Here is a 144,179-nt window from a genome sequence, read left to right on the forward strand (position 1 = left end):
ACAATACATAAACAATATCTATGTTAACATGATTTTAGGGAGCCATGACGATGCAATGTCAACAACCCCTTAAACGACTCCAAAAATGATGATTTAAGCTCAAATAATACACAAGTTTTAACATAAGAATTATTTTTATAAAATTATAAGCTTCACATTTCTGTCTTTAAACCTTCCTGAAAATTGTCCCCATTGACTTCTATTGCAAGTGCCTCACTGTAACCTCCATTTTTCCTTTTTTTTAAGGAAAAGGGGATGAGTTGAAATTATTTTTGTTGTAAACAACGTTACGCCAGAAGTGCTGTCGATTGAGCTTAATGTGTATTGAACCTGGAATATTCCTTAAATCCTCTGCTTCCGAAAGGAAAAATGCTTCTGTTAAAACGCTATAATAGGAGGAACCTGATCCGCTTCCTTTTACAAACATTCAAAACACAACAAGTTGGTCTTTAAACTCTTAATATGTACAAAGCGCTTTGTTTTGAATTGTTTGCCATATCCTTTGATGATTGTATAAGCTATAAAACAAACTGAGCTTTATTAGATCAAATAAAAGCACTTTACTACGGTTAACTGCAATAAAAAAGAAACTTTTAATGGAGTTTGGGATTTCTAAGTAGTTTTCAGTCTGTGCCTGTTTTGCATGTTTTGTGTCTCATCTCCACTGTAAAGGTTTAACGCTTATTAACCTCCTGAAACCCGAGCGGGACTGCTGTGAGCATTTTCCATTTCCTTTTTTGATTTGTAGCTAGTAGCTCCTGATAAACAAGCAAATAGTAAAAATCCTAAAAACTGACATCCACATATGTGGATTGCGGGACTAAGTTGTGGAATTTTAAATAATAACAAGCTATAGAAAGGAGTGTTGGTTATTCATGTTTTTTGACGTTACAGAAATTACATCAGATATTAGCATAATTAATTCTGATTTAAGTAATGTCCAGCATCATCCAATCACTGACAACCATGTTCAAATCAAATGATACATGATAAACTCTGAATCTATGGACTGATGATCATTGTCACATGTGTGTCAAACATGTTGAGTGATCCAAACATCATCTGCAGCCTGAAACTGAACATTGAATAGGAAGTTTGGATTGAATACATTTAGCTGCGTAGAGACCTATAGGATGCTCCCTTGCTCCCTATTGAGTGAATGACTTAACCTCCAGTGTGCTGTCTGTCTGCACTGGTCTCAGAACAGTTATAGGAGAGCTATAGGATGCTCCCTTGCTCCCTATTTAGTGAATGACTTAACCTCCAGTGTGCTGTTTGTCTGCACTGGTCTCAGAACAGTTATAGAGAGCTATAGGATGCTCCCTTGCTCCCTATTTAGTGAATGACTTAACCTCCAGTGTGCTGTTTGTCTGCACTGGTCTCAGAACAGTTATAGAGAGCTATAGGATGCTCCCTTGCTCCCTATTTAGTGAATGACTTAACCTCCAGTGTGCTGTCTGTCTGCACTGGTCTCAGAACAGTTATAGGAGAGCTATAGGATGCTCCCTTGCTCCCTATTTAGTGAATGACTTAACCTCCAGTGTGCTGTTTGTCTGCACTGGTCTCAGAACAGTTATAGAGAGCTACAGGATGCTCCCTTGCTCCCTATTTAGTGAATGACTTAACCTCCAGTGTGCTGTCTGTCTGCACTGGTCTCAGAACAGTTATAGGAGAGCTATAGGATGCTCCCTTGCTCCCTATTTAGTGAATGACTTAACCTCCAGTGTGCTGTTTGTCTGCACTGGTCTCAGAACAGTTATAGAGAGCTATAGGATGCTCCCTTGCTCCCTATTTAGTGAATGACTTAACCTCCAGTGTGCTGTCTGTCTGCACTGGTCTCAGAACAGTTATAGGAGAGCTATAGGATGCTCCCTTGCTCCCTATTTAGTGAATGACTTAACCTCCAGTGTGCTGTTTGTCTGCACTGGTCTCAGAACAGTTATAGAGAGCTATAGGATGCTCCCTTGCTCCCTATTTAGTGAATGACTTAACCTCCAGTGTGCTGTCTGTCTGCACTGGTCTCAGAACAGTTATAGGAGAGCTATAGGATGCTCCCTTGCTCCCTATTTAGTGAATGACTTAACCTCCAGTGTGCTGTTTGTCTGCACTGGTCTCAGAACAGTTATAGAGAGCTATAGGATGCTCCCTTGCTCCCTATTTAGTGAATGACTTAACCTCCAGTGTGCTGTCTGTCTGCACTGGTCTCAGAACAGTTATAGGAGAGCTATAGGATGCTCCCTTGCTCCCTATTTAGTGAATGACTTAACCTCCAGTGTGCTGTCTGTCTGCACTGGTCTCAGAACAGTTATAGGAGAGCTATAGGATGCTCCCTTGCTCCCTATTTAGTGAATGACTTAACCTCCAGTGTGCTGTCTGTCTGCACTGGTCTCAGAACAGTTATAGAGAGCTATAGGATGCTCCCTTGCTCCCTATTTAGTGAATGACTTAACCTCCAGTGTGCTGGTCTGTCTGCACTGGTCTCAGAACAGTTATAGAGAGCTATAGGATGCTCCCTTGCTCCCTATTTAGTGAATGACTTAACCTCCAGTGTGCTGTTTGTCTGCACTGGTCTCAGAACAGTTATAGAGAGCTATAGGATGCTCCCTTGCTCCCTATTTAGTGAATGACTTAACCTCCAGTGTGCTGTTTGTCTGCACTGGTCTCAGAACAGTTATAGAGAGCTATAGGATGCTCCCTTGCTCCCTATTTAGTGAATGACTTAACCTCCAGTGTGCTGTTTGTCTGCACTGGTCTCAGAACAGTTATAGAGAGCTATAGGATGCTCCCTTGCTCCCTATTTAGTGAATGACTTAACCTCCAGTGTGCTGTTTGTCTGCACTGGTCTCAGAACAGTTATAGAGAGCTATAGGATGCTCCCTTGCTCCCTATTTAGTGAATGACTTAACCTCCAGTGTGCTGTTTGTCTGCACTGGTCTCAGAACAGTTATAGAGAGCTATAGGATGCTCCCTTGCTCCCTATTTAGTGAATGACTTAACCTCCAGTGTGCTGTTTGTCTGCACTGGTCTCAGAACAGTTATAGAGAGCTATAGGATGCTCCCTTGCTCCCTATTTAGTGAATGACTTAACCTCCAGTATGCTGTTTGTCTGCACTGGTCTCAGAACAGTTATAGAGAGCTATAGGATGCTCCCTTGCTCCCTATTTAGTGAATGACTTAACCTCCAGTATGCTGTTTGTCTGCACTGGTCTCAGAACAGTTATAGAGAGCTATAGGATGCTCCCTTGCTCCCTATTTAGTGAATGACTTAACCTCCAGTGTGCTGTTTGTCTGCACTGGTCTCAGAACAGTTACAGAGAGCTATAGGATGCTCCCTTGCTCCCTATTTAGTGAATGACTTAACCTCCAGAGTGCTGTCTGTCTGCACTGGTCTCAGAACAGTTATAGGAGAGCTATAGGATGCTCCCTTGCTCCCTATTTAGTGAATGACTTAACCTCCAGTGTGCTGTCTGTCTGCACTGGTCTCAGAACAGTTATAGGAGAGCTATAGGATGCTCCCTTGCTCCCTATTTAGTGAATGACTTAACCTCCAGTGTGCTGTTTGTCTGCACTGGTCTCAGAACAGTTATAGAGAGCTATAGGATGCTCCCTTGCTCCCTATTTAGTGAATGACTTAACCTCCAGTGTGCTGTCTGTCTGCACTGGTCTCAGAACAGTTATAGAGAGCTATAGGATGCTCCCTTGCTCCCTATTTAGTGAATGACTTAACCTCCAGTGTGCTGTCTGTCTGCACTGGTCTCAGAACAGTTTGAAATGCACCTTATTATCATCTTAACTCCATATAAAGCCTCGGAAAGCAACATTTTCCAGTTTTTGGGTTCATCCATTGATTGCACAGTGAATATAGGATACTGTACCTGAAACTGAGCATACAGTCCATAGAGTAACAATGTGCTGTTTCCCGATAATTCACTCAAATTTAAAAAATGGCATATCGGATGAAACTAGAGACTCTAATCTTTTGACTCAAGTAGGTTTCGATGTAAAATCTTAATTAGGTTTCTTATCAGATGTAGTTTGGTTGGCATTTCTCTCTAAGATAAACTCTGCTGTGGTCGGCACCATGTTGTTTTATCACATGACTCTGTACGTCGAGAGTTTAACCCTTTACTGACAGCACTGAGTCTTCAGAACTGAGATCAGTCAGTTCAAATAAAATGAAATTATTTGTTGCGTATAGCGAAGCCAAAATACAACGTCACATACACACATGTGGACGTGGGGGTCACACAAGGTTAAAGTAAATGAGTATCATCTCTGCACCACTAGTAGCACTAAGCGGAATTGCAATTGTTTTGTTTGCACAGAAATAACAACATTGGCACAACTAATGGTGCAAGTTTGGGGAAGGACTATCTGTTTGTCGGAAAGACGAGGAGTCTGGGACAGTGTTTGAAAATAATAAGTTTGCAAGTATGTTTGGTGCCACTAGAGGTGCAGAATATAAGCACTTTACCTTTAAGGTGACATGCCCACTGAAAACATCCCTTTATGTCTCTTTCTTTATGTGTTGTGTCCTTTATTCCTCTCCTTCCCTCTCTTTTCTTGTCTGCTACACCCATGCACTGTAATGTAATTCATGTCTTCTCTATACTTAAAGCTAACCACAGGCCTTCCTTGCCATGTGTGTAGAGAGACAGACTTTGCCACCACTTCAGCTTTCATGTGCAAACACTGAGCTGAGGTCCAAGAAAGGAACGCTCAAAGACGTCGTGTTTTTCAGACCTATTTTCACTGGAAAAAAGTTGTTACATTTATTTTAAATGGGTCCATAACTGAGAGAGTATCAAACAATAACAGTAAACTTTGTTATAGATGCAATGATTTAAACTTTTAACTTTTCTAATCAAATGTTTCCTTGACCTCACGCTAGTCAGACATCCATCATTTTAGTTCTGTAATCTTCCCATTTCATCAAATTTATGGATAATAATTGTATCGCAACCTCTGAAATCATCTAAAACATGGTGCTCCTGCACACTGTAAAAACACAAAGACCTGGCGTGACAGGAAACGCGTATGGTGTGAACAGCTCCTAAGACAACTGACAATCAACCTCACGCGGTAGCTCGACAGATACCACGTTGCACTTGCAAAGTGAAGGACCAGGTTATGAATCCTAAAGAGCTTGCAAGTCGACACATGAGCCATAAGTGTCAAAGAAGCACCACAGAATAATGTGGTTGCTTCAGCAATTGTGTTTGCATGTATGATGCTATCGGTTAGGCTTCGGTATAAGGTTTAGGGTTGGGAGGTAGGTAAGTAAACATTTTACTTGCTTTTAGTGGCACACAGAAAATGTTGCGACAGTCACTTAATTTTCATGAGATCAGGCTGAAATTAAAGGCTAATGGCTATTCAAAAAAGTGATGATTGTCAATTGTCTTGGCTTGAATGTCAATTGGAAACTTCCGGTTTCAGTAAGAAATACATCAACGCAGGAAATAGCCAGGGCTGGACTGGTAATCTGGCATACTGGGCATTTTCCCTGTGGGCCGACGCACTTTGGGGCCAATCAGGGGTGGACTGGCCATCAGGAGAACGGAGCGGGCCAGTGGATCGTCCACAAAATGGGCCAAATGAGCCGCAATAAGCTAAAATGAGCCGCCGCGTTATGCAGAACGGACCACAAAAGGGTGCCGCGATATGCAGAAAAGTACAGTCGACTGAGATGAACTAGTATTGAACTAGTATTGAACTAGTATTGGAGTGGTGGTGGCGTAGTGGCTAAAAGCACAGGGCTGTTAATCAGAAGGTCACAGGTTCTAACCCCACAGCCACCACCATTGTGTCCTTGAGCAGGCACTTAACTCCAGGTTGTTCCGGGGGGATTGTCCCTGTATTAAGTGCACTGTAAGTCGCTTTGGATAAAAGCGTCTGCCAAATGCATAAATGTAAATGTAAATGTAAATGTAAACCCGGAACATTCCTTTAAAGGAATTGAAATTATACTTTTTATTTGACTTGCTGCTCCAGGTGAACCTTATCTGTTATCCCAAAGGTATCACATTATCCAGGTGTTCAGGAGGCTTTGTACTTTTCTCACCACTTCTTAAGCTCCTTTGTATTCTTACACAGGTGACCTTGGAAAATGTTGCTCATTTGTTGTTTTTGAACCATTAGCGTGATGCGATCTCCCTCATTCACCCTTTTCTGATTGAGCAGATTAAATGGGGGTTGAGTGTCAAAATAAATGTGTGTGTGTGTGTGTGTGTGTGTGTGTGTGTGTGTGTGTGTGTGTGTGTGTGTGTGTGTGTGTGTGTGTGTGTGTGTGTGTGTGTGTGGGCATGTTTTAATAAAGAAAATCCCCAGCTGTGAAAACAAGTGTGCCAGATATGGCTGAAGGTGATTAAGGACATGGGTAGCAAGCATTAAATGTGTATTGAGACAATATTGTGAATATTTTGATTTCAGATCAGGTTTTGAATAGATGCATTCCAGCATTACAAAGCAAAAAATATTTACTGTATAACACATTTCTTGTACTTTTTAGGTCAACTTAAAAACTTCCAAAATGCTTATGATTCCTTTTATGCCCAATTGTTTGCTTTGTACTATTCATTACTTGTATGGGGTGCTGACCGAAAGCTATGGCCGTGCACAACAGAACAACGTCCTTCTCTTGCGTGCACCTTACTTTTAGCAGCATCCACATACTTTTTTGTATGAACATGCAATGTCGGTGCGGCCTCCATTGGCGATGGAAAAGCGTGAGCCCCGTCACATGCAGCCAAATGGGGGTGTCGTTCTATCGCAACTGGTATGATAAATTCGGCCTCTTTAACTCAAACGACACTAAAAAAAATAATTTACCGTCTTGTATAGCTAATGTGCATGCGCGTTCTCACGCTGATTGACAGGCAATTTCTGTGTCTAAATGGTGATTGGCTACTTTACCTGTAAGGTGGGACTTCCTTACTCCATCCGTTGACCATTGGCTGCCATTGGGCGTCATCATTTCTCCCGTTCATTTTAATCGAAGTGGCCTGTCTCTGCTAAATTGTCTCTGTTTTGACATTCAGGAAATGTTCATGGAACAATGAATAGTCCTTGAAATGGTCTATAGGAAAATAACTTTAGTGGGCACACGGAAAGAAAGACATCAATGTACACGTGCGTCATGTGGGCACTTTTGGAGCATCTCGCTTTGGTTACACTGCGGCATAAAAACAGCATTTTAGGCCACTGTGTCAAGTTAAAAGTAGTTTGAAATTTAGAGAAACTCGTTTTTAGATCCCTGCATTCGGCATTACGCTCCGTCCAGCCATGATTGAACGCAAGTACATGTTCTCATCTTGTACTGCCGCTAGTGCAAATCAAGCCTGGGTGTGGTTTGTTCTCTGTACAGCTGCACGTTGCCGATACAGCTGGAGTTTCACTTACTGCCCCCTGTTGAAAATAGGTGGAACTTCAAGCTAAACTTGCTCCAATGGAAGGAATATTCCCTATTTTGGTCAAGGGACCTGATTAATAGCAAATATTTTTTTACAAGTCATTTTTATATAATTAATTGCACTGATCTTGTCTTGGTCTTCTTTACGAGTGAGGGGACAATGGAGCGGGAGGTTGGCCGGAGAATCGGGGCAGCGGGGGCGGTATTGCACTCGCTCTATCGCACCGTTGTCACAAAAAGAGAGCTGAGCCGAAAGGCAAAGCTCTCGATCTACCGGTCAATTTTTGTTCCTACCCTCACCTATGGTCATGAAGGCTGGGTCATGACCAAAAGAACTAGGTTGTGAGTACAAGCGGCCGAAATGGGCTTCCTCAGAAGGGTGGCGGGCTTCTCCCTTAGAGATAGGGTGAGGAGCTCAGTCATCCGTGAGGAGCTCGGAGTAGAGCTGCTGCTCTTTTGCGTCGAAAGGAGTCAGTTGAGGTGGTTTGGGCATCGGGTAAGGATGCCCCCAGGCCGCCTCCCTAGGGAGGTGTTTCAGGCACGTCCAGCTGGGAGGAGGCCTCGGGGAAGACCCAGGATTAGGTGGAGAGATTACATCTCCACACTGGCCTGGGAATGCCTCGGGGTCCCCCAGTCAGAGCTGGTTAATGTGGCTCGGGATAGGGAAGTTTGGGGCCCCCTGCTGGAGCAGCTGCCCCCGCGACCCGACTTCGGATAAGCGGTTGAAGATGGATGGATGGATGGATAATTGCACTAAATTAACACGTTAAATCGAAGACTTAGTAGTGAACCAAAAATTTAAATTAAAATGAAAATGCTGATATTTTAGCTTCTTCAAAGTTGCCACTCTGTCTAGACTTCTCTCCAACTGCATTAAGTGCATCCTGGGATACAGATAAACAGTATTCAAGGAGTTCTCATGAATGCTGGACACTTGTTGGCTGCTTTTCCTTCACAACTGGTCCAACTCATCCATTAAAAAACTGAATACAAATCTTAGTTTGGTACAGAAATGTACATGTTTCTTTTAAATCATTTCTCACATTGTTTCAAAACCAGTTTAATTTGAAGCTACATACAATTCTGTTTTAAAATAATTTTATGGTTTGTTTTTAACATAGTTTTCATTATATTTATGTGACATTTTACAACATTTCCACCACACAACAATTATGTAGTTTTGGCTTGAACAGAAGACGCTGAGTGGACAGGTTGGCAGGTCATCAGTCATGCGTATGATGCGAGTTTGTGGGTGGCAGCTCCCTGGTGGTCCACCTCAAATATGTAGCCATGACCATTTCTCTCTACTCTAAAACTGGCAGTTTTATCTAGATTATTTGATACAGGTTTGTTTTACGTGATGAACAGTCTCTCTTGTACTGTAACTCAATCTCACAAAACATTATTGTTTAGAAGCCAATCATCGGCTGTTGTAATGTGACATAAGTAAGGGATAATGTAACTTCAGATGGTCATTATCGCAAAATAATCCCTGACAAGTTGATGGAAATTGAAGGTCTTGTATTGCCCTGAAGAGGTTTATTCTCGGCTCACTGTACATTATCCTTGGCCACTCACCAAATAAATAAATAGACATGAAATATTGGTTTTAGTTTAAATGAATAATTCAATAATTAAATGTTACAATGTTATGGTCTTTATACAATCAACTCCATATCAGTTTAGAACTGCTATCACAAAAATGATGTCATTACCCTTACTTAATTGAATTGTAAAACATTTTTAAAAGCAATTAAAAGCAGTCTTTCTTTCAGTTTGAGTCCATGTTATTGAGACACAATCATTTAGAGGGATTAGGTCAAATGCATGTACTATAGTAGTTTTAACTCAACTTCATTAGGTTTGTCAAACTCAATTTATAAATGTTTATTTAATACATTTTCTTATGTTGGTCCAACTTTATTGATTTATTTTATATCCCATTTAAAACATGCTGGGAAATGGAAATCCCCTGCCCAGATTCATCAATGCTACATTAACACCACAAAAAAGTATTTATAGTCCCAACTCAAATGGATTAAGTAAACTTCCATTTCTAATTGAAATGGATAGAATGTAATTAAATCCATTTGTGACCAAATGTTCAAGAATTGTGTTGCTTTAGTTCGTTTGAGTGAAGTAAATTGACTCTAGAAACAGTTTTGGCACTTTTAAAGAGGTTTAAGTCCTAAAACTATCAAATATTGCTGTATAGTGAAGGAGTAATGAACACATTTTATAAAATAGTACTGAGTTTGACATAAGGGTCCCATGGAGAGATTGACCTCTCCTTTAGGGTGAAGAAAGTGTCAACAGGCAGTGTTGATTTTAAACCCTTGCTACAGGCTCCGTAGAGTCTGGACCATCATGACACCTGTCCTACAGTGTTAACAAGACTGTAGACTGTCAAGAATGGATTGTCTTGTCAAGATTGTCTTTTCAATTATAAGATTGCCAGAATAAAATCAAATGTACATTTACTGGGGAAAGACAGTTATGACAATGATATAAAACAGGAAATGAGGCTGTATCTCGGCAACACTTTGGTCTACTGAAACAAAACCTGGTATGCTTCATTGGGACCATGATCTGAGGATACATGCCAAGTTTGTTGACAACGGCACATATGGATCAAGAAAATATTGACCTGAAATCTATCTAATCTATCTTGGGTCATACGGAATCCGATGAGACCATTTTTCCATGAATGGTCGTATCGCCTGTCCGCCATTCTGAGCTGTAACATTAACTGATGAACACTTAGTCATATTGAAACAAAACTTGGTAGGCATCATCAACACCATGTCCTGAGGGCACCAGAGGAGTTTTAAGACAGCGTCACCTAGTGTTCAGAAGATACAATCCATTTTGTAAGTGGGCCATTGACAAATAAGATTGTCCGAAGTGCTAAAAACAAGAAATCTTTTAAAAATCCAGTTTAAAACATGCATGTCAAGATCGTAGAAATCAAATCTTTGTGTTCATACTGGTTTTATACATTTTTGAAAAACATTCATATCATTTCCTACAAAAAATAAATAAAAAATTACGACTTTAAAAATGTCATGTGGTGTAACGTCAATTAAAAGGTATTAAAATACTTTCTTTGCCCCTTGAATGCACGAGAGTGTATGCAACGTAATCATTATATTTAAAAAATGTTTTCAAACACAGTTTCTAATGTACAAATATTTTTTTGTCAGAAATGGCGTTTTCTAAGGGTTACTCTATACGACCGAAACAAAATGTGCTTTTTCATAAAACCGTCACAATATTAATGTTTGCTTTTTAAACTCCACATACAGTCTTGAGGGTCTAAAGGGATTTTCATTTATTTATTTATTTATTTTGTCACTTGACAACAAAATGGCAACCTACATGCACCAAATGACTTTGACTTTGCAGACAAAAGTTTTTTAGATAATAATTAACAATAATTTAAGAAATAATAACAATGATTATCCTGCACTAACCAGGCCAAAATAATTTTTTTCAAGAATGGCAACTTTTAATGAGACTTTTTTACTGTCTCCGAATGGTTACACCACATTTGTTTTTGTTTTTTACTTTAACCCAGTAACGCTGTGTGTATCAAATATGATTTGTTACAATGTTTGATGACTCCTGTTTCACTCTCGGTTCAAGCTGACGAGCCAAACAACCTGTTGTATGTAAGTTTCACATGTTTATGGCACCATCTAGTGGTTATTTGTGAAAAAAGTGGTTTCAATGTTTATATCGATCTATTTAAAATGGCAGTCTTGTGTGAAATGTGACTCTTATGTTGGGATAAATGACAGCTTATTTTAATAAAGTAAAAATGACAGTAATTATTATATTGTTACTGATATTTTAAAATGAGTATTTGCTGAATATAAGCAACTTGTGCTTGGTTCAAATGTTAAATATTATTTTATTGAAAACCTTGTATCAAATATGATACAAGATGCTTTTGAGGTTTATATCTCAATCACCATTACATTACATTCATGCCCACCACAAAAAAATAAAAATTAAATCATTATAATTATAATAATAATAATATCAGTGCTTTGAAAATTCAGACATATACATTTTATAAGCTATATTTAAAGTGTGAACTAATATTTCTGTGTATTTTCATATATGCAGCCTGCTCTGTCATTATAAAGATCTCATTATTTTACATCACAAGCTGTGATGATGTCATCTTACCATAAGCCTAAGAATAGAAATGTCAAAATTACATTGAAAAATATGTATTCAAGTAATTATTCTGTGTGAATTGTGTCTGAATTGACACAAGTATGCATATAACGTTTGTAAAAAATTTTACAAAGCTTGTTGTCTTCGTCTCTATATGTTCCTTGGGAACTATGAATCAAAAAGATACCCAGGGGCGGGGCCAGAAGGGTGGCATGGGGTGGCACCTCAAGTTGGACCCCGCATCCTGGAGATGGTGCGCAATGACTTAACCCGTCCGTGTCGTGCACGGTCCATAGCGATGTTCACCCCCAAAAAATCACTGGATGCAACCCCTTACTCAACTTTTGCCACCTCCGGCAAAAAAATCCTGGACATGCCCCTGAAGATACCCCATTTGTCATGTCTTGCCTATAGTGTTTATTTTGTATTTTGAATTTCAAGGGAAACTGTTTCAGCTGTTCCTCTTAGAAACTGTCCGATCTTTACAAACATCGCCTCAAACCAAGCAGCATAGAACTGACATCGCCAGAATTATACCAATACGAGGCTGACCATGGCGACCACTGTGCTTGCTCTGTTTGATTAGCTAAATCTGAAGTAAAGGCGCAGTTCATAGACTGTCTCCCCCGAGTGTGTGGCCTATAAGACAGGTGTTGCTCACTGACTGACCTCTTCATCTGTGCACATATATGTGGGTTAAAGAGTACTGACAGGGGGCTGCAGTCCTCACAGCTCTATGTCTTAGGAAAGTACGTGCCATAAAAATACCTAAGATAACATTTCACTCCCTCACTTATTGCATTGTGAACTTTGACCTGTTCTTTTCCTAACCATAAGGAATAGGCTCTATGCGTAGCTCGAATCGATTTAGCAATAATTAATGGGTTTGTAACTGCTTAAGTAGGAAAGTCATAAAAGTAATTTGAGCAGCGAAGCAAAGGGGCGGGAATTCACAAAGCAGGGCGTGGATACGCAACATAACGGGTGGGAGAGATAAATGGGTAACCTCGCGCACCCCGTCAGGGAGACCTCAAGGCAAAGAACTCATTTGAGGTAACGGACCTGTCAAACTATAGGAGGCCAAAAAGAAGCATTTTATCTTTGGTTTCAACAAAGTCGGACATATGGCCTTCACTTGATTTGGTGATTTGGTGACCCAAAAAAAAACTACTATCTCACTAAATGTTTAGTCTAACTGTTCTTCTACCTTTAATACGGCATGATTCCTCCGTTTAACATTTTATTTAGTGCGAAGCAAAGACACTCATGGGATGTTGGACAACGAGTTTCAAATTCGGACACCTGAAGGCGCACTCCAAGTTGTCATTTTTCTTTACCATGATCCTAATATTCACCTATTTATTCTATTGCCTCACTGGATACTGCGATTCCATGCCGACTCCACTCTACGTCCATCAGAGGTTTAGAAGCAAAATGTTCCCGAAGGAAGGGAAGAAGCTTCAGCCGGAGGCGCACTTGAACGTCTCCATCTTTCGCGAGCTCCCCGAGTCCGGCCAGCAGGACTTTAATGCGACGGACGGGGAAGATGAGAGACGGCAACGCGGGTTAGGCTATGAAACCTTCAACAACCTGTCTGTTTCAAACAACTTTGGGACCAAAGAGTTTCCCCAGGCGATTATTATCGGCGTGAAAAAGGGGGGAACGCGCGCGCTTCTGGAGTTCCTGCGCGTGCACCCCGATGTGAGAGCCGTGGGCGCGGAGCCGCACTTCTTTGACAGGCTCTATGACAAGGGTCTCCAGTGGTACAGGTATGTAGTCTGTTAAACGTTCTAGGAAATAGGGCATTTATAGCCAATTTATCTGTATTTATTTGGGATTTTGGCCATTTGTTGTGGTGCATAAGAAAATCTTTACTATTGCTGTTGCTCATAGCCGACCAGTTAGGGTCCGTTCACACCGAAAGCGTCCTGACGTTAACAAAAAACATCTTAACGAAGACCCACGAACGCAGGTGTCTAGAAACGGGATAGTTCACCCCAAATTTATAATTTTCTCAGCATTTTCTCACCCTCATGCCATCCCAGATGTGTATGACTTCCTTTCTTTCTTCTGCTGAACACAAAGGAAGATTTTTAGAAAAATATTTCAGCTCTGTAGGTCCATACAATGCAAGTGAATTGTGACCAGACATTTTAAGGTCTAAATATCTACATGACTCCAGTTGTTTAATCCATGTCTTCAGAAGCTATTTGATAGGTGTGGGTGAGAAACAGGTCAACATTTAAGTAATATTTACAATAAATCTCCACTTTCACTTTCACTTCCACTTTCTTTTTCTTTTGTTTTTGACGATTCGCATAGCACTTACTACCGCATAGCACTGCATTAATAGCAATGCCCTAGGAACCACCCACAAAACAACACCCACCACAGCACCACTCACTATTTATTTGTAAAATATGAATTTACTTATATTTATTTGGGTATTAGACATTTATAAATACAATATTTATTTGCTCCTAGATCACATCTAATTTTTGCACAGCTCATGTGGTCCTTGTCTTCTGAAATGTCTCGGAAATATATTTTTTCAATGTTCAGTTTTGTCAGCAGAATCATCCAAAAACACTTTAATCCTTTAAGGCATGGCAATTTTACAAAACACTCTTTTTGAGAGCGGGTACTTTAATATATAAAAAATGGATGTACAAAATGCACATATAGTGTCAAACTTTCACAATGTTTTCAAGACAATTAGAAAATAATAAGATATATTTTGATATTTTCATATATCAAAGAGATAACGCAACAAATCAGGACAAATCTAGAACAGGATTCATTATTTTCACACTGACATTTCGTAAAATGCAACACATATTAAGATGCACATAACACATAATCTACACATAAGATGCACCTAAATTACACATATGTATTTTCTCAGGCACTCATTGAGTCTAAATTGATGCACAATTTACATAATTTCAGTAATACACCCAAATGACAATAGTGAAATCATACTGTTCATGTGTTAAACTTGCTATAGTTTACTTTATATGTCAGCTAGCAATGTCAAATGTAAAGCAAATCAATCACTGAAACATCAGCGGCACCTTGACTATGAAATAATAAGTATAATATGTATGTGTACAGCCATATGGATATGAAATAGATATGAAATATACGTAAAAATATAATTTATGGAAATGCGGGGAAGAAATTATGCTCTTATATACCTCGGGTCTCTAAAGACTCTATACACTTTAGGTACTTAAACCATTGTTTGTGTTTTGTGTTACACTACTTATGAGAAACATATTGAGGAATACTAAAGAGGTGTGGGCACAACTCCCAAAAAATGGATGAGTTACAGGGTGTGGAATGAGGTCCCGGGTCTCTAAAGACCAGAGGTATGCATTAAAGGGTTAAACAACCATACAACCAATTGAAGAGGCTGTACGACTATCCCTCACAGCCTCGTTGTTATTCCCGTCAAAGATAGCGCTGCTGTGAATAAGGTCTGTTGGGGGGGTACTACATTTCAGAAAAAAAAAAAAACAAAGACACAACAAACAACAAATAAACAAAAGAACTGAGACAGCACACCCTATAAATGCTACATTTATTCATCAGCACATGTACAGTAGACTTTGCCTATATAATGGAGAGTAAGAGATAATAAGTGGTAATTAAGTCAACCACCACATGTCTTATCTTGCAGAATAGCTTCATTTTATCTCGGAGGCAACAGTGAAATTTATGGAGACAGCACGATACTGTGGCTCAAGAATTGCTGAAATGCATAAACATATCTGAGGTGCATAAAAGTTTATGCAGCCTGCGTAATGAAGTTTTCTAGCAGGGAACATTTAATTAACTAATCTTTAAAAGGGTTCACACACTAAGTCGTCTTTATGTGTGAGTCTGGTTTGCAGATGAAGGTTATGTTTTACATTCAGTATACCCTCTGCTCAACAGTTATGCACATGTCTGCAAGATTGGCCATTGATTCTTCCTCTCTTTTTATGCCACTTGGTTCATTAATATCACCTGCCAATAACCCTCCCAGCTTAGAGTCATGTCTCATCGGCAGGACATTCAACGTTTCGTCAATAAAATGACTATCAGTGCTGCCTCTGTCTCTCTCATCTCCCCATCATCCAGTTAGACATCAGATGAATGGAAGTGACGTGGACTTTATTCAGCATGGAAAAACAGTGATCATTGCAAATAATAAAATGCAACTGTTAATAGCTAGATAAATAGGCTTATTACTTCCCATATCTAGGCCATTAAAGGCCGTGCATCCAATCAAACTCTATGGCATTTTAGTGCGTATTCATCTGCCATATGGTAACATGGCTAATACTAACACGGTATTGCAACATGATTTCCAATGTAAACCACTGGATTGTTATTGCAGGGAAATGCATTAAGTGAAATAATTTTAGATGGTTAAAGTTCAGTTTCCTCTCTTGTGAAGACAGCTGCAAAGCGACTTTATAGGTTTGTTTGCAGCTTTCTTTCATGCACACTCACACACACACACACACACACACACACACACACACACACACACACACACACACACACACGCACAGGGTTTTGTTCCAGTGGATGGCCACTGCCTTATGTAAACAAACCACCCATGTAAGAGATTTTTTAAGAGTATAATTCAATAACAGCCTTGTCAACACCATGAGTATACTGTGTGTATGTGCAGATGTGCAATGACAGCTGAGCTATTGTGCTTGCCAGCTGGGAGCTGACCATTGAAAGAGCGTTGTCACAGTGTTGCAGAGCATGGTCACTGTGCACGTGATAGGAAAGAGTGAGTGAGTTCAGAGAGAGAGAACATACCAGCTATTCTCCTCAGTGCTCATTATATACATGGCAAGCAGGGCTGGAATGGTAAGCTGGCATACCGGGCATTTTCCCGGTGGGCTGACGCACTTTGGGGCCGATCAGAGGCGGACTGGCCTTCGGAAGAACCGAGCGGGCCGGTGGGTCGGGTGCGAAACGGACCGAATGGGCCGCGATAAGCTAATATGAGCCGCCGCGATATGCAGAAAAGGACAGCGAACAGGGAGCATCTCCCAATGGTCAGGAGGTGTGATTAATTGCATAAATAAATGTCTTACTTTTTATTTTATTTTAATATAATTAAATCGCACTTAATAAACGCATTAAACATTATTTACTCACCCATTCTGTCACAGATGTATATTACTTTTTTCTTCCGCTGAACACAAACAGAAATTTTTAGAAGAATATCTCAGCTCTGTAGGTCCATACAATGCAAGTGAATGGTGGCCAGAACTTTGAAGATCCAAAAAGCACATAAAGGCAGCATAAAAGTAATACATAAGACTCCAGTGGTTTAATCCATGTCTTCAGAAGGGATATGATAGGTGTTGGTGAGAAACAGATCAAAATGTAAGTTATTTTTTTAGTTTAAATTCTCCTTCCTGCCCAGTCGGTGGCGATATGCACAAAGAATGTGAATCGCCAAAAACAAAAGAGGAAGAATGCGGAAGTGAAAGTGAAGATTTAAAAAAATAAATGACTTACATATTGACCTATTTCTCACCCACTCCTATCACATCACTTCTGAAGACATGGATTAAACCACTGGAGTCTTATGGATTATCTTTATGCTGCATTTATGTGCTTTTTGGATCTTCAAAGTTCTGGCCACCATTCACATACATTTTATGGACCTACAGAGCTGACATCTCCTTCTAAAAATCTTCACTTGTTTTCAGCAGCAGAAAGAAAGCCATACATATTGTGGGATGGCATGAGGGTGAGTAAATAATGAGATAAATTAAATTTTTGGGTGAACTGTCCCTTTAAATCATCAGGCCTAATTATTATAGCATACATTTGAAAAGATCTTTAAACTCTTCTGTAACCTTTCTACAAAATAAATAGTTGTTATGTGTGGTCAACATGTTCTTCTTAACATGTCCATTATTACATGTTCCTTAATTTAGTTCCCTATTCCAAAATCCTTCTTTCACCCCCACTCAGTGCAGTTACCCGACATTGGTAGCACATTTCATGGCTCCTTAAATCACTATCTGGATTAAAAGTCACCTCTCAATCAATGATGGGAGCAGAATTGCTGCTTATCGATTCCTCCGTAACCAACTTCATTGCACTTAAGCATGGGTACAGTTAATTAACCTGTGCATATTCAATCTTGCTGACAAACTGCTGTTGCCCTTTTCAGCTCTTGACATTCTTTATGATGCTCCAAGGTATCGGGTTGTAAACATTTATGCTTTAAGAGCTGTTTTCTAAGATAATGGTCGTGTTTTGCTGTATGCTTATTTCCTGTTGAGTGTTGTCACGCAGTGTGCCTTAGAACTGATAAAAAGAACAACAGTATTTAAAAGGTTGTTGATCACTAAGGCAGGCTAAAGTACACCTCAAAGGAAGTGGAAATGTTCACGTCATAGTAATGCTCAAGGATTGTCATGACTCAGTCCACTTTAGCTGTAATAAAAGTATGGCATAATGACACATAGGCTGATTCTCCCAAAACCTGAAAAAAAAACCTCACCAAAAAATGTCCTGGTCATATTTAATATAAATATATATATATATATATATTATTTGTATAATTATATTTTGCTTTAAAAAAAAAAACCTACATTTATGACCTTACTTTTATTTTCAGAACATGAAATGTATGACTCTAATTAAAGAGGCCATACGGTAGTCTTTTCTTTTTTACTGTATTACCACAAGATATGATGTTGTTGTACATTTATTTTTTTAAATAAAATCTGTGAAAATTAATGGAAGTACCAAGAGAGAACTACTATGATGTATAAACATTTTAGAGTTATTTATTTTTGTATTTATTAATGTTTGGGTAATGAGAATATGCGGTAAAATGTGCATAACTGTCCTGAAAATAATGTCACAATGTAAAAAATCGTAATGTCCTAAATTTCTATATTTCTTCATTTTCTATATGCAAAATAGAATCTATCTATCTATCTATCTATCTATCTATCTATCTATCTATCTATCTATCTATCTATCTATCTATCTATCTATCTATCTATCTATCTATCTGTCTATCTATCTATCTATCTATCTATCTATCTGTCTGTCTATCTGTCTGTCTATCTGTCTGTCTATCTGTCTTTCTGTCGGTCTGTCTATCTATCTATCTATCTATCTATCTATCTATCTATCTATCTATCTATCTATCTGTCTATCTGTCTATCTATCTATCTATCTATCTATCTATCTGTCTGTCTATCTGTCTGTCTATCTGTCTGTCTATCTGTCTTTCTGTCGGTCTGTCTATCTATCTATCTATCTATCTATCTATCTATCTATCTATCTATCTATCTATCTATCTATCTATCTATCTATCTATCTATCTATCTATCTATCTATCTATCTATCTGTCTGTCTATCTGTCTGTCTATCTGTCTGTCTATCTGTCTTTCTGTCGGTCTATCTATCTATCTATCTATCTATCTATCTATCTATCTATCTATCTATCTATCTATCTATCTATCTGTCTATCTATCTATCTATCTATCTATCTATCTATCTATCTGTCTGTCTATCTGTCTGTCTATCTGTCTGTCTATCTGTCTTTCTGTCGGTCTGTCTATCTATCTATCTATCTATCTATCTATCTATCTATCTATCTATCTATCTGTCTGTCTGTCTGTCTATCTGTCTGTCTATCTATCTATCTGTCTGTCTGTCTGTCTGTCTGTCTGTCTGTCTGTCTGTCTGTCTGTCTTTCTGTCTGTCTGTCTCTCTATCTATCTATCTATCTATCTATCTATCTATCTGTCTGTCTGTCTGTCTGTCTGTCTGTCTGTCTGTCTGTCTATCATCTGTCTGTCTGTCTGTCTGTCATCTGTTTGTCTATTTGTCTGTCTATCTATCTATCTATCTGTCTATCTGTCTGTCTGTCTGTCTGTCTGTGTATCTATCTGTCTGTCTGTCTGTCTTTCTGTGTATCTATCTGTCTATCTGTCTGTCCGTCCGTCCGTTTGTCCCTGATGCTAATATATACATTACATTAGATTACACATTCAATTTAATTTTAAAGTCATACATTTTATGATGTCAAAGTGCTGATTTGACAGGCTTGATTTCCCATATGACCGAGGTCTCTAACATTAAACTAGTCATTGATTGATCAGGGTTGAGGGTAGTGGTGTGGAAGAACCCATCACCGCACACATCAGCGTCACAGTACAGAGATAGATGAGTTATCTATATCCTCAGAGTATAAGGCTGGGTGTGGTAGTGACAAACAGGCCATGTTTGTTAGGAGCGATTGACAATAATCATGTACTGAAGCTGTTTGATGCATCTCTCGCTATTAATAAATGCTAAAACTGTTTAAACGGGCCACTGAACAATCTTAATAGATCTCACTGATACCAATGAGAGATCTATTTACCCATTCAGATGGAGCAACTTAATACATTTGCTCAAAGGGCTAATCATGACTAAGGCCAGGAAAGACTGGGTGTGCTATTTACATAGCGTCAAGGTGGACTGAAATTCAGCAGAGTGTTTGTACTTGACTAGTCCCATCAAACATCTTTAAATCAATTCACCTGTGTTTACCTTTTTTCCCCTGTGGCACTACTGATAGCACATTGTGTGAACAGCCTCAGAGACTCTAAATCAATGATAAGCGTGATTTGGAGGTTGCATTTTTTAATGCTGCCCTCATGTGCTATCAGAATGATCCTACTTCCCACTTCTGAAGTGGTAATTACGAGTATGTCGCATTAAAGTGCTTTCATTCTTATATATTTCTTGAGAAACTTTTAGTTTGACACCTTACAAAACATTGGCCAAATACAAGCTATTTTTACAGTGTAAAAATGTAAACATGCATCAAATGGTTGCTGATATACATAAATATGATAAAAATGGTCAATGCTAACAATTAGATGAATTTAGATAAATTAATAAAACCTTCACTTTACAACTCACTTTCTCCTAGTGACATTTCACCTGGAATTGAGCTCATAGGTGCCCATGCATTTAAAAACACTTCCGGTTTCAGTCACTGGGGGCAGTGATTCGAATTTCGGTCAGAACAGGCCGATATCAGCTGAAGAACTTGTCACCTTCTGTCGCCAAATTCACAGTGAGATCGTTCTGTTTATTTAACGCAGATAACACATTGAACTAATTTGACATTATAATGGTTTCATTCTGTTTTGTGTGATTTTCAAGTACTGGTTGAAACCACTGTAACAGTGAACGTAACACCGACATTATTTTGATTATTTCTACTTTTTACTTCTGGATTTAATGTATAAATAAACTTGCCACTTGCAATCTATACGTTTATTCTTGTACAAAATTTCTCCATCATTTACTGATAAATGAGAAATCAAAAACAGTAGGTTGACTTTTCTTTAGCTAAAATCGGTCTGTGCTTACCGAAATGCGAAACACTGCCCCCAGTGGCCAAAGCAGTGAGTGTTGTAGGGTGTATGAGCACGTGTGAGCTCCATTTTTCTGGTTAAAAATTCACAGAGGGGTGCCGAAAGGGAGTTGTGAAGAGAATTGTTTTCAGCTGTACTGTAATGCAGTGAAGACAGATGCAAATATTTTAAACTGTACCCAACCCCAAAAAAATAAACTCATACTGCCTTCATGTGCTATCGGACTTGTCCTATTTCCCACTTCTGAAGTGGTAATTAAGAGTACGTCGTGGTCAAGTGCTTTGTTCCTATAGCACATGAAGGCAGCATAAAATGCAACCTGCAAATTGTAATGGGGCAGTGGTGGCTCAGTGGTTGAGGCTCAGGGTTACTGACCAGAAGGTTGGGGTTCAAGCCCCAGCACCACCAAAATGCCACTGTTGGGCCCTTGAGCAAGGCTCTTAACTCCAGGTTGCTCTGGGGGGACTGTCCCTGCGCTGTAGGGGTTGCTTTGGATAAAAGCATCTGCCAAATGCATAATAACAAATAAATGTACTGATTATGCAAATGCTATTATTGGTTTCAATGCGGAATCCGAACCCGGGTCTCCCATGTTGCTGATGCAAATAGTTACCAGTTGTGCCACACGGTCTACTGGAACTCTGGGAAACAACATGCTGACTTCCCGTGTGATTATGTTGAAATGAGAGTCCCGCTATGGGATTGTGTCAGAGTATTGAACTCTGTCCCCTGTGGCAGTCAACCTGGTCTTATTACTAGTCGTAATAATTATTTCAAGATGGAGACATCGTAAGAAATCATAGGAGATGGCTTGGATAGAAATGGTGGACTTTTACACCTATAGAGAAAAATACCGTAAACAAACAATCAATGTTATTACGATTATTCCAAGTTTAACCAGGAACCCAAACCTATACCTAAACCATAAAGTGTAACCCCTTACCCTAAACCTAACCATGTTTTTAATGGGAAAAATTCTGTTTGTTGATTGGTTGGTCTCTATGGGAATAAAAGTCGTACAAGACATTATGTATGATATCTTACAGTTCGCCATCTCGTACAAATTATAATAAGATGTCATTAGATTATTGATTTCAGCAATTCCAGTTTCAACCGACTGGTTTTCATTTTTAATTCTCTAAATTAAATCTCTAAAGGTATACATGCATACCCTGTATGTAAAAGAGTTTTCGATGCTGTCAGTATGTTGATATTGTACATCTCAATGTTATTCCAAGCATACACTTTACCAACGAATATGAATGAGATCACTCAGGTTTGGCAGCAATATTTACCAATGTTAGGTTTTTTATGACCACACCTGTCTGTGCTACAAGTCTGTGAGAAACATGTTTTGCTTTGTTTTGTGGCTGTGATTGCTTTATAATGTGGTTAGCTGGATAATCATTCTCTAAGACGACAATTTGCACTTAGCGTCACCAAGCATAGGTGTTTTGCTAGTTCTTTGTTCAAACACAATTGTCATTGGCGGTAATGGTAAGTTACAGTCAAGGCCAAGAGCAAGAAAGCTTTGGCTTGTCCCAAGTTGTTTTCCAACCCATAAACTGCATAGATGCTTTCTTAATTACTTGTTTTTGATGCATGACTTCTCAGCAGAAATGCCTAGTCTTCTACTTCTGAAATATACTTCAGACGTTTCAAGAGACAAGCCCAGACCATTTCTTTGAATGTTACCCCTCCATCAAGCAAAGTATGAGTAATCAGGCAATCAAAAAATGGGGTTTCAACCAAATTACACTTTAAACCTCCAATTCCCTCAGACACTGCTTGAGAATTGCTTTCTTTAATGTTCAGCAGAAGGACTAAAGACTTTTGCTCAAAGCAGAGGCTCAAACTCCAGTTACTGACTGTTAAAATGGCACATACTGTTAACAGTTAACCAAGCCAGGGATGTGGTTTCCTCCAACCCAGTCTTAAAGGTTCATTATGCTGCTACACACCATACTGAGTCAGTTAAAATTCTGTGTGGTGCAGTTTTGAAGAGATTTCCATTGTACAATGTCTTCACTGTTATATTTCTTCATATGTGCATTATAGGTTCTATAGGAGCTATAGACGTTAAGTATCATGTTGGATATAAATTGACATCTGATATAAATTGACTTTGATTGTTCAACAAATTTGCCACAGAATTAGCATTCACTATATACACGCTAATGTAACATATACTGTAGTTCATTATAAACACCATGCCATTATATTTTTCCCACGACCCTCTTGCCAAACGTATACCATATACCTTTCTGAAGCCTTGGCGGGAATTTAGCAGTATCCTAATACTCGACTGTTTCCAGAAATTGTGACACGTCCCGGATCCCAGTTGCATTTAGGACAAAGTGGGCGCATTTATAAAGTGCACATATGATTTGATCCTAAATACTATGGATTTGATCAGTGGCGGATTTTGGCATAGGCAGTAAAGGTGGTACCCTAGGGCGGCAGTGTTCTCTGGGGCGTCAATGAGACATGTCGCGCCTCTGCATCAACTAAAGGTAGCTAGTAAGGTAATTACACTATTCGGTAGCGTGTCAGTAATTCAGTTGTGTTTACAATAGTGTAGCTTTCTTTCCAAAAAATGGTGTAACATTTAAACCGAGACATTCGTCAAACGCTCTTACCTAAACCGTCCTCTCTATCTCATGGGAAGTTCAAAACATTTTAGTGAATTGGTTCATTCGTACAGTTGATGCAAACGAACCGGTTAAAATAAACGATTCACCAATTCAATAATATGCAGCATTGGGAAATCATGTCTGATCTCTCCTAGGACCCCCATTGGATTTGGTCTTTTGTTAATAGTGGATTTATGTAACAAATATGGATTTATTAAAGCAGAAACTGACATAAAATATTCTTATATGCGATTATGACATTGATTGGAATAATGAGTTAACGGTTATAGGAAAATAGTAACGACATTTTAGTTAAAGACATTTGTTTTTGTGGTTAATGAACATTATATCAATCGTTCATTGGAACATTTAGGAAATCGTCATACGTTCACTGCATCACGTGCTCTGCCCATTTGTATAAAGTTGAACTTTGCTTAACTTTGTCACATCGCCAAATGATCGCTGTCACTCATGTCCCAGGAATCGGCAGCTGAATGTGAATGACTTCCAGTTCCTTTGTCACTGCAAAGCACTGTATTGGTGAACACCACTTAAATGTGAACGTACCATAATGTGAAATTAAAAAATGTATTATTGCTTTCATGCATATTTGAAAATCAGATTTATGTTTTCTTTCATTATGGATAGACAACAAATGTTTTGCAATTGCAAACATAGCCTTGAGCGGGATAGATATACAATGTTCAATGGGTCGCAGCGTTCAATACCATGGTTTTGATCGTTCAGCTGTCTTAACATTGAAATCAGTGCCATGCCAAAAAAATTCAAGTGGACGAAAAAAATCCAGAAAACAAGGGTGGCGATAATTAGATGTTACTTTGCACATTTAGATATGGCATCTACCCCGTTTAAGGCAACATGATTACACGGGAAGTTGGCATGTTGTTTCCGAAAGCTCCAGGATTCTAGAAAATGTTTTGCCCCAGTGTGTTTATTAGTGTGTCAGCAGTGTGGGAGACCTGGGTTCAAATCCTGCGTTAAAACCAGGAAGTAATCGTGTTCTCGTAATCAGTGAGGTGCGCGATTCAAAGGTTGTATTTATCCCACTAACATTACATTTTTACTCCACAGATGGCTAGGTTTAGGTTTAGGTTTAGGTTTGGGTTTGGTTGGGGGGAGTACAGTTTATAACATATTCATTATTTTGTAGTGGGCTAAAGCACATAACTGGTAATCAGAAGGTCGCTGGTTCGATCCCCACAGCCACCACCATTGTGTCCTTGAGTAAGACACTTAACTCCAGGTTGCTCCGGGGGGATTGTCCCTGTAATAAGGGCTCTGTAAGTCGCTTTGGATAAAAGCGTCTGCCAAATGCATAAATGTAAATGTAAATGTAAATGTACTTATCACAGTATTATGGCCTGATAACAAAACGCATTACAACTCGCTTTTGGTGCCCCTCTGTGGACATTACCAGAAATAAGGATATAGCTGCAGGCATTGCTCCAAAAAGGGGCGGTAGGCCCATAGGCCCAACAACACTTACCGCTGTGACCACTGGGGGCAGTGTTTCAAATTTCGGTCAGCACAGAGCGATTTCAGCGAAAGAAAAGTCAACCTACTGTTTCCGATTTCAGTGTGAGATCAGTCTTACCCAGGTCTATCCTGTGTCATTTTGCAGCTGAGATCTTCTTCCTTTTTGATATATCCTGTGACTTATCGTTAAAAATGTATCAAACACACTGGTCTGATAATGATAATGATAATTAGGAGCTTCACAAACAGACTAAAGAGCTGCAAGGAAAGGAACGACATCCTGTCAGGACTTGAAGAGACTGATGAGGATGTAGGTGATTAATTCCATCCAATGAGAAGCTCTGTTGTGTATTTGACATCAAGAAACTTGAGCATGCAAACATGACGTGGGTGATGAGCTTCCACCTAAAAATAGTAAAAAAAATAAAACATTGCATAAGGTTGTGTGATCATTTTCAAGATAAGAACCAAACAATCTCAATTATTCAATTGGCTGCACTACAGATGTTAACCAGCTGATAATGTTGTGTTATTAATATGACAATTGTTGTCTTTCACGACTATTGTCTTTTCATCTTTGGGTGTGGTCATCCTACTGCCGGTTCAGAGATAAACCCACGCAAACACACACACACGCACTCAGAGCAACAGCACTGATTTTCCCACATGATAGTGAGGGCAGAAGGGTAATTAGCTTCTCTCTTTCCGCACACACACACAATCTACCCTTCTCCGATTTGCTGCTAGTCTGTTTCCTGTTAATACGGGACCTCCTTCCCTCTTTCGAGGCTGTGAGCATTTTATCTCAGTTTCTCCTTTGACCTCTTGCTTTCCTGCATCACCACACATGTAGGCGCCCACACACATAAACACCTGGGTAGTTGAATTAGCGGCTGAAAATTTTAAATATATATTATGGCTGTCAAATGATTCAAATCACAATTAATCGCAAAACATTTTGTAGTTAATCGCGATTAATCGTAATATCTTTATAAACAAATATAGTATTTTTCCGTCATCCACACAAAACCTACCCCACCAACAGAGTTGAACTACAGAAAATGAGCACAGCACACCTCAATTCATAGTATGTACAAACTATGCTTGTTGTAAGTGTATTATGACAGGATTTATTTGCTTCTTTTAATTAACTTTTGACAGACATGCTAAAAAGTCTGCGCTGTCATTTGACAACTCTGTGTAAAATACATCAACAACTCCTTTTACACCCCGGTCACAATTGTAACTGGTGGGATTAAATGGGATTACCTGCAGGGTTCCAGCAATGTCTCCAACTTCTGCATTGACTAGTGCAATATCAAACAGAGACGCTGTGAGAGAACCTTGGAGACAGCAGCAGGGTTTCCGTAAGCCTGTAATCAGTACCGCCACTTCCTATACACATATTATGCAGTATGCGTATGGCGCCAACTCCCTAGGGGGCAGGGCTGGGAAGAGAAATCGGCCCTGGATTTTACATGGCAACTGGCCCAAAAGTTGGGGTTGGTTGGTTAGCTCATTTTTGCTTATCACGGGCCATTCGGCACGTTTCGCGGCCGACCCACCGGCCCGCTCGGTTCTCCCGCTGGACAGTCAGCCCCTGATCGGCCCCAAAGTGCGTCGGCCCACCGGGAAAATTCCTGGTATGCCAGATTGCCAGTCCAGCCCTGCTAAGTGAGCACCAGCAACTCCACCTGCTGCCTTTACTCACACGTTATATGTATTCAAGTACACAGTAGCAGTGGTGGAACACAGATGATCGTTTCACGCTCGCACTTTCACTTCGCGCTCGCACCGCACCTTGTAGTGTTCAAATGCAGCTGTCCTGCCACTGCAATGATGTCACAATGTTAGGAGCTCTATCTGTGCTTTGCGGGCATGTTCTGCTGTTATGCTTCATTGATAAAAGGCTTGGCGCAGGTATCAACTCCCACCATCTTTTTTCCCGACGGCAATGCATGTGGCATTAGCGGCATTTGCATGAATTGACTCACTTCTCATGAACTACGGTTTGTTCAACGGGTCATATTACGAGTTAACGCCATTAAAAAACGTTGTGGCACTAAAGGATATGTTTGTGGCAAAAAAAATATGATCGTGTCTGGTAACACGTGCATGTAAAATGGCTAGAAATAGCATTTTAGCTTAGCATAAAGCTAACAATTTACACAAGGTTTATTTCTATATCTTCTGCTCCAAACTTACTTCAAACTTACTTCTCTTTCTGCACGTATGAATGTAACACATCATCAGAAAGTGTTTCACCGCTGTTCAAATGCACTTTGGATCATTTATATGTATAAATGTTTTCCATCTGAAAGCACTAAATATGAAATGAAACAAATGACAATAAAATGCAAAGTAATCTCTTCAGTAATCAAAGTACTTTTTGAATGTAACTGTATTCTAAATTATAGAAGAATTTGCTTAATTCTGTTCAAAATAGTTTTAGAGTAGGCCTATGGCATTTCACACAGCAGGCTCATGTCAACTTCCCAAAAGTATTTAATGTCAATATGAGTTGAAAGCTGATGCTTTACTTCCTGTTTCATGTTCTCTTGAGTGTTTCTGAAATGAGTTTTGAGCCTTTGAACGTCATTAGTAACACATTTTGCTGTTTATATGATGGAGCAAACTCTCGGTGTCCCAGAAGACAAATGTATAACTTATTTTAGATCTCAAAAGACTTTAACTCGGATGTGTCTCATTAAGTATTAACTGTTTCAGATGTTTTCCCTAAAATGTATTTGGAAAATAAGAATACACAAATGAGACTATTGTTGACTATTGGAGAATTTTATGAGAGATGTTTGAGTTCAAATTGAAATCTCTGACTTTGTATTAGAAACTTTGAAACAATGTGCGCGTTTACATGCACGTTCTTACACTGTTTATGCCTAATAAGCCGACAACTCGTGTGGTCATGTAAACGCAGTAGACTGTGTTCCTTTATCAGTGTAAAGGCCGTAGGCGGCTAACGAATAACCCGATAGACATGGGTACATTTTTGCTCATTACGCCGATTTCGTGTGCTATTTTCTTACCGGTTTATCCAATGTGTGCACGTGCTGTGCATGCCTCTTCACAGTTTGACTTCAAAAGCAGAGAATAACGTGATAATTTCAATGTGGATTTCTTGCCTTCTCAAATGTTTTTAATACGCTGATTTTAGAGCGCAATCAGCATGGGGATGTAACGGGAGCCAGCTGGTAGATAGCTGTGCAGTGTGTAAACTGTAGCCTTTAGCCTCCTTGTTAGAGCACCCACCTCCCACGCTGGGGACCTAGGTTCGAGTCCCGTACGGAGCGGGTAGAACAAGAGTGTCACAGGGAGTCTGGGTAGCTCAGTGAGTATTGATACTGACTATCACTCCTGGAGTCGCGAGTTTGAATCCAGGGCGTGCTGAGTGACTCCAGTCAGGTCTCCTAAGCAACCAAATTGGCCCGGTTGCTAGGGAGGGTAGAGTCACATGGGGTAACCTCCTTGCGGTCGCTATAATGTGGTTCTCTCAGTTCTTAACTGAGTTGTGTGTGGATGCAGCAGGAACAGCGTGAAGCCTCCACGCGCGCTATGTCTCCGCATTAACACGCTCAACAAGCCACGTGATAACATGTGCGGATTGACGGTCTCAGACGTGGAGGCAACAGAGATTCGTCCTTCGCCACCTGGATTGAGGCGAGTCACTATGCCACCACGAGGACTTAGAGCGCATTGGGAATTGAGCATTCCAAATTGGGGAGAAAAAGGGCGCGTGTGGTCAAGTAAACACATTAAACAAGCATTTTCCTTTATTGGCTTTAGAATAAACTGTTGAGTTGAGTGTTCAAATTTCACGTTGAACGTAAACACTTTAACTGTTCTGACCAGTTTATCCAAAGTACGCACATGTTATGTGAACGCCTCTTCATGCTGTGATGCCAAAAGCAAAGAAGAACGCCATTATTTCAAAGGTCATGTAAATTCATAATAACTTAAATAAGCTGATTGTTGGGAGTAAATAGCGTATTGGTGTGCATGTAGCTATAGAGGATATACAAGTGAGATTACTGGGAGAGCTCTTTTGTGATTTTTCTTTCCTAAGGGCGTCTTTTTGTCCTGCTTTCTGTCTCTTTGCATGTATAAGCAGTTTTATGGTGCTTGTCTTGTGTTTCCAAATGACATTTAATTGCTTCCCACAGTTGCTGGAAGCTTCCATTTGCCTGTGTAATGACAAGCCTGTGTCCAAGCTGCAATCTCAATGAGAAGGCCCTGCTGTCCTCTCAGTGCTGTGTTTAGATACAACCTGTTTTTAAGGACTTTTGATGGATTTCAAACAGAGTCTTGAGAAAGAGGACATTGTTTTACCCTGCTGAGCTTGTTTGCATAAATGTCTAGTGGTTTCTGGATGTAAGTTGTTGCTAAGTGTTTGAAAGAAAATGACAATAGTCACACAGCGTTATATTTCAGCAGTTCACAAAAGTTTGTGAGTGTTTGAGAGACAGAGATATTCTGTGCATTGCAAAAATGTAGCTTATGCTAAAGAATCTTACCCATACCGGGCCCATGATGAGCTTGCAATGGGAAGCAACGTCCTCTTCGAGGCACATTGCTGCCAGATGTGGCATTGATCAGGATGGGAACATCCCGGGTCACTGCTGCCAGACACAAGGGGTTGTTCTGTCTGGATGTTTTCCTCTGATAAAGGGGGAAAGCTTATATCCTGGGATTCATTTACATGGGAGGGAGTAAAGATTCTACTCTGTTATGTTGTGAGTTATGCAAGCAGCTCAGAGGAAGAGGAAGGAACGGTTGTGGTCAGTCAGTTCATATGTGATTTTCAGGCCCTATATGGATATTCTTTAAACTGTGATAATCAGTATGAAACTGCATATGTCTTGGTGATATTTTTCTTTTCTTTATTTTCTTTTTTACCTTTTGACAATATTATACATTAGATATTTATGGCAGGTAGTTTATGTATTTGCTCTAATGGCCTAAAAGCGTGATTTTTTATATATATATATTTTTACCATACTTCCAACCAAATAGCTATTGCTGTCAATTAGATATAAAATGCTTAATATTAGAACTGAAACACAAAAATCTAGTTAAAATAATCAAGTTTTTATTGATCATATTTTTTTATTATTTTTTATCCTATTTTTTGCATCAACATTACAAAACATAGTAATAAACTGCGATATCTACCTACAGTATATACCATACATTTTTACAAATTGTTACCGTAAATAATAAATAATATTTAACTGTGAACAACTAGGTAAAAATACTGCACATTTAATAATGTAAAATGCCACACAGAGACTTTGAGTGATAATACAAACAAATCGTTCAATCAGGCTTATGATTTGATTCATTGCAATGGACAGTTTGAACTCAATCATGGAAAAGAACTGAATTGACCAATCTAACGTCAGAGATGACATTTAAAAATATCTCTGTCTTAACGCTCGAACTTGCAAGTCACGGGACGAGGAAGGATTGCGAAGCTAATCTAATGACACAATGTTTAGGAATACAATTTTTAATCAAATTAATTACATGGTGTCCCGATTAATCACATATACAAATATTTGCTGAGAAAGCCCCTCATATAACAATAACTCAATATATAATGTTTATACATATTTATATGAAAATATAATTATACATAGTTATCTTTAAATATAAAAAATATATATATATATATATATATATATATATATATATATATATATATATATATATATATATATATATATATATAAAATAAAAATATTCAGATAATTCAAATGCATTACATTCTTGTAGCAGAAGAGTTAATCATTTATAAGACAAAACAAAAAGTGGCTTTAGAATACAATGTATTGTTTATTACCATATTATTGATCATAAGTCAATCATTGGCACACAGTTCACAGCAATCCATTACACAAGTGAATTTGTCAATCAGTTGAGATTTATTATGAGGGCTTGTTTAAGGACCGTCAATTTACACCTGCATCAGACATGCTTGTGTAGCGTCTCGGGTGCGTTGCCTCATAAACATAAAATGTTTAGTTCACTGTATCAATTAAATATAGTTTAATACTCAATCTTTAAACACATCTTGAGGTCTCTTAGTTCAGATTTGCGCTCCATCAAGTGTTTTGAATGCAAGTATGTAACTCATGTTTGTGTTGTTGCTACTGAAGTTGTTTTCTTCACTGTATAAACTGTGTGTTGCTCATACAGCTGAAGTTTCACTTACTGCCCTCTGGAGTAAACAGGTGGTACTACAAGCATTTCTCAGGAATCTTCCTTATTATGGTCCGGGAAGTGCGATTAATTGCGTAAATGTTTTTAACGCGTTATTTTTTGTAAAATTAATCGCACTGAATTAACCCGTTAAATCGACAACCCTATTAGGAATTATTTTGAACTTTCACAAGATGAGCTGTTGGATTAGCCACACCCCCTCTTTTTGAAACTCCACATTTCAAAGATGCTAAATTATCTTTATTGAGACCAACACCGAGCATTTACATTTACATTTATGCATTTGGCAGACGCTTTCATCCAAAGTGGCTTACAGTGCACTTATTACAGGGACAATCCCCCCCGGAGCAACCTGGAGTTAAGTGTCTTGCTCAAGGGCACAATGGTGGTGGCTGTGGGGATCGAACCAGTGACCTTCTGATTAACAGTTATGTGCTTTAGCCCACTACACCAACAACACGAGCAGAAGTGGTTGTCAAAAACAACAGCAACAAAACAGCGCCCTCAACTGATGACTATTATGAACAACATGGCATAAAAATGGCATTAAGCCTCCAAACATTATTGAGAGAAAGCGTCAGAGACCGCAGCATGTTTGCCGTTTACAGAGCCTAGAGCTGTCCCAGATACAGCTGAGATATCTCACGGCATTTATTTCTTTAATATCTTTCAGGGAGTAGGACTTATTTTTTGTGGAATACCTTTCCATGAAAAAATCTCTTACAGCACCTTTAATAGACGAATCAAAGTGCTTTAAAATTATCACTATATTCATAATGTTCCTTAATTTGACAATTACTTCTGACGATTAATTTTTCTGTAACTAGTATTTTAATGTGCCTGCTAACATGCTAACTGCTAAGCCAGGACTAGCAGAGGAAGTTCCTTTTTAATGGTCATTGTTTTTGCACCAGGCCACCCGCGGCTGTGCTTTCTGTACTGTTAAACAGAAGTAAATTGTTGCCAGGTTTAGTGCTGATAAACTCATGTGCTGCTCCAGGCTAACATTCCCACTGCAGATGCTAACCACTAACGCTACGCTAGGTGTGATCAAAACAAACAGCATGGACGCAAACCTCTTTATCTCTCTGGCAATGGCACAGGTTGCAACAACAGCAACCTGATAACGAACAAAACACACAAGTGCACAACTGGCAAGAGATCAAAGGTTGTCAGACGTTGCTAGTCAGCTGTTTGTAAACCTTGGCGAAATGAGCTAAAACGGTTTATCTTGCTATGCTTTTCTGGCTTTGCAGATGACGTGGATTGACAAGCGAGTGTGTGGGCCATTGGCATGGATTGAGAAGAGCCCAAACTATTTGCTGATTACTAGTGTGCTCTCCCCAATGTAAACATGATGTCAGCAGACACGGCTTGTGGCATTATGGCTTCCATTAGCTTGATTGCCCCAAATTAATCATGAACTTAGCCATGTGTACATAGCCGAACAGTGTTTGCACTCTAGATGCAGGACATGGAATGACAGCGTTAACTAAGAGATTGTGAATCCAAATGATGAGGTTGTCATGTACTGCTTCGAGATCACACCCCTAAAAACAGGCCTGGGATCATGCATTGTGTAAATACACACTGTTTTAAAGAAATACTGTAAAGTCCGCTCTCCACACTGTTATTACATCTTCAAGTCGATCAGAGATGAAGTTAACCCAAAGACGGCCATTATTTTTTCATCCTAATGACGTTCTCTGTTGTTGTTCTTGTTTTTTCCACTGGAACACAAAAGCTCTTTTCCAAACAAAGACTATAGTACATCTGTAAAGTTCCAAAAAGGACAAATAAAACACACAAAAAATGAAGTAGTACAACTTGTGTGATGTCTTATGAGTCTTTTAAAGCAGTACAATAGCTTTGCACGACAAACTAGACTTGCACAGCCCATAAATACCTAATATTGGCATTCATGCTGTTTACACAGAGGGAACTAGCCCCCACAGTGAGCCTGGTTTCCCCAAAGGTTATTTTTCTCCATTAACCAACATCTTATGGAGTTTTGTGTTCCTTGCTACAGTCGTCTTCAGCTTGCTCACTGTGGTTCGAAATACACTTATTATTTAATTATTTAATTTATATACACAATTTACAATCTTATTATAATCATCAAACTACACAATGATGACTCTAAGACTTTATAGATATTACAGTTTCATTTTCTGTTAATGCATGTAAGCGCTGCGTAGTTCTAGCGGGAAGACTAGCAGCTGTACATCATCGCACCATTAGCTGGGTAACTCATAGCCAATCACATGTCAGCCATTGCTTTATAAGTCTGCTTACAATCGATCACATTGCTGTTTCAGTGTGCTAACACGGCAACCTCCACCACCCCACCACCACCTGTTGAGTCCCATCCTCTACAGGGGTAGGCTCCTCGCCCCTGCCTCCTATCTCTGGCAGGATATGACGGTTCCAAGTACAACTTCGGACCACCAGACGGGACCAACGCCCGTAGAGAGACATTAATTTTCTGTATTATATTCATCAAATAAATGTCATCTTCAATTTCACTCGTCTGCAAGTCTTCCTGATAGAAATTATTTCCTGTAAAGCTGCTTTGAAACGACGTGTGTCGTGAAAAGCGCTATACAAATAAAAATGACTTGACATGACTTGATGGCAATGCAATAATGTCCAGCCTCAGAGAAAGAAAGATAGAGAAAAAGGCGACCGCATTCCAAACCCCAACCCAGACCAGTGAAGAGTTAATCTGCTGCACATGTTCTCTCTGGAAATAATGAGAGTTTTGAGTTGAGACTTTTCCATTTGATGCTGGAGCTATTTAGACATTCATAGGGGAGCTTAACTGGGACTTTATATCAATTTAAATATTCCTCTTATAAACAATAAAGGAAATAACTTCAGGATTATGTTGTTTTTTGCTCTATTAGAGATATGGAAAAATATATTTAATTAATAATGTTTTCATATTTTAATAACAACATGGTGTTGTTATTAAACACACCATGTTGAGAGCACCTATAGTCATACTTACATAGTCTCAATTAAACATATTTTTATACAAAGTGGTGAACGAAGTGATTTAGATGTTGATTATGAATATAATACCAAGTTATTCTAGACCGAAAAGTATCAGTAAAAAATTGCTCAATCGACTTATACCCAAATATTTGCATGTCCTATGTAATTTTATACAATAAAAGTCCCTTCCAAGGCAAATCAGGTCACTCGGCAGCCATCTTGAAAATGCTATTTTCTATGGGTACACGTGGCATAAAAGTACAGCTCCTATCTACTTGAAAGAGGAAAGACCAAAATCTCCAAAATGGTTGGTTAAGATTACAATCAAATAACATATCTAAAATCAGCAGTAAAATCTGACAACAATTGTGTCATTATTCGCACTTTTTTACCTCATATCACGCTAAAAAAAACGCTATATTTCAGGCCGGTCCAGCTAATGCGCATGCACGTTCTCAAGTAAACTGTCAGGCGACATCTGTATCTAAAAGGTGATCGGCTCTTTCACCTGTAAGGCTGTACTTCCTTTTCTACATCCGCCATATTGTGTGTTCTAAATTCTAGCTTACCATTTTTTTTTCAATACAAGTGCTCCATCCTGGGCTAAACAGTTTCTGGAATCGTGTCGTTAGCTTTGCATGTGAAGTAGGCCTACTGTATAGAAGATACTGCCCACGCAGTGCCCTATGTAGAGTAGCGTTCCAAACCCGTCACTTAAGAGGTTCCATTACAGTAAGGATGCTGCCTAAGAAGGCAGTGTATACTGTAGCCTCAGATTATACACTGAAGGAAACAGACCCTGGATCAGTTTTTAATTCTTTGTAGTCATTGGCGTTCTATTCTTCAGTGTGAAGGAGGCCGATACTCCACTGCCTACACTGAGTTTGTTCCGCTTTGTGGTAAAGACTATATCCTTCTGTGCTGATTTTGGATTAGCTTCCGAAACCAAGCTAAGCCTAAATGTTTAAATGGGGATCTCGCAAAACTGATCTCAGATCAGCACGAAAAAGCCTTGGAGAGATCAAGATATTCTGGAAGACATTCTGTAGAGAAAGCCCACCAGGAATAACTGCTAAGAGATATTATAGTTCATTTTGTTTCTTTTATAGCAACTCAACAACTCCCTTCTCACTGACGTTAATTCGCAAGGCTGGGTTTTAATTATGTCTACTTTTATGTTACTTAAAAACATTTCACACTTTGCATTAAGCAGAATGAAGTAACCATTGACCTCATCGGTGAAATTCTTATTTTATAATGGATAATAAAAAATAACATATTGAACTGCAATATAAAACATATGGTAAAGCTTTATTCTCTGGCCAGAGCTGAAGCTGTGGCAATTATCATGTCTCTAGAGTCACTTGTAATAAAGTTTTTGATTTTGTATGCGGCATTATTACTTGTTTAATATTTAGTTTGGCCAACATTCACGCAGCCATGCAGCTCTGTTCCAAAACCTAGTGAACTGCCTACGTCGCCAGAATTTTAAGACACTATAGGCACTTCTCAGATACACCTCATTTTGGCTCAAAACTATGTGATGAGGACGAGGGCGTAGCTGGGCCATGAGGCTGCAAGGCCTGCGCTGAATCAGCTGATCAGTGGGAGAATGAGATAAAGGGGAGACGGAGATGCCAGTTCGGGAGAGAGAGAGAGAGACGCACACGGCCGCGTTGTCTGTGTGTCCTTATGTTTTATGTTAGTTTAAGTTTATGTTTACCATTAAACTTTATGTTGACTGTTCAGCTGGTTCCCGCCTCGTCTTTGCAAATCCTTGAACTGTTACAATCTACAACAGTGTGGCAGGGCGGAGGGTTGGGCCGGGTCATGATTCTACACACCCGGTCCCTTATCAGGCTAATCAAGCCTCCGTCGGCCTTTATCCCTCTCGGACGCTTGATTAGCCTGATAAGGGACCAGGTGTGTAGAATCACGACCCCGCCCCGCCCTCCACCCTGCCACAAACAGCATCACATGTATGCTTCGTGGATAAGCCAAATTCGATTATAAATAGATATTAATATTTTTGTGTGTACTATGTATTTCTATGCTTATAAGAGCACCATGCAGTACCGCTGCTCTCTACACGCATACTACGCAGTGTGTGTAGGGCACCAACTCCCTAGGGGGGCACCATCTAACCCTAGGAGGGCACCAGAAAGTCCACCGGCTGCCCTTACTCCCATGTCATACGTTATTCAAGCATCCGAAAACAGCTGCGGAACACAGACGATAGATTCACGCGAATCCCTACAAACACAATATGTTTTAACTAATAACAAACAAATTATTGTATTGTACTTGTATATATTGAACACATAATTTAAACAGTCACAGTGTAAGTTGTAAAAAGTATGTGAACCCCAAGGCTAGTGACTTCAACAAAAGCCAATTAGAGTCAGGAGTTGGCCAACCTGGCATCCAATTAATGAAACGAGATTGGAGGTGCGGGTTAGAGCTACTTTGACTTATAAAAAGCACTCAAACAATTGTAGTTTGCTATTCACAAGAAGCATCTGCTGACGTGGATCATGCTTTGCAAAAAAAGAGATATCAGAAGACCTATGATCAAGAATGGTTGCTTTGCATAAAGCTGGAAAGGGTTATAAAGTTATCTTGATGAGCTGAGATATTCATCTGTCCACAGTTAGACAAACTATCAATAAATGGAGATGATTTAGTACTATAGGTACTCTCTCTAGAAGTGGCCGTCCAGCCAAGATGACTCAAAGGGAACACCGCAGAATGTTCTATGAGGTAAAAAAGAACGCTAGAGTGACAGATAAAGACTTGTTGGACTCATTGGAACTGGTTAACATCTCTGTTCATTAGTCTACTATACAGGAAAACATTAAACATGTATGGTGTCCATGGCAGGACACAATGAAGGAAGCTGCTGCTTTCCAACAAAAGCATTGTGCGTGCCTAAAGTTTGCCAAAGACCACCTTGACACTCCACAATGCTACTGGGAAAATGTTTTTTTGGAGTGATGAGACTAAGGTTGAATTGTTTGGGAAGAACAGGCAGCACTACGTATGATGTAGAGAGGGCACGGCATGCCAACATAAAAACATCATGTTTTTGAGGTTATTGCTGCCAAAGGAGCATCAAGCAGTTCAAAGGATTAATACATTTTTCCAAAGCACTGTGAAAGTTTAAAGGGACGTGTTCATTAAATACATGAAAGATTATAATTGTTTGAGTGTTGCTATCTTAAGCACATTGTGTTTTATACTTGTGACTTTGATGAAGATGAGATCACATTTTATGTCTAATTAATGCAAAACATCAGCTAATTCCAAAGGGTTCACATACTTTTCCTTGCCACTGTATAAATGTGAAAATTTTAGTTTTTATTCTAATTTATTCATTGTGGTGGATAATTCAAAGGCATTTATAACTTTTTTAAACCCTTAAACAGTTCAAAATGTCCCAAAAATAACATCAGGGTTAAGGATACTCCCTTAGAAGATAGCTGCCTAATATTTAGGGACTAAACAGCAAGGCAGCTAACTAGGTTTTGGAACACAGATTATGTCTTTAAATATGTCTTTACACGATCCATTTCATCTTAAACTTTTCATGCATGCTGAAAATTGTAAGTGTTTCCAACCATGATCATGGAATTGATAACAAAATATTATTGACTTCAATTATGACTATTCAACTTTTTAATTGTCCACGTTCTCATTCTGTAGGACTTTGATGCCTCGTACTTTAGAAGGCCAGATCACCATGGAGAAGACACCCAGCTACTTCATCACCCATGAGACCCCTCAACGAGTCTTCTCCATGAGCCGTGGCACCAAACTCATCGTTGTCGTCCGAGACCCCGTGACCCGAGCCGTGTCGGACTACACTCAGACTTTGACCAAAAACCCTGGCCTGCCATCTTTCCAGAACCTGGTCTTCAAGAATTCCACCACCGGTCTCATTGACACTTCCTGGAGTGCTGTTCGCATCGGGATCTACGCCAAACACTTGGAGAACTGGCTCCGGTATTTCCCGCTCTCGCAGCTACTCTTTGTGAGCGGCGAGAAGCTTGTTACCGACCCTGCTGGTGAAATGGGGAAGGTGCAGGATTTTCTGGGTCTCAAACGGGTGGTGACCAATAAGCACTTTTACTTCAACCAGACTAAAGGCTTCCCCTGCCTCAAAAAGCCGGAAGGGAGTAGCAGACCAAGATGCTTGGGGAAGTCTAAAGGGAGACCTCATCCAAACATACCAGTGGAGGTGCTGCACAGACTCAGGGACTTCTACAGACCGTTTAACCTGAAATTCTACCAGATGACTGGGCAGGACTTTGGCTGGGACTGATGAGTTGCAGAACCCTTTGGGATAATGCAATAAGGCATTGACTCCAGGCTTTGGATGGGACCTCCAGCCTGATTGTTATTATACTCACTGTGAATTAACACACTTGGTTCAGTAAATCAAGGGTTGGCTAGCTGGTGGCTTAATTCAATCATGTGTTAGTTCAGGGATAAAATACAAACATTCAATCAGGGGCTTCCAGAGCCAAATTTGGAACTTTACAAAAATTGGAATTTGAATTGAACTGGAACTTTGAATTGTAATGACAGGAAGAGGAATGTACGGAAATACAATTCACAGAAATTAAACAGTTGGACAACAGAGGAATTTGTCCAACCCAATGTTTGTAACAAAATGTACCAAAAAATGACATAATACATTTTGAATAGTTATGCCTATTTATTCCCTATAATGTCAAAAAGATAAAAAAAGTTACTGATATGATATATTTCTCTAAACTATGTTCATTATTGTCCAAAAAATTGAACACAGCCATCATACAATTCTGACATAATGCTGGTTAAAAATGCACATTTCCATTAAGGGGTTATATTTACCCGCTGGATTTTCATGGGCATTTTATACCTTTATAAGGCATTTTTAAATACCAAATAAAAAATATAACGGCTCATCCTTTAATGTCAAATACTTCAATTTAATCAATCTTTTAATATAAAATTGTCAATACGAATAGTTAGATTGAGAATGTATTACTACCTCTTACCCACCAAATTAATCATCAACTCATTCTTTATTCTATTAAATGTATAATTAGTCCTAAATATAGGAATTTATTATGCAAGCATATTTTGCATCGTTATTTTAAATATCTGGGGCATTTTTGTCACTTGTGACATTTCAAATTCAGGATTTTAATATGCATTCACAGTTAAATTCTGAATGTCCCAAAACCCTGCTCCCTGCTCCGCACCCCTCATTCAAATGCATTCAACACACCGCCAGTTTTTAACATAGGCATTTCTTATGATCATGGAACCACATTGATGTGTCAGCTTGTGAAGAGGTCTTATTGATTTAATAAGCCTTAGATTTATATATCTGTCTTTTTTTTTGTTTTGTTTTTTAAAGTTGGGTTCGTTGACATTTTCCTCGTGTCCTCTTTCATAAGAAATGATCTGAGAATGATCTAAAACAGATTGAACAGAATATTCATTGTGTGTACTCCAAACATACAATTCAAATCACACAGAGCAGCCAAATCTCAACAGTTCCTACAGTACAACACCTACTGAACATATTCCAGAATACCCACTGCTTAATCTGCCTCTTACTTCAGAGGCCCATAACGGTAAAGCTGCCAAAAAGAGCAACAAGCTCGGATGTTCTCATTCAACCACTGTTATATACTGTAATGGACACAAGGCACAAGAGAGACGAGGAGGGAAGCAACAGAATATATGGAAATGCTTGATTGCAAACTGTTATTATATTGTTTTGTTTTTATTATTAAAAGGAGACCCACCTAAGCACACACTTGCTTTCTAAATGAATGTTTTGCAGTAAAAAAGAAAAGAAAAAGAAAATATGGACTCTTTCTTTTAGGTTATAGACCATTCACTACATTCATTTGCCTTTGTTTTTTATGACTGATGGTTATCCAAATAAGCATTCATGTAATTCTCCCGGAGATGTACAGTTTCCATAGTAAAGCTGAGCTATGTAACCCTGTTTTCATTTCAACAGGGATGAATACTGGACTGTGCATTATTGTTATATCTGCTGACTAAAAACAGTTTAGCTTCTGCTGTAAATTGCTATTATTTATATTTATGAATGTAAAAATGGAGGTGATTTTACTGGCTCCTTCATGATTGTTTATGATCTTTCAGTGTCCAAATATTTTAAAATCAATGAGCAGCTTTCTTCTACAAAAGCTATCCATTATCACATCCGTTTAAAGGGACAGTTCACCCAAAAATGAAAATCATCTCAGCAATCCCTCATACCATCCCAGATGTGGACGACTTTCTTTCTTCAGCAGAACACAAATTAAGATTTTTAGAAGAATATCTGAGCTCTGTTGGTCCATACAATTCAACAGGGTACAGAACTTTGAAGCTCCAAAAAACACATAAATGCTACACAGAAGTAATCCATGTGATTCCAGTGGTTTAATTCATGTCTTCAGAAGAGATATGATGGTGTGGGTGAGAAACAGATCAATATTTAAGTCCTTCATTAGTATAAATCTCCACTTTCAAACAGCCCTCTGACGAGTTTTTCTACTTTTGTTTTTGGCGAACCACATTCTTTGTGCATATCGCCACCTACTGGGCAGGGAGCAGAATTTATAGTAAAAAAGGACTTACATGTTGATCTGTTTCTCACCCACAACTATCCTATCGCTTCTGAAGACATGGATTATACCACTGGAGTTGTATGGTTCTCTTTTATGCTGCATTAATGTGCTTTTTTGAGCTTCAAAAATTGAATTTTGACTTAGTTGAATTGCATTATATGGACCTACACAGCTGAAATATTTGTCTAAAAACCTCATTTGTGTTCATCTGAAGAAAGAAAGTCATACACATCTGAGATGGCATGAGGGTGAGTTTCTTATCATTTCGTATCAATTGTTATGAAAGTATCACATTTTTCTGTGAACGATCCCTTAAATTATTCTACAGTATCTACCGTGAGATCTCAGATGGCATATGGGTGTTTTTTCCAGTCCAACAGGGTAGACGTCAGTACCACCAAGGCTAAATTTGAAGTTAACATTCTGTGCTGAAGCTTTTTGATGTGTAAGCAATCAATTTGTAAGGGTCATAGAGACCTTTGGGATGGAAATCTTTGACCCTTGACCCTTGGATGACCCCCAACGCCATGCCATATTAAAGCGCCGACCACCCCAGTTGGCTACAAAGAGCCTTTCTCCTGCTGCATTAATGTTACCAATCTAGAGACAGCCCTCTTCATTCTTTAAAAAAATATCAAAATCAATAATGGTCTCTTTAAGTTTATAGTTCCACTGCGGTGTGCCATCATCCATTAAGTCCCCCATCACCATGATTTAACCCAGATCGAGTGCAAGCTCGCTTCCAAACACCCATAAAACGATATTTAATGGAGGATTTATAGCATTTTCCAAATCCTGATAAAAGTGGGTAGTGTTGGTTTATATGAAGATGTGGACACTCTCGAAGCAATGGTTTTATCTACCAACAAGATACTGTTTTTTATTCTTTAAACAGGTTCTCATGTTTTCTGTTTATCCTGACCTAGCAAAAAAACATCCTCTGTAACACAGATTTCATATAAATGTTGAAAATAATGTTTTATTAATTATGATGTTTGCATGCATGTGTAACTGATCCTGTTCGCCCCGCTCCGAACGGGACTCGAAGCGGTGTCTCCGGCGTAGGAGGTGGAGCCTCAGCCTCTAGCATCAGTCACTAGTGCACCTCTTGAGGTCAGGAGAGTGAGGTTTACACACTACACAGCTATTTACCAACTGGCTCCCGTAACACTCTCCCCCTAAACCTCACTCCCATCCGGGTCACGGCACCATTGTGATGGTCCTGTTCGCCCCGCTCCGAGCGGGACTCGGACCGCCGTCTCCAGCGTAGGAGCCGGGTGCGCTAACAAGGAGGCTAAATGCTACAGCCTCTAGCGTCAGTCGCTAGTGCACCTATTGAGGTCAGGAGAGTGAGGTTTACACACTACACAGCTATCTACCAGCTGGCTCCCGTTACACATGCAAACGCTCTCGATTCTGATTTTGATACGATGTGATTTGATTGTGATTTATTTAAAAAAAAATTGCTATTTTGCTTACATATGACTCTCAGCTAATGCTGTAAATTATAAAGGGAGCCTTCTAACTTGGTTCATTACAAAAATATTAATTTTAATAATTAACAAATGGTAAATGGTCTGCTCTTTTATAGTGCTTAACCTTAGAGGATACCAAAGCACTTTATACTGTGTCCCATTCACACTCACTCATTCACACATCAATGATGACAGAGCTGCCATGTAAGGCGCTAGCCTGCCATTGGGAGCAACTTGGGGTTCAGTGTCTTGCCCAAGGACACTTCGGCATGTGGAGTCGTGTGGGCCAGGAATTGAACCACCAACCCTGCGATTAGTGGCCGACCCACTCTACCACCTGAGCCACAGCCACCCCAAACAACAGGGCCCAAACTATACTGTTCAGTTGCTTTTTATTTAACAGATATCAGAATCAATACATCCAAAACTGAAGTCAACTTTTACTTTATCCTCCCGAGCCTGACTGCTGTGTGCATTTTCCATTTTCCTTTTTGGTTTGTAACTATTAGCACCTAATAAACACGAGCATAAATAATTCTGATTTAAGTAATGTCCAGCATCATCCAATCACTGCCAACCATTTAAAAATAAAATGACACATTATAAATTCCATTGACACATTATGAAATTCCATAAATACCATTGTCTCATGTCTGCCAAACATCATCTGCAGCCTGAAACTGAACTTTTGATCTGATTTTAGGAGTGAATAGATCTAACTGTGTAGAGAGCTATAGGATGCTCCCTTGCTCCCTATATAGTGAATCACTTAACCTCCAGTGTGCTGTCTGTCTGCACTGGTCTCAGAACAGTTTGAAATGCACCTTATTTTTATCTTAACTCCATATAAAGCCTCTGAAAGCTACATTTATTCTATATGTGATAATACACAGTAAATATCCGATTATTCTTTTATTTTCTCCCCAGTTTGGAATGCCCAATTCCCACCACTTAGTAGGTCTTCATAGTCGTGCAGTTACTCGCCTCAGTCTGGGTGGCGGAGGAAAAGTCTCAGTTGCCTACTCTTCTGAGACCGTGAAATCGCGCATCTTATCACGTGACTCGTTGTGCATGACACCGCGGAGACTCACAGCATGTGGAGACTCATGCTACTCTCCGAGATCCACACACAACTCACCACACGCCCCACTGAGAGAACCACTAATCACCACCACGAGGAGGTTACCCCATGTGACTCTACCCTCCCTAGTAACCGGGCCAATTTGGTTGCTTAGGAATCTTGGCTGGAGTTACTCAGCACACCCTGGATTCAAACTCGCGACTCCAGTGGTTGTAGTCAGCGTCAATACTCGCTGAGCTACCCAAGCCCCAATATAGCAATTTTAACGAAACAATGCGCTAATGTACACATTGCCACACGCATGTGTGTGTGGGGTCCCACAAGGCAAAATATCGACCTTCGGATTTTAAGAATTGATATTGGGTTTGCCCAAATAAAATCTGCAATTAATTGGAAAATCTATATATATTTTAATCTGCCCAATTTGTATTATTAGCACTACACTAATATAGGATACACATGAGTTAGCAGTATCTGTTATTAATAGACATTTAAACTCAATGAGATTTTTTCTTTGCATATCATTCTCAACTGTTATAAAAGATATTACGTAGTGGTGGTGGCGTAATGGGCTAAAGCACTGAGCTGGTAAGCAGAAGGTTGCTGGTTCGATCCCCACAGCCACCACCATTGTGTCCTTGCGCAAGGCACTTAACTCCAGGTTGCTGGAGTCCCTTATAGAGGACGTGAAATCATATTCAGCAAAAAGTTTTCCCGAGCTGTTGATTTACAAGACACAATTCAATCAAATCAAACAAATACAAAAGATTTTCACAAAAAAGGAAATAGTTACCATAAAGTATAACAAACTGCCATTTTTCAGACCCAAGATTATGAGGTTACTTGCTGGTGTTCTTGAGAGAGATGAAAGGATTAAAGCTAAAGATTGCTCAATTGGACCAAGAACAAGTCAAAGTAATTAAAAATCACTTGGTTTGTTAGAAGAGAAAAAAGAGCTTCATTTCAAATCAGTGGTCCAAGAATCAACACCCAAGAAAAATAAAACAGCTAATTCTGTCTGGAAACATAAGCCCTGTCCGCTCGTTCTTTCTACTGAAATGGACATGAGGAATGCCTTTGAGTGCTTCCCTCTGTAAAGTCTTCTTTGTATCCCAGTGGCCACTACTAAATCATGGAAACCTGAGATGTTATCCCGTTCTGCAGCTGACTGACTGCATTCAAATGCAAACAGCCTTAGGTTTGGCTTCTTCATCTGGACAGGCTGTGTTTAATACTGCTTCAGATGCCAAGCTCTCTCTCTCTGCGTGTCATGACGGCTGAGGTTTAGGCCTTCCTTGCTGTCAGAGCCCTGGATTAGCAAGAGATTAGACTAGTGCTAAAATCTCCTTCAGATTAAAACTTTTCACCCCTTTCGATAAAGAACAACCGATGACCCTGAAATCAAGGGTCAAACCTAAGGCATTCAAGTGTTGGAGAGCCTCTTAAGTACCTACTGCTCTGACATTCCTAATGACAACCATACAAAGCTCAGCCTTTTCATTAGTTTGAAAGGGGTCATGAAATGGAGAGTCACATTTAACTTGATATTCAGACATATAAGAGGAAACTGTACTATAAAAACATACTGTAAATTTCAGAAGCAAAAATTTCCTCCCCAGTCTACATAGAGCATTTATGGTTGCCACCCTGCTGAAACGTCTCGTTTTGAAATCTGGCGTCACGACACATTGCTCATTTGTATTTACACGTCCCACAAAATGCATCATCGCATCCTTGGCCCCGACCACTGGCGCACAGTTCAAGTCAAGAACACAGGCCTTCCATGGCTAACTATTCCTAAGGGGACCCATCTAGTCTATTTTGGATTATTTTGCATATGAACATGAACTACACAGACTCTTTGACCGTTGTCATGCATCTCGCCATTTTTAAAAGACGCGGTGTCAAGTTACAACTCTGAAAGTGAGAAGCAATTCTGTTTCAATCAGCTGCTTCCTCGTGTTGTATGTAAACATAGGACGTCTTTGACGATGGACGATGGACATCTTTGACCGTTTCGGTGTGTTTCCATCAATGTGCACCTCAGTGTGCCTACAGGATGTGTATGTGTCATTGTTTTCGGCTCATGTAAGCATGGATTGTTTGTGAACCAGTCATTATGTGATTCAAGATTTGAAAAGGAACTGTTATTCTGATTGGTTGACGAACGTTGTAAGGTGTGCCATTATTTTTCTATAATTCAATGGTCCGTCATCAATTATTCCTTACTTGTCATGACTGTTTGATATTGCATGGTGCTGAGTGATAACAGTTGTGCTTGAGATGAACAATTTCAGATATTCAGATGTGGTTCATTCTCTTCTGATTGAGTTTGCTGAATTTGAGGGGCTGTGTGATGTCAGCCAATCAGAGCAGTGGCCGTTTATGTTGAAGTTTTAAAGAGGGGCTTAGGCCAAAACTGAGCGTTTCAGACAGAGGGCCAAAAACAGTGTGGAAAATGATCATATATTACTAAATTAAAAAAAAAAAAAGATTTTTTAAAAAACTTTTATAACATTATCATTGGACCTCAGGGAAGATAATACAATTATCAAAAAATAAAAAATTAAAAAAAAAAATAAATTTTTTTAAAAATTAAGGTATTGAAGTCAGTTTTATACCTTAAAATCATGAATCCATTGAAAACAAGTGTCATCACTGTGTGGGGTGGAGATATTTAGCCACCAGTCTCGCCTACATTAAGCAAGCAAATAAAGAAATGCCATGATACCCACAAATAAGCATGCTTTCCAACTCACCAGTGTGCTATAGCTCCATGATTCTTGCCTCATTCACGGGGGTCCGATAGTGCCAGGATGGCCTCAGAGGTTAGAGGTGAAAGTGCATTCCTAACCTCACTGCCTGATAGGCATCACTCACGTCCATCTTACATGCTATTCTCGTTTAGTGCCATTCAGCTGCTCTGCTGGAGGACTTCAGATAACAAGGTTAAGATCAGATATTTAAAGTCTTTCAGAGACTAGATGACTTTCTTAGGAATTAAAACATTTATATAAACATCTGTAACTAGATATGACATTTCTTAAAGAGAATGAGTGAAAGCTTGTCACCACAATGCAGTGGTGATCTGTGTGGTTGCGAAGGAGTTTTGAGTGGTTTTTAGTGTGTTGCTGTGCAGTTGCTAAGTGATTGCTAGGGAGGTTCTGGGTGGTTTTTATGTGGTTTTCGTGTGAAAAGAGCCCACCCTCAAATCTCTATATTCTGGTTAATAATAAATAATCCCTTCTTCAATGTAATAATGTTCAGCATTTTAGAATTTTGACTCTAGATATAGAATCATAGAATCTCATTGATATTGTTACATTTACGTCTTTCATCCACATTGAAAAACAATGACGTTAGGAAATGGAAAACTGCATTTTCAACCGAAAACATATTAGCAAGTGAGTAAAGATTTATTTATATAGCACCTTTTAAAAACAGTGTTTACAAAGTGCTTTACAGAGAAGATATAATTGTCCATATGCCTTCACACAAACAAAATTATACAAAAAGAAAAACATATACATACGGAAATTGATATAAAAGAACAGGAAAATAAAATCCTCAAGGGAAGGCCCTAGTGAACAGGTGTGTTTTGAGATATTTAGAAAAAATTTCAAATGTTAATAATACAGATTCTAATAATAAAATTAAGAATATTCAAATTAAAAGCACAAATCTATAACCGTGCTTGTGTCTTTTCCAATTTCGGTGAGAGCGCTAATTTTAAGTGGAATTTTCGTGCCAGCACAAAGCACAAATGGGCATGGGTGGTAGTATTTGCGCTACTCTGGCTGTATTGTATGTAAACGAAGTGGCGAAAAGCACAATTTGCTATTTTCCTTATAATTTGGTTGTCGTTTAATGTCCTTGACGCTCGCTGTTGAAGCCCTTTTTTGAAACCAAAAAAATTATGAAATTTGTGTTAAACTTTCTAGAAGTCATGGTTTATTTTTAAATTATTATTATAATTATTATGATTATTATCATTATTTTATTGTTATGTTTATATGTATTATTATTCTCGCATGTTTACAATTGTATTCATATTTTCATTTTGACTAGTAATTTTCCACCGGTTGTCATAGAGTGATAAAGTAAAATATTTGGACTAGTATGTTTTTATTTTTTTATTTTTTTGACCACTTCGTTATTTTGATTATATTTTCATTTTTGTCTTAAGTATAATATGAATTTTAAAATATTTTTTGGTTTAATTCGTTTTTTCAATACATATATAAAACATTTTTTTTATCCAAATCGACTGGAAGAAGTGAAGTAGAAGCGATTAGCACCATGTGCGCGATTTCGCCAAACCCACTTGCGCTTAATACTTACTTGCACGAAAATACCAAAACCTAAATGGTCATGCCCATTGACTTGTGCTTATGACTTAAGGCATTGAGTTGCGCTTATCGCTTGCGCTCTTAAAATATGGCCCGATATCTGTATTTAAAGGTGACTGACTCAAACATTTTATGATAAGCCCCTTAAAGTCAACATGAAATGACACTTGCAACCCATTTTACTGTTACTTAACTGTGAGAGAATGGCACTGGCAACGTCAAGGTCATGGGTTCGATTACCAAGGAACACATGGTATTACAGTTTGATAAAAGATTATGGCTATGTCCATACTAATACTATTTTGTTTGATTTTTGCTAAGGTTACGCCTCTCATCCATACTGGAATGCCGTTTTCCTCCACTGAAAATGGAGACTTCCGAAAACGCTCTTCATGACCGCATACTTTGAAAAACAATGACATTAGGAAGCTGAAAACTACGTTTTTAAACTTATATGTATTTGTGTGGACGTGGCCTTTGAAGACAAGAACAATTCATCTGGATTAATTTGTACCAGTGATTGGTGCACAGACCACAAACGTGTATTAAAAAGCTAATAGTATTAATTTAGGTTTCAGATTACTAGCTTTTAAAAGAATAAAGCACCCTATCATCTGCAATATGTTTCCAAATACCTCTCAGAATCACATGACCCATTTGCATTAGCCATTTGGCACATCTGGCACCGTAACAGATCTGAGACAGTTGTTGAAGTATTTCCAAGACCTCTAAGTGCAAGGGATGGCCTTTCCCTTCTGAAAACCAATAAAGCTTCTAGTTACATTATGATCAATTTACCATAACTCCCTAGAGCATGCACAAGAAAAGAAATCTGGAATACGATTTGGAACTTTTTTGGTTTTCATTGACTTTAAATGTTTTGATCTTTTTAAGTCATTCTTAGAAGTTTCATTTTAAGTCGTGTTTTCATATATGGACCATGTGTTGGAAACCACACTGAAATGTCAAACAACTACAAAGGCCAGATTTCTGTCACTTTCTGTAGATTTTATGAGGTTTGCTTCCAAATAGGAGATGTCACTAATTAAACAAAGTGATGGCGTGTTGGAAAATACATTCCTATGTTGGGTGCAGTTGCAACCCATACCTCTACAATTAAACAAGAAACTGATCACAAGCGAACGCCAACATCCATTCTTATTATAGATCTTCTTATAGATAAAATGCTAGTGTTTTTACATTGTATTACATCTATGCTACATTTTTGTTTGTGTTCACCTTTAAAATACCTTATGAATGTTTTGTTTGGGGCGGGTGTGGCTCAGGTGGTAGAGCGGATCAGCCGATAATCGCAGGGTTGGCGGTTTGATTCCCGGCCCACACGACTCCATATGCCGAAGTGTCCTTGGGCGAGGCACTGAACCCCAAGTTACTCCCACTGGCAGGCTAGTGCCTTGCACAGCAGCTCTGCCGCCATTGGTGTATGAGTGTGTGTGTGTGTGTGTGAATGGGTGATTGGGACACAGTGTAAAGCTCTTTGGTAACCTCTAAGGTTAATAAAAAGGCGCTATGTAAGTGCAGACCAATTACCACTTTGTAGGTATATGACTCACTTTAAAGCATAAAAAAGGACCCAAAAGTATTATAAAAGTAGTCCATGCGACTCATGCCTCATATTCCAAGTCTTCTGAAGCCAAACAATAAGGCTTGCAATGCCTTTTTCATGCATCGATTATCGGAAGATATGCCTGATGATTAACGGTACACACTGATGAGCCAAATCATTATGCCCTCCAGCCTAATATGCTGTTGGTCCTCCGTGTGCCATCAAAACTGTGCCGACCCATCAAGGCATGGACTCTACAAGACTGCTGAACTTGTTCTGTGATATCTGGCACCAAGACATTAGCAGCAGATCCTTCAAGTCCTGTAAGTTGCAAATATAGAGCCATCGTGGATTGGACTTGTTGGTCCAGCACATCCCCCAGATGCTCAGTCAGAACTAGATCTGAGGAATTTGAAGGCCAGGGAAACAACTTGAACGCTTCATCATGTTCCCCAAACCATTCCCAAACAATGTGTGCAGTGTGGCAGGGTGCATCATCCTGCTGAAAGAGCCACTGCCATCAGGTAATACCAGTGCCATGAAGCGGTGTACCTGGTCTGCAATGATGTTTAGACAGGTGGCACGTGTCAAATTGACAGCCACATGAATGGCCGGACCCAGGGTTTCCCAGCTGAACATTTCCCAGAGCATCACACTCCCTCCACTGGCTAGCTGTCTTCCCAAAGTGCATCCTGCTGCCATCACTTCCCCAGGTAAATGGCCTTCAACGTAATGTAAAAGAAAATGGCACTCAAACAATTATTTTCTATGAAAGTACGTACTCACATAGCATGGGCTTGCCATCTCCGGAGGTTGTTAAAAATTCTGCAGTGCCATGGAGCTCTATTCGCATAGTTTTCCATTAAATCTGACCCTAATCATTATCAAAAGGTATAGATTATTTACTCAAGTCATTACTTGATTATATTGTGTATTTGCATCTTTCATAGAGCCTACACAATGTATTTTCAGGTACAAGTATGTTGTTTTGTGGTTTGACAGCTTGAATAAAAGACCTATTCAATGCTACATTCAGGGAAATTGAATAATAAGTTGACATTTCTAATCAACAGTTTGCACAGTTATACCAGTTTTATACACTAACCTGCAAACTCATCAACATCAATTTGTTAATTCTTGAAGTGCAAAAACCCTCGTAACTTTGGACTGCCATCGGCTTGTAATGTGGGTTGCCTTGTCCACACTCCGACCGGCTTCAGTAACTGTAATGTCGCCCCCTTGTGGTGTCCTAAAGCAATAATGCCAGACTACATTGGATGGATTGCAACTGGCAGTAAACTGTAAGCACACAAAGTAGGCTTCTAATTTAAATGTTGGCCGATGTTTATATATTGATGCCTCACAAATGTAACGATAAAATAACATGCCGATCAATAATCTATATATAGATATAATCTAACAATAGGTTTTGGTGAGAAACAACCCAACATGAAAGGCATTTACATAATTAATAATCTAGCTATGCGAGACTATTCTGCAAATGCTTTTCCATTACCAATTGAACAATGACGGAAAAGGAATTAAACTGAACCTATACAAGTGGACGCCAGTAGAGACTCAAAGCAGACATGCTGTCCAGTGTTTCTGTTGCAAATTCACTGTTGATGTGAAGTGACCCAAAACAAGGGGTGAAGAAGCTTCTGTATGCTCTCTGTGACCCCTGACCTTATATCAAAACCCTCTTTTGCCTGAAAGTCATGACATAGCTGATAACAGGAGACAGACAGGCGGTCTCATCGTAATCATTATAAACCGAGGAGGCAGGACAATGTGTGTTCAGGAGGTTTCTGTGGTCATGAGTGAGTAGTTCATTTCCCTAAAGACGCAGAATTCCCTGTACTGTGGTCACTCTGTGTGTGTTTCCTGAATTAAACAGTGGTACCTCTCGCTGGCCAGCTGTATCTTATCTGTCTGCCCGTTAACCCCACATCCCTCTCTCTGCACCCCACACCTCACACAAACTACATCCACTAGAGCAGTGCTTCTCAACTGGTGGGTCGCGGACAGTAGGGAAAGAATGCAATGGTTCTCCTTACATTAAAACATTCTTCTGCAGCTGTCCAAGCAAACATTCTGGGCACATTTAATAATAATCTAATGTTCGGTGCTTATAATGTGCAAAGCAATATTTTCGCTGTGTGGTTGTCATGCGAGTGTGGCACAAACAATCCCAGAAGCACTCATACCAAGGATCTGCTTTGCTCTATAATCTACTGTGTCTCTGGAGCACGCTCGCCAACCGGACTTTCCTCGATTACGCGCCGCAGACCACAAAACTGATCCGACCCATTTGAATTCTTAGTGATCGTTTAAAAAGCACTGATTCAAATTACTGGTTTTAATGCAAATATGAAGGAACCCAAAATACTTGTGAGAGAACGCAAAACTATTTCAGAAAATAAATGATTGCCCGGCCCTTTAAGGGGCTCCATACAAGTAATGTGTTTCAATGCACAATCATCAAAGAGCAGCTAGTCACTATGTACAGGATACAGGTAAAGAACAGATACCACTAAGATTTGGCTTGAAGCACAATGAAGCGCTACATTAAATGCTCAATGGTTTAGAAACTCGACGACTTCAAACAAAACCTGATTAGCATGTCACCTCTGTTCTCCTAAGCAAATAGATGGGTGCTGTGAATTCTCAACTCTGATCTGTCAGTTGTATGGCTGTTGTATGGTTGGGTTGCACTCATGAATATCTGTTTGTGTGTGAGCTGGTCAGACAGGTCTCAGGTTTTAGTTCCCCCAAAAATGAAAATTCAGTCATTGTTTACTCACCCATGTTGCACACATATGTGACTTTCCCTGCTAAAAAGACCAGCTAAACCAGCTTGAAATTCCCACTGTCAGTGAACATTTTCACTAAATAATACATTCGATTTCGGGTTTGTTTCTCACCAAACCTCATCGTATGCTTTCATAACACTTGCGAGTCTCGTGGAATCATTTATTAGACTTCTGAATGATACTTTTGCATTCTTTTGGAGCTTGAAGATGTGGTCAAAATAAACTGCCACTGTATGACATCACTGAGCACAACATTTATTCACAATTTCTCCCTTTGTGTTAAGAAAAAGAAAGAAAGTCATATGGGATTATAACAACACAGGGGTGCGTAAACAATGACTGGATTTTCAGTTTGGATGAACTGCTCCTTTAATATCCCCAAAATGTAAAATAAATTCAATGTGAAAAAAAAAACAAAAAAACTGCCAGTAATTTGTTTTAAATAAAATACTGTGTTTTACTGTATCTAGGTGAGGTGATTTTTGTCAACACAAATCAATTTACTATATATGGGAGATTCTCACAAAAAATCTCACAAGTGTCCTGGTTTACTGCAAATTGAAAATAATAAAATAAATGATATGTTGCCTATAGAAAATGAAGAAATACTTTAGGGCCATAAAAAATTTTATTTTATTTTTACATAATTTAATTTAGTTTTTATAACACATTTCTCATAACTACAACGCAAAGAAGACGTTATTTATACATTAAAGTAGTTCTCACTTGGTGCAGCCATTCAATTAAATAAATTACAATAATTCTACAACAGTGTCTTGTTTACTGTAATGTTCAAAATAATTACTGTGTTATGGTAATGAGACCGCATTTGTTGCAAAATGTGGATTGACACAAAAATTATTTTGACTTGCCCCTCCTTATATAAAAAAAAAAGATGCAAACATTTAGGTTACAGTGAAACATTTATAATGGAAATAAATGGGGCCAATTTGTCTTTTTGCAAATTTTATGTTTAAAGACATTTATTTTTTAAAGCCTGTAATTTTATAAAAGCATTTACATGAATTATTCTGTTAAAACTCGTGTATTATTTGAGCTGTGAAGTTTTACAGTCGTTTTAGGGGTTTAAGGTTTGTTGAAATTACATCGTCATGGCAACAAAGTTGTAAAATTGGCTATAACTTTACACAGAAAAGGTTAGTGTGGCTTTATCACACTAAAAGCATATTTTTTTATGTCTTATGGATATACTTTTGAAACAGTGAGTATTTTAACGTTTACTGATTGGCTCCATTGACTTCCATTGTAAGTACCCCAGATTTTTCTTTTTTAATTAAAAGAAGGGACGAGTCAAAATAATTTTTTGTGGTAATCAATATTATAATTTACAAAATACATATATTTGTGTGTGTGTGTGTGTGTGCGTACGTGCGTGCATGCGTGTGTGTGTGTGTGAGAGTGTGTGAGTGAGTGTGTGTGTGTGTGTGTGTGTGTGTGTGTGTGTGTGTGTGTGAGAGTGTGTGAGTGTGTGTGTGTGTGTGTGTGTGTGTGTGTGTGTGTGTGTATTTGTGTGTGTGTGTGTATGTGTGTGTTTGTGTGTGTGTATATGTGTGTGTGTGTTTGTATGTATGTGTGTGTTTGTGTGTGTGCGTTTGTGTGTGTATGTGTGTGTGTGTGTTTTTGTGTGTGTATGTGTGTGTTTGTGTGTGTGAATGTGTATGTGTGTGTGTATGTTTCTGTATGTGTGTGTTTGTGTATGTGTGTTTGTGTGTGTGTGTGTATGTTTGTGTGTGTGTGTTTGTTTGTGTGTTTGTGAGTGTAGGTGTGTGTTTGTGTGTGTGTATGTGTGTGTGTGTGTGTGTGTGTATGTGTGTGTTTGTGTACGTGTATGTATGTGTGTGTGTTTCTGTGTGTGTGTGTTTGTGTGTGTATGTGTGTGTATGTGTGTGTGTATGTGTGTTTGTTTGTGTGTGTGTGTGTGTATGTGTGTGTGTTTGTGTATGTGTGTGTTTCTGTGTGTGTGTTTGTGTGTGTGTGTATATGTGTGTGTGTGTGTGTGTGTGTGTGTATGTGTGTGTGTGTGTAAGCATGCATGATGGATAGATGAAAACAGCAAGACCAAAAGTCACATTTAAATGTTTATGATTTTGAAGTGAGGTATAAGGTGATTGTCTTGATACCTTTTAAGAATATGCCCTGCTAATATTTACCGCAAATCACACACACACACACACACACACACACACACACACACACACACACACACACACACACACACACACACACACACACACACACACACACACACACACACACACACACACACACAAACACACACATACACACACACACAAACACATACACACACAAACACACACACAAACACACACACACACACACACACACACACACACACACACACACACACACAACACACACACACACATACACACACACAAACACACACACACACACACACACTGTTCCTGGAGGCTCCCCAACATTACACATTTTGGATATCTCTGTAATCTCTAACCTGATTCAACTCATCAGCTCATTAATGGAGACTCCAAGAGCTGAGTTGGGCGTGTCAGAAAAGGGAGCTATATGAAATGTGCAGTGCTGCGGGGCCTCAAGGAACAGGATTGAGAACCACTGAATTTGATCTGTCACACTACATCGCAGTACAAGTACCTCAATGCATATACATGAAGACAAACTGTTATGATGTGATACATTCTGTGCCACACATTTATAATGTGCACCAGCCATTTAATATCAGAACACACACTCATGCAAACATTCATTCGCCAGTGCAGAGTACAGAAATCATTTAAATTGTGCTGTCAGGGTTTTAGTGGTCTTCAACGTGGCTGGTCAGAAGAGATGCATTGCTCTGGTCAGAAGAGATGGAGCTACTGGGTCAATACTGAGCTGAAGGAACAGGTAATAATATATTGATGGTTTTTATGCGAGATCGGACGGTGTGTGTTGATGTGTGTGGTGTCAGTGTGTGTTTTTTGCAGAAAATGAAGAACTAAAGGATACAAATAAGAGCAATAGAGTGTAATTGCAACATTAAATGTCCTCGCACACACACCATCATGCATTTCCATCTTCCTGTTTTACTGTTATAAAATCAATGCATTGATTGAGACAGACTTGTGATTCCTCTATTTCAAACTCAAAGATTGCTGTTTCTTAATAAAACAAAACAAAAGCAAAAAAAACTGTGAAAATTATTTTCTGAATTTTTTTTTGTATTTTGTCTTGTTCTCCAGTAACTTTTTGCCAACAGGTAAGAATAATAAACTTAATTCAAAGGAAACAAATTTATAATATATATATATATATATATAAACATTTACTCAAATTTTGTTTGATTTATCAAAAAACAAGACTTATTGTGACATTTTGCTTTGCAAGTAAATGTATTTAAATGTACTGGGGAAAAATAAATAAAATTATGGAGTACATTTAAAAAAAGTAAAATTTATTTTGAATATATATATATATATATATATATATATATATATATATATAAATTAGGGCTGTCAATGGATTACATTTTTTTATCTCATTAATTACATGGTGTCCCGATTAATTAACCGCGATTAATCGCATTTATAATCGCATATACAAATATTTGCTGAGAAAGCCCCTCATATAACAATAATTCAATATATAATGATTATACATATTTATATCAATATATAATTGTACATAGTTATCTTTAAATATTTAAAAATTATATATATAATAAAAAATATATAGTTGAATCTTTAAACACATCTTGAGATCCCTTAGATCGCATTTGCGCTCCTTCAAGAGTTTTGAACGCAAGAATGTAACTCATGTTTGTGTTGTTGCTACTGAAGTGTTTCTTCACTGTATAAACTGTGTGTTGCTCATACAGCTAAAATTTCACTTACTGCCCTCTGGAGTAAACAAGTGGTACTACAAGCTTGCATTTCTCCCAAAATCTTCCTTATTATGGTTCGGGGGCATTGCGATTAATTGCGCTAATATGTTTTTACGCGTTAACGCGTTAAATCGACACATATATATATATATATTTTTTTTTTTTTTTTTTAAAGACATTTCTATATGTTTTAAGTACGGTATGGGACCCTCTGAAGTACAAAAGATGTGAGTTTCCAGAAAGTTTAGAATAGACTTGTTTCCAGGTATGTAGAATCAATTAAATCAGTTCAAATAGTCAATTCCTCAGTGAAATCTTACCATAAAAAGTGAAATATAAAGTATACTCACTGAGCACTTTATTAGGTACACCTGTACACCTACTTATTTATGCGATTATCTAATCAGCCAATCGTGTGGCAGCAGTGCAGTGCATAAAATCATGCAGATACGGGTCAGGAGCTTCAGTTAATGTTCACATCAACCATCAGAATGGGGAAAAAGTGATCTCAGTGATTTGGACAGTGGCATGATTGTTGGTGCCAGTGGCATGATTGTTGGTGTCAGACGGGCTGGTTTGAGTATTTCTGGAATTTTCACACACAACAGTCTCTAGAATTTTCTCAGAATGGTCCCAAAAACAAAAAACATCCAGTGAGCGGCAGTTCTGCGGACGGAAACGCCTTGTTGATGAGAGAGGTCAATGGAGAATGGCCAGACTGGACAAAGTCTACGATAACTCAGATAACCACTCTGTACAATTGATCGTTTCATGACCTCGAGCAGAATTAAGATCCGACTCCCAACGCCTCAGAATCAAAGAGTCAATTCTTTCTGGAATCAACTTCCAGCCCTTGCCATACCTTCATTAACCCCATGGGTCCACAAAACCATCTGAAATCCCTTGATCACACTTAAAGCAGAAGTGTGTAATTTAAGCGCATCAACGAATTTGCTAAAATGCCTGTTTTCTAACATGTTTCCCAAACTATCGCCCTGCTTTCCATTGGTCAGCCACAGTGTTCAATTGTTTTTAGAAATCAACCAACAAATGGCTTACTTACAGTGAAAAAAATAACACACTTTAGCACAAAGACTATATATAAAAAATGTCCCGCAGGTCATACTAACCTAAAATTACCCCAATATTATGATGGTCTTTAGTTTCATTAACCGGGGGTCAAACTAGAGGTGAACCTTTGGGAAGCTCATCCTCAGTTAGTAAAGGAGGTCATATGTGACATTGACTTATTGAACAGTAATATGCATATCTGGCCATTTATGGCCCTTCATTTCTCTGAGAGAGGGGAATAGAAGGTGTGTTGTTAAAAATGTACTTTTTCAAGGTTTCAGACAAGTAAACAATCAGTACCTGGAAAAGCTTAATGTCAAGCCCTGGTTTCTTGAGGCTGCTGGATAACATTCAATATTTGTTCCAAACCCAAACCAAACCCAAACCACTGCATGATTATTACATAATATTTTATTACTATTCATCATTGACTTATGGTGATTATACCCATATGTTACAGGATAGTGTGTATAAGAAACCTTGAAGTAATTTATATAGTTAAAAGCTGTTTACTGTGGTCATGAAAGACACTGAACTGATCAATGTATCAGTTCAAATTTCAGTTAATGTAAACTAGTTTGGCATTTTAACCCATGTACACAGATCACAGCGGGACAAAGACTCACAGTTGAAGATCTGATAAAGGTTCCTCTAACTGTGCACTTGGAGAAATGCAACTCCTAAACACATATGGAAAAACAGTTTGTGGCGGGGCAGAGGGCGGGGCCGGGTCGTGATTCTACACACCCGGTCCCTTATCAGGCTAATCAAGCCTCCGAGAGGGATAAAGGCCGACTGCGGAGGGAGAGAGATCCTTTACGGACATGTCCATCATGTGTGTGTGTGTGTTTGTCTGTTGTTTAAGTTTCTCATGAAACTATTATTTATGTCGTCAAGCCGGTTCTCGCCTCCTCCTTTCCATTGAACTACGTTACACTGGTGCCGATATCCGGGAAGGAGGAGGGATGCCCGTCGCGGAGTCCTCGACACTGCTGTCCACCCGGGGGAGCGCCTCTGCCATCTGCCGGGGGAGGGAGTAGCCAGAACCGCCCGGACGTGGTGAATGGACCCCTACCAGCCACTAAATGAGGCGGAGTTAAGAGAGAACCGCCGATCACGAGCAGGGAGCGCCTGGTGCGGGAGAACCACTGCCAGGGGCGGGGGAGACCCATCCTGTTCCCTGAGAACGCGGCGAGGCGTTCCGTCCGGCAGATAAGGTGCGGCTGTCGTCCACTAGAGGGTGGAGGAGTGGTTGAGGACCAAGCTATGGTGTATCAGAGAACCGGCGAGTACGCTTTTTTTTGTTTTTTGTTTTTCTCTTTCTCCCACTGCCGCTCCACGTTGGCCTTTTACCTCTCTTTTAAATTTTACAGTGGTTTTTTTGTTGGGGGTACTGCACTGTTACAGGAAGTACCCCCTATTCTAATCATTATTGTTTCCCACCCCCTGTCCCCTCCCAGATTCAGGAAGGCGGGGATGACCTGCTGGCAGACGGGCATGCCCTCCCCCAGGGACGGGAGAGAACGAGGGGGGAATGTGACAGGGCGGGGCCGGGTCGGGATTCTACACACCCGACCACTTATCAGGCTAATCAAGCCTCTAAGAGGGATAAAGGCCGACTGGATGGTGGTGCGAGTGAGAGAGAACATTTATGGGCAGCTGTCTGACACCTTTGTGTGTTTGTGTCTTTTTGTTTAAATTCTTTATTAAAAATACTATTTATATTGTCAAGCCGGTTCTCACCTCCTCCTTTCCAATAACACCTTTACAATTGTGTTTAGCAGCGTGGCGTTTCGTGAAAAATCGCTCAAATTTAAAAAAAAATGGCATATCGGATGAAACTAGAGACTCTAATCTTTTGACTCAAACAGGTTTCAATGTAAACATTTATAAGGTTTCTTACCAGATGTAGTTTTGTTGGTGTCTCTCCCAAAGACAATCTCCGCTGTGATCGGCGCCATGTTGTTTTGTCACATGATTCTGCATGTGTATGAGGGGTAGCACGAGGTTATGTAGTTTAGTTCATATTTATAACATTATTTTAGTGTCACATGTTTTACCCTGATGATGTTTGGTGTTTGTGTGAGTGACACTGTGCACATGTATAATTAATAATTGTGTGGCCTTTTGGAGATACTTTGGTGATTAAAATACATTTAAAATGAAAAGCAGACTTTTATAGTCCCAGAAGGTTAGTATATCAAGTTTATATCATATTTAATAATATAAACAGTAGTGATCCATAAAATATACAAGCGTCAAAATTACATCCAGTAAAGCTTGAAACATGGACATTGTATTTTTTTAGCGTACATTTCTGGCAACCACATCTGCCAATATTTTACCATAAAATTACTGAACATTTTGAGGTTTCCTCGTGTGATCCAGAGTGGTGTGAGCTGCTCCACTCGCCCAGAATTATGCATCTCCTACTTGGCAGCTCAGGTAAATAATGTTCAATGCAAAATAACTGTGATGATTTTTCTTTTGAAGTAAAGAGATGACTTTTGATGTGGATAAGAGTGATTTTGGATTGGAATACTGGGAATTAAAGGGGTGGACTTAAATGAAACACTAACCTACTACTTACTGTATACTGCCTACTGTTGTTTAAATATTGTTTTAAATATTTACATATCTTAAATATTCTGAAACAGGACGCATCATACAAAAATAAACGCTTCAATGAGTGGACACCACATTGGTGTCACAAGACCTCATCATGTTGAATGTTAAATTCAAGTAGTTATCATCTTGGTAATAAATACCAACTGTTATACTGGTATTGTTGGTGACTAAATATATTTCTATTGGGAAGACACGCAAGCTTGAGTTACAGAAAGTAATGTCTCTCTCTTTGGCGTAGGCCCTTTCTGGCGGTCCGAGGGAGTTGTACCCGGAACCGCCATGTCCTGCCGGAGATAGGAGGCAGGGGCGAGGAGCCTACCCCCGTGCGGGACAGGGCTCAACAGGTGATGGTGGGGTGGTGGAGGTTGCCGTGTTAGCACACTGAAACAGCAATGTGATAGATTGTGAGCGGACTTATAAAGCAATGGCTTACATGTGATTGGCTAGGAGTTACCCAGCTAATGATGTGATGTACAGCTGCTAGTCTTCCCACTAGAACTACACTGCGCTTACATTTACTTATTTACATACTCATAATTCATTCTGTACAATGCACCTTCAGTTTTATACTTCTTCATTTGCAGCTTGTACTGTATTCATAGCCATTTGCATTGATCTGGTCTTTGCACTCTTAAAAAAAACATATTGTATATACTCTTGTGGTGTGGTGGTGGCGTAGTGGACTAAAGCACATAACTTGTAATCAGAAGGTTGCTGGTTCGATCCCCACAGCCACCACCATTGTGTTTTTGAGCAAGGCACTTAACTCCAGGTTGCTCCGGGTTGTCCCTGTGATAAGTGCACTGTAAGTCGCTTTGGATAAAAGTGTCTGATAAATGCATAAATGTAAATGTACTCACATATTTATATATATATATACATATTGCTATTTGCACTTCTGGTTAGATGCTAACTGCATTTCATTGGCTCTGTACTTGTATTTTGCACAATGACAATAAAGTTGAATCTAATCTAATCTAATCTAAATACAGTCATTTTGCATATTTATTCAGACTAAAAAAATATTTATGGATTTTTCATTCAAAAATGCCATCAAATGTAACTGAGTAATCTTTAATACAATTAAATAAAAAATAAAAATACTTTAAATTGTATTAATTTAGTTTTGTTCAAAATGACAATTCAATTGAAATGCGTAAATCTTAAAAATAGGCTAAAATATTCTTTTGAGTGAAGTTTGTGAAAATATTTGTTAACATTTGGCAGTTCAACAAATATTAAGACAAGTAACAGATATTATAAAACAAGGATAATAATACTCGATTTGCATACTGCACACAGTATACATACTTTATATTGTAGAAATAATAAGAGCAGTATGGTAGTTTTCTATTCTGAGTCTGTAATACAGTTTGAATATAAGGGATGCAAAAATATCTGGACTAAAGGCGACCTTGGGCTTTATAATACTCACTAGACAGCTCAAAGATTGCTGTGATGGCGCCCTCTTTTGTTGAACTAAAGTGGTGTAGAAGTAAAGCTGCAGATTTAGTTCATGTTAGATAAACAGAAAAAGATATAGAATGCAACAACTTAAGTCAAACCAGTGAGTCATGGGCAGTCGCAGTGTTTATAGTTTTCACAAACAGAAAATGATGCAACTACTGTTTGAACATAATCTCTTTATATTTTCTTCTGCAAGTATCCATGTATGCGTACTACCTGAAATAGTCGATTCTTCATATACTGAACTTGAAAGTGTTTCTTTTAAATTAAAGGTATAAAATAATAGTCTAGTAGTCAATTGAATCTAAGGGAAAAGGACTGGTTTATGGGCTAATTCAAATCAAATCAGGGCAGTCGTGTAGTGGCAAAGTTTGACTTGGTTGGGAACCCATATGAGGAACATATGATGAATTATGAATCAGTTCCAGCCTGTGCAGCAGATGCCCCTTAAATATGATACAGTAGTTCTAATCCATATTGTTTTGCATTCGTATTAAGTGCTGTTGACTTGAAGGTACATTGGCACATCCTCACATGACATGCCAGATAGTTTTGAATGCCTCTGGCCAAAACCTGAAGTTAATTACTGTACGCCTTTAAGAAAAGAGTGTGCATTCCTTAGGAGAGTGAAAATAGTGCGACAAGGAAATAAGCCACTGTTTTATTATACAACCTATACCACACAATAGATGTATTTCCAATAAAGGCGTTCACTTCGATACACACCCATTGCACACACTGTTGAAAAGACCAGCATAGGTTTGGTGCTGATGTCCTCACCAAGTGCTCCTACCAGTTAACACTGTATATCCAAAGGCTGGCCAACTGTTTTTAGAAATGTTTCTGGGCTGCATGTTAGATGTATCAGGCTTTTTTTATTATTATTATTATTATTATTATTATTTAATTACTCTATTTATCTCATCAGGCTAAGGTTTTATATTCGAGAATGAACGCTTAAATTATGCTTAAAAATATTTGATCCATATTTGTATTCCAAAGACATACACAGAAACTTGTTTGCCAACTAGTGTGATGGACTCAAGTCAGTTCAGATTCACCAAAAATGTCTACAAGCATGACAGACGTTGGACAGCCATGACCAAATAAAGTGCTCAAATTCCATCCGTCCCTTCCCTCTCTCCATGCACAATCCTCTATCTACCTTCTTTGCTTACTTAATCATTACTTAAGAAAAGTGTAGGTGTAGGAACATGCTTTTGCCTTAAAAACTGTTTGTTCCTGAGCAGCTAGGCAATATCAGCAACACTATATCCACCACTACACGTTAAAATATTATATAAGGTCATTTGCCAAATGTTTTTACTATTATTATTATCATATGACATATTTGAAGGAATAGTTTGCCCAAAAATGTTAATTACTCTCCCTCATGTTGTTCCGAACTCATTTTTTCTGTGGAATTCAAAAGGAGACATTTTGAAGAATGCACATGCTCCTCTTTTCCATACAAGGATAGTGAGCACAACTGTCCAGCTCCAAAACAGGAGGAAGGGAAAAAAGAAACAGACATAAATATAAGTTGTTTGACAGCCCCTGCTCACTATTTAAGGATAAATGTGTTCTTTTGTGATCCACAGAGGAACATAACAGCACATGGGTTTGGAACAACTTGAGGGTGAATAAATGATAAATGACTTTTAATTTTTTTTGGATGAAGTATTCCTTTAACCCTTTAAGCTTGGCGGGCCCACAAGAAAAATATTAATAACTACAGTCTTGACCAACACAAAATAGATATTGTTTCACATACAGGCGCGAAGGGACATTAACATTTCTAAATTGCACAAATAAAAAATACATATACATATTCGTCTCACGCTTGCTTTTGCTCGCGTGTCAACGATTACCCCTCCGCGTGTCAATGATGCCGAGAGCTACTTTGATGTTTAATTTCATCATTGAGAAGGTTTACCTGCAAACTTAGTAACACCAAACATCACAAGCGGCACAGAGTGGCCGTATAACACTTTTCCTTGAGCAGAATATTGCACTAGAGATCACTAGGTTTGTTCAAAGGGGAAAGCGAGAGCTAGAAAGAGTGCAACCGTGTGCATGGTTGCCAGATTGCACAGAATAAGTATAACATTTGGCAGAATATTTCCAATTTGAGCAAGTATAAATCTCAAATTTGGGATGTTGCGTCTCTTATCTGGCAACCCTGAGCATGTTATATGCTTGTGGAGGTGCGTTAGGTCCCAATGCCAGATAACTCAAATATCCAATGAAAATAATAAAACACGTTTAGGATAAATGAGCGATGGGCCAGATTAAACCTTGTGGAGGGCCGGATCTGACCAGTGGGCCATAAGTTTCCCAGGTCTGCCTTAGAGGAGGCGATTATCTATAAAACGAGCCCACAAAAAAATTATCGGATGCATAGATCATTAGATAACCCTCACAAAGCACAATGTGCGCACAGCATCTGGCTATCTTGCTATCTGGCTACAAATACATTCGCTTTCCTGGATCAGATGACATTATTGGAAATGCTGTAGCATCATGGAACGCAAATCCGATCGGAATGGGTTCAGATTGCAGCAATCAGTGGTGAAAGTCCTCCATATTTGAGCAGAGAGTCAAGTGACCAATCACTCTAAATACATATGGCCAGCAGGAGATGGTGCCAAGTACATGATACAGACTGAATGATGACTCAGATTGCACAGGATGAAACTCATTCAGTGATATCTCAATACTAAAATCTGGTCTGCACGCAATGCAAAGCTTTAGCTTGCATGTGTACCTTTTTAGGTTTTATTTGTTAGGAGAAGCTTTTGGATACTTGGAGATAAAGTATTGTTTGTAGTGCTATAACTTTCAATTGCTTTGTCATGTCAACACATATTTTACTCAGTTACAAGTGACATGATTGGGAACAAAACAAAAGCAGTTTTACTGAGCAACCTTGAGGTGTAAAATGTCAAATCAGAAAACAAGAAAAAAGGTTCATTTTTGGCTCAGGTTTTTTGTAATTTTTCAGCAGTTTCTTTGGGTGAGAGTCTCAGAATTTATCATAAGCTATATCATTAAAAAATTGAAAAGTTTTCTTTAAATTCATACCAAACACTTGACCCTTTTTTTCAGTTATAAGCCTTTAATTTTGGGTATGCCACTGAACAGCAAATCTTTAAATCTGAGAATTCATCTAACCGATGCCAGCTGTAGAGTCATGTGAATGATTGGTCAGATGGTCAAGAGGCCTCAGCCAATGAGCAACAGACTGGTATGACACATTGAAAGATGGGCATTTTAAAGACAGAGGGGTGCAGATGAGCACTCCTGGGCCACAGCTCAGTAAGGGAAGATCCGTACAGAGTTTCACAGCAGCATCAATTGTGCTTAACACTACACTAAAGATCATGACCACCCAATTCAGCAAAGGACCCACATTCGGACTCTCGGCTGATGTCAGAAATAAGGTATGTGCATTTTGCGATACAAATATAACAAATATGTATTGAACTGATGACAGTCTCAGACCTGAAAAATAATTAGTCGATTCTCATTTGAAAATTCAACCTCTGTGACGAAACTTCAGTGATGACATCTAACTACTGTGCAGATGTCATAGACTTTAATATCCACTAAACAGTAAACCCAACTCACATAAATGTGAATAAGAACTTTGTAGAGACATATTAACACAGATTTAAAATGCTTAATTACACGCCTTTACAATACAGGATTAATATGCAATGAATAGAATCTGTAGACAATTCCAGAATTACCTATCACTAACAAAAAGACATGTTGAAATATGGACATGTACTATAGAAGCTAAAATGGTACCTTGTAAATACCATCGTATATGAATATGGCAATCAGTCAGTACTACTGTAATACCATAGCAATACCACAAACCATGGTAATACCACGACATTCTTCAAAGGACCATGAAAATACCAAGGTATGTTACCTTAACTCTACCATTTTATTGCAAACCAGTGTTCTTCTGGTCAAATTTAGGAGTTGATTTTCTCATTTTACCTTTGTATCTTCACATGACAGCTGGTGCAGAAGTATGACCCTCAGATGGAGGAGGACCTGAGGATGTGGATCTATGAGGTCACAGGTCGTGTGGTTCCTGAAAACTTCATGGAGGGACTGAAGGACGGTGTTATCCTATGCGAGTGGGTAAAAAGGCTCATTGGTTTAAAAAAAAAAAAAAAATGAAAGAAGCTGAGTAAACTGGTCAAGAAGGCAAAATAAGACATAAAGCAATGTTACAAACAGACATAAAAAAACCTAAGTTAATTTAAGGATAATTATTGTCCAAAAAAATAACTAGGAGGTGGACCCCAAAACATAAAAGAACGGCATGCAGTAAAAGCATTGTATATATGCTGGTAATACTTCAAAGTTGGAAGTATTGTCAAAGTTAAGTCTCTTTACATGGTCATTCATTCTGCGGCAAATTGTTGAAGTTGCTAATTTATACACATGATCAGAGTAGGTGTTCTTTGGGTGCGTTATACTGGTCATTTTTGAGTTTGGCTTAATTCCTCTAACTGTGTCTTGCTTTAATCCACTAGACTGATCAACAAACTGCAGCCTAGATCAGTTCCAAAGGTCAATCAATCAAACCTCAACTGGCACAAGGTATGCCGCTCTACCTGCACTTGTTTATGCTTTAACTGTATATATCTGCAATTTTTGAACGTTGAGCCATCACTCATGTCACACCAGCTCAATTTTGTGTACATATTATGTTTTAGGGTGACATACACATGCATTTAGGATTTCATTTTATGAAATGGAAACTATGGATCCTATTCATCAAAGTTTGCAATATACACTAGCCTATATATATAATTTTTGTATTTTTATTTTTTGCAATTTTAAGAATGTAACTGATGTTTGGACCAGCAGTCACATACTGTCATACTGTGTTTGGCTCATTAATTAGTTACTTACACATTAGTGTGTTTGCTGGATGTTTCTGTGGCACAGGCATGTGCTGTTTAACCTGGAGAAATGCAAAGAATGTAGACACGGAACAAACTGGACGAGTTTACACGATTAAGCTTTTAGCCCTGGTAAGATGAGGACACCTACTGTAATTAATAAAGCCAATCCATTTGGATAGTTACTGTAGTTTCCAACATAGGCTGGACTTCTCTCGGCACTGTCAAGTTGGTCATTGATTTAAATTGTAAATAGTTACAGGGGATAAAAGAAACAAGCAATTAAGAGTAGTCTACATTAACAAGGAATGTCACACAAGAGTCAAACTCATTTAATTAATGGGTTATTTTACCTCAGTAACTCTAGTCTGTTTAAATAATTCAAACAGAGTGGTCCTATGGAGTTAAAATAGGTTGGATTATAACATGAGTTTATGGCATGTATTTTTGGCCATGGGATAGTTTCCATTTCTTAAAAGTATCCAAGAAAACAAGAATGTGTGAGAACTCAAAAACGAGTCCAACAGTTCTGCACCCAGATGTATCCATCCCCAACTTTCTTCTCTCTCAGCTGGAGAATATTACTCACTTTGTGCGAGCGATCGGTGAATACGGCCTGAAAGCACCTGACATCTTTGAGGCCAACGACCTTTTCGAGGACATGAACCACACCCAGGTTCAGTGCACCCTCATGACGTTGGCTGGATTGGTGAGCAAAGCAATAAAATGTTTCTTAAAATGATTGTACAACTGAAATTCTCATCATCGAAAGCATTGGTTTTGATGTTAACGCCTCTCAACCACATTGGAATGGAGAAATGAAGCAAAAACAGAGACTTTCGAAAATGCTCTCCATTTTCAGTTTCCTACCGTTAACATTTTTTCCAATTATGCGATTATGGAGAGCCTTGTCGAATGTTGTTGAATGTTTTCGCTAGAGGAAACATAGCATAATCTATGTTGATGCTCATTGTAAATGTTGACAATGGTTATGTTTGTCGTCTTTTTCGTATGCTCTCTCTTCATCCAGGCCAAGACTAAAGGCTTCTACACAAAAAATGACATCGGTGTTAAGTATGCAGCAAAAAAGCAAAGGACGTTCACTCCTGAAAAGATGAAGGAGGGGGAAAGCATCATTAGCCAACAGGTCTCATGATGACTTATTCTTCAAACACTTGACATTTGTTGTACATGCATCAGTGGGGAAATCCCAGCATACCAGTGCAAAGAGAAAATGTTCATGTTAAAAATGTTGTTATTCCTCATACGCAAATACAAACTCATTATACAAAATCGTTTTAGGGAAGTTTGACAGTGAGAAAATGTAACATGAAGTAGCATTGTGGCTAAATTCAAATTAGACAAAGATCAAGGGTATGTAAATTAATTACTTCAAACAACTGTTGCATTTGATTGGATTATACAACTTTGTCTCCAACTGTTTCCATGGCAACTGCAGGTATGTACTGTAAAACAAGAAACACTTCATTTAAATTCACAGATGGGTTCCAATAAGTTTGCCAGTCAAAAGGGCATGACCTCCTATGGAACAAGACGACATCTGTATGATCCCAATATCGGCATGGAGAAACCAGCGGATCGAGCCACTATAAACCTCCAAATGGGCACCAACAAATGTGCCAGCATGGTGAGGGCATTAACAACTGTTCACGTATTGCTGGTACCATGATACGATATGACTCGTCCTTTTTTCTAAGCTGGAATTTTACAATTTTACTTTTGATCTGTGTTATATAAATTTGAGTCCATTCAATATTTCAATCTGAGTTAAGACTTCTTGCATCTAATGACCTTAACTTAAATAGTTGAGTTAATTCTATATGAATACCAAGTTAAGTGAACTAAGATCCCATGTCCACCTGGTATTAAGATGCGTATCATGGTTATGGTTAGCCCTAAATACAGGTCTAAATGTGGTCTAAAACATTTTCAGATCACAAAAACCACATACGAATGTGATCAAAAATGCATGGAAATTTAGGTATTTTCGAACTCCAAACAAAGGTCAGAGCAAGACTAATAGTGGCACCTTGTGAAAGCAAGAACTACTTGCTACGTGCAGAATGTATAATAATAGTAGTACGCTATTTCAAACCAAGAATCTCAACTCAAGGATGCTCGATTTGTCAGGACAGAACATTTATTCTTGGACATCTAATAACTACATCTTTCTCCTGTTTTAGGCTGGCATGTTTGCACTTGGCACGGCGAGACAGGTGACGGAAAAGAATGTGAATCTAGAACCAGTGGACTCTTCAACAGTGTCTCTGCAGATGGGCACCAACAAAGTGCCCTCTCAGAGCGGGCTCTCTCCCATGGGAGGCGCACGTCTAGTCTATGACAGCAAATACTGTGTCAAGGCTAACAAACAAGACGGCAACGATTTAATCAATTAATACATTGGCATTTCGCCATTGGTAGATGTTGTTCTTTTCTACTGATCTCAGATCAGCCTTACTAAATTAAATGATAATTTTAGCATTCGCAGATGGCATAACAGTTAAGCCGGGCACAAACTAGAAAGATTATGTGTTTGATCACCAGTATCAGGTCAGGTGACATTGTCAGATCTGTAGGAGTTCATCAAGAATGCTAATAATCTTCAGAGCTAAAAAGACATTTCTTCCTTTAATTAGAGAAAACATGAAGCTGCTCTCTGGTCAGTTACAAGAGGAACATCTACCTTACAAGCAGATCTAACTTCATACTAACTGGTTTGGGTCGTTTACTACGGACCAGTCATATTTTGAATTGTATCTTTCTGCGTGCTAATAGTTTATTGTATTCTTTATATTCCCTCACACATTTGGTCCCCTCGTTCCGGAATTTGTGGCTTTGCAACCTTGTCATGCATTATAAATTCATATTCTTTAGCAGAAAATCACACAAAACAGGCTTAATCATTTACCATCATAAATCAATACACAGTATGTTTAGAATATATTCTGCTATAGTTAGTATTAAGCAAGTGATGTAATTCAGGGGATTTTATAATTAATAAACAAAGTTTTCATTTGCAACACTTTTGAGCACCTCAGTGCAGCATGTCTGCTTGTATTGCTTATTTTATTCTAAGATCTTTAAAAAATAAAAAATCTTCAAGAATTGTGGTATCATTTGTGCCTTATTATGTTTACAATGTTCAAGTAAACATTTCTTGGAAATTACATGAATAGAAATTCATATTTGTCACTAAAACATCTATATAATGGCTTAATAGAATAAAAAAAAAATTCTTGCAATAAAAATATTTGCTTTAAAGGTGCACTTGGTCATTTTTTTTATGCATGTCGTTTTGGCATCATTCAAAGTTAACAGTTTTCAGTTAAAATGCATTGTCAGCCATAATCTGTTTAATTCATGCATGAGGAGTGGTGGTGATGTAGTGGCTAAAGCACAGGGCTGTTAATCAGAAAGTCACAGGTTCTAACCCCACAGCCACCACCATTGTGTCCTTGAGCAAGGCACTTAACTCCAGGTTGCTCCAGGGGGTTTGTCCCTGTAATAATTGCACTGTAAGTCGCTTTGGATAAAAGCATCTGCCAAATGCATAAATGTAAATGTAAATGCATGAAAGTGTCCAATAACAGGACGGCTACTGAGATTAAGTGAGTCATGTGATCCTAACATGGCCGCCCCCATGAGTGGACCCTCTCCAAGTAGAATAAAACAGATTTTATAAGGTAACTGATTTGACTAGTCATCATCTCATGCGAGTGCTAATAATTTTAACCATTTATATAAAGACCATGTCTTTATTAGCAAAACTCTTTTAATGACAAATAATTCACAGTTCACATCTTACACTGTGAGTCTTGTTAGGCTACTCATAAACAATGCGCTCATACAGTGATATGTTTGTTGCATATTATTATCTGCATTTTAATAAACTGGACAGATAAAACTCACACAACCATTCTCAGTCAAAAGTGTGTACGAGAGAAAACAAATGATCACTGCCCCCGTTAACAATATAACCGCAAGTTCATCAGGTATCTAAATACTAATGTGGCTACAAACATGCATTTCTGTTGTAAAATACACTCATGTAAATTATGGCATCACATTTTCAATTAATCCAGCATTGGAGCGAGGGCGGCAACATCAAACAAACAACATTAGCACACCTCATTTATTAAACAGAATATACTTAAAACTAACCGCAATAAAGCACTCACAGGAGCACAATCCTTCATTTAAACTCTTCTGCTATCAATATGAACTCAGGGCTTCACTGAATTTGTCATATTTTATACTGTGCAGAGCGTTGTGACAATAGTCTCTCTCTCAAGTCTCAGGGAGGCATGGTAAATCATTATTATTATTATTATTATTATTATTATTATTTGTAATACTATGGATCTTTTTGGTTTGAACTGTTATTGTGCATCGGCAAACTTTCGATAACGGATAATAAACGAATGTTTGTTGTGCTAGTCAACATTGTGCTAGTCAGCAAATGGATCTGTTGTATTACAAATGTTCACCATTAGGGGGAGCCACTTGCACTCTCAGCCTCCAATTCATCGACTTTACAAAGGGAGGGAACAAACTTGTGCAGAAACGTGACCACGTGTCAAATGTGAATTAAAGAGATCCAGCGATTGCAATTTTACAGTAAACAGCTTCAAATCACGTTGTCAAACATAAATTCGCACAAAAGCACAAAGAAATTCATATTGTTGCATTTTGGAGATAGGCATAAAGAGATGAAACTGATCATATAAGGGTCATTCCATGAAATTGGTGCCTTTTGTGTCCCTAAGAAATAATCAGACATAGATTTACTATATCAACAAATGCATTTGTGATTTAAAAACTTAATAAAACGATTTTACAACGATCCCGATATTCACATTTCTATAGGGTTTCTCTTAATAGGTAACACATGTTTTTGTTCAATTTTTGGTTTTCTTTATTTTATCATGAAATAATGTGTAATTAGAGGTTTGTGTTTCATTTCAATAATAAAAAAAAATTTGGTCCTCAAAATATGGTTTCACAATTTCGGTTTCACAAATGTGCATACATAACATTCAGACATTAATATAATAGTTTAAATATTATATACAAAAATGATTCATATTGAGGTATATAGTTATTTATCATCCTTTTTTAAAATATTTTCTTAAATTTACAAAGTGAACTACACATTTTTAATTCCTTGTCACAATTATTCCACAGGTTTACCCCTTTCACAGATATTCCCTTTAGTTTATACCGGCTTTCTCTTATTTCGAACAACCTTATTTCGAATACAATTTGGTAGTAAATTATTATAAACTTTATACATTATCTGCGCAGTGTAAAAATCAACCAAATCAACACATTTTAAAACATCTAATTCAAAAAATAATATGTTTGTTGGTTCGTAATAGTCTTCCCTTTTTTACAATCCTTATTGCTCTCTTCTGTAACATATATATTGGATTTATGTTGGCTTTATATGTATGACCCCATACCTCCACACAGTAAGTAATGTATGGAACTATGAGCTAACAATACAGTATATATAATGAGATTTCATTCAAAATATGCTTTGATCTATTTAATCTTGCAATTTTGTTTTTACATTATTTATATGTGGTTTCCAACTTAATTTATGATCTATTATAACACCCAGAAATGTATTTTCATACTCTTTCTAAAATTTCCCAGACCTACTTTACTGATATAAGATTACTCTACTTGAGATATTTTAAACTGATTTAGGAACAAAACAACACTAGTATTGGCCGATACGGAGAGTTTAGGTATCGGAATGGAATTGGAGATGTCCTTTTCTGCATACCGCTGCCCCCCTTCGGCATATTGCAGTGCCGTTTTGTGGCCTGTTCTGCATAACGCGGTGGCTCATTTCAGCTTAATCCCGGTTCTCTCGATGGCCAGTCTGCCCCGGATCTGCCCCAAAGTGCGTCGGCCCACCAGGAAAAAGCCCGGTATGCCAGGTTACCAGTCCAGCCCTGGTGTCAACAAGTCATGTGAATACATAATTTTCATGTAACATGTGAAAGTGAAAAATTGGATGGAAATATTTTACTATTGCATAATATAATATAATATAATATAATATAATATAATATAATATAATATAATATAATATAATAGCTGTTCAGGTTGGCTGGGTTCCAACAACAGCTGTGTAAATGCAAAATGGACCAAGACTAAAGTTGACCAAAAAGAGATTTTTGATATTTAAAACATTATTTCTAATAACATTCATATGTTTTTAAAGCCTTAAAAAATCATATAAAAGTTAACTATGAATAAATGTCTTGGTTTATGATATAATGACTGTAAGCATACATACACCTATGAACAAAAGCATAACAATTTGTTTGACAATTAATCGTTCTAATCATGAGAGCCCTAAAACAGGCAGTTAATCATCGGCCAATGTTCATAATCATAACAGCCCTAGCGATATTCAAAAAGATTTGGCATAAATTACATTTGCAACTTAGATGGAAACATAGTCTCTCAAGCCAAACTATGGCTTTAAATTGAAGACGTATACAGGTTTTGAATAATTTATAGAAATCAGCGCGAAGTAGATTTTTGAAAATCATATTGATTGTACTCACAAAAACAAAGAGCAATTTCTAATCAATTACATTAAGATCTGAGAAAAACTAGGGAAATGCATGTCCTCTATAGAAATTTAAATGACTTTTTAAAAGATCTTATGAATTGCAATGACTTTTCCAGACCTGGAAATCACAATTTTAAAATTCCCTGATATTTGTCATGGTCCTGTCCTCACAGTTCTGTGGTATGCACATACAACGATGTATAGTCAAAACTTGTGTGACTGTAGCAGGCAATAAAGCCTGTGTCATTCATACCTAGATTACAACACCAGCACAGCTCACACATGTTCTGTCAGGCTAAACCTTTGTTTTTACACTACACAGTGTTGTAACTTCTGCATACAGTATCATACCCGTCTACTGCTAACTATGAAATTAGAACTAAAGTCCTAATGCATTAGCACAAGCAAAGGGTGTCAATCCTGCTTTCAACCTAAAATGAGTTTGGGTTTGGTAAGCTGTTTTACAGTGGGAAGAAAAAATATGTAAACCCTTTGAAATGGTCAATTGTCTGCACTTATATAACGCTTTTTTTAACCTTAGAGGTTACCAGAGTGCTTTATACTGTGTCCCATTCACCCATTCACACTCACATGATGGCAGAGCTGCCATGTAAGGCGCTAGCCTGCCATTGGGAGCAACTTGGGGTTCAGAGTCTTGCCCAAGGACACTTCAGCATGTGGAGTCGTGTGGGCCGGGAATCAAACCGCCAACCCGATTAGTGGCCGACACGCTCTACCACCTGAGCCACAGCCGCCCCAGAATTACCTGCATTAATGTTACATTTGTCTTAAAGTTACAATAATGAACAAACACAATCTGTTTTAACTAATGCCACAAAAATTATTGTATTGTTCTTATATATATTGAATGCATCATTCAAACATTCAAAGTGTAAGTTGGAAAAAGTATTTGAAGCCCTTGTATAATGACGTCAACTAAAGCTAATTAGAGTCAGGAGTTGGCAAACCTGGCAAAAAAGAGATTTCAGAGGAACTATGGTCAATAATTGTTGCTTTGCAAAAAGCTGGAAAGGGTTACAATCTGTCCACAGTTAGACAAATTGTCTATAAATGGAGATTATTTAGTACTATAGGTACTCTCCCTAGAAGTGGCCGTCCAGCCCAGATGGCTTAATAGACACACCGCAGAATGCTCAGTGAGGTAAAAAAAGAACCCTTAAGTGACAGATAAAGACTTGAAGGAATCACTGGAACTGGTTAACACCTCTATTATATGTGTCAACTATATGGAAAATATTAAACAGCCATCGTGCCCATGGCAGGACACCATGAAGGAAGCCGCTGCTTTTCAACAAAAACATTACTGCACGCCTGATTCTCCACTTGACACTCCACAAAGCTACTCTGAAAATGTTTTGTGGGCTGATGAAACTAAGGTTGAATTGTTTGGGAAGAACATGCAGCACTACGTATGGTGTAAAAAGGGCACCGCATACCAACATGAAATGATTATCCCAGCGCTTATGTACGGTTGATGGAGCATCATGATCTGGGGCTGCTTTGCTGCTTCGGGGCCTGGACCGCTTGCCATCATCAAGATACATTTTTATATTAATTCCCAAGTGTATCAGGACTACAGGATAATGTCAGGATGCCTGTGCTCCAGCTGAAGCTCAATAGAAGTTGGGTGATGCAGCAGGAAAATGACCCTAAACATCAAAGTAAATCCACTACAGAATGACTTCAAATGCACTGGAGTTTTTAAACAAAATTTTATTGTGATTTTGAAGTGTGTATATTTTACATTTAGTCTAGTCTAGTTCATACATAGCTAAACAGTGAAAATAATCCTGATCTGATAAAATAGCCTTTATTTATTTTGCTTATAAACTACTACTGTGTACACATTCAGCAAGCTGAAACCCACATGTGTGTGTTTCATAGTTGTGCCTTTGATTGCTTAACTCCTGATGATGCTCTCCTGTGTGTGTTCCTCTTTTGTAACTTGGTGATTTTAAATAAGCTTGTTTCTGTACTTACAGTATGTACCAGATTAATAAATAAATATAGCTGCATGAAGCGATGACGGGCCCAAGCACCATGGGTCCATTTCCACCCGGTGGTTTTTGTAAAATAATGCAAGGTGGACACATGCATTTGGCATTTTACATTATTCTAAACAATTTTGAAGAAATCTGAGTAAATATAAGAAGACTATTTTAAAGTCTGTTGTAAGAGCCACACTTTCTGCTGCCAGATGACCCAAATGACCATGACCCAAAATAGTCACATCCATGTGATTAGCCCCCCAAGAATAAACATGTCTCTCAATTTTGATCTAAAACACACATTGCACACAGAAGATATGAGACACGTCCAGCTTCACATTTGTCTCCATTAATTGAATACCTCACCATGGCAACAACGTTCGATATACCAAAAATGTTTTCAACATTTTGCATCTTCAATGTCTTGGCATAATGTTGTCTAAATGTGGTGACAGTCTCATGCCCATTTTAAAGATGGCCCCCTACACACCCATGCTTGAATTTTTGCCCAGCCCTAATGTCCAAAGACTCTGATGTGTGTGCAAAATTACATAACATTTTAAGCATGCCAAGTGCCTCAAAAATACCCAACTATAGGAAGAAAGGAACAATAACAATTAATGTGTTGCTATGTCAACACTATTTAAGATATCAAATATCTCTTGGTAATTTTACTTCAGCGGTGCCTTGACATTATTCTAAAGAATTTTGAAGCAATTCATGTAAACATAAGAGGGCTATTTCAAAGTTTATTAAAATTGCCACACTTTCTGCTGCCATTTGGTGGCACTATGACCATAATAGCCGCATCAATGTGATCAGCCCTCATTACCAAACATACAGCTGAATTTTCATCAAAATCACACAATGCAAACAGAAGATATTAGGCACTACCTGTTTCCCATTTTTACCCTTAATTTATTGCCTTGTCATGGCAACACCATTCAAAATATCAAAAATTCTTTCTCAATTTAGCATCTTCAATATCTTGGCATAATATTGCCTAAGTATGGTGCCAGTCACATAAGTCCCCCAGGAAGAGGATTCAAAAGTTCAGGGCCTGCAATTAAAAAAAAAAAATGCACATTCAATCCAAAATGGTCGATGTCCTGTTGGATGGAGCTAATGACTGTAATTTTGATTTTGTCCGGCTTGATGTGAACAATATATGTAGCAACTCTGGTGACCATAGAAGACACTAACCTCACCACTTTTGTCAAAAAGTGATGCTACAGAGATCCCAAGCCACACCCATGTGTTAACTTTTGCCCAGCCCTAATGGCAGACAATTCTTATGTGTGTACAAAAAATCATGAAAATTCAAGCATGCCAAGTGCTTCAAAAACATGTGAATATACATAGAAAGGAATCATGACATTTAATGCATTGCCATGGCAACACTATTTAAGAAATCAAGAATCCCTTCAGAATTCTTGACATTATTCAAATTTTTTAAGCAATTCAGGTAAACATAAGAGGGACATTTCAAAGTATGTTAAAAGTGCCACATTTCCTTCTGCCAGTTGGTTTTACTATGAGCGTGACCCACAATAGCCACATCAATGCGATCATCCCGCAAGGCCAATTTTTATGTAAATAAAATGATGCATGCAGAAAATATGAGAAACTTCCTTTTTCCCATTTTCTTTACGTTATTTTCGACTTTGATATGTTTGCATATTTTCAAGAGTTTTCAAGCATGTTAAGTATACCAAAAGTACCGAAAACCTTGAAATGAATAACCTTTTGAAGAACAATAGTGCCTCTGCACTTTCAGTGTTTGGGCCATAATGATCCTTAGAAGAACAAAAGACCTCCACACTTTCAGTGCTAAATAAATAAATTATGATATAATTAACTGGTATCACTTTTTGAATTTGTGTTTTATTATATTTTAATTTTTATTAAAGAAGCTGGAAGTACAGCTCATTTATATTTGTTTATTGTAAATATTTTACTGGATTCACATTTTTAGAACAACTTGGTTTGGTTGTTCCACTCCAACAACCCCAGCAAACTCCAATGTCTACTCCCCCTGTTTTTCCCCACTCTTCTTCCAAGGTGGGGAAAGCCGCTGGCACAAGTGTGGACATGGAGCTAGGTCTGGTCTGTTGGAGTTGCGGGGAACTGGGCCATTTCCAAGACTTGTACCCGGTGACAGAGGTGGAGGCATTGATCCAGGTCCCCAACACCCCACGGGTCACCCCTGATCGAGCAGGGATGTACCAGGTACCTGTGAGATTTGGGGGTACATACCAAGCTTTGTTCAAAGCTATTCATCAAAGCTTGGTACAAGGTGAGGCATTGGATACAAACATGCAGCCTGTCTGAGACCTAAGACTAAAAAGGAGGTGAGACAGTTCTTGGGGCTGGCTGCTATTATCGTAGGTTTGTGCCTAATTATTCGACAGTCACCAGCCCGCTGACTGATCTTACTTAAAAGGGGGCACCCGATCCGGTCCAGTGGACGAAGCCATGCCAAAAAGCTACTATTTATTGGGACGAGCGTTCACCCTCTGTTCGGACCATGCCCCGCTCCAATGGCTCCACCGAATGAAGGATGCCAATGCCCGGATCATCCGTTGGTATCTCGCACTTCAGCCATTTAAGTTCGAGGTGTTCACGTGCCAGGGGCGCAGATGGCTTTCGCAGACTTCTTCTCTAACGAAGGGAGGGGGGTGGGAGTAAGCAGGACGGATGGTCCCCAGACTAAGTCAGGCGGTGGGGGTATGTGGAGATGGGGGGGGGGGTGTGGTCGAGTGCTTGTCTGAGGGAGAGAGAAAGTGGTACGGATTTCCATGTGGGCTGAATGTTCGCTAATGACTGTTCTTTGTTTGTAGTGAGATGGGGGAGATAAAAGGCGACTCAGTCCACAGACGAGAGAGAGTTCGCTGTCCTATTCGTGGGCCGTTTTGTGGTCCCTTCTGCATAACGCGGCAGCTCATTTGATCTTATCTTACCTTTATGCGGCACGTTACGCACCCGACACACCGGCACGCTCGGTTCTCCCGATGGCCAGTGCGCCCCTGATCTGCCCCAAAGTGCGTCGGCCCACTGGGAAAATGCCCGGTAGGCTATGCCAGATTGCCAGTCCAGCCCTGAATTTCGGTCTCATCAATGGGATGTACTGTTGTTCAAATGTTTTGGATTGTTATGTGTGAAACAGACAGTATGGTGTTGTGAACAAGGTCTATTTTACCGCATACTTTGGAAAACGATGACTAGGAAACTGAGAACGGATTTTTCAAACAAAAACGGATTAGTGTGGACAGGGGCGAAAATTTCATCAAAATGTTGGGGGGGACAATAAACATAACAATTCTCAAGAGCAATTTTTGAAGGGGACACCAAGGTTTTTTTTGTTGTTGCCCGTTTGCATTTGTATCATTTTATTTAATAAACAATTATTTTAAGAATATATCATTCTATTATTTACAATACACATATTTTAATGATATTTTAGGGGGGGGACAACCCTCAGATGGGGGTCCTGACCCCCGACCCCCCCGCAATTTCCGCCTATGAGTGTGGAGGTGGCCTTCGTGACACTTGGGCACAAGGCTTGGATGATGTCAAACTAAATAGTTAACATGTCAACCTGTTATATAGTTATGCCCAATAAATGTATTACCTTGTGACGTCATAATACCATTTATGAACACAAAAACACAAAATAGAATGTTTCAAATCTTACTACTTTTTCACCTTTTCAGAATGGAAAAGCACTCGACGTTTCGTAGAATGACCCGTATGTAGCCAATAATAAAGCACTCAAAGGCAGCTGGCTGATAGAGGACCTGTTGATTTGTGACTCTTAAGTGCATGCTGGAAGCTCGCCATGGCTGCTGACTGATCTGGAAACAGCCTTCGCCGTTTCAAGGCGCCGTCAGCATTAATAAAAACTGGTCGACAGCCAGGTCGCTGCAGGCGTGAGACATCAATTCTCTGATTTTGCAACGCCCCTCTTAAGAAAAGGGAATGGTCGGGTTTTGAACAAGTGGACCTTTTTGAGTGTGTTTTGCGGCAAAGCGAAAGTGTTTCTGATCTGATCACAGCGGCGCATACAGCTGACGCGGCCACTGGATGTCCGAAACCAGCTGAGGAACAGCGTATAGTCAACTTTATACAATAAGAAACCACCAAAAACAGCTGGATAAGGTCAGTCGACATATTATGTTTGTGCCCTAGGGATGTATATTTTTCTTTTGTCGTTTACGGTAGAGACGTCGTGTAAGAAAGCTGTCCATATGGAAGCGTGTCAGGATGGATAGGAGCCGCTTCCATTCCGTTTATTTCCTTTCATCACAGCACTTCAGTAATTGTTAACATGCGATATCATGATAAGAGATCCTTCTTATTGATAGCTTTTGGCGACGTGTTTGACACATGCACATGTGCCTATAGGTGTAATGCATGGTGTGGGAAGCTGTATGGTTGTGTCACTTCATCAGTAACATGTAACATATTTTAAGCTTTGCCTGTGTAATTTGGGATTTCTTGTCGATTTATTTAAAATTGCATAGACCACTATGGCACCAATGCATTGTGTTCATTCATATGTGTAAGGTGTGTCATATCCTGGTAACGCCCTCTTCAGGTGCCCTTTACAGGTATACATTTACTCAAGTGTTTATGTGATCAAGGAGCCTTGAGCAGGATATAAAAAAGTCACGTTATTCCTGTTGGATGGAGATATTTAATAGCTAAAATTTGCAATGTTTTTTTCTTTTTTTTTTCTTACCGTATAAGGAAGTGGGTGTTTATAGGAATAGTTCAGCCTAAATGAAAGGTGCTGTCATTATTTATTCACCCTCGAAATGTGTCGTTTTAATCCTCCTTTCAGTGGAATATAAAAGGAGTTCACATAGCACTATTCCATTCAATGACAGTTCGTAGTGACCATGTCTGTTGACACAAAAAGACCAATAAAAGTAGTCTATAACACTTGTGTGTTTGGGTGAACTATTCCTTAAAGTTTCCTGATGCATTCTACTGTATTACTAATTAAAAGGATAAAATGTATTGTGCTGGGGTAGTCTCTACTGTAATGGCTCTTATTTAAAGGGATAGCTCACCCAAAAATGAAATGTTTCTCATTGTTTACTCACCCTCATGCCATCCCATATGTAGAATATCTCAGCTCTGTTGGTCCATAAAATGTAAGTGAATGGGTGCCAAATATTTTAAGCTCCAAACAGCACATATAGCCATCATAAAAGTAATCCATACAACTCCAGTGGATTCATTAATGTCTTACGAAGTGAAATGCCAAGTGTGTGTAAGAAATAGATCAATATTTTAAACGGAAGGAGTTCAAACTGCCTCTCGCATGTTGTAAGTGTATAAGCCATCTCTGGGGCGGCTGTGGCTCAGTTGGTAGAGCGGGTCGGCTGCTAATCGCAGGGTTGGCGGTTCGATTCTCCACATGCCAAAGTGTCCTTGGGCAAGACACTGAACCCCCAAGTTGCTCCCAATGGCAGGCTAGTGCCTTGCATCCAGGTGTATGAGTGTGAGTGTGAATGGGTGATTGGGACACAGTGTAAAGCGCTTTGGTTTTTTTAAGGTTAACAAAAGCACTATATAAGTGCAGACCATTTACCATAGATATTCATATGTAGAACCTTGGTAGCAGCTGTTCCTATGGACCGCGATACTGTTTCCACACTAAAGCCGTTTATGCAGGGAGCTCGGTCTGAGGCATCTCCTCCATTGACATGCATTCAAACTGATTCAAAAAGGTCTCCTTGTTGACCGTCCAAGATGGCGCCGCTGTTGACGTATCCAAACCAGCCGAATGAGGTATCCATGTATGAATATCTATGCTCATCTGTTGTAAACAACACTGCACTTCCATATTTTTTGTATTCCACACCGCAGTTCTTGCATGACATAAACGCATTGGCACGTTCAGGCGAGAAATGTGTGACCACAACCCTCGTGAACACCGAAAGTAATCTCTTTTTTTCAGACTCATTGACTACTTAGATTGCCAAATGTTAAGACACATACAGTATATACAGAGCTCATATGACAACAGTGTAGCAATTACTAATGTTTATATCTGTTTATTGTGGTAAAATGTGTCTACTCTGTGTGTATACTGCACAGTGTTCACTAAGTAGTTAGCTAGTATTCCATTCCGAACATAGCCCTTGACTGGTGACTCTACAATTGCTCGTCTAACATGTTCACTTCCCCTCCATACTTCTAGATGGCATCTGCCAACAATACTGTCCATCAGACGCAGGTGCAGAAGGACGTGACCGATCAGAATTTTGACTACATGTTCAAGCTCCTCATCATCGGAAACAGCAGTGTGGGAAAAACCAGTTTCCTGTTCCGTTACGCAGATGACTCCTTCACGTCAGCCTTCGTCAGCACAGTTGGCATCGACTTTAAAGTCAAAACGGTTCACCGCAATGATAAACGAGTGAAACTGCAGATATGGGTGAGTGGGGAAGTTGAGACCTGGGAATGATATTGATCAGTGAGATGGGAAATAATTTGTGCAGTTGTATGAGGATGGCATTCGGGAAGTAGTATTTATGCAAACCTTTCGGAACACCACTTTTAAAGAAATCGGAAGCTCCAAGCAAAATATGGCACTGCAACACAACTTCTGGGAATAGGCGTTCATAGGGTTTCTTTTTTTTATTAATCATTTCTGTACAACCGCTTGAGGAGATTGCACACCGTATTTTGAATTTGTATTATTGTGGGATCAACTTTTTAACATTTTATGGTTTAAACGGCTGTGTCTCAGTCCGATGGTCTCTTCCTGTCTAGGTAAGCAGTTCCAGAATAAGTTTCAATAGCCGCTTTTCCACTATCAGGCAAGTGGGAGCCAGGGCTATCAGCTGGCCAGCCGGGGTCAATAGCCTTGATCCACAAGACCAAAATCGATCTGCGTTCCCACCATCGGGCCAATAGCCCCTCAGCGTTGCCCTAAAACATAATATACCCTTAATATACCACCCTGGTGCCAACGGCACAAACCTCGCTCATTTCACAAGCAAAAGGGAAGCTCAAGCTAAGGTATCATGTTATCTAGTTATCTAGAATATCAAGTTTATATAGACTGTAAACTTTAGCTAGCTAGATAAATTGGCTATAACAACTCGCATACTGTTACTGCCATGATGTCCCGAGTAGTCTCTCTCTCCACTAACAGCGGGACGATGTCCTAGCACACAGTCTATGAAAGTTCACCTATCCATGGAAAGTAATTTCTTTGGGCACCACTTTGTCCATTTGTGCATTTTAATGGATTTGTACTGTGCCCGCATTTTACCCCAAACTGTACCGCTGTGTGCTGGATACATATCCTGACAATTTCAGTGAAATACTGCCTTTGACATTGAACCCACATCAATGCTCGGTTGGCCTTGTTTGGCCCAAGGCCATTGGCCCAGTGAAACCTCCGAGGAGGCACGATGAAGCCCTGAAAGTGACCGTGTGAACGCAACTGGCCCTGGCATGCACTAGCACACCCTCTTTTGGCCCAGTAGTGGAAAGTTGGCTTATGTGGACCAGACATTGTCCAAAGTCTGGCTCTGCGAGAGATGCTGCCAGTTGTGTTGCCTATTCATAATTATTGTATTTAATTCGGAAGAAAAGAACAGGACCACATTGTTTCCTTTTAGTGTACATATTTCTCAAATTCAGCCCAAAAAATTGTATTGCCAAATTTCAATGTTGAGAAAAGAGGACCCAGTATGGATGTGTCAGTATGACTTAGCGAAACCTTGATCAAGATAATCTCGGTGGACGTGTGTGTTTCATTGGTGTGCATCAGCAATGATAGTTAACGATGGTTAATGTTACAAAATATCCAAAAACTACAAAACCAGATGGCACCTTCATCTAGTACATTCTTTTTTGAGGGCTTATACACACACCGCCAAATCCATTGGGAGAGAACCTTCAACATAAAAGAAACACAAAAGCTATAACATTTAATTAGTTGTGCATTTTGATGCCGATCAGTGTGTATCTGTTGTTGTTGCTGTTTTAAGTTTGACGTGTGAGTGTTCTGCTCTGCTCCACTGGTCTCAATTTAATTTTTAGTGGATATATGAAGCCAGTTCACCTCAAGTTCTCACAGGTGCCTTAGAAGAATAACCATAGGTGAAGTTGTGAACCAGAAGTGTTCAAATTTTAATTGTGTTAATGTGTTTAATAAGTGTTTAATGTTGAACAGTATATCTATTATTTTATTTGTTTTGCTCAAAGTTTGTTTTTGCCATTTCATTAAAATAAATGTAGCTTGGTTTGACATTTTGTAATGTAATGCAAAGACAGTGCATCACATTACAGTACATTTATATACATGCATAACATACATGTGTCCCAATACTTTGTTTGGGCAACTGTATCTAGAGTGCCTGTAAATACTTTAATCTCTTTGTTTTGGCTCTGTATTTTTGTTCGTTATTGTTGTGTGCCAATTCATAGCTGCAAACTTCCTCAACTGAGGAAGTAACAGCACTTTTGTGCTGATCAAAGGAAATGAGTGAGAACGCCTCAAGAGGTGTTGAGTAGTATTTCCCAGAATGCACTGTTTGCTTATAACCCACTATCAGTGGCGATTTCTCGGGGCCATCAAAGCCTTCTCTCCTGGCCTAACATGACAAATATAAATTTGTCATCCTTTCATTCTCAAACACCTTTTTGCCAATGTATTTTAATTTGCTTTCCACTCTTAATTCATCTAAAAACAAACAAAATGAGTTTGTTTCCACATCACATGATATTAAAGCTTGTTTAACAAACGCCTGCAGAAACAGGTGTATAAAACATAATCTCTATTGATAATCCTACACCTGATGCACGAATGTTAGCGCTGCATCATTGTTTATCAGTTGGGTTGCTAGGAGACATCTCTAATGAGAGTCAAACCCCTGCTAAGCTAACGGGAGGATTGCAGTTCCGAATATCTGGGAATGGAATGCATTTATGGTCGGAGATATCAAGTAGGAATATCCCACATCCAACTTGAATGGAGCTCAGCATAACCGTGTACCCTGATGAAATTAAATTTATTGCAAGCAACATTTAAATCACAAATATTAGATTTTTCCAGGTATTATAGACCTCCTTGGTAGATTCATATGAAAAATTATGATTTTTGAATGTTTGTTCAGGAGACAAAACAGTCAAGGTACGTACACACTGCCAGCGACATCGCGCGCGACAGCGACTCAATACCATTCATTTTCAATGCGAGCACAGGGACTTCCGGCGATACGAGCTGTCGCGACCGTTGGCGCTAGATGTGGGCGTGTCCAGCGACGCCGACAAAGTTGAGAAAAGTTCAACTTTGGAGCGACTAACGGAAGCGTACAGCCAATAGGAGAGACGACGGAGAGCTCACGTGATCCTTCTCTCTTTCTCTCAGCTCCTGCAGTAACGGAAAGATGGATGAGGCTAATTCTTGCTGTTAGAAATGTTCCAGTGCTCTATGATATGTCTCTTCCCACGCATAAGGACATTTTAAAGAAAAATACTGCGTGGAAAGGTGTATCTGAGATCGCGGGATTTTATGGACCCAGACAGACCGACATTTGCATTTTCGCCGCGAGATAAACAGCCGCTCTGGCAAACAGCACGCTTTGTTTCTCATTCATCTTTGATATAAAGCATTTTATGTACTGATTCCATTTATATTTAGTCTTTTCCCTCCAAAATGTTTGTTTTTAGTGGCAAGAAAAGAGATTCGCTGTCAACAGCAATGGAATGACATCCGTGAATGTCATTTATAAACGTTACTAGGCAACCAGTAGTGGGAACACCCACTAGCGACTTCACCGCCAGCCACTGGCGACCTGCAGCGATAAAGTCGCTGGCAGTGTGTACGCAGCTTCAAGCTGCAGTTAAAATTAGGCTTGCTTGAGCATTAAGTGTCCTTTTCAAGTTCTGGCATTCATGTGTGGACGTGTTTTTAAAATGTTAATTGGTATTACTAGTTAGCTGCGACATACTGCATGATGCCCGAAGGCATAGGGTGTCTTATTAATTGTGAAACTGTGTTTTGTTAATGGCATGAATCACACGGAAGGCCTAGACTTTAAATGCACGGCCCACCACTGCCAACTATAGAACAGCTTGTCCACATGACATCAACTGTGCCTAGAGTGATCATGGAGCACTTGCTCCCAGTAACCATTAGATTCATAATTTGAGGACTCATGCTTGCCTGTGCAAAACTCTGTGGCACAATTATAGGGTGCTGTGAGTGGCATTGCTAGGTGGTTGCTAGGGTGTTCTGGGTGGTTGTTGGGGTGTTCTGGAGGACTGTTACTGTAGTTGGTCTCTAGGGTGTTTTGGGCAGTTTCTTTTGGGTTGTTAGGGTGTTCTGGGTGGTTGATTGGGGGTTAGTCTTAGCCTCAGATGGCATGCAAAACTGGAAAATGCTCATGGAAAGGGTGACAAGATGTCCCGATAAAACTGGGACAGTCCCGATTTTACGAGTCATGTCCCACGGATGCCTTTTGTCCCAATAATCATTCTTGGCCTAATATTTTATGAAAATTATAATTGCTGTGCTTCGTGCTTTTTTCTATATTGAGAAACGTGCAACGAATTATGAAAGAATCATTCCCGCAGTCTCAGAATCAGCTGGGCTTTTTCCGCTGATTCAGACAGCACCTCTGCTGCGGTCTGTCAGCCCATGAGATGTTTACTCATGTGCTTGAAGCCAAACATTGGGAAGGGAGGGATGATAATGGACGAACGGATAATGGATAAAATGTTTGAAATTGCCTAAAAAGGACAACTGTCTCTAACAAGGACAGAAAGAGATGTGGAAGACCAGATGTACAACTAAACAAGAGGATAAGTACATCAGAGTCTCTAGTTTGAGAAATAGACGCCTCACATGTCCTCCGCTGACAGCTTCATTGAATTCTACCCGCTCAACACCAGTTTCATGTACAACAGTAAAGAGAAGACTCAGGAGGACTTATGGGAATAATTTAAACGAAAAAGCCACTTTTGAAACAAAAAGAAAAGGTTCGAGTGGGCAAAGAAATGCAGATAATTGGAAAAGAGTGTTATGGATCTTAACCCCATTGAGCTTTTGTGGGATCTGCTAGACTGTAAGGTGTGTGAGAAGTTCCCGACAAGACAGACACATCTATGGCAAGTGCTGCAGGAAGTGTGGGGTGAAAGGTCAAGTGCTACAGGAAGTGTGGGGTGAAAGGTCACCTGAGTATCTGCACAAACTGACGGCTAGAATAACAAGGATCTGCAAAGCTGTCATTGCTGCACGTGGAGGATTTTTTTGATGAGAACTCTTTGAAGTAGTTTAAGAAGTTAGGCATTTGTTTCTTTTTTTCAAATTGTAATAGCAATTTTCACATTAATGTCCTGAATATACATTGTGATCAGTTGAATGACACTTGTGAATAAAAGTACCAATTTCTTTCCATTAGAGCAAAATCTGTACTTTATTCCAAACCTTTGGCAGCCAGTGTATATACTATTTTATATATATTTATATATAAGTTATCAAAACTGTGGAATAACAGAAAAGTAGTCCCGCTTTGCCTAGAATTTGCAGACATGTACTCTTGACATTTCTCAACCAACTTCTTGAGGTATCACCCTGGGATGCTTTTTAAACAGATCCCATCTATGCTAGGCACTTATTGGCTTCTTTTCTTTTATTAATCGGTCCAAGACAAAAAAAAGAACAATTATAAAAATGTTGTGGATGGTGTTCTTTGGCTTGCAAGCCTCACCCTTTATCCTCTAAACATAACGATGGTCATTATGGCCAAAGATTTACATTTTGGTTTCATCAGACCAGAGGACATTTCTCCAAAAAGTAAGATCTTTGTCCCCATGTGCACTTGCAAACTGTAGTCTGGCTTTTTTATGGTGGTTTTGGAGGATTAGCTTCTTCCTTGCGGAGCAGCATTTCAGGTGATGTCCATATAGGACTCGATTTGCTGTGGATATAGATACTCGTCCACCTGTTTCCTCCAGCATCTTCACAAGGTCCTTTGCTGTTGTTCTGGGATTGATTTGCACTTTTCTCATAGGTCCCATGGTGTTTATACTTGTGTACTTGTTTGTACAGATGAACGTGGTAACTTCCAGCATTTGGAAATTGCGCCCAAGGATGAACCAGACTTGTGGAGGTCCACAATTTGCTGGGCACTTGGTTGCTTTTCTTTATTATTTGGTCCAAGTCATCCATTTTGTTTTTTTTTATAACATTTTAGTTTTGTAATGTAATGAGATAAATTAATATGGTGGCACAATGATATTTTTGTCTACAAAACTAATTACATACATTTAAGCATACGCCTTCAGATCAAAAGGTTTTTAAGATCATGAGAAGCATTTCAGTCAAGTGACCCCAAACTTTTGAACGGCAGTGTACATTTGGTTTCGGTTAAGGCCCTCTGCTGCTGTCAAGAGCCCCAAAGTGGGACAAGCTTTGGTACGTGTATGAGTAAGGTGTATTTAGTGGGTGTGGAGGACACAGGGACTTACGAAAGGCTCGTTCTCTTGACGAAGTGAGTGGAGATGTTTAGTTAATGATCAGTCATGTTCAATTACAACACAGAAACTACACTGCAATGACACTGTGTGCGAAGAAGTAAACTAGTCAGATGGTGTTTGTGTTTCTGTTTCAATACACACAAATGTGAACATGCACATATACACTGTAAACTCCTACGTATGTACTCACTCTGCTTGACTTAAGGGAGGTGTTCATAATTTAAAGATTAGTTATGTAAATTTAGGCATTTCATTCAGAGGAAGAGGAACTTAAACTTAAGTCATCACAGACATGCTGCTGTATTGATACAGTCATGGATGTCGAAGAGTCCTTTTTATTTACATTTATAGACTTCAAAGAAGTGGCTCAGCAAAACATGATGTATGTATGTAACATTTCAATGTTTCATTTTGAGGACATTTTTGTTCAATGCTGGGATGCCTCTAGACGTCCAATGTGAAATCTAGGTCCTGAAGTAAAACCATTTGAGAATCACTGGGCTAGAATGAATGTCGATGATATGATTCACTTTTCCTTTTTGTAAAACTAGGTGTGTGCGTGTGGGCGCGCGCGCATCACATTGTAGGGACCAAATGTCCCCATAAGAATAGTAAAACCCAAAATGTTTTACCTTGTGGGGACATTTTGTTGGTCCCCATGAGGAAAACAGCTTATAAATCATACTAAATTATGTTTTTTGAAAATGTAAAAATGCAGAAAGTTTTCTGTGAGGGTTAGGTTTAGGGGTAGGGTTAGGTTTAGGGGATAGAATATAAAGTTTTTACAGTATAAAAACCATTATGTCTATGGAAAGTCCCCATAAAACATGGAAACCCAACGTGTGTGTGTGTGTGTGGGTGGGTGTGTGGGTGGGGACAGGTGGTACGTCTTATCTGTGTTGAAAGGGGTTGAGGCTTTTGTCTTTTCGAGCCGAACGCCTGTTGGTTTCAATCCAGTTCTTCCCCTAAAACACAATGCATGCATATATACAACCCTTAAACAGCTGTCCAAACCAAGAGTTACCATAGTAACCCCTGTAGGTGAGGTCACCGCTTTCTAAATCAAGTCAAGGCTTCTCCGTATCATGGAAACAAATCAAACGTTGCCTAGTTACCACATTAATGTGGCTTTTAACCTCTTGGCTCTCGACTTTTTTTTATTTTTTTTTATGTTGTGTTTACTAAATTAGTTTGTTTAATTTACATTCAGGTTGCTGTGTTGCTTGGAAACTGTTAACAGCCTACATTTAGGCTTATGAACTAAATTGCTTAGCTAATTGTTAATGTTAATAACTGTATCTATTAAATTAAAATTGGTTTATATATCATGTTGATGTTGCTGCCTTTTTTATAAAAGCAATATTGCGTTATTTAATCATTTATAATTATGTAGCAGAAACTGTTAATCAGTTTAAACTTTATTTTAATAAATTGTTTCAAATCTCAATGGATTATTCAGTGGTTTATGTCATCACTTATCCACAGAAGTCCCCCATGACATTTCACATGTATTACAATTAGGGCTGTCATTAATTCAGTGTGATTAATTCTATAAAAATAACGCAATAACTCTATAACGCCGCCTGTGTCAAATTTGATACGCTATTTTCTAATGCCTCATTAACTAATGCCACATTCTAATGCCACTCTAGTGCATCATTAACATAATCAAAAATTTGCCTGAAGATCCCAAGTAGGTATAGTTAGGGGCTCCCTATATCTTCAATGGCGATTTGGAGCTCATGCCCCTTTTTGAAACCATGCCTGCAGCTGTAACCTTCTCGAAAATCCTGTTGTCTGCAATGTACTAGATGTCTGTTATATTCAGTATCATCAATGGCTGAAAAATAGCGATATATATTTTTATTAGCTATATCAACCGGTTGTGCATGACATATTTTGTATTATAATTATTTAACGTCTTTCAACACCCTTATAAGATTTTTTCCATAAGCTTATAATGGCAACCAACCAGTGCTGTTTATTGATCCAAAGAGCAAATTAGGCCAGAACGTAGGGGGTTAAACAGTGTTTTATGTGTGCATATGTGTCTTTTCTCAGGACACAGCAGGACAGGAGAGGTACCGCACTATTACAACAGCATACTACAGAGGGGCCATGGGCTTCCTGCTTATGTATGACATCACCAACCTAGATTCCTTCTATGCTGTGCAAGACTGGTGGGTTCACTTCTCTTGTAACTGTACAATTGTTATTGTATTAAAGTCCTATGCATATTAAAGTCCTATGCATATGGAAACATGGAAGTTAATGAGAATGATTATATGATTGTCACTATGAAGACCAGTATTATATCATTCTTTTAAGAAAGATGAATGAGTGTGAATGGCATTTTTTTTTTTTTTATTAGGGCAACTCAGATTAAGACTTACTCGTGGGACAATGCACAGGTGATCCTGGTCGGGAATAAATGTGATATGGAGGACGACAGACTGGTGGCCACAGAGGACGGCCAGAGACTGGCTAATGAACTTGGCATGTTACAATACATTACAAAATATCAGTCACACACACACTGACACTTTAAAGGCTGTTCATCCAAAAATAAAAATTCTATCCCTTTTAAGGAAAGCTTTTTTTGTGATGGAGATCTGAATTAAATGTGCATGCCACATCATCCTCTGAATTTCAGGCATAGGCAAATAGAAATGACCAGAAGAAATGCAATGATGCCATATTTTAGAAAACCAAATGCAAATGTGTTGCTCAAGTGGTGTAAATCAACTTTCATTGCATAATCGATATTAGATAAAGCAATAAGGTAAGAGAGACCATGTTGGATTGTGAATATAGTCACAGCTAAAGCAGTGTAGCACAACATCAAGTGCCTTTTATTGCTTTAATAAAACCGTATTTTACCAGTAAATTATCAATCTATCATAATTTAGTTTTGTTTAGAAATCGGGGCTGTCGATTTAAATAACACGTTAAAAAGTTTACGCAGTTAATCAGGTCCCTGGACCGTAGTAAGTAATATTCCTACCATCTGAGCATTTCAAGCTTGAAGCACCACCTGTTTTCAGTTGGGGGCAGTAAGCGAGACTCCAGCTTTGTAGGCAACACGCAGCATGTAATGACGTCTCTAGCTCGTATTTTATTTATTTTCTCCCCAATTTTGTAATGCCCAATTCCCACTACTTACTAGGTCCTCATGGTGGCATGGTTACTCGCCACAATCCGCTTCTGAGACCGTCAATTCGTGCATCTTATCACGTGACTCGTTGTGCATGACACCACAGAGACTCACAGCATGTGGAGGCTCATGCTACTCTCCACGATCCACACACAACTCACCACACGCCCCATTGAGAGTGAGAACCACTAATTGTGACCCAAGGAGGTTACCCCATGTGACTCTACCCTCCCTAGCAACCGGGCCAATTTGGTTGCTTAGGAAACCTTGGATTGAGTCACTCAGCACACCCTGGATTCAAACTCGCGACTCCAGGGATGATAGTTGGCATCAATATTCGCTGAGCTGCCAAGGCCCCAGCACGTATTTTTAACATCCCGGAGTCATGGTTTTAACACTCAAACATTTAAATAAAGTCATATGTGAACGCATATTGCTAATTTTTCCTATTATTTAATTAAGTTATAATAATAATAATGCCATTTATTGTCAACAGTGTTTCATTCTGTGATCATGCATATCCATTTTCGACTGAAAGGTTTTTGCATGTTTCAATTTAAATGTAATTTAATAAAACTAGTCATAAGCATATATCCAGTATGTTTTGCTTGTCATTAAAGAAACTTGCAGTTCACCACCGGCTCGTTCATGTACTCGACGACTCGGTACATGCATGTTCACTAATCAGACTCCTCTGTAATCCTTGGCAAACTTTGAGAAGTGGTAGGGCCGGCTCATTTGGTTCTTTTTGAGTCAGACAGTCCGACGTGCTGCGTAGCGAGTACATTTACTTCAGCTGTGCGTCTTGCGTCATCAACACGGAACTAAAGTTCGATGTCAGGAACCGGCTCGACCAGATACTTACTGAGAATCGGCTCGTTCAAGCATCGGTCATCACTTCTTCACACTAACGACGGCACAAGATGAGGACGTGTTCTTGCATTCAAGCAGCTGGATGGTGCGCAAATCCAGAGATGTGCTTTTTAAGCTTCAAACTACGTTTAACTTGACACGGTGACCTAAAAACGCTGTGTTTATGATGAGACCCAACCAAAGTGAAACGCTCAAAGTGTTCATCTGACACAGGTGTACATTGAAAAAAATTTAAATAATAACTTTATCTCGGACAGACCGATTAATTCAATTGGAAAATTTGGATTGGATTGCTGTGGACTGTAGGCCAACGATAGGCTTATGTGCAGATATATGGAAATAAAACAATATATTGCCATCTGAAGCCACTTTTTGTGTTGTCTTATCAATGCTTTACTCGTCTGCCACAATAATGAAATGCATTTTAAATATCTGAATTATTATTTGTATTATACTAATATATATATATATATATATATATATATATACACTCACCTAAAGGATTATTAGGAACACCATACTAATACTGTGTTTGACCCCCTTTCGCCTTCAGAACTGCCTTAATTCTACGTGGCATTGATTCAACAAGGTGCTGAAAGCATTCTTTAGAAATGTTGGCCCATATTGATAGGATAGCATCTTGCAGTTGATGGAGATTTGTGGGATGCACATCCAGGGCACGAAGCTCCTGCTCCACCACATCCCAAAGATGCTCTATTGGGTTGAGATCTGGTGACTGTGGGGGCCATTATAGTACAGTGAACTCATTGTCATGTTCAAGAAACCAATTTGAAATGATTCGAGCTTTGTGACATGGTGCATTATCCTGCTGGAAGTAGCCATCAGAGGATGGGTACATGGTGGCCATAAAGGGATGGACATGGTCAGAAACAATGCTCAGGTAGGCCGTGGCATTTAAACGATGCCCAATTGGCACTAAGGGGCCTAAAGTGTGCCAAGAAAACATCCCCCACACCATTACACCACCACCACCAGCCTGCACAGTGGTAACAAGGCATGATGGATCCATGTTCTCATTCTGTTTACGCCAAATTCTGACTCGACCATCTGAATGTCTCAACAGAAATCGAGACTCATCAGACCAGGCAACATTTTTCCAGTCTTCAACTGTCCAATTTTGGTGAGCTCTTGCAAATTGTAGCCTCTTTTTCCTATTTGTAGTAGAGATGAGTGGTACCCGGTGTTGTAGCCCATCCACCTCAAGGTTGTGCGTGTTGTGGCTTCACAAATGCTTTGCTGCATACCTCGGTTGTAAGGAGTGGTTATTTCAGGCAAAGTTGCTCTTCTATCAGCTTGAATCAGTCGGCCCATTCTCCTCTGACCTCTAGCATCAACAAGGCATTTTCTCCCACAGGACTGCCGCATACTGGATGTTTTTCCCTTTTCACACCATTCTTTGTAAACCCTAGAAATGGTTGTGCGTGAAAATCCCAGTAACTGAGCAGATTGTGAAATACTCAGACCGCCCGCCTGGCACCAACAACCATGCCACGCTCAAAATTGCTTAAATCACCTTTCTTTCCCATTCTGACATTCAGTTTGGAGTTCAGGAGATTGTCTTGACCAGGACCACACCCCTAAATGCATTGAAGCAACTGCCATGTGATTGGTTGATTAGATAATTGCATTAATGAGAAATCGAACAGGTGTTCCTAATAATCCTTTAGGTGAGTGTATAATTATACACTACCGTTCAAAAGTTTAGGGTCACTTACTTATTCATTCTTTTTCACATTTTAAAATAATAGTGAAGTCATCACAACTATGGAATAACAGAAATGGAAATATGGGAATTATGTTGTGACTAAAAATCCTAAATAAATCAAACCTGTGTTATATTTTAGCATCTTCAAAGTGGCCATCCTTTGCCTAGAAATTGCAGGAATGTACTCCAGGTTTCACCCTGGGATGCTTTTTAAACCGTATTGAAGGAGTTCCCATCCATGCTGGGCACTTATTGGCTGCTTTTCTTTATTATATGGTCCAAGTCAATTTAACAAATTGCCATATCGTGTAATTTATTGTTAAAAGTCTTTACGGATTGACAGCCCAAGTATAAAAATAACTTCAATCTTTCCCTTCTATTTTCATATCTCTTACTGCCTTTATATTTTCACAGGCTTCCAGTTTTTTGAGGCCAGTGCAAAGGACAACATTAACGTGAAGCAGGTGTTTGAGCGGCTGGTTGACATCGTCTGTGACAAAATGAACGAAAGCTTGGATGGAGACCCCAGCATGTTAACCAATCACAAAGGCCCAAGTCTCCAAGACACGCCCCCTGTTGGACAGAGTGTCTGTGGATGCTAATGATCCTCTTTTAACAAACACTCATACTTCAAGTCAAACATTCACACACATGCACACAGCTACAAACAAACACCCACTCCCTGTCTCTCTTATACACGCATACACAGGAAGAGAGACTATTTTACAAGCATACATACACATTAGAACAGCCAATATACAGTATAATAAGAAACTCCAACCAAACATTAGGAATCAGGCATGAGCCCCTTCTACCACTCCGTTCACTATCTTCTTACAATCTCATTTTAGGCCCCTCAGGGATTGAATGAAATGGGAAATGTCCTTAGTGTGATATTTGGCTGCTGTTACATTGCACTATGATGTCATATATAAAAGGGTGGGAAACCACTGCATGGAACTGGATCAGCGGCCATCAGAAATGCATTATGCCAAAGTCTTAGTTGAATGCTCATTACATTTGCGATGAGGATTTGAAACTGCTCCAGGGATTGTTTACAACGTACACTGATAAAACGCATCGGGTTTTGATTGTGAAATAGCTTTTAAGTGTTTTTCATTCACTTGAATGTACGTAAGATCATGTTTGACCTTAATATAATGGATAAATCTTTGTTTAAAACATATTTCAGTACTTTCCTGGAAACGGGCAGTAAATACGATACTTCATAGGTTGTTTCTTGTTTGAAAGTATGTCCTAAAGTCAGATTATAATTGTCTTTTCCATATGATTTAAATGCAATAAATGTGCTTACCTGCAGACACTAAATGTAACCCTAAAATAACTAATCATTTGAGAGAATTCATTTGTTTGGAGTGTTTGTGAGTGTGTCCAATATCCGTTGGTCTGTACTTTGTATAAATCTTGTTCTTGTAAGCAAGTGGTTCTGTGAGGTGTGAACACTTGACACCTACAGAAGAACCATGTTTATAGGGCAAACACATAAACGCTTAACCAGGTAGGACAAAGTGAAAAAACATTCTAGATAAAACGGCATCATTTAGAATAAACCACAAGTACTATTTTCATCTCCTCACAATTTACCAATTTGTCATCAATCTGAACTGACAGAAAATAATAACAGCTTACAGTTTTGGCATTGCAATCAAGGAAAAACAAACTTAAGATATGAATGAATGAACGTTACATTTATATAGTGCTTTTCTGACACTACAATCAAAGCACTTTACACAGTGAACAGGTCTCTCTTCAACCTCGACCAGTGTGCAGCATCCACCTGGTTGATGTGACGGCAGCCATAGTGCGAGAGGAGAGAATAGAGTGATACAGCCAACTAATGGATGGGGATTATTAAAGAAGGGCCAATAGGGGGAATTTATCCAAGACACAGGAGTACACCCCTACTCTTTACGGTAAGTGCTCTAGGATTTTTAACAATCACAGAGAGTTAGGACCTCGAGTTAACGTCTCATCCGAAGTATGGTGCCTTTTTACAGTATAGTGTCCCCGTCAATATACTGGGACCCGCACGGTGAGCCTCCCCTACTGGCCTCCCTAATACCTGATCTCTCTCTGATCATCAAGTCACGTTCCATTGATGCAAATCTTTCTGTCTCTATCAAATTTTGAATTCTGTAAGGTGAAAGTCCTTTAAATAAAAGTTCCCTTTACATGCAGGGAGTGTTATAATGATTAATGTGTCAAGATGTTTAAAGCAGAGCAAAATCTTATTGGGTAGTTCGTAAATAACATGTCCTTAAACTTTTTTTAAGTGATCATCAAGATGGGAAATAAACCATGAAGGAAAAAGAAACACCTGGTTTATCTAGTGGAATAGCTATTGTAGGCTATTGGATAAAACATGACTACAATCACCCTAATTTGATCATAAATTAACATTTGAAACAGTTGCAAATCTGTGTGAGAATCCCTTAAATTATTTGATATATTTTAAAATAAAGACTTTTTTGTGATTTTTCAGTTTTGTTGAAGGTGATTAAATCAAAAGTTTGAAAAAGTTGATGATAGTATTATATATATGTTTGGATAAAAGATGGACTAAAATAGTTTTATTTTAAAAATGGACTTAGAAGACCTTTAACTCTGTTGTACCATTTGAGAATTAATCCGTTGAAAAGTAAAAAAAATAAAAAAAGTTATTTACATCAATTTGTAGCCTAACCCGGAAGGCTAATTCGACGTGGGTTCTCTCTGGAATTCTCTATGGGGTTTTATAATGTTTTTATTTTTATTTTATGAGTAAATTAAAGTCTTCGGTAAACATCAATAATTGAAGATACTTTTTCTACAACATAAATTACACACAGTAATACCTTAAACGTACATTTTGAAGCCAACGTGGTTTCAAAAAAAATGTTTGTTGCTAAATAATGACAACAAAAGCTTCCTCAACGGCACAAAAAAATGTAAATGGCGCCCATGCAAAAACTGAATCTGACTGCGGTCCTAATTAAATGGATGGATTCAACACTAGAAGAACAGCGAAAGAACACAGAGAAGTAAAAACATCTGCTAATTGTATTTTAAGGACTGATAAATGTTGATAAAGCAGCAGCTAGATAATCTGGTCCACATCTTATTCTGACCAAGAAATGCCCACCAGATCGATTGAACGTACACTGTTAAGTCAACGCCATTTTATTTGTAAAGCGCTTTTCAGTTTTACAGAAAATTATTCGGTAAGTCTCAAATTAGAAAATCATGCCTTATGGAAGTTCACTAAGTAATATTTTGGTCTGTTCTCACCCAAAATCGCCTCAGAAGACATTAAATCAACCACTAGAGTCAAAATCAAATCACTTTTATTGTCACACGACCATATGCACAAGTGCAGCAGTGGGTGAAAGTCTAAGCAACAGATTACTTTTATGCTGCATTCATGTGCTTTTTGGAGCCTCAAATCTTTGGTCACCATTCACTTGCACTGTATGGACCTACAGAGATTAGATATGCTTCAAAAATCTTTGTGTTCAGCACAATAAAGAAAGTCATACACATCTGGGATGGCATGAGGGTGAATAAATGATGAGAGACTTGTCATTTTTGGGTGAATTGTCCATTTCAAATTATTTGTCTTTTGGCCACCAGAGAGCAAGCCAATGGCGACTGTGTGCAAGGAATCCAAAACTCAATAAGTTAATGGCAATGTTTGAAACTAAAGAATATTAATTGTACTATAAGATTAACGATTAAGTGTCTTTGAAGTCCGTCCTGAAATCAACCGTGGAAGTGCACGTAGATGTAGTGTCCTCAATTATTTGGCCAATAGGCTTTAGTTTGCAGTCATTTATTGTCTATGTGTTCATAAGGCCTATACAACCTTTAAAAAATGTTATTGATGCAAGGCAACATTCAAAGTTGGTCTTGATAGGCAAAAATCCTTTTATAGTTGTATCCATGAAATCTTTCTTTTCCACAGACAAAAATCAACAACATGAAAGGAACAAAGTGTGAAACTGGTTTCCAGCTTTTATAGCCTTGAAGCTGTAAATAGTTGTTCTCTTTAAGGATTTACATTTACACATTTGGCAGATGCTTTTATCCAAAGCAACTTACAGTCCAATTATTACAGGGACATTAGCTGCGAATCAACTGATGTGTTGATGAGAACAGTTGATGAAACGTACGCCTTGATGATCCACACGGAGCTGGTCAGCAGCCACTTGTTCATTGCTGGAGGCTACTTCCTTTTTTCATGGGTTTGGTTGGCTGTTGTGGCACTTTAAAGAAGAAAAGCTGGATTCTCTTGGCGGTGAGCGACATTTTACACTTCTGCAATCATTATTTTGTATTAAAGCTGAAGTGTGTAACACTTCTGGTGTTAGTGCTTTCTCGTATCCACGCTTAATATGTAGACACGGCTTTAAGTAAGCCATTCATAGGTTAACTTTCTTGAAATCTGTGTACACTGTCTCTGTGGTGATATAAACATTCCTCTGTTTTCTGAATTTCCAAAAGTGTAGGATGGCAGGGAAAGACTCATTCACATTTATAAGGAAAGCTCTACCTGATTGGTTAGGGTTAGGTTTAGGGTTAGAGTAGGGCTTTTCTGATGAATATTAGTTTCCTCGTGAATATAAATGACACTTCCCCTACCATCCTACCTTTCGGAATTTCGCGGCCTGGCCATATACCATTTAGCCCTAGATGGAGCAGTTGAAGTAAAATGAATGGGAGAAATTGGAACACTCAATATGGCGGGTGTAGAAAAGGAAGTCATGCCTTACAGTTAAAAGAGCCAGTCACCTTACAGACACACAGACATGGCCTGTCAGCCATCTCGAGAACGCTTATGTGGATTAGCTGGATTGGCCTGAAAAATGTAGTTTTTTCCGTGATCTGAGCTAAAGAAGCACAATTTATGATTCCAATTTTGTCAGATTTAACTGCTGATTTGAAATATGTTCTTAGATCATAATCTTGACCAAATTTTTTGGGAGATTTCTGTCTCTTTCACCATTCCAGTAGACAGAAGCTGTACTTTTATGCTGCTTGCATCCATAGAAAATAGCGGTGCGGGAGCGTTCCCAAGATGGCCGCCAAGTCGACTGACTTTTCTTAAAAGGGATTTTGTCCTGTCACAACAACATTGACTCAACCAATGCTGTGAGTTGGAGGAGGGACGATCTGTTTGTTGTTAGACCAAACGCTTTCTCAGTACCGCCGCTCCCTATAAGCAGACTATGCAGTCTGCATAGGGCACCAACTCCGTATGGGGGCAACTTCTTACCCTAGGAGGGCACCAGAAAGTCCACCGGCTGCCCATACTTTGAACTTGCTTCCGTTATTCAAGGACCCGGAAGCAGTTGCGGAACACAGATGATCGCTTCACGGTCATATCACGTGAACCACGCGGATGTGGGTTTGTCCAGCGACACGACAAAGTTGAGAAATGTTTAACTTTATGCAAATGAAGAGTGACTTTCGGGAGTGACAGCCAATACGAGAGAAGATGGTAGAGCTCACGTGATCCTAATATTTTTATAATAATATTAATTGTAAAGAAACAGTGCTGTTTAGACTCTCCATACACACCACTAGCGACCTAACCGACAGCCATTGGCGACATGCAGAGACAAAGTAGCTGGCAGTGTGAACGCAGGTCTGAGGAAGTGAATAGCTCTGGGTAGAATCTCGGAGTTACCATCTAATGCACAGACTCAAGTGGCTTATAGCTTTTATAATAGTGCGGCAAGAGTAGAATTATAAAAGACACCAATACTCAATAAACAGTAACATTTATCAATCAAAATAACTTAAACAAGCCACCAAGAAATATAGTTAAAAACTGTAAAAGTTTGCGTTGGCTAATAAAGCATCGCTCTGTTCTCTGTGGAAACCAAGGACTGGAGGTGTCAAGTAAAAGGAGGTAGGCAGATGCAAAAGTTCATATTCAATTAAAACTATGATGTGTTATGTTATTAGAGTCTAATTATCACACAAAAAAATCTGAAGTTATTGTGAGACACAGATGTGTGCGTGGACGTGTGCACATGTTTTGAGGCTCTTTGCAGTGATCTGTTTTTTCTTTTTTCTTTTCTTGGCTCCATGTGCCAAACTGGTTTGCCACCCCTGGTGTATGCAGTAGGTGTCAAGCTTGAAATGTATGCATTGCTATGTTGTGGTGTGCCAAAAATGGTTACAGAGTACATGTTGGAGTAAAATGATGGTTTAAACCTTGCCCATCTGTTGGAAACTTAGAAGACAAAGACCCATCTGTGTAGAGGTAAGTCTGCTACATATCTGCTCTATAAAAAGAATTGATAGGAAGCGTCTTAGAAATAATTTAAGAATAGACTGTACTTTAATAAAAGTAAAACATCATAATTTAACAGCTTACAGCTCAATTTAAGAGGGTTCTTCTTCAATGGTCTGCCAATTATTGCTTTATTTAAAATATGTTTGAGTAAATAATGTTTAGGTCCTTATTTTAATATCTTTTTTCACATTTTTAACTTGGTTTAGTTCAACATCATCATTTTGACCCAGATTATCAATCCTGTGTGAGTTTTTTAAGGTCAACTGCAAATTCAGATTAAACTGAAATATTTAATTCGGTCCACCAGGGTCTGTTTTAAGCCGTTTCAAGTTATGGGTTAGTATAGGTGTAGAGTATGTTAGATTATACACTAAGAAGTATAAAGACAATACAAATTATCCCAAACTTGAGTCCTGAGTGAATGTTGTAATATGCAGGTAGATGCTAAAAAATAAAATAAAACGTATTTTCTTATTCATTCTAAAGACTAGGGCAAATTAGACTTATTAATTACATAAAATTACATTTTCCTTGATATTTAGACATGTATTAGAGGTAACTGTACTATAAAAACATACTGTACATTAGGGTTGTGCCGATGGACGATATCATCGTCCATCGTGATGGCTGACCAACATCACGATGTAGAGCCACCATCGTGATGCCACGCCCCCTTTTGCGAGTCTTGCTAGTGTGACTCACTAATCCTAGTCTCTTCTGTAGTTAACCTAAAAACTTTGCAGGGATTGCTCTGTAAATTAAATTGAGAATATAACTAATGCATATATGCTATTTTAAATACTGTAGTATATGCCAGAGATGTGACGTGTTAGTCTGTGAAAATACCGTGTCAGGCAGGCTACACAAATATTGATCTGGACGTTGTTAGCTTCTTGTCTTTTTTTTACATGTCTTACACTGTACATTTAGATTAAAATATTTTATGTTGTAGGCTACAAGAAAATAGCCTTTATTAATGAATTATTAGTAGTTGTAGTGTCTCAGAAAATCTTGCTCATTGTCACATAGCTCTTACACTGAAGCGGCATTTTAAGATAAACCCAGACCAGCGAACGTCAAATAACTTTTGTCTGGTTAATACTTTTAAAGAAAAATTTCCTTGGCCATAAATCCATAATGTCAAATCAAATGAAAGAAACAAGGTGAATATGAATAGCACACATTTATTAAAACATAGAAGAACAACAAATAAAGAACAAGCAAACGGAACAACACTCAGACCGAAACTCGCCATTAACATTTCACTTATAATTAGCAGCACAATTAACTTCAGCACAGGCTACAAAATAAATTATGTTATTGAAATATTGTAAAGTGGTCATATGAACTACACAAATGAACGTTTAAAAAATAATATGCAAAATCGAATAGCTCCGCAACGGATGGCGAAAAATGCGTAAAGTCTAATATCTTTCACCATAGACCATGTTTAAATTTCGATGTTTCTGGCCAGAAATACCAACATATTCACTTTATCTGGTTTTAATAAGCTGCGAATTGGAGTAACTACACTACCCGCTGTGCTGAAGACCCGCTCTGATGGAGTACTGGTAGCTCATATGCACAGATATTTCCGTGCTAATCTTGCCATGAACGGAAACCTTTTGTCGTTCGTTTTCCACCAAGTCAGCGGGTCCTCTTCCCCATCAATGGCCATTTCCTGCAGGTACATGGTCATTTCTGCCTCGACCTGTTGCTCATCATTGAGTAAAATAACGAAATTATAGTTTTTATGTGGAAAATAGTATTTATGTAAAGAGATATATTAAAATAAAAAGTGCACAACTCTTCTTAAGTGAAAGCTAAAAAAAAAAATGCTTCACGTGTCGTGCAACCTACTGATAAAGCGCCGACGAGTCATTAGTGGGGTTAGTAAAATAACGAAATTATAATTTTTCATATAATTTTTTAAAATTATATGAAATTATATAATCCCCCCGCCCCACCCCACCGACGATATCATCGTCCATCGCGATGTTTTACTGTCAACATCGTCAACTGCCAATTTAGGGGACATCGCCCAAACCTACTGTACATTTCAGAACTCAAAACTTTCTCCCCAGTTTACAAAGGGCATTTATAGTTGCCACCCTGCTGAAACGTCTCGTTTTTAAATCGGTCTGTTCATGATGTCACGACTCATTGCTCATTTGTATTTACACAATCCACAACATGCATCATCGCACCCTTGGCCAAGCCCACTGGCGCACAGTTCAAGTCAAGAACACAGGCCTTCCATGGCTAACTATTCCTAAGGGGACCCATCTAGTCTATTTTGAATTATTTTGCATATGAACATGAACTACACAGACTCTTTGACCGTTGTCATGCATCTCGCCATTTTTAAAAGACGCGGCGTCAAGTTACAACTCTGAAAGGGAGAAGCAATTCTGTTTCAATCAGCTGCTTCCTCGTGTTGTTTTGGATGCGTTCTTTCACCAATCTGCGCTATTTTTAATTGTTGGTGTATGTAAACATAGGACGTCTTTGACCGTTTTGGTGTGTTTCCGGCGACGTGCACCTTCAGTATGTGTGTGCGTAATTTCACCGTTCTTTGGACTACGTTGTGTTCAGGTTTTTGTTTCGGCACATGTCAGCATCTATTGTTTGTGAACCAATATTAATACAATTCAAGCGTTGCAAAGGAACTGTTATTGAAGGATGGGGCATTCATGAATATTTCAAATGTCATGACTGTTTTGATAGTTGATGGCGTTTTAACAGTATTAACAGTTGTGCTTGAGATGAACAGTTTAATATATTCAGATGCAATGTGTTGGATGTGTGTTATGTGTAAACCTTGAAATTGTGCTTTATAATGTCAAGGTTCATTCTTTTCCGAATTTGAGGTGCTTGATTGGAATGATTTCAGCCAATCAGAGAAGTGGCTGTTTATGTTGAAGTTTTAAGGAGTGTTTCAGACAGAGGGCCAAAAACAGGGTGGAAAATGATCATATATTACTAAATTGTGACTGTTTTGGTGAAAAAATTGTTTTTTTATAACATTATTGTTGGACCTCAGGGAAGATAATACAACTATACACTCACCTAAAGGATTATTAGGAACACCATACTAATACTGTGTTTGACCCTCTTTCTCCTTCAGAACTGCCTTAATTCTACGTGGCATTGATTCAACAAGGTGCTGAAATCATTCTTTAGAAATGTTGGCCCATATTGATAGGATAGCATCTTGCAGTTGATGGAGATTTGTGGGATGCACATCCAGGGCACGAAGCTCCTGCTCCACCACATCCCAAAGATGCTCTATTGGGTTGAGATCTGGTGACTGTGGGGGCCATTTTAGTACAGTGAACTCATTGTCATGTTCAAGAAACCAATTTGAAATGATTCGAGCTTTGTGACATGGTGCATTATCCTGCTGGAAGTAGCCATCAGAGGATGGGTACATGGTGGCCATAAAGGGATGGACATGGTCAGAAACAATGCTCAGGTATGCCGTGGCATTTAAACGATGCCCAATTGGCACTAAGGGGCCTAAAGTGTGCCAAGAAAACATCCCCCACACCATTACACCACCACCACCAGCCTGCACAGTGGTAACAAGGCATGATGGATCCATGTTCTCATTCTGTTTACGCCAAATTCTGACTCGACCATCTGAATGTCTCAACAGAAATCGAGACTCATCAGACCAGGCAACATTTTTCCAGTCTTCAACTGTCCAATTTTGGTGAGCTCTTGCAAATTGTAGCCTCTTTTTCCTATTTGTAGTGGAGATGAGTGGTACCCGGTGGGGTCTTCTGCTGTTATAGCCCATCCGCCTCAAGGTTGTGCGTGTTGTGGCTTCACAAATGCTTTGCTGCATACCTCGGTTGTAACGAGTGGTTATTTCAGGCAAAGTTGCTCTTCTATCAGCTTGAATCAGTCGGCCCATTCTCCTCTGACCTCTAGCATCAACAAGGCATTTTCTCCCACAGGACTGCCACATATTGGATGTTTTTCCCTTTTCACACCATTCTTTGTAAACCCTAGAAATGGTTGTGCGTGAAAATCCCAGTAACTGAGCAGATTGTGAAATACTCAGACCGGCCCGTCTGGCACCAACAACCATGCCACGCTCAAAATTGCTTAAATCACCTTTCTTTCCCATTCTGACATTCAGTTTGGAGTTCAGGAGATTGTCTTGACCAGGACCACACCCCTAAATGCATTGAAGCAACTGCCACGTGATTGGTTGATTAGATAATTGCATTAATGAGAAATTGAACAGGTGTTCCTAATAATCCTTTAGGTGAGTGTATATACTGTATATATAAAAGAAAGCACTTCATGACCTCTAACAAAATGGACTATGAGTGTTTCTAGACCTAGAACACCACCATGGAAAACAGTACAATCTTACATAGTGGCCGGACAATATATGCAATGTATAAAATTATAGCAGAGTGTATATTGAGAAGATAAATTCAATTGAAGCAATTGATGTAAATGCATGACAATTTCACTCTCTCTTTGCTACAGACAGAAATAAACAAGATGGCATCGATCACATGTTATTTAAAACTAGCCTCCAGCTTCTTCTTTTTCATCACCGTAAGTGAGCTCTTTTTCATTTAACACAATGATTATAGATTTGTTTTTCTGAACCAACCGATATTTGATAGGCCAGACAATAGACAAAACGTCAGTTCCCTTTCTGTCACTCACTCAACATTGTGTCGATTGTAGTGACACAAGGGGTCTTCTTTGGGAGCCTTGCGTACCTCTGAACTTGAGAAAAGGCCAATGTGAAATTGGTGACCCCTTGTGTCACTACAATCGACAGAACGTCTCGTTCCCTGCATCAGGGAACGGAGGTTACAACAGTAACCATGACGTTTCATTTTCTATGTACAAAGCAAATAAATCAATAAAATCTGGCAATGTCTTTCTTTCTAGAACACTATAATTAAGACACTTTACTAAAGTCCTGTGACTGTCACTCGATCACTCTTATTTTTTCTCTCTTTAGATGGCTGGCTTGGCAATTGTGGGTTTGGGAATATGGTCAAGGGTAAACAACGAGTACAAATCTGGTGTGTTAACTGATGTTAATAGTACAATCAGCTGGATAATCGAGATGACGCTGATGGGCTACTTCCTGATTGGTCTGGGTGGCTTCCTGTTTTTTATTGGTGTAGTTGGCTGTTGTGGCATTTTGAAGAGACGTAAATGGATGGTCCTGTTGGTACGTGTAATTCTGTCATCATTTATTCACCCTCATTTCAGTTCAAATCTATATGACTTTATTTCTTCTGTGAAACAAGACTGAATGTAATAAATGTACATGCTGATGTTTTCCATACAATTCAATGCTGTGACCAGGCGCTTTCAAGCTTCAAACATGACACACAAAATAATCCACCATAAAAGTATCATTGTCCATTCGTCTTATACGCTCTATTTTAAAGCTATGGAAAGGTTTTACAGTGACTGTCACACATGATGAAAAAGTGTTACATATTATTGAATTGTCAAAACACATTAACAAATGTCAGGACTGATGTGAAAAACAAAGCGACCACTTAAACAAGAAGCTTTCAAAGATGTTTTTCTTCCTCGTTTTCAGTTTTTCATTGGTGTGCTCATCATCTTCATCCTGCAGGCTTCTTGGTCGGTGTTTGTTCTTCTTCCCAGGGCTTTGGTAAGAGCACAACTTACTTTACAAAGTTGCGTACCGTTTAAATTCAAGAACACCTTTTTATTAATTTTAAAGTTTAAACATTTACTTCTACTAACATGTGAATAATGAAACATGTGAGGCATTATAAATGGAAGTGGAGCGTAGTTCTAGCGGGAAGACCAGCAGCTCTACATCATCACATCATTAGCTGGGTAACTCCTAGCCAATCGCACGTAAGCCATTGCTTTATATGTCTGCTCACAATCTTATCACATTGCTGTTTCAGTGTGCTAACACTGCAACCTCCACCTCCCCACCACCACCAGTTGAGCCCTGTCCCGCAGGGGGTTAGGCTACTCGGCCCTGCCTCCTATCTCCGGAAGGACATGACGGTTCTGGGTACAACTCCCTTGGTCCGCCGGACGGGGCCTACGCCAAAGAGAGAGACATTACTTCCTGTTTTACATCTATCAAATAAATGGCATCTCAAACTTCACTCAAGCCTGCGTATCTTCCCGATAGAACTGACATTGTCTCTTACAGGATTTTACTTGCGACAAATACTGATGATTTTAAGTTTACTTAACACGCAGCCTTTTCTTATTAACAGAAAGAAAAACCACTAAGCACATTAGAGAAGGATGTTATTGAAGGCATTCAGAAGAATTATGGGCAAAGCACCGAGTTCCTTTTCACATGGGACCAAACCATGAGTATGGTACGTCGGTCATGCATCAGTTCTGTGTTACTTCAAAGTACTATAAATCAAAAGTGTTTTACACTGAATGAATGTAGTTTGATAGTCCCTTAAAAACACTGTGCTAAACAATATGTGTATTTCCTTTAAGCTGAAGTGCTGTGGATATAAAGGCTATGAGGACTTCACAATGTCCAAGTTTGTGATGGAAACGTCGTCATATCCCACACAATGTTGCGGTGAAGGTTCAAATCCAATCTGTAAAAACAAAGAAGCTAAGAGTAAGGTATTGAGCTCACTCTTGCTGCCTTATCACAACTGAAAATGAATTAAAGGAATACTAATACATGTCTATTATTTGTATTACACTTTCATTCTTGCACTAGATGGTGAGGGGCTGCTCTCATGTCCTGATGGAGGAAAATATTATGTCTGGAGCTTTGGGTTTTCTGATGTGCTTTCTGGAGGTATTCCATTGGAAAATATTTCATGAATATCTTTTATTAGGGATAATTCACCAAAATAATAATAATAATAATAATATACAGTACTGTGGAAAAGTTTTAGGCACTTGTGAAAAATGTTGCACAGTGAGGATGTCTTAGGATGTTCTAACCCTTATGTCAAAAATAATGCCATAAATAGTTTTCATTTATCACTTAATGTCATACAAAATCCAGTAAACATAAAAAAGTCTAAATCAATATTTGGTGTGACCACCTTTGCCTTTTAAACATCCCCAATTCTCCTGGTACACCTGGACACAGTTTTTCTTGGTTGTTGGCAGATCGGATGTTCAAGCTTCTTGGAGAATTTGTCACAGTTCTTCTGTCTATTTCGGCTGTCTCAAATCCTTCTGTCTCTTTATGTGAGCTCAGACTGACCCAATGTTCAGTGGGGGGGTATGTGGGGGGCATTACATCTGTTGCAGGGCTCCCTGTTCTTCTAGTCTCATCTTTTCTATTTGCAAAATAAAGTTTGGGAATCTAACATTTATATTTCCTATTGACACACAAAGCTGAAGATATGAATAACCATTTTAAGATAAAATGTTTTTTATAAAACATCTTATGTGCCTAAAACCTTTGCACAGTTCTGTGTATATATATATATACAGGGATGGGATGGTTACTTTTAAAATGTATTCCACTACAGATTACATGCTGTAAAATGCAATTTGTAACATATTCCGTTAGATTACTCAAGGTCAGTAATGTAATCTAAATGCTTTGATTACTTCTTCAGCACTAGTAGATTTTTTACTTGTTTGACTATAAAACTCTGTCAGTACGGTCAGACAAAATACACATGTTAAAATACATCCTCTGAAAACCCAAATATCTTATGTAGTGTTGTTTCTAAAACAAGATAAATCAAACTGATCTTGTTTTAAGGATTTTTAGATATTTTTTACAGAAAACAATATAAGAATTATTGCCACTAATATCAAATGTCTTACGAGAGAGAGAGAGAGAGAGAGAGAGAGAGTATACTCTAATGAGAATTTTTTCATTAAAATGGCTAGAAATAGCATTTTAGCTTAGCATAAAGCTAACAATTTACACAAGGTTTATTTCTATTTCTTCTGCTCCAAATGTCCTTCAAACGTACTTCTCTTTCTGCTCGTATGAATGTAACACATCATAAGAAAGTGTTTCACCGCTGTTCAAATGCACTTTGGATCATTTATATGTATAAATGTTTTCCATCTGAAAGCACTAAATATGAAATGAAACAAATGACAATAATATGCAAAGTAATCTCGCCAGTTATCAAAGTACTATTTGAATGTAACTGTATTCTAATTAACAATGATTTAAATTGTAACTGTAGTGGAATACAGTTACTTATATTTAGTATTTTAAATATGTAATCCTGTTACATGTATTCTGTTTCTCCTCAAACCTGTATATATATATATATAGAATACAGGGTTGGGGAGTTGAGCCAAAAGTTGTTGAGAAATATATACATATGTCATAATATTCATGAACATTCTTGTTTTCCAGATTATTGCATTGGTTGTTTCCCTAAAAGTGTATCGATGCTTGGAAAACTTACCTGATGTACTAGAGTGACATCTCTGAAAATTGTCTAAGCAGTGCTGTGATAAATAAATCTTAAATATAAATATGAAAATGTTGCCATTGCAGAAAAACGTATAAATAACAACGTAATTGTTATAAAGAGTTAATGAAGGTCATATGTTTTATTATGCAGCTAGCACACAGCAAATTCTATACAGCTTTTCTTTTGTCTTCTACTTTCATGTGTCTCGCACCTTAAACGAAGTCCCCTTAATTACACACATTATGAACAAACATGCTCTCTCTGAACAGTACTGAACATTTTCATCTCTAAGAGTATTAACATTTCTCTGAAGCTAAAATAAACATGAAGCATAACTCAAGTGGATATTTATTTAATGGATTATCCCAACCGTATCACATTATGAGGAATTGGTTTTGTGCATTTTGTCTAAAAGTTTGCAATAATGTAAAGAGAACAGAACATTTGTAATGCAATTCTAAAGAGAAACCCTTCTGTTTTTTAATCAAGAAAATACTTGTGGCGGTTCTTATGTAGATATCTTAAATGATTACGTGTATATGTCACTTATACAAATATAAAAAAATTAAAAAAGTTTCCTTGTCTGTCTCTTTCTTCTGAGCTAGCTTCTACAATATTCCAGCTACTCCAGAACATGGCAGTGCCATACTGCAGATATTTTTTACTTTTTTATGACAAATTGCTAGCTGTGTTCTTCATTTGTAAGTTCTAAGATTTGAAGGATTCGTATCAAGAGAAATACATTTTCCTTCATCTTTAAGATTAAAAAAGTTCACTTTAAGAAATCAAATCTTCATCCACTTTCGAAAAAGGAATTTAAGCTGCAACAATGACTCGTTACGAACATCTGCAACATTCTGCCATGATAAACATCTTTACACACGAATCCCACTTATTGGGTGATCAGAAACTTGCCCAGTCATGGGGAGGACAAATATCATCCTTGCCTATGTGAGGGCAGCAAAACAGCTCAATTAAGAGAGGCAAACAAAAACAAAAAAGTAATAAGAAGTGAATTATTATTGTTTTTGGCGCAAAACAACATCAACAAGAAAAAACATTTACTAACATTATAAGTAGGCCTAAGGTAAAAATATAATTAAGCAATATCACATGAGCAAGAGTGCGATATGGCCCTATATCAGCACTGCTGTGATTTGGCTGCAGGCACGAGTGCCGTAGGTAATCACAGCAGTGCTGATATTGGGCCATATAGCACGATTGCGAGTGTGATATTGCTTATATACAACAGTTCAATGAACAAGTACAGTCGTAAAAAAACGCATTTGTGCAAGGAACTACTTTCTTATGTGACGGATCAGAATCTGCTGTTGTTGGTTCAAGCCTTCGTTAGTAATTCAAAAAGCTTTCTCAGTGGAAAAATAGCCATCCAAGCAGGGGTATTTCTCCCTATTTCGCGGTAGCCGGTGCGCAAGAGTCGCTGTAATGAGTTGGAATGCTGAAGTTGTTCGTTTAAAGCCATTTAAAGCTATTTCCTATCACGAAGAGCTGTTTTATGTAAACACTAGCTGACATGGATTCACTTCACGTCACCAAACTGGCTCATATTACACACAAAAATGATCTTTTGCCACCACCTGCTGGCTAACATATGTAATGTAAAAAAAGACAAACAGTAGCATACCTGCCAACATGTACGCATTTTTCGTACTCGGCACGCATTTTGACCCATAAGTACGCTTGTACGATTCGCTGCTCTCTAGGTACGCATTTTGTTGCTTCTCGCATTTCGCCGATTTCAGTTTCTATGCAATCTATGACGCTGATTCTGCCGCTGAGCCACAGCGTTTAAGTGGAGTGAAAAGATTTCGGCCAATCAGAGCGCTGCATGTTAACCCGCCGCCCACCTACCCGTCCCATCCACATGCTTCGCGCTCAATTAAATTCAGTGCTTCATGCAAACCAGACTAGCCGTATAAGATACCATAGGCTTTCATGCCATGTCTGAACCGCCACAAAAAAAGGTTCGGAAAACACAAAGATTTTTAGACCGCTATCGTGAGAGATGGCCTTGCCTGCAGATGTCCAGGCTACCCAAGGCCGGATTTACCACCGGGCCGATTGGGCCGGTGCCCGGGGGCCTCCGACCTCTAGGGGGCCTCCAAGACCCCACTAACTGTGTGGCCTCATCCTTTTTTGTAATTTTTTTATTAGTATTAAATTAAATTAAAATTCATGAATGCGTGTGTAATTGTGCGTATGTGTGTTAACAATAATTTATTTACACGCAAAAAAGTATCATGATCAGTTTTTCGGTTGTGTCGGTTGATGACGAGTCAGGTTACCGCGGAAACTGTTGATAGCGGCAAAACAGGCGGTAGAAGATAGTGTGAAAAACAGAGCGTTGAGGACATCGAAAAAAACAAACAAAATGGATAAAAAAACGGTGGAGCAGCGGAGCCACAAAACGTAAAGCTAAAAAGGAGAAGGATAGCAGAGAGGTTTTAATTAGGATTAATATTACAGCCATCTCTACTTTTTTCAAAAGTCGGCTCGACGAAAATAAAGAGCCTGGCGGCGCCGGCGCCTGCGGTGATGCTGAGTTTAGCACAATATCCAGCTTTGCTATTTTAGATGAACCTGAGCATCAGCACCAGCACGACAAGACAGAGAACCCCAGCCCGCCTGGAGTGACAGACACCTATTCAAATGCCTCCCACCACCACAGTCTCCGACTCCGCTTGAGACCGAAACCGAAGCAGGTGCTGAAGGCGGCAGAGACCCGGCGGTGACGTGCATTACCAGTTTGACCGCCTCAAAATGTAGGCATATCTATTACCTTTTCCCCTTATTAAAAACCCTGATTATTAGATGCCCGGATCTAGGGAATTGGTTGATGAAACATTGATTAAAATTAAGATTTAAATGAATACAAAACGAAATTCACTTTAAAGAAAGGCTTTGTGCTTACTTTTAGTGCCGCTTTCAGAGCGGTCACGTCCGTAACGGAGAACTGTCACGTCCGTAACATTTTTTTTCCTCATAAATGCGAACACGAAAAATAAAATAAAATGAATATTTTATTCTGTGGAGACTGTCAATCCTTCTTCATCCGGTGCCGGTGGGTACTATTACTTTTGATTTGCGCAGTGTAATTCACTGAATTGATTGCTCTGCTACCAGCCTCTGTCACGTAGCCTACTGTGTGGAGTATGGTGGAGCTTGTGACTATTGCAAGCGCGCAGCTGAGAAGTCCTGTGAATCCTGATTATATTATTTATTAAATCCAGGCAATTGGTTGATGAAACATTGATTAAAATTAAGATACAAATAATAAAAAAACTAAATTCACTTTAAAGAAAGGCTGTGTGTTTTCTTTTGTTATTGGGTTTTTGTTCAAAGGACTTATAAGTTTCATATCTTAAGTTTGTATTTTTAAACATTGTATTTATCAGAACTTTAATATATTTTGTTGTTCCTCTGTTCTGTTGTGGCAATAAAACAAACACGTTTATTTTTAAACTGCATTATATTATTTTTGTGAGGCTGAGGACTCATGAATAACTACAAATCTGTTTATGTTTTGTTACAAGTTTCTGGATTTAAAAAATAGCATATATATATATATATATATATATATATATATATATATATATATATATATATATATATATATATATCAGATTTTGTATCACAGATTTTGATACATTCAGTGATGTATCACACATATAAATCACCAAATATGTGTATCGGTATCTGCCTTTTTAGCTTCATACACATCGACATGGTGAAAAGGGCGTCATTTGAGCCGTTATCGTGTTTTCCTGAAAACTACTGACCTTTTAGAACAAGTCCAAATGCACTCGATTTCAAAGCCGTATAAATGTCACAGCGCAAAATGGTGCACTAAAGAAAAATAGTTTTAGCAGCATGGCCTGTTGAAGCTTCTGTGTCTTTGTTCATATGGACAGCTGGGGTTTGTGTTTTTAGCAATAGTGTGCACCCTTTCTTCACAGAGAAAAGAAGGACAGGGAAATGGAAAATCTCCATAAGTGACTTTTGTGCATTTGCAAGTGTGTTTTTAGGGCCCGAGCACAGATGGTGTGAGGACCCTAATGGAATTACAATGTTTCTACTTGTTACTTTGCACTTTTTTAAAATAAAATGTTTATTTACTACTTATTCTAGTTAAAATTTATTTTTGTCACTTCATTTGCCTGATCTAAGGAATTAAAAGGTTGTTGTCATTTGAAAGTGTGTAGGTTATACTGATAAAAAGTAGTTATCGTGACAGGCCTACTTATTACTTTTATTTAAGTAATTTTTCAGATAGGTAATTTCACTTGTAGTTGAGTATAATATTTTTTACATAATTATATATATTATAGATTATTAGCCTGTATTTTCATAGATTTTAATCTGTTTTTATTCCAATAAATTCTGTTGATATTGTTCTGTGATAGTTTCCATTTTGTCTTTTGTTTTATAGATATTTATAGATCTCTTTTGCTGTCACAGTTAACATCACAAGAAATGGAGTTGGTGTTTTTGTTTTTAACTAAAGAAAAAGGAGGAAAGGAAAAAGAAAAAGAGGAGAGGAGGAGGAGGAGGTGGGGCCTCCAAGATTTTGTGCCCAGGGGCCTCTGCTTCCTAAATCCGTGCCTGAGGCTACCTCATCATGCGTTCTGCACCGTCTGCAAGACGGACGTCGACATCAGTCACCAAGGGGCAACAGGTAACGAACACAGTCTCACAACACAAATACTCCCTATCCCCAGAAACATAATTATTTTAAAAATAAAAGGATGATGACTTTATGAGTAAAAAATGTTTATAGTGTCAATAGGCTAACGTTAGCTTATCAAACCGGCCATCCTTTCCATTAGTTGGGGAAATTAGTTGGCAGTTAGAAAAGTGGTGGAATGGCTAGAAATCTAGAAGGTTTTAGACAGGCCAGGTGCTGATTAACGTAAGATAAAGGTAACAGGCTATTTGTAGCCTAATTATGAACATTAAAAATGACCTTGACATCATAACGCAGTCCAGCTGTGACGAGCTCAGTTCAGTTCACGCGTTCATGTAGGCTAACATGTAAGGGTGGCGCTGCCAATAACGCACATAAAAGATGTCGCAAGAACCGGCAAAAGTAATGATTATAAATAATGTAAAATATAGAAAGGAGACATTTTACTTGTTTATTAATAAACAAGTGTTTCCTGGCTGTATCAGTGTCGTGAAATCATTTAATCATCCAAAACAAAATACAACTATGTAGCCTGATAAATGTGCATTTGGGGTGTGTGTGATTTTTCACAGCAATGCAGACTGTGAAAGGATTTTCAGCTTGGTCACTAAAAACAAAACACAATGTCGTGCTAGCCTGAGCACAGAGATGCTTAGTTCTCTGGTGACAAGAAAAGTCATGATTGCCTCCAAAGGCAGCATTTGTTACAAAGAGACTTTCACTGACGCACTACTTAAAAAAGCCAAATCTGCAACCTTTAACAAGTTAAACGATACAAAAGTTTAAACTATGCATGGAAATTATAAATTTTGTTGTTGTTTGCTTTTAGCAAACTGATTTTGATATTGATAACTACTGGTTTTGCACATTTATTTAATGTTTTTATTTATTTATAAAGAATGTCCTCAGTTTACTTTTATTTCTGACAAGATTTTCAGGAGGAAGAAGTTTCCATGGGCTATGCCTCCTGTACAAAATGTTCAGAGTGATTTCAGTAATTGTATAACATTTATGGTCTACTTGTATATGGTTATGGAGTAACTAATAAATCTTAATTGGTGAAAGTATATTATATGTATAATATGTATTATAGTGTTAGGTATGTCAGGTTTTCTCTCGCGCACGCACGGGGGTTGGGGGGGGGGTCGTCGTGGGTTGTAGTACTCATAAAATTTCTTCAAGGTTGGCAGGTATGCAGTAGCTCTTAACACATCTGCACTCCTCTTACACTTTAGTTTAGAACGGCATGAATACAAGTGGAGTGACACAGTGAAGCGTCGGAGTGCTGATGGTGTCAGACCATCATTGCTCATGGAACATCTCTCGTCCAATCAGATTCGAGGACCAGAACTTTATGCAAGTCAATGATCTCAGTAGGTTCTAGAGAGTTATTAATCAGCTCAGTTATTAGCTACACTTGTTTCAAAGTGGTTTGAGTGCTCCGTTACTGCTGTGGAAAAGGGTGTGAAATTTGTAAGATTACAGTACTCACAGCCAAGGGCGTTCTCTCACTTTCAAAAGCTAAAATACCAAACCACTGTGAACTGACCTGGTTCCTGTCAGCTATGCTAGGGTGGGCTGGGAGATGTCATAGACTGCTTAACTTCATGTCTGTAATTGGCGAAACATGGCGTAATTGAGATCGTACAGTAAGACCTATATTTGACACTTATTTCCAAATTAAAAATATATTGAAATAAATGACCATTAAACATTTTACATAATCATAAGAGATTGAAATGGGCCCTGACAACCTTGTTCTTGGTATACTACCTCCATTATTAAGAATTAAAATACAGCAATAGACTTCAAGCAAATTACAAGGAAGATGTTTGAATATGTGTATGAAGGCACTAACCAAATGCGTAGTGAAAATGAATACAAGGTGACAGCTTAATGAGAATGGCCTGTGGCGTGGTGCTATGTGTACATGAAAGCATCTTTCAGGCCGATTGACACGGACCAATCCATAGGGTGAACATGAGACAGAATTGGATTAATCAGTTTGAACGGAAACTTCACAAGTGTTGTAAAATCCGCTGTGAGTATCGTCCGCACGGAGGACTGATGCGTCCCGCACCCTTACGGTGGAGGAAATTGAGGGGCGGCTGTGGCTCAGGTGGTAGAGCGGGTTGGCTGCTAATTGCAGGGTTGGCGGTTCGATTCCAGGCTCACACGACTCCACATGCCGATGTGTCCTTGGGCAAGACACTCAACCCTAAGTTGCTCCCAATGGCAGGCTAGTGCCTTGCATGGCAGCTCTACCATCATTGGAGTGTGTGTGAATGTGTGATTGGGACACAGTGTAAAGCGCTTTGGTAACCTCTGAGGTTAGAAAAAGTGCTATATAAGTGCCATTTACTATTGGAGTAAGGCGGCCATCTTGCAATCTGTAACACATTAACTGTAGGACCTTGTTTGATCGTCCTCAGCATCCAGATTGAAGTGCCTTAAAGATCGCGCCACGTATCCGAAAAATGAGACAGATGACACAGGGACCCCTTTGTGTCTATGAATGGCTCACCCTCGGGTAGCGTGTTTGCCAAATATTTGATTGGGTGAGCAAGACCACCCCTGCCCATGCCAACATCCATCTGGCCCTGACTGTGAGCATCTTACGGTACCTTTGAGTTTGCCCTGTTACTGACCGTGAGAAAGACATTTCCCAAGTCACTTAAGCCTACAATGGCATATATTCAATGTATAGTTCGGAGAAAGTATGAAATCTTTGCAATGACTTGCGGAATTGATTATGGGGCATCTGGATGTGTTTTTGATAGCAATTAATACTGCTACAATAAATAAAAAATTAAAAAACAGAATATTGGTCAACCAGACCTGTTATGATATTGTGCTCAATCTGCAATGAGAAATAAACAATAAAATGGAAGTTCACAAATTTGTCTTTGGCGAGTCTTTCTCCCATGAAACGTGTGTATTGTGCAATCTGCGCCACTGTTTTGTGATGTGACAAAACTGAGTGTTTACCAAAAGAGCAAAAATAGGTTCATTTGTTAAAGCCCTGCCCCCAGAAAAACATATTTACATGGTTGCATATTGTAAAAAACAACTAAACAACCGAAAGCAGTGTAGTGACAGAAGATTGACCGTACCCAGAGAGCATCACGCACCTGTAGACAGGTAAATGTCATATTTGGAGACATCATTCTCTATTCAAAAATTATAAAGGATTTCATATATTATATAATATTAACAGAAAGTCATGAATATTTATGAATTGGTATCTTCCTCATATGTAGGCCTTCTAATAAGAGCTGTTTTAAAAGTGTTTAAAATGTACTATGCAACAAGTGTAAGTTAAAAACAACATTTAAGTTGTAACTATTAGATTACTAAATCACTGTTTATTAAAGTTGTGTAATGTAGTTCCACGCCTGTTTATCTCCCACAAATGTGAAAATCTTGCGGTTTAAATGCAGTGGATTCTTCACCATCAAGTTTGTTTGTTTGTTGTTGTTTTTGTTTTTGCATGCACTGAACCTGTCATACTATACTTCACACCAGGGCTAGACTGGGAAGAGAAATCAGCCCGGGATTTTACATAGCAACTGGCCCAAAAGTTGAGGGGGGTGTGTTCGCTGTCCTTTTCTGCATATCGTGGCGCCGTTTTGTGGTCGGTTCTGCATAACGCCACGGGTCATTTTAGCTTATCGCGGAATATTCGGCGTGTTTTGTGGCCGACCCACCAGCCCGCTCGGTTCTCGCGATGACCAGTCCGCCCATGATCGGCCCTAAAGTGCGTCGGCCCACCGGGAAAATGCCCGGTATGCCAGATTACTAGTCCAGCCCTGCTTCACTCTCATGATGCCACCACTTTTGTTGTAAGGTTTTCTTTTTTCACAGACTGCAAGAAAATGATGAACAGGAGCAAACTGAATAAAGCTTTGTTTTTCTTCTACATTATCTCTTCCGTAAGTGCACTTTCTCGTTTGAACCTTTAATCGGACCAAACGTATAATTCATTTGTCCTTTAAATTGAAGAATATATATTATATTATATTAAGTGGTCACCCTGATCCACCATCGGATCCGAGACTAAATCCATAAAAAAACATTCAATAACCATTTGTAAGATTAACTGCTGGTATTGCATTTCATGTTTATAAATGAATCTAAATGCTAAAATTGAGTAAGTTTATTGTATAATTTAATGCTTGACGCAGTCTTTCTGTCTCTTTCTATAGATTGTGGGTATTCTGGCACTGACTGTGTTTTTCAAGTTCAGACGTAAGTTGAATGAAATCAAAAAAATGTAAATAATAAAAGAAAGCAAGATCATAATAGGAATTTTATGTAACACTTTTCTATTTTTTCTGTCATTTTGTGTTGTCCCAGGGATTAATGTGACCACTATGACAATCGCTCATGGGTGTATTTCAGCCGTCATGGGCTGTCTCGGCTGTTATTACACTTGCGTTATGGACACGGCAGAGGATAACCAGGAAGAAACATCGGAGTGATGCAGAAACCATGTTGCAGACTGGAAAGCGCAGACGAGTTACAAAGTATAATTGGAGACAAATCTACTATTATGCATTACAAGAAGTTAAATATCTTATATAGTTCTGCTGAAACTGATAAATAAACCAGGTCTCATCAAGACTTGTTTGATTGTCCATCTATCCATCTCATTGTTATTGCTGGTTATTTTTGCATCAGAGGTTTTGGGAGGCACAAGGGAAACATTGGGGGGCATCTTAGATATTATAAGGGAAAGGATGTTTTCCCTAGTGTGTTGGTCAACTATGTTACGCAAAAAAACCGCATGCTATTACAGACACTGATTAAATGCTACACTTAACACATCATTTAGGGTTCTTTTGTCTATTCTGCCATATGTGCAATTTTTTGCACAAGAAGAGCTCTGTTTTAACTCGCAAAGGAACAATTTCTAGTTAATTTTGTAAAAACAATTAAATGTCCCTTAATCCCTAATCATCATGATTCACATGCATGAGGGCTGAGTGTCTTCTGACACATACAGGCTGAAATTATAACAAAAAAAACTGTTAATTAATTACCATCAGTGGACACAGTAGGGTCACATCAGCTATGTTACCCAAGAGTTGACCCCCATAGGGTAACATGGTTTTGGGATGCACTGTATTTTAGTTGCAGGGGCAGAACTTTTGTGGACATGAGTAAAAATGTTTTTTATGTATTACTGTATTTTTACAATTTAAAAATAAATGAACTATAGAAAATGTTGACTTTAACTTCTTTATTGCTTATTTTGAATTTAAGTCCCACTCACTTCAAAAACGGACAATGCAAAAATGTTCAGTTAAGAAGCTTCATGGCGATATTAAGCAAAATGAAACATGGGATGCACAAAATATTGTGTGACAACATGCTTTCCCTTATTGAATAAAATGGGATATTTCTGAAGAAAAAAAAAAATATATATATATATATATATAATTATCATCAATGGACATCAACAGAGCTGGAATGGTAATCTGGCATACCGGGCATTTTCCCGGTGGGCCGACACACTTTGGGGCCGATCAGGGGCGGACTGGCCATCGGGAGAACTGAGCGGGCCGGTGTGTCGACCGCGAAATGTGCGTCCGCATTATGCCGAACGGACCACAAAACGATATGCAGAAAAGGACAGCGAACCCCCCCCCAAGTGTGTACTTCTTTTATCAGCCTTAAAAGCACTCCTAGCAGATAGAAGCCTAAGTCTGACTTTTATGACTATTAAGATATATTTGAAGATTTTTATGCTATAAGACAATAGTAATCCTGTAAAAATTGCATTTCTCCAGACAACATAAAAGCAATCATGACGACCTGCTGTAAAATCCTTAAGGTTGTCTCCTTCAGCATCATTGCTGTAAGTATCAATGTTCCTCTTTATTTGCTCCTTTATGTTTAAAATGCCAATGGAGAATTCTGATGGTAAATTTACAAAAAAGCTACAATGCAACACATTGTGATAACTTTAATTTGATAAGGCCTTAGAATGACCTCATAATATGTGGAAAACACCTCTGAAGCTGAAACTTGATATTCCTTTTGTGTGTGTGTTTTACTTATTTACTCTGATTTACAGATCAGATAGAGGACAGGGAATGAATACACTGCATGTTTGAGCTTGTCCGCCATGTTTTTCAATTTCATAGAGCAGCTAGTCCCGCCTCTGAGATTCTCATTGGTCAACAGATGCCTACAACAGTCTTTCACAACGCTGTGGTCAGGGACGGATTATGACTTGCAAAGGCCCTGGGGCCAATTATCTCCAAGGGTTAGGTGTTAGGGTGTTCATTGTTCATGCCCAAAAGTGTTCTCAAGCGGTTGGGTCACTAAATTAGACCATGCAGCCTTAAAGCCCAGGGCACCCCTGGCCAGTCAAGGGCCCCCTGGTAGTCAAGGGTCCCTATGCACTGGCCCCATTGGCCCGGTCGGTAATCCGTCCCTGGTTGTGGTGGAACTTTGTCCCACTCATCTTTGCAGAACTGCTTTAGTTCAGCCACATTGGAGGTTTTTCCGAGCATGAACTGCTCGTTTAAAGTCCTGCCACAGCAGCTCAATCGGGTTCAAGTCAGGACTTTGACTAGGCCACTCCAAAACTTAATTTAGCTTCTTTTGCGCCATTCAGAGGTGGACTCACTCCTATGCTTTGGATCATTGTCTTGCTGAATAATGGGTATGTCTAGTCCAGCTGAACCCCGTCGTGAATGCAGTTTACTTTGGGCTTTACGCTCCTTTACGCTCTCTCCTATGGTAGAACTGCGGAGGTTTTTATCTCAGTAAAAATATTCAAACACTTTAATACATGTGACTTGCAGTGCATTTAAGCTCTATGTTTTATCAAAATGTGTATAAAAGTGTGCCAAAATGTCAACAGAGAGGAAGTTTCTTACCTGGAAGCAACTGTATTTTTATAACCTCTCTCCCTCTCTGTCTTTCATAGATCACAGGCTTCATGAACATCATACTGTTTGTAATGATGAAGTCAGGTAGGTGGAGTAATCACTTATTATTTGAATGACAGATTTGTCTTTATTAATAAAGCCATTTATAAGTGCTTTTCCTATTAAAAATGAAAGTTATTCTTTATGCATTATAATTTTTCATCAGGCCCAGAATATATGAATATTTTATTCATGCTTGTGTGCGGGTGTGTTGCTCTTTCACTTCTTCTGGGTTGCCTGGGCTGCTGTGGCATGCTCCGGAAAATACTATGCTGAAAGTAAACCACTAGATGAGCAGTCTTTCAATCGGTACATTGTGTTATTCATTGTCTTGCATTGACTAATGCATTTGTAATATAGATTTTGATTAAAGGAATTCAGCCCCACAATTACATTCTGTCATTATTTACTCACCCTCATGTCGTTCCAAACCTGTATGATGTTATTTTGTCCTGTGGAATGCAAAAGAAGATTATAATTAATTTATTTTTTACTTTTTTTCATACTTTGACGCTTTAAACCTATACATTCATGCGGTTGATAAGTGTGTCTAGAATAGAAAACAGCAAAATTTACGTGGCATTAACAAATTATGACAATGTAATATTAAAAAGTTGGCCTTTGTTTCAATTTACATAAATTGTTTTTAAATATGTTGCTTGATAAATCTACTTTTATAGACTACGTTTTTTTTTTCCTCATCGTTTTGTTCCTTTAATTGTCAAACTAACTAAAAAAATAATTTTACAGAGCAACATTAGACATAAACATTTGCATGTACCCGACTATATTTGCATTTTTATTTATTTTTTGCATTTCAGGAATAATTGCAACTTTATCTTCATTTATGATTAAAATGTTTAGGTTTGTGTGAGGCACATAATACGTATTTTGTTAAGTATATATATATAGTGGCATGCAAAAGTTTGGGCATCCCTGGCCAAATGTCTATATATATATATATATAGACAGTCAAACAGATCTAGAAGATTGAAGTTTGAATTTTTTGTATGTTGTGAATTTGTCAAGACAACCAAAATGAACACAATAGTATTATTATTATTTTTAATAATGTATTTTTCAGATTTTTAGAAAAATTATTTAAGCAATATCACACGAGCAAGAGTGCGATATGGCCCTACATCAGCACTGCTGCAGTAGGTAATTACACCTTAATTAGCTTAATTAGACCTTAATTAGCTTGCCGTTGCTGGTTCAAAACAAATGATGCATCCAAGCCTCTGTTAGTAATTCAAAAAGTTCACTTCACAAATAGTATCACGGCTTGTGCTGTTTCTAACAAGTTATTGGATAAACAAGGATAGACGGCTGGATGTGTGTGTGTGTGTGTGTGTGTGAGAGAGAGAGAGACAGAGAGAGAGAGAGATGGAGCATGTGCGATCACCTGTTGCCACTCCCAATCAGAGATGCTGTCAGCTTTCTCAGTGGAAAATAGACGTCCAAGCGGGGGTATTCCTCTCTATTTCGCGGTAGCCAATGCGCAATAATTCACTATAGAAACAGCGATGTCCTCCGCCATTTTAAACAGTATGTATCTAATGTGGAAACTCTGATAAAAGGTAAGCACTTGAGTTCTGTAATAAATCAGCCTGTTGTGTCTATCAGCAGTGATGAGCCTTAATCCTGAAGTTGTCCGTTTAAAGCCGTTTAAAGTGATTTCCTAGTTTTAGTAATGTATTAGTAATACGAGCGATCACAGAGCGCTGTTCTATGTAAACAATGACTAACGGATTCACTTTACGTCACCAACTGGCTCATATTACACACAAAAATTATCTTTTGCCACCACCTGCTGGCTAACATATGTAATTTCAAAAATAAAGCCAGTAACTCCTTACAGATACACTTTAGTTTAGAACAGCAGGAACACAAGCGGAGTGATACACACACAGTGAAGCGTCGGAGTGCTGATGGTGTCACACCATCAGTGCTGATGGAACGTCTCTCGTCCAATCAGATTCGAGGACCGGAACTAACTGTTGTATATTAAGAGATATACCATTCATCTTTTGCGTTTTCTTAAAAATACTTTATTTACATTTAGCATCTTTTCTATACTTACACAATTTTTTGGTCTCAAAATGGGACTGAATCTTGTTTACAAACATGCACACGCATACACATCCAATCTCATGCACACACACACACACAGAACTGGCAGTTCAGATGTAACACACATAACAAATAAACTATATCAAAGGAAAAACTGCCTAAAGGGACCAAGCTTAAGCATACATAGTCTGAATAAGGGTTTCAGATTTTACACTGCAACTCTCCACAGACTGATCTGTTAATGAATCAAAAATTACATCATAACATTTCAATGAAATATAGATCTTTTTACATGTATGAACTGCTAAGAAATTACCATTGAGCTATAATATGGTTTTTGATAAAATATTTTGATAATGAACGTTTTATAAGCTTTAAACTCCACCAGGTCAAAACTGACCCATGAATGCAAACGGTGTATTTGAACACAATAGCAGGGATAATGAAATGTTTTTCATCCTTTTTTCTGTTTAAAGTTTGCTGAAAAGCCTTTAAAAGGCTGTTTAATAGCATGCTTCATTGTGACAACTCACCCCATATAGTGTGACAACATGCCCCATTATTAAGGCATGTTGTCACAAAAGTGTGTTCAAGAAACAATCTTTTCTTCCCGTGCAATAATGGTGGAAGCAATATGCCAATATCTGACTAAATAGAATTAGCTTCCAATCTACAATGTGAAACGTTCTCTGAAATTAGCATTAGGATCCTGCTTTCTGCTTCTTTAACCTTTGACCTTTGCAAAAATTTCATTCTTTAATAAACTATAAACTTGGAAGAATATAAAAAAACCTCATATTTTTATCCCTAGCTGAATAGTTTCTTTGCTATTGTTTAAAAATCATCCAAAAGCCTTTGAGTATTGCAATACTGCCCTCGTGTGGATCATTTTAGCCAGATATTTTGATGGGACAGTTTGGGGTTGAAATTAGGGCCGAACTACTGTAGATACTGTCCATATCATCAGAACATTGCCTGTGTCATATTCTCTACTTTCAAATGATTTGAATCTATTTAATGTATTCAAATGAATGAAAACTATCAGTTACATCTGTTCATCTATACATGCACTTCTCATTTCTAAACTAGAGATCAATGTCAGTGCTGATGAACGTTTTCGTCACAATGATTATTTTGTATACATCAAAGTCTTTCCAGCGATCAGTCCACTGTCGGCCATCTTTGGGATGCTCCCGGGAGGTTATTTCCTGTCATGACAGTGCATCTCCTATCTACTTGAATGGAGAAAGACCGAAATCTCCAAAAAAGTTGCTCAAGATTACGATCACAGAATATATTTCAAATCAGCAATATAATCGGACAAAACTAGAATTATAAATTGTGATTCTTTTCCTCAGATTACACAAAAAAAAAAACATTTTCCCAGTTTGTAGGGGGCCTGGGTAGCTCAGCGAGTATTGACGCTGACTACCACACCTGGAGTCGTGAGTTTGAATCCAGGGCGTGCTGAGTGGCTCCAGCCAGGTCTCCTAAGCAACCAAATTGTCCCGGTTGCTAGGGAGGGTAGAGTCACATGGGGTAACCTCCTCGTGGTCACTATAATGTGGTTCTTGCTCTCGATGGGGCATGTGGCAAGTTGTGCATGGATGCTGCAGAGAATAGTGTGAAGCCTCCACACGCACTATGTCTCCACGGTAACGTGCTCAACAAGCCATGTGATTCATCCTCCACCACCCGGATTGAGGTGAGTCACTATGCCACCATGAGGATTTACAGTGCATTGGGAATTGGGCGGAGGAGGAAGGAGGCCTCAGGGAAGACCCAGGATTAGGTGGAGAGACTACATCTCCACACTGGCCTGGGAACGCCTCGGGGTCCCCCAGTCAGAGTTGGGAAATGTGGCTCGGGATAGGGAAGTTTGGGGCCCCCTGCTGGAGCAGCTGCCCCCGTGACCCGACTTCGGATAAGCGGTTGAAGATGGATGGATGGATGGGAATTGGGCATTCCAAATTGTTGGGCTTTCAATTTCTCCCATTTATTATAATAGAAGTGACCCATCTCTGCTAAATATTCTCCTGGCATACATTTGCATAAGATTATACACTGTATCTAAAAAGCATCACTGAAAAGCTCCAAATGATCTGGCTTTTTAAAATTTTGAATTGCAATAGTTTTGTAAAGGTTTTTGAATATTGTCAATATTATATCTTTATAGAATAATTCAGATATATGTCAATGATCGTGTTGCTCAAATTTTTTGCTCTATGAATGTCAAGGTGGAAGTTTGATTTAGTCAACCTTGCTACCTGACCCTATGACCTCAGATCCAATGCTTCCACACTGACATTGAGTTTGGCCATTGGATGACAGACATTTTGAATCTGCCAACATCCGATCTCTTTCTGTATTATATGGGAATGGTGAGACCTCAAGAGATGGGACACTCAGTAAAGACGCGCCATGTTCTGCCTTGCTTTTGGCCAGTTTTGGGGTCATGACCTTTGCCTGGTCATTAATATGCTGAAATGAGAAGAAGTCCGGTACAGAGCGGTTGGTGACACTTGAAACGGAGAGATGAGACTTCAAACATCCCAGGGCAAAAGGACTCTGGCGGGCTGCGTTGGGCGCCTGCGATGAGGGTGGTGGTATCTTTGGCACATGTGACTTCTTGTCTTTGTTCTCTTTCTCAATATTCCTGAAACCATTCTGCCCTCTTTCCTCTTCCACTCTTCCATCCCTCTCTCCTTGCTTGTTGAGCTCCACGGCCGGCAGCGGAGGGCGGGTACTGATGAGTCCTCCACAGCTGCAGATGGTGCTCTGGGTGGTGTCCAGCCCGAGGCCAGATGGCATCGAACCAGCCATTCCTACGCTCCTCCCCATGCTGCCCTCTCCCTCTCCGTCTGACAAGAAGGGGTCAGGGCTGACGGAACGTGTCAACTGACGTAGCTGGGTGGAGGTGCGGCGCAAGGCTTCGCCCATGAAGGCCGTGGGAGACGGGGCGGAGCTGAGGAGCCGGTTGAAGAGAGCGAGGTTGTGATACCGTGTCCCGGATTCTTCCAGGTTCTCTGCGATCTCCTCCAGAGGCTGGAAATGCATCTCCTCTTTAGGAATTCTGAAGGATATTAAATATTAAGAGAGATTAATTTTACTTATTATTCATTTGTTCAATTTTAAATTCAGTGGTTTGAGAATGTTAAGGAATAGTTCTGTCATCATCTGCTCACCTTAATGTTTGCAAACCCAGATGCTGTTATTTTTTCTAACAAAGGGGAACTTTTAAAAAATCTTTACACAGCTCTTTTCCATATAAGGACAGTTCAAGCTTCGAAAGGACGAAAATGTAGGTCATGATCACACGGGAACTCAACATTTTGCTTTCGAATGTTCCAGTACCCTGACATCGACCCTGTTCTGCCGAGTTCCTGACAAGCAACATCTCCCATCAACCATTTTTGCATCAACTCATATGTCTTAACGTTTTCCTGTGGTGCTACTGATAGCGTATTGCAAACAGCCACAGATATGGGAAGCCGTTTTAACATTTAATAGATCTCCACCCGATGTCAAGTTTAGAACACCATCAGCATCATGACCATGACCCCATTTCCACCAGGTATTATGAAGCGTTTCGGGTGATCCAATCACATGTGGTCAGCCCTAAATACAGGTCTAAACGGGGTCTAAAACGCTTTGTGATCAGATCACAAAAATGCATGCCCCAACAGCAGTGAAGCACCACCCCCTAGCCTGTCATTCAACCTGTTGCTCGAATATAAGAGTTTAAACTTTGCAGTTTACAAGCTGCTTTGAAATGGAAAAATTTTAAATGTAAAAAAGCGGATACATACACAATCACGAGAGCTTCAAGGATCTTCTTTAGTGTGTCTGATATCAACACAGATGACAAGCACGAACACCTGAAGCTCCTTTAATACAGGTCCATCCATCCATCCATCGTCAACCGCTTATCCTGTGTACAGGGTCGCGGGGGGCTGGAGCCCCTTTAATACAGGTAATCCACTAAAATAACGGATAATTCTGCTTGACATGCATTTGTGCTAGATTAAATTTCAAACACATCTAGAAGAAAATTGTTTCTGATTTTGTTTCGCTTTATTACCATGCAGTAACACACTGGCATAGTGATTGCTGTATTTTGTCATGAAACGGAGACCCTCCCCTTTAAATCTGAACATAAGATGTTACAGGCGATGCATTTAAGTGGCCAGGTGTGAACAGTGCTATGTCTTACCTGACCACATGTGATCAGATCGCCCGAGACATAGCATAATACCAGGTGGAAATGGGCTCTATGGATATCAGATACATTATGCAATTTGTTGTACCGGGTAAGCAATTTTTTCTATTTCGAAATCCCTGATATCAAAGGCAATGCAATGGAAGTTGCATGTAACAGATATGTAATATGCATCATGATGCCAGTTTTGCATTAGGGTGTCCTGAACTTGATCTTAGGTGGAGAACTATTAAAAGTTAAAACGGCTTTCCATACGCAGAGACATTGGTTCTTGTCCCATGGAAAACAGAAATGATGAGCGTATTTCGGCAATAGCATTTTAACTCTAAGATACATTTTTCCTCGATTTGCAGTCAGATTTATGCTTGGGGATTGGGTTAGAGCGTAGGGTGAATAAAATGTGTGTTCCTGTTGACTATAATTTACAACTAAAAATAATTTGCTTTATGACTCACTTTTGGCGCCACTCTGTGGATATTTCATCCGCAAACCGGAGCTTACACTTGCCCAAAGGTTCAACAACACTTCCAGCTTCGGCCACTGGGGTCAGTTGTTAGAATTTCGGAAAGCACAGACCGATTTCAGCTGAAGAACTTTCAACCTACTGATGCTTTAGAGTGAAATCAGTTTGAAAAAAGAAGTCCATTTGATTCGATCCTCGAATAACTACCTACATTTCTGTCTTATGTCCCCAGAAGACTTGGAATACAGTGCACAAGTCGTATTTTATGGGCTACTTTTATGGGGTTTTTTTCTGTCCTTTTTGGGCAATTTTTAAAGGCATCAGTTGTGAGGAAAATAGCTGTGTGAAGATTCTTCAAACTTTCTCCTTTTGTGATTCATAGGAAAAATAACAGCATGGAACAAATTGGAGTTTGGAATGAAATGAGGGCGAGTAAATAATGACAGTATTTATTTTTAGGAGCAGTAATATTAAATATTACACCTTAAAATGTATGTTTTAAGAATCTTATTGTTAACATTAACAAGTTTCTTTATTGTCTTACAAGCCATTTTGAATTGCTAATCAAATGCATGCCAGCAATTTGTCTTTTATATGCAGTTGTTAATATGTTTACAGTAAATTGTCTCATCTTGAAAAGGGAACAGCAGATTTGTGTTTGGTAAGCACTGACGCCATATCGAAGGTGGAGCCCTGGAAAGAGGGTTTACGCAGCACGAAAAGCGTAGCGGCTGTGTACGGTGGACGAGGATTCGAGTCATTCCAGTAACGATCCCTCTCCATCGTGGGCAAATCTCCATACATCTCATCCACTGCCATCATAGAAACCTTAATGTGATTAAGTGAATAAAGGAGTAAGTTAGTGTGTTTCTTGATTATGAAAGTCCAATAGGAACTGTAAATATGGAAAAGCACCTGGAAGTTTCTATCTATCAGCCAGTTGGTCTCAAAGTCATCGTCATCCTCTCCAAAAGGATTTATGAGCTGCTCTGCGACCTGACAGATGTGATACAATGACATAAAACAATAAAGAGACAGTAACAACTCAACAGTCAACATTGATGAAATGAGGAGTCAATGGAATGATTCACTTGTGGGTGGGGCAATATACAATGAAGGAGGAGCATCTAATGAATATGTAAACAATAAAGCACCAGTGCTTTGGTGAATCCAGACCTTCAACCAGCCAGCATAGAAAAAGAACTGCAGAAGGGTAAAGATGGGGACATAAAGGTCAAGGTCGTGACCCGGATAACCCTGACTAGGGTCCAGAAACTGACGACCAATTAAACACACCAAGAAGAAACTGTACACTGCCAGAGTCACCACCTGTGCAGAAAAGAAGAGAGTCACAGTGTTGGGTTTTTACATATGAGTTTATATTCCATCACATAGATTTCCATCAATCGCATTCATTCGATCAATCAGTCAGACCTGTGTATAGACCAGTGGCACACTGATCATGTCATAGTGGAAAAGCATGCTACATTTCCCTCTGAAATTGTTCAGCTCCTATAAAACAAAGGCAATAGAGAATGGAAGCAACGGTTTGAGAGAAAAAGCTCATTTAAAGCAGCGCTCATATGCATATATTGAACCAAACATTTTTACACTAAGCAATAAATTTTTCGAATAGAATCAAATTTCATTACTTTCATTAATACAGTCAGACAGACCGACAGAGAAACAAAAACTTGTGTATCTGATAAATGAACTATTGTTTCATTTATTAAGTATATTGGTGGATGAAATACCTCCAGTAGGAGTTTATAAGTATTGTCATCTTTAATTCTGCCCTCACAGCGGGCGACTGCCACCAGGTTAGTGAACCACACACACGGGATCCAATACTTATTATAGGGTGAGTGCAAACCCTCAAACTTCTTACGCTCTTCTCTTGCCATAAAACCTAAAAAGAGACAGACATGACTTGAAGGAATACTTCATCCAAAAATGAAAAGCGCAGTAATTATATCTGATATTCTAATACTACTATCATTTGCGATTACGATGAGATTTGAGATCATTAGTTCTTGCAGTCGGTTTTCCACGTGCCATTACGTAATGTGCACAGTGCGTGTTATGCATGTTTCGGTCCATGTGTAGCCCAGTTTTTCTAGACAAGGGTATACTTCATTTTTACTAGGTCTGTCAATCCATTACAATTTTTTATCAAATTAATCACATGGTATGCCAATTAATTAATCAATTAATTGCAATCGATTTTATATATAAATATTCGCTGAGCAATCCCTTCAAATAACAATAATTCAATAATGATTAAATTATTAAACAATTCCAAACAAAACATATTAACAGTATTGTGGTGAGCAGGGCAGAGCCGAGCGGCATCTGGGCACACCGAGACCGGGAAGATTAGTGGCGAAATACTTTCACCTGCGTGCCACACTGGTCTCGTGTTCCAGCGAGGGGCGGCAGGAGTATTTAAGGAGAAGAGAAAGGAGAGAGAGAGGAGCTTGCTGGCCCCAGATACGCCTTTGAGTAGTCCTCGGCCCGCTGTCCTGCTTCCGTCCGCGACGCCGGGTGACTGGACCCCTTAGCCGTTCCTTTCGGTTGCCGGTTGACGCGGAGCTCCAGCGCTGCCGGATTGAACACTCCCTCGGCATCGCAACCCCCAGTCAGCAGCACACAATAACACACTTTTTCACACTACGCTATGCTTTTCAGCTTCACTGCATATAAACTCTGTTGGCTTTCAGCTCAACACTCTACACATGAACTCTGTTGGCTTTCAGCTTAACACTCTACACATGAACTCTGTTAGCTTTCAGCTCAACACTCTACACATGAACTCTGTTGGCTTTCAGCTTAACACTCTACACATGAACTCTGTTAGCTTTCAGCTCAACACTCTACACATGAACTCTGTTGGCTTTCAGCTCAACACTCTACACATGAACTCTGTTGGCTTTCAGCTCAACACTCTACACATGAACTCTGTTGGCTTTCAGCTCAACACTCTACACATGAACTCTGTTGGCTTTCAGCTCAACAACCTACACATGAACTCTGTTAGCTTTCAGCTTAACACTCTACACATGAACTCTGTTGGCTTTCAGCTCAACAACCTACACATGAACTCTGTTAGCTTTCAGCTTAACACTCTACACATGAACTCTGTTGACTTTTCAGCTCAACACTCTACACATGAACTCTGTTGGCTTTCAGCTCAACAACCTACACATGAACTCTGTTAGCTTTCAGCTCAACAATCTACACATGAACTCTGTTGACTTTTCAGCTCAACACTCTACACATGAACTCTGTTGGCTTTCAGCTTAACACTCTACACATGAACTCTGTTGGCTTTCAGCTCAACATGCCACACATGAACTCTGTTGGCTTTTCAGCTCAACACTCTACACATGAACTCTGTTGGCTTTCAGCTCAACACTCTACACATAAACTCTGTTAGCTTTTCAGCTCAACACTCTACACATGAACTCTGTTAGCTTTTCAGCTCAACACTCTACACATGAACTCTGTTGGCTTTTCAGCTCAACACTCTACACATGAACTCTGTTGGCTTTTCAGCTCAACACTCTACACATGAACTCTGTTGGCTTTCAGCTCAACACTCTACACATAAACTCTGTTAGCTTTTCAGCTCAACACTCTACACATGAACTCTGTTAGCTTTTCAGCTCAACACTCTACACATGAACTCTGTTGGCTTTTCAGCTCAACACTCTACACATGAACTCTGTTAGCTTTTCAGCTCAACACTCTACACATGAACTCTGTTGGCTTTTCAGCTCAACACTCTACACATGAACTCTGTTGGCTTTTCAGCTCAAAACTCCACACATGAATTCTGTTAGCTTTTCAGCTCAACACTCTACACATGAACTCTGTTGGCTTTTCAGCTCAACACTCTACACATGAACTCTGTTGGCTTTTCAGCTCAACACTCTACACATGAACTCTGTTAGCTTTTCAGCTCAACACTCTACACATGAACTCTGTTGGCTTTTCAGCTCAACACTCTACACATGAACTCTGTTGGCTTTTCAGCTCAACACTCTACACATGAACTCTGTTGGCTTTTCAGCTCAACACTCTACACATGAACTCTGTTAGCTTTTCAGCTCAACACTCTACACATGAACTCTGTTGGCTTTTCAGCTCAACACTCTACACATGAACTCTGTTGGCTTTTCAGCTCAACACTCTACACATGAACTCTGTTGGCTTTCAGCTCAACACTCTACACATGAACTCTGTTGGCTTTCAGCTTAACACTCTACACATGAACTCTGTTAGCTTTTCAGCTCAACACTCTACACATGAACTCTGTTGGCTTTTCAGCTCAACACTCTACACATGAACTCTGTTAGCTTTTCAGCTCAACACTCTACACATGAACTCTGTTAGCTTTTCAGCTCAACACTCTACACATAAACTCTGTTGGCTTTTCAGCTCAACACTCTACACATGAACTCTGTTGGCTTTTCAGCTCAACATTCTACACATTAACCATTTTTAACATGTAATTTTTTTATATAATTAAATTGCACTAAATTAGCGTGTTAAATAGACAGCCCTAAGTTTTATTTGTGCTAGTATGTCTGGTGAATGGTCGAACGGTGCGGTGAGGTAATGATGAAATTTGCATCACACACATTGTGCACATGGAAACCAAAGTATACTTTGGCCTACAAGTGAATAGTCCGCATCTGAACACGTGCATGCCGTTAACGTAACTAAAAAGTGTTACAAAACAGTCATAGCGTGCATACCTCGAACGCGTGCTTACACGCTTGCCGTCAAAGAAGCATACTTTGAAAAGCGAGTGCAAGATGTAACGTCACACAGGAAAACAAAGAATACTTTAGCCTTAAGCTACCACAAAGTGACATTTTGAATTTGCTGGATAAGATTTGAGAGCTGCAACAACAACCAAAATTTGTACCAAAATTTGTACCAAAGAGTCACATAGACTACTTCAACTTTTTTCTTCTCCTATTACTAATAAATAATATTGTTGTTGTTGCTTTAATAATATCTTTGTAAACCTGCTTTACCTGCTTCAACAACGTGATCCATTGTCGGGAATCTCTTGAACACGGCTGTGCTGACGGAGCGCAGGATCAGGATCGCGGACAGACTTGTGTAGCGCATCAGTGTTCGTCGCAGCAACCTGCCGCGCTCATCGCCGCCCTGCAGGCCCCCGGAGAGTGTGCACATGATGCGATCTGGCAGCGGGATGGACGTGTACTGATTCCACCAGCGGTTCACTATTAATGTCACGTAAAACCCTGAATGCGATATCAATCAAAAGATTTGTGTAATTTGCCATTTGTACTCAGAAGAACTAGATTTAATTTTAGAAGTTATCTCTATCCAACACTGGGGATGTCCATACCTAATACGAAAGACATTGGGATAAGACTGGCGTATTGGTTGCAGTATATGGAAAGCTTTTCAAAGTATCTCTTCTGATTGTCTAGAAGGAAGAATCTGTAAAGAAAATTACGTAATTAAAATAGGCCTATTACTTACAAATCAAAGCATTGAATGAATACAATAATAAAATCACACACCTGTATGTGATGCTGATTGCTGTGTACATGGCGAAGAAAGCCAGAAACTCTTTGTACAGAACTTTATAGATGCTTCCTTTCCAGGCCAGCAGCAGTTTGGAGAAACCGCAGAAGTGTGCGTTGGCCACTCTGGCGGTGTAAGTGACCGTCATCACGCACCAGCGACACTCCTCACAAACCCAATGTGTCACAGCTTTCTACACTCATTTTACAACAACATTAAATGATGCTTAACGAATTAGTAGTTCATGTACATTTAAATATGAGGCTCAATGATATGACATTCATTATTATATTATTTTATAATCTATTCAATTGTACTTATGCATTAAATGCAATTAAACTAAAATTAAATTAAAATGCAATTCACACAAAACAATTAGTTGAATACACCTCTACGAACATGCTTTCGATGTCGGAGTTTCAAAAGTAATTTTGATATCTTTTCTGGAAAGTGGAAACTAGCCGGAGACAGTAAAAAAAAAACGAATAAATAACAAATTGACAAAAAAAAATAAAAAATATTTTAAGCTGAATTTCTTGTATATGAAATTCTGAAATATGTATATATGTGTGTATATACAGTATATATATATATATAAACAGTGATAAGCAGTGTTACCAACATGTGTGAAGTTTATAAAAAATAAATAGGCACATTTTGTTCAGGTCAAATAGAGTAACCCATAGAAAACTCTGGAAGTATTATAATGACAAATGTTTTTGAAATAAAATGCAGATGCACTAATTAAAAAATAAATGAAATGCATTAACAGTGCTTGTATTTTTTGGGAATGCAATTTCATATGGTTGAATATTGATAGATAGATAGATATTATGAAAACCGCTTCAGTCACTCTTTTGCTAGTAAAGAGCAGCAGGAATGTTAGTCCAGGCTAGTGTAATCACACCGGTTTGATCGTACGCGTCTGAGTCCAGGCTAGTGTAATCACACCGGTTTGATCGTACGCGTCTGAGTCCAGGCTAGTGTAATCACACCGGTTTGATCGTACGCGTCTGAGCCCAGGCTAGTGTAATCACACCGGTTTGATCGTACGCGTCTGAGTCCAGGCTAGTGTAATCACACCGGTTTGATCGTACGCGTCTGAGCCCAGGCTAGTGTAATCACACCGGTTTGATCGTACTCGTCTGAGTCCAGGCTGGTGTAATCACACCGGTTTGATCGTACGCGTCTGAGTCCAGGCTAGTGTAATCACACCGGTTTGATCGTACGCGTCTGAGCCCAGGCTAGTGTAATCACACCGGTTTGATCGTACTCGTCTGAGTCCAGGCTGGTGTAATCACACCGGTTTGATCGTACGCGTCTGAGCCCAGGCTAGTGTAATCACACTGGTTTGATCGTACGCGTCTGAGCCCAGGCTAGTGTAATCACACCGGTTTGATCGTACGCGTCGGAGTCCAGGCTAATGTAATCACACCGGTTTGATCGTACTCGTCTGAGTCCAGGCTGGTGTAATCACACCGGTTTGATCGTACGCGTCTGAGTCCAGGCTGGTGTAATCACACCGGTTTGATCGTACGCGTCTGAGTCCAGGCTAGTGTAATCACACCGGTTTGATCGTACGCGTCTGAGCCCAGGCTAGTGTAATCACACCGGTTTGATCGTACTCGTCTGAGTCCAGGCTGGTGTAATCACACCGGTTTGATCGTACGCGTCTGAGCCCAGGCTAGTGTAATCACACCGGTTTGATCGTACGCGTCTGAGCCCAGGCTAGTGTAATCACACCGGTTTGATCGTACGCGTCTGAGCCCAGGCTAGTGTAATCACACCGGTTTGATCGTACGCGTCTGAGCCCAGGCTAGTGTAATCACACCGGTTTGATCGTACGCGTCGGAGTCCAGGCTAATGTAATCACACCGGTTTGATCGTACTCGTCTGAGTCCAGGCTAGTGTAATCACACCGGTTTGATCGTACGCGTCTGAGTCCAGGCTAGTGTAATCACACCGGTTTGATCGTACTCGTCTGAGCCCAGGCTAGTGTAATGACACCGGTTTGATCGTACGCGTCTGAGCCCAGGCTGGTGTAATCACACCGGTTTGATCGTACGCGTCTGAGCCCAGGCTAGTGTAATCACACCGGTTTGATCGTACGCGTCTGAGCCCAGGCTATTGTAATCACACCGGTTCCATAGAAAACATGATATTTGTAAAAGTTTGTTTAAAAAGCTTTTTCTGAAAGGAATGATTCAGTTGTGTACACTCGTGTATTCAAGGTGCAAGGAAAGTATTTTAATACGTAAAAATGTATGAAACCAAAATGCACATAAACATAAAATCATTATTAATTTGAATATTGTGCTTTAAACTAGATTTTTTAAAGTGATTTCTAATTTGTATCATCTCGGACAACTTTATTTCCCAACGACCCATGAATAGAGAAGAATCCGGGGTAGGGTTATTATTGAAAGTTAATTTCTGTATAGATATGTACCTTAAAAGCATGGCTACAAAAAAAGCTACTAGTTAAAAGCTCAAATCTATCTTCAAACAACTGTAACTGACTCAAATCCTTATAATAACTGTACAGTGAATATGCAAAGATGTATCTGATATCCTGCTTTTAATCACATGGGACAAACACTTTGTCATCTAAAATATTAAGGACATACATGAGAAAAGATTATTGATGCACAAGAATGATGCACAAGAAATAAGATCAGATGCATCTCTGACCAGGTGTTATTCAATTATCAACACACAGTTTCTCAAAAAGAGGTATTTTATGACAAAAAACAAACCAAAAAGTCAACAAACTTGAATGAAACTATGAATAGGCTACTTTAAGTATGCTTACCTCTTCTCCTCAGCCTTAAGAGGAATCATTCATATTTAATTGCATATTTTCATGAGATATTCCAGAGGAGTTGCATGTTGTGCATCCAGACAGGCTGCTTGTGCTTGTCGTCTATCATGTTCTGATACATTTATGAATTCTCTGCATCAAATCTGGTGGTGGGACTTCCAGTGAAGAAATCATTCCTGGGAAATGACCAGGGGCGAATGATTCAAATTGTACCGTGATTCATTGAAAAGATCCTACTCAAAATGATTATTTCGTGAATCGGATCTGGCTGGTTATGATTCAAAACAGCCGACATCATTTCTGATAAGGGCGTAGATTCCAGGGGGGGTGGGGGGAGGTAACCCCCAATATTAGTAAGTACAACCCTCCCCCCACCCCCAATATTTATACCACGATTAATGGAAACAAGTAAATGCTTCACGCTGCTGCCCAACATTCAAGCCGAATCTATGCCCTTGATACTGCCAGTCAAATTTGACCCGGGGTTCGTGCCCTGACAATAACTATTGAGATGTTTAACATCTTCTTTTGTAGTAAAAATGTCAAGGTTTATTTCTTTAACCCAAATTAATCTAAATAAACCTACACTAAGAATCAGTCACTGGAGAACAAGTAACAACTTGCTCCTGTTCTTTTGAGTGTCTATTTCATTCCTCTTTCATCTCCTTAAAGTGTATTGCGTTGCCGCAGCGGTGCATGTAGTGGTCAGTCAGGGAGCCCCAGGACAAATCCATATAGCGGGAAAAGCGGTGCTCGTTAGCGAAGACTCCCGCTGCGCTACATTACACTGATGGATAGAGAGCGACAGGCATTTCACACAGTATTAACAGCACACACTTAAGAAAGGGAAATGGTTGTGCATTAATACAGAATATGGATGATTCTTACCATAATTTAGGTCTATGACACTTCTGAATATAAGCTTGGTTGGATTAGGTGATAAAATTGCAAACAGAAACAAATAAACAGTCTCTACTGTCGTGCAACCTTTTGGAGACCTGACATGAACCATTGTTCCGGCACGATTGGGGCTCTTGTTTGTACTGGTTAAGTCAAGGATGAAAGGTGGCTGCTCAGCAAAACACAGAAAACTTGCCAATGCGCTACACTGAAGAAGAAAAAAAGGCTATTTAGATTTACTTAAAGGTGCATTTTTTTCCTCATTAAAACAGTTTAACTCCTAAAAACACAAATTGCAATATTGCATTATGTAGGATATCATGAAATCGGAAAAGTAATGTCTCTCTTTGGCGTTGGCCCCCGTCTGGCGGTCCGAAGAAGTTGTACTCGGAACCGTCATATCTTGCCGGAGATAGGAGGCAGGGGCGAGGAGCCTACCCCCGTGTAGGACGGGACTCAACTTGTGGTGGTGGGGTGGTGGAGGGTGCCGTGTTAGCACACTGAAACAGCGATGTGACAGATTGTGTGCAGACTTATAGAGCAACAGCTTACATGCGATTGGCTATGAGTTACCCAGCTAATGGTGCGATGATGTATAGCTGCTAGTCTTCCCGCTAGAACTATGCTGCGCTTACATTACTCGCTTAATCTCAGTAACCGTCCTGTTATTTGACACTTTCACTCATTGATTAAAGCTACTCTATGTAACTTTTGGCCCTCTAGTGGTCCTAAAATAAAACTGCATGTGTGTTGCAGAAGAACATGGTTTTGGTATTGATCGTGCTTCGGCTCTGTTCCTCTGCGCAGATGAATGTGGCTCGAGGCACCGGTGTACACTGGATACAGGACATCTTATCAGAGAGAATGGACAAATAAATAATGAAAGAAAGGAAATGATGTATTTCGGAAAACATCTGAGCAGGTAAGTGCCATATCTTATGCTGTTGCTTAGACTTATTGGAAGCATTGATGTTTTGAAATAAATGACGTTACAAAAGTAACTGGTCAACATAATTTCAAGACTCACATGTCCTTGGCAAGCCTAGGACTAAAGGATTTATTTATATAAATTATTGCCGTTATAAAGAAAAATACACACGTGTGCTAACAAGTGAAATGTTCACTAAAACAAAGTTACATAGTATAGCTTTAAAGAAATCATGGCTGACTGTGAATACTACATTTCGACAATGGCATCCGAAACTGAAAACTATTGATTTTAAATGATTCTGCATCCGATCCACTAGGTGTCAGTACAAGATGACACAAAGACAAAAGTTACGCAGTGCATCTTTAATTTTCAATAAATCTAATCTTAACATCATGACATGATATTGATTAAAGTGAGTAAATTAAACTTAAAACATATATTAACATAATACAGTAACTTTTACTTGCAATTATGATGTACATTGTACTTAAATAAACATAGTAAAATTTAAATGAACAATTTACAAGAACATTTCACATTTTAAACTTTCCTTATACGCACATAATTAATCAAGTTAATTAAATCTTTGAAAAATGATGTAAAATTTAATCATTTTAGTTACCAGTGAAATATGACATGATTTTCTACTTTAGGATAGATACACGATGATGCATTGTAAAGATAACAATCATAAATAATATTTACATGCTTGAATTGAGTACAAAAGTACATATTTCTGCTACATTTACTTCACTACCAAATAACAGTTTTTCAGTGTTCACGCTTCAGAAATAAAGCGTGAAACATTCTTCTGATTCGATTCTTGAGTAGTGCGATACACTGCAAGCATTGTGTACAAGAGGCACAATGTTTAAAGGAATAGTTCATCCAAAAATTAATATTCTGTCTTTTCTTACTAATCCTCATGTTGTTCCAAACTAGTATTATTTCTTCAGTGGAATGCAAAATAAGTCATTTTGCAGAATGTCCAAGCAGCTGTTTTCAATAGAACAAATGGATAGTGACCAGTGATATTAAAATCCAAAAATGTAAAAAGCCCCATAAGTATATTTTACAACTGCAATCAAATTATTCAAATTGTATTTTAATCAATAAATAGATATATTTCATATATTATTTTTTGTTATGTTTGTTGCATAATTTATACTATTTACAAGTATTTGATGAACACGCGCTAAAAATGGGTGCTGTCTCTTTAAGAAAATATAAACAGCGTCATTAAATGAGCACATGTTAAAGTGATGACATGAATTACTTTATCTCATCTGTGCCATGCATTATTAGAATTAAATAGGGTAGCTCAGTGAATAAAGATGCTGACTCTGAGCCCTGGAGTCACGAATTCGTATTCAGGGTGTGCTGAGTGACTCCAGCCAGGTCTCCTAAGCAACCAAATTGGCCCGGTTGCTAGGGAGGGTAGAGTCACATGGGGTAACATCCTTGTGGTCCCTATAATGTGGTTCTCACTCTCGTTGGGGCATATGGTGAGTTGTGCGTGAATGCCGCGGAAATAGCATGAAGCCTCCACATGCACTATGTCTCTGTGTCGCTCAACAAGCCACGTGATAAGATGCGCGGATTGACCATTTCAGATGCGGAGGCAAATGAGATTCGTCCTTCGCCACCACAAGGATTTAGACTGCATTGAGAATTGGGCATGCCATATTGGGGATAAAAGATAAGGAAAAAACTGACTAAAGAACAGAAAGGGTACTAAAAGAGACATTATTCAATGACAATTTTTGGACACACATTACACGGAGCAACTTGAGAAAGGATCTCGCTGCTGAATACTTCATCATTATGCTACACAATTAATTCACTGGTGAGTGAACTCTAAACATTTAGCAGCTAGTTGCCAAATATACACATTTTAGTCAAATAGCGCAAAATTTTGTTGCAATTGCCTCTCATTATAGTGGAGTGCTGCGCATAGAGTAAAAGATCAATCTTGGAATTTAACAATCGATATCAAGATCATTCAAAGGTTTGTTTTTCGAGAATGGCTTAAATTATATAAACTATACATCATCTCATAAACATTGGTGAATCCTTTAGCAATAAAATATACTAAATGATATTTGTTTTTAAACATAAATATTAAAAATAAAGTCTTCAAGATTTCTGAAATACATTATTGGGGGCCAAGCACTAAATGTGTACCTTCCTTCATTTGTACCCATAACTTTTGCTAGTTCGTCTTCTGGCTGGGAAACTATGGCCCGTATACACCTTGTATTAAGAATTTTTTCAGGTAATACCATCAAAAGCGGACACAACAATAATTATAGGTGTAAACAGCATCCAAAACATTTTGGGATCTGATCGCTGGCAGCCCTTATACCACAGAAAAGTCCAAAGTCACCACTGCCTTGACTTTGGCTTGATAAACCTGACCTCAAAATCCCAAATTAAATTCACCAATTAAACTGGAACCAAATGAGATCCTGTTAAAAGGTCCATTGGCATTGATATGCAATTTCACTTCAATTTCACTTTTAATTCTAAAACATAAAAAAAAATAAACATTTATAAGTACATTTGTGTGGGGATTGAACCCAGGACAGTTTGCAATGGGGGTGGTGTAAGATTAAATACATATACATATATATATATATATATATATATATATATATATATATATATTTTACATGTGTGCTTCTCGAACCTTAGGGACCCCCAAGAGCTCTGAAATAATTCAAACAATGTTTCTGGAGTCAAGCCAAATTCATTTTCTGCCCGTCCAGTCTTTTTGAACAAATGGTCCAAAACTCACAGTTCTACCGTCCTTTGAGCCTATTAAGGGTGCATATGAGTGTGCTGCTGCGATCGTTTGCCCCTGTAACTGCTGCTGGCAGCTATTAAAAGCCTTAAATTGTTGTATTTTACACTCAAGATAGTGATGTAAAAGGGGTATAAATTGAGCCTTGATACACACTAAACTGCATGTTACCAGTTCACAAATAATATAATTCAAACACATGTGGCATTGCTGGAGTGGCTGGAGGATAGTGTTGAAATATAAAGCACTTCTACAAAAAGAAGATTCATTTGGAAAGGTAGAAACAAGTTATGAGAGAAAGATGCTTTAGGAAAACAAACTGATAGTTCATGAAAGATCTGACAATGTGTTTGGCTTAAAACAGCAGGAAAACACACTTGATAAATGTCATAACTAGTCTGAGACAGCTGTCCTGCCTGACTGATCTCTTTTTGATGCATGCAGACGTTAATGTCAAATAAATAGGATACAAGTGAGCAATATAACGACAGATCTGAACGCATCTTCATATACGTTGAGTGTCTTTGAAACAACAGTCTTTCAAATGAATGTAATATAATAGAAGAACTGAGCAGACATGATCCTAATCATTACAAGTCTTTATAAATACAGGACTTTACCCAACTGCAAAATTAAATTAGATAAATTCAATCACAAATGTACAGAGTAATTACAGTTTGCTTCACTGCAAATAGAAGTGGATTAAATGTGATACATTTGAAGAAATAATTCATCCCAGAATTGATTCTGCCATTATGTATGCTGTAAACAGCCTTTAAGTTTGCAATAACATAATGGTGAATAATAGTGTAAGCTAAATGGGTGAACTATTCCTTAAACAACATCTCCCAAAGGTGACATGACCTGTATAAATGTGCCGTCTCCCAGGTTTGGACCCACTCTCAACCACTGACAGCAATACTGACTAGAACAAAATAAAGAACACAATCAATATTAACCAGAATCTGACACAAAAAAGCTTGACCTTGTCACTGATCTGGAGTCAGATGTGCCAGGTTAAGCTGAACCAGTGACAGATGTTTACACTGATCCTAGACCTGTTCAACCAAGGGTCAAGACTGGCTGAGTCCTGATGTATGTCTGAATATTCTTTCTTGTACACACATCAGGAATGAGTGACTTTCTTATGCTTTAACACAATCACCTTCCCCACAAGGCAAAATAAACCATCAAGACTCTGTTTCTTAACGGCCACTTAAAAGGCCGACATTAATTACACATCACTGGAGAAACATGGTGGAATCAATTATTACTTGACCAGGAAAAGAGAGAGAGGGGGAACGTGAGGGGGAATTGAGATGTGGACTCTGTTACCAGCCAGGTATTTCTATATCTGAGGATGATAGGGAGGATGCAGAACACCAGGGGGATTATGTATCAGAGAGCAGCAGAGGAGAGATGTGATGGTGTTTGTGTGGGCGCACATTTAATCAGTGCAAATCATTAAAGTCATTCGGGGGGGCTGTAGGGTTCCAGCAGCTGCCTGGAGAAGGTGTTGACTTTGTCCACTCCTCGAACTTCATGAGGCAGCAGTGGCAACTTTACAATATGGAAATCTTCATATAAATCCTCCATCTGAGAAGGAAACAGAAAAAGAATGAGTTGAAAGAAGGGTAAGGTAAAGGGAAGGTAAAACATTGAAACAAGGAAAAGACTAAGGAAAATAGAAAGGGAAAACGGGCAAATGAAAAAGGCGATGAAAAGGAGAAAAAGTAAAAAGGAATTGAAAAAAGGGAAGGAAGGCACAAAAGAAAAAGGAAAATTAAGGGAAAAGGGGAACAGGCAAAGGAAAGGGATAAAAAAAAAAAGGAAATTGGCAAAGGGAACGAGAAATTAAAGGGAAAAGGAACAAGGGAAATAAAAGAAAAAGGAAAAAGGAGTAAAGGGAAACGGAAAAGGAGCAAAGGGAAACGGAAAAGGAGCAAGGGGAAACGGAAAAGGAGCAAGGGGAAACGGAAAAGGAGCAAGGGGAAACGGAAAAGGAGCAAGGGGAAAAGGAGTAAAGGGAAACAGAAAAGGAGTAAAGGGAAACAGAAAAGGAGCAAGGAAGGAACAAGGAACGGAAAATGAGCAAGGGGAAAAGTGAGCAAGGGGAAAAGGAGTAAAGGGAAACAGAAAAGGAGTAAAGGGAAACAGAAAAGGAGTAAAGGGAAATGGAAAAGGGGAAAGAGAAATGAAAGGGCAAAGGAACAAGGAAAAGAAAAGGGGTAAAGGACAAAGGAAAAGAATAAAGGAAAAAAAAATGAAAAGGGGAAAGAAAAAAAAAATGGGGCAAAGCAAAAAGTGAAATATAATAAAAGGGGGAAGAAAAGGAAGTGCAAATGAATGGGATAGAAAAAAGGAAAAGGAAAAAGGTCAAAGTAAAAAGGTTAAGAAAATATAAAAGGGAATAAGGAAACAGATATTTCCTCAAAGTAGTCAAATTTGACTGAGGTAAATTAAACCGAATTAGATGTAATCGTTAAATAAGAAATCACCATAAAGATACAAAGCCAAATAAATGAGCCACAAAAACAAATCTCCGCTTACAAACTATTAAGAGTTCAGTGTTAATTCAGTGTTATGGACTGCCTTTTTCCAACAAACACACACACACCTGGTCCAGGTACTTGGACTGAATCTTGTGTCGGGCCTCACACATCTTGCAGGGCCGCTCCATGTCAGGAAAAACCAGCTGGTTGACGATAATGTTATGCGTGTCGATGCGACACTTAGCCAGCTCCTGAATCAAACGCTCCGTCTCATACAGAGAGAGGAACTCCGCAATGCACACGCAGATAAACGTCGTCTGCTCCTGTAACACAACACCGGTCCCACTGGTTAGCTGTCCTTTACCCTTAATCAAGCTCACATTTAGACGTTGTGGGAGTTTAGAAAAAAGTTTAAGACAACTTCTGTGGTGTGACACTCACCGGGTCTTTAAATTGCTCACTGACTGAGCGGATGACAGGGAGCGTCTCCTCCAGTTTAGATGCCAGCTGATCTGCATTCATGTCTCCCAGGCCCAACATGTTACACATCTGCCAAGGGTCGACAGAATTACAGTTAAACAGCCTATCTGCACATAAACAAACCTTTATATATATTAGTCTTACTCCTAGTTTTAAAAAGAGCATATCTGAATCTATTTGTAACTTAATTCAGTGTCTTTATGCCATCACGAGCTGCCATATATATGGGGCGGCTGTGGCTCAGGTGGTAGAGCGGGTCGGCCACTACTCGCAGGGTTGGTGGTTCGAAACCCGGCCCACATGACTCGATATGCCGAAGTGTCCTTGGGCAAGACAATGAACCCCAGCTTGATCCCAATGGCAGGCTAGTGCCTTGCATGGTAGCTCTGCTGCCATTGGTGTATGATGCGATGAATGTGTGTGTGAATGGGTGAATGAGTCACAGTGTAAAGTGCTTTGAATACCATTAAGGTTAAAAAGGCGCTATATAAGTGCAGACCATTTACCATATATGTTGTAACAGTCAGAATGAAATAAATAGTCATATAGGAAAATAAAATGGCTGCAGAAGCTGTGCAATGTGACAAATGACAAATGTGTGAACAACTGAATGTCCATTGTGACGCACCACAAGTAGAGGTCGACCGATTAATTGGCCGATTTTTAGCATTTTTTACATAATCGGCATCGGCCAATATCCACGCATATCAAGCTGATTATTAGGCAGGCGCATCTGTGGGCAGCCTAGTGTTGTTGTGGAACACGTGTCCGATGCACACTGCCCCTAGAGTCATTCTCCAGCAGAGTGAGCAGACCTCATCCAGTGCCTAAGGAAGGAGCTAAGTTCCTTGGAGAAAACAGTAAGGATTAAATTTGTATAACTTCTTTATATTTAAGTAAAAACTTTTGATATGTTACTGCCAACTTCGAGAAAAAACGCGACATGACATTGGGCTACTTTGGATATTGATAGCGTAGTTGAAGTTGCATTATCACAGCAGAAGGGTTGCTATCATGTCACAATAAGTAAGCAAGAATTTTGCAATTACAGACAGTGAATCTAAGACTTTTATTTGTTCTGTTTGTGTGTCTTATATTTGAGAGGGTTGTCACTCAATGCAGATAAATAAGTAATAAAAAAAGATACCAACGCGCTATTGAAGGACTGGCTTTGGTAAGCTCGGACATTACCGGTTCTGCTGTCGGTACTGGAGAAATTAAGAAAATACATTTATTATTGCTATAAAGAGAAAGTTATTTTATCTCGCCAGCCATTTCTATGTATAATAATTCTATGAAACCATTCTCTGATGCAATTTAGATATTCGCAGTCAGAGAGAGAGAGAGAGAGAGAGAGAGAGAGAGAGAGAGATCTCACGCGGTGCCACAGCGAGCACAACACGAGCCCCACGATAGCTGTTTCTGGATCATTGCTATCGTGATACAGAGATCAGATATCAATGTTGAACCCTTAGACCTTTGAAAAGATGTATCATTGTTAACATTAAAGGGTAACTAAACACCTGCTCAGAGTCTGACTCCACCCACTAGAAATATTTGAAAATGCTGGAAAAGTGGGCAGACCCCGGCGGGGATAGAGGGAACGAACACCTGCTTTGTTTATTTAATATATTTGTTATACATTATTTATACAATATGTTTTTACATTATACATTTTTAATTTAAGTGTCAAGTGTTCAATAAATGTATTTGTTGAGAAATTTAGTCTATCTTAAGTAATTATTTGTGTTACATTTTATCTTTCAAATAAAAGGTTCAAATAAGAGGTTAAAAACAAGCACATATCGGATAAATAAATCGGCTGCATTAATCGGCCATCGGCCGACCCGGATTTCAAAAGATCGGCATCGGCCTGAAAAAAACCAATATCGGTCAACCTCTAACCA

At 39.0% G+C, this 144,179-nt stretch overlaps 6 protein-coding genes and 1 long non-coding RNA gene across 7 annotated transcripts in view; 4 read left to right on the forward strand and 3 right to left on the reverse strand.

The window, feature by feature from the left end:
• Positions 1 to 2,132: 2,132 nt before the first annotated feature.
• LOC127643711 (uncharacterized) lies at positions 2,133 to 3,691 on the reverse strand. Its single transcript, XR_007970565.1, has 3 exons — positions 3,637 to 3,691; positions 3,454 to 3,545; positions 2,133 to 2,359 (listed from the first exon to the last, which is right to left on the reverse strand). It is a non-coding gene; the product is annotated as an uncharacterized LOC127643711 (long non-coding RNA).
• An 8,968-nt stretch (positions 3,692 to 12,659) lies between these two features.
• On the forward strand, positions 12,660 to 40,427 carry LOC127643706 (heparan sulfate glucosamine 3-O-sulfotransferase 6-like). The gene is made up of 2 exons (XM_052126527.1): positions 12,660 to 13,365; positions 38,079 to 40,427. Exons 1-2 carry the CDS (start codon positions 12,863 to 12,865, stop codon positions 38,695 to 38,697), a joined length of 1,122 nt encoding a protein of 373 aa, XP_051982487.1. The 5' UTR covers positions 12,660 to 12,862; the 3' UTR covers positions 38,698 to 40,427.
• A 24,217-nt stretch (positions 40,428 to 64,644) lies between these two features.
• Positions 64,645 to 69,532, forward strand: LOC127643707 (calponin-1-like). Its single transcript, XM_052126528.1, has 7 exons — positions 64,645 to 64,791; positions 65,381 to 65,502; positions 65,905 to 65,971; positions 66,848 to 66,985; positions 67,307 to 67,423; positions 67,778 to 67,924; positions 68,481 to 69,532. Exons 1-7 carry the CDS (start codon positions 64,732 to 64,734, stop codon positions 68,691 to 68,693), a joined length of 864 nt encoding a protein of 287 aa, XP_051982488.1. The 5' UTR covers positions 64,645 to 64,731; the 3' UTR covers positions 68,694 to 69,532.
• A 9,238-nt stretch (positions 69,533 to 78,770) lies between these two features.
• Positions 78,771 to 95,341, forward strand: rab3da (RAB3D, member RAS oncogene family, a). The gene is made up of 5 exons (XM_052126529.1): positions 78,771 to 79,056; positions 81,110 to 81,346; positions 89,470 to 89,588; positions 89,780 to 89,904; positions 93,576 to 95,341. Exons 2-5 carry the CDS (start codon positions 81,110 to 81,112, stop codon positions 93,761 to 93,763), a joined length of 669 nt encoding a protein of 222 aa, XP_051982489.1. The 5' UTR covers positions 78,771 to 79,056; the 3' UTR covers positions 93,764 to 95,341.
• A 9,202-nt stretch (positions 95,342 to 104,543) lies between these two features.
• On the forward strand, positions 104,544 to 108,326 carry LOC127643710 (tetraspanin-1-like). Its single transcript, XM_052126530.1, has 6 exons — positions 104,544 to 104,674; positions 105,056 to 105,130; positions 105,720 to 105,827; positions 105,958 to 106,092; positions 106,193 to 106,273; positions 107,816 to 108,326. The coding sequence occupies exons 1-6, from the start codon at positions 104,567 to 104,569 to the stop codon at positions 107,882 to 107,884; spliced, it is 576 nt and encodes a 191-aa protein (XP_051982490.1). The 5' UTR covers positions 104,544 to 104,566; the 3' UTR covers positions 107,885 to 108,326.
• Positions 108,327 to 122,355: 14,029 nt separating this feature from the next.
• On the reverse strand, positions 122,356 to 134,760 carry LOC127643705 (bestrophin-2-like). Its single transcript, XM_052126526.1, has 11 exons — positions 134,658 to 134,760; positions 131,842 to 132,038; positions 131,664 to 131,758; positions 131,323 to 131,556; positions 128,032 to 128,186; positions 127,712 to 127,789; positions 127,454 to 127,606; positions 127,193 to 127,273; positions 126,951 to 127,105; positions 124,259 to 124,668; positions 122,356 to 124,171 (listed from the first exon to the last, which is right to left on the reverse strand). Exons 2-11 carry the CDS (start codon positions 131,991 to 131,993, stop codon positions 123,846 to 123,848), a joined length of 1,839 nt encoding a protein of 612 aa, XP_051982486.1. The 5' UTR covers positions 131,994 to 132,038; positions 134,658 to 134,760; the 3' UTR covers positions 122,356 to 123,845.
• A 4,419-nt stretch (positions 134,761 to 139,179) lies between these two features.
• The window catches only part of LOC127644163 (ATPase GET3-like), an 11,863-nt gene continuing 6,863 nt past the window's right edge, over positions 139,180 to 144,179 (reverse strand). Inside the window, exons 5-7 of the mRNA XM_052127200.1 lie at positions 142,234 to 142,341; positions 141,918 to 142,115; positions 139,180 to 140,896 (exon numbers count right to left, since the gene is read on the reverse strand). Coding sequence (XP_051983160.1) covers positions 140,771 to 140,896; positions 141,918 to 142,115; positions 142,234 to 142,341 — 432 coding nt within the window. The 3' untranslated portion in view covers positions 139,180 to 140,770. The remainder of the gene's footprint in view (positions 140,897 to 141,917; positions 142,116 to 142,233; positions 142,342 to 144,179) is intronic.

The sequence above is a fragment of the Xyrauchen texanus genome, chromosome 5, assembly GCF_025860055.1.
Source record: "Xyrauchen texanus isolate HMW12.3.18 chromosome 5, RBS_HiC_50CHRs, whole genome shotgun sequence".
In the NCBI taxonomy this organism is placed as follows: Eukaryota; Metazoa; Chordata; class Actinopteri; order Cypriniformes; family Catostomidae; genus Xyrauchen; species Xyrauchen texanus.

Excerpts from the sequence above, each read along its gene's own strand:
- LOC127643710 (XM_052126530.1), top strand. The coding sequence starts at position 104,567 with ATGACGCTGATGGGCTACTTCCTGATTGGTCTGGGTGGCTTCCTGTTT. Across the intron at positions 104,675-105,055 it reads GTAAATGGATGGTCCTGTTG|TTTTTCATTGGTGTGCTCAT; the intron begins GTACGTGTAATT and ends CCTCGTTTTCAG. Across the intron at positions 105,131-105,719 it reads TTCTTCTTCCCAGGGCTTTG|AAAGAAAAACCACTAAGCAC; the intron begins GTAAGAGCACAA and ends TCTTATTAACAG.
- LOC127643705 (XM_052126526.1), bottom strand. The coding sequence starts at position 131,993 with ATGACGGTCACTTACACCGCCAGAGTGGCCAACGCACACTTCTGCGGT. Across the intron at positions 128,187-131,322 it reads GGATCACGTTGTTGAAGCAG|GTTTTATGGCAAGAGAAGAG; the intron begins GTAAAGCAGGTT and ends GTCTCTTTTTAG. Across the intron at positions 127,607-127,711 it reads TGCCACTGGTCTATACACAG|GTGGTGACTCTGGCAGTGTA; the intron begins GTCTGACTGATT and ends TTTTCTGCACAG.
- LOC127643707 (XM_052126528.1), top strand. The coding sequence starts at position 64,732 with ATGACCACCCAATTCAGCAAAGGACCCACATTCGGACTCTCGGCTGAT. Across the intron at positions 66,986-67,306 it reads TCATGACGTTGGCTGGATTG|GCCAAGACTAAAGGCTTCTA; the intron begins GTGAGCAAAGCA and ends CTCTTCATCCAG. Across the intron at positions 67,925-68,480 it reads CCAACAAATGTGCCAGCATG|GCTGGCATGTTTGCACTTGG; the intron begins GTGAGGGCATTA and ends CTCCTGTTTTAG.
- rab3da (XM_052126529.1), top strand. The coding sequence starts at position 81,110 with ATGGCATCTGCCAACAATACTGTCCATCAGACGCAGGTGCAGAAGGAC. Across the intron at positions 81,347-89,469 it reads GAGTGAAACTGCAGATATGG|GACACAGCAGGACAGGAGAG; the intron begins GTGAGTGGGGAA and ends GTCTTTTCTCAG. Across the intron at positions 89,589-89,779 it reads TTCTATGCTGTGCAAGACTG|GGCAACTCAGATTAAGACTT; the intron begins GTGGGTTCACTT and ends TTTTTTTATTAG.
- LOC127643706 (XM_052126527.1), top strand. The coding sequence starts at position 12,863 with ATGGGATGTTGGACAACGAGTTTCAAATTCGGACACCTGAAGGCGCAC. Across the intron at positions 13,366-38,078 it reads AAGGGTCTCCAGTGGTACAG|GACTTTGATGCCTCGTACTT; the intron begins GTATGTAGTCTG and ends CTCATTCTGTAG.